This window comes from Anolis sagrei, chromosome 4, assembly GCF_037176765.1.
Source record: "Anolis sagrei isolate rAnoSag1 chromosome 4, rAnoSag1.mat, whole genome shotgun sequence".
In the NCBI taxonomy this organism is placed as follows: Eukaryota; Metazoa; Chordata; class Lepidosauria; order Squamata; family Dactyloidae; genus Anolis; species Anolis sagrei.
The window spans coordinates 45,467,360-45,611,538 of NC_090024.1; the positions used below are offsets into that span (position 1 = coordinate 45,467,360).

The 144,179-nt window shown below is 40.9% G+C and overlaps 4 protein-coding genes across 6 annotated transcripts in view; 1 reads left to right on the plus strand and 3 right to left on the minus strand.

The window, feature by feature from the left end:
• Nucleotides 1-274: 274 nt before the first annotated feature.
• Nucleotides 275-23,431, minus strand: VXN (vexin). 2 transcript variants are annotated; one of them, XM_060775408.2, is made up of 6 exons: nt 23,071-23,431; nt 16,153-16,208; nt 8,789-8,957; nt 6,654-6,715; nt 4,565-4,650; nt 275-2,644 (listed from the first exon to the last, which is right to left on the minus strand). In XM_060775408.2, exons 1-6 carry the CDS (start codon nt 23,132-23,134, stop codon nt 2,458-2,460), a joined length of 624 nt encoding a protein of 207 aa, XP_060631391.2. In that variant the 5' UTR covers nt 23,135-23,431; the 3' UTR covers nt 275-2,457. The 2 variants fall into 2 exon arrangements, with proteins under 2 accessions (XP_060631391.2, XP_060631390.2); XM_060775407.2 differs by having other exon boundaries at nt 4,565-4,653; nt 23,071-23,428.
• Nucleotides 23,432-34,011: 10,580 nt separating this feature from the next.
• Nucleotides 34,012-60,632, minus strand: ADHFE1 (alcohol dehydrogenase iron containing 1). 2 transcript variants are annotated; one of them, XM_060775405.2, is made up of 14 exons: nt 60,519-60,632; nt 57,809-57,846; nt 49,312-49,355; nt 49,044-49,097; nt 47,891-48,045; nt 46,963-47,159; nt 45,312-45,389; nt 43,374-43,479; nt 41,745-41,897; nt 40,616-40,714; nt 40,047-40,125; nt 39,821-39,917; nt 37,631-37,788; nt 34,012-34,667 (listed from the first exon to the last, which is right to left on the minus strand). In XM_060775405.2, the coding sequence occupies exons 1-14, from the start codon at nt 60,572-60,574 to the stop codon at nt 34,584-34,586; spliced, it is 1,398 nt and encodes a 465-aa protein (XP_060631388.2). In that variant the 5' UTR covers nt 60,575-60,632; the 3' UTR covers nt 34,012-34,583. The 2 variants fall into 2 exon arrangements, with proteins under 2 accessions (XP_060631388.2, XP_067323503.1); XM_067467402.1 differs by lacking the exons at nt 57,809-57,846; nt 60,519-60,632 and adding an exon at nt 49,849-50,242.
• Nucleotides 60,633-67,640: 7,008 nt separating this feature from the next.
• On the minus strand, nt 67,641-71,008 carry RRS1 (ribosome biogenesis regulator 1 homolog). Its single transcript, XM_060775404.2, has one exon. It carries the CDS (start codon nt 70,945-70,947, stop codon nt 69,865-69,867), a length of 1,083 nt encoding a protein of 360 aa, XP_060631387.2. The 5' UTR covers nt 70,948-71,008; the 3' UTR covers nt 67,641-69,864.
• A 72,902-nt stretch (nt 71,009-143,910) lies between these two features.
• Nucleotides 143,911-144,179, plus strand: part of CRH (corticotropin releasing hormone) — a 7,702-nt gene continuing 7,433 nt past the window's right edge. The window contains exon 1 of the mRNA XM_060771681.2: nt 143,911-144,179. This exon is cut by the window's right edge and continues 66 nt beyond it. The gene's annotated coding sequence lies outside the window, so the exon portion shown is untranslated.

Genomic DNA, 144,179 nt, shown 5'->3' on the forward strand with positions numbered 1-144,179 from the left:
GCCAACTTATAGCATAAGTGGTCCTTTCACAATCTTGGAGGTTGCAGAAGCAGTGGTTTTCTGTTAAAACCAGTCCAGTCCAGTCTAGGTGTGTTCTTGGAACCCAATGTGGGCCTCCAGACCTTTAGAAGTCGCCTTTACCCATACCAGATCAGTTGTAGAGACTGAAATCTGCATCCATTCCCAATAAAACAACCATTCCCCCTAAATTCATACAGAATAGCTCCTCTTTCTCACCCATTACCTTTACTGACAGTAAGCAGGTCCACAGAACTGTATATAAAGGACACACTTTATTTGGAATAATCCAACAAGTACTTGCTACACACAAAGACTTCCAGCAATGTTAAGGGATATAAATTAAATCAACACCTTTTTTCTAATTCTGTCATAGCTGACATATAAATTAAATAAATTAGAAGTATTTTAAAAGACAAGAATTATCAGATAGAATATGCAATCATATATCCTCGCTCTCCTTTATTCTGCTTAAAGCTATTATATGACTGTATCCAAAATCTAAGGTAGAAATGTCTGAATGCACAAGGCTTGCCTGCTAAGTAGTCATTGACACACTGTTCTTAAACACAAATATTAGTAAAGAATTCTGGCAGCAGAGAGTTTCAGCAGATGTGAGTACATTTTAATTCACCCATGATGAGATTTTACTGTTTTTGTTTGCAAACAAGCTGGATCTACACTGCCATATAATCCAGTTTCTGAATCCTGATTATCTGCTTTACACTGGATTACACAAGTCTACACTGTCATATAATCCAGTTTCATTGACAGGAAGATGGGAGTGGTAAAGAAGAAGGGCTTTGAACAACATTATCACGGCTGAGCTTCTCATTCACAGTTGAATAGTGGCCTCATACTCAGAGTCTTCCCGCACTTAGTGCTCTTCAAATGTGTTGAAATGTATCTCCCCACAGCCCCAGGAAGCATGGCTGAATACCATCGTATTCAGCCACAGTTCAACATATTTGAACTCCCACAGCACATCGTATGGGAGCCACAGTTCAACATATTTGCAAGGAACCAGGTTGTGGGATCCTGTCTCAGTGCAATTATTATGCAAAGGAATCTTATAACACTTTTGAAACTTAACTGAAAGAAAGAAGTTGGTAGGATAAGCTTCTGTAGACTCAGTCAGCTTCATCAGATGCATGTTACAAGATCCCTTTTCATACTGATTCAGATCAACTTGGTTATGTCTTTGATTCCTACCAACATAGACTACAGTAGCAAATCACCAATTGAGGTCTGGTTATTGCCTCAGATGTCCTAAAATTTTGTCCTTTGAAAAAGTGTCTCTCAAACTTTGGTCTTTGAGGTATTTTGGACATCAGCTCCCAGAATCTCTCAACAGAAGCGGAGGTGACCAGGAGCCCCATCTACACTGCCATATAATGCAGTTTCATAATGCAGCTGGTAAAGATCTAACAACCAAAAGGTTGCCAGTTCAAAGCCCCAGATCTCAGCCTGGCTCACTGTTCACCTAAGCAGTTTGAAAACAGCTTGAGCTGTAAGTAGAGAAATTCGGAGCCACTAAAGAAGTGGGGGAGGTATTTCATGACTCCATAAAGAAAAAGATCAGAAAATGCCTGGTGACCAAAAGGAAGGAGGAAATTCTGATGGCTCTTCATCATAGAAGATGGAGCGACAGCACCCCCTGTGGCTGGATTCGAGCACAACCTTCAAGGCACAAAAAAATAAATAAAAAGCTGGATGTCGACACAACATACATCTTTTCTGTTCTGTCTGTCTAAAATGGCATTGAATGTTTGACCTGTATGTGTACTGTGATCCGCCCTGAATTCCCTGGGGTGATAGGGCGGAATATAAACAAAGTGTTATTATTATTTAATTGCATTGAACTGCATTGTATGAGTTTAAACTGCATTATATGGCATCGTAGATGGGACTGAATCTTCTGGGATCTGAAGTCCATAAAGGATGAAAGACTCAAAGTTTGAGAACCAGGTTTAGAGCACGTAAAAGAATCCTGTTATTCTCAAGCGTTCCTCAGCCCAATAAGCTCAAATTGAAAGATTTCCCTGGAAAGTGAGTGTTAGGAAACTGCTGACTTGGTTATATCATTTTCAGGAGTAGCCATATACAATCAATTTGCTTGATTACTTGAAATGGCACACTGGAATTGAGATTTGGTGGTATTATGGTAACTATCTAAGCCTTCTCTTAATTAACCCAAGTGAATCAGGAGAGAAGCAAAAATATTGGGATGATGTCTGATCACACATCCAAATCAGCAATCAGAAATGTGTATGAAAGAAAAACATGAACTGAGTTGTTTGCATAGTTTGCAGTCCTTTTTGTTATCTTCCCTGTAAATTCAGGAATTATTTCCTTCGAAAAGTGTGGTGGGCACTGCATCCATTAGCAGATAAACATAATAGCATTTAGTCCTTTGTCAAAGAGCAATGCTGAGGCTTGTCAGTCGGCTTCAAAGGCACCATTGGTGGCCCCCAGGTACTCCGATTTCTTTTTATGCTTCATCCATATTTTTCGCAGGAGGCTGGGCGTGCCATACAAAGTGCTGCCTGTCAAGGGTAAGGAAGCCTCGCTGCCTTGAACTGCGCTGATGTTGTCTTCAGTGTTTTTTCGAGAGGGCTTTCCATGCCTGAAGGTGAAAGTGGGACAGGTTCAACATTTCAAACTTCCTCTAAAATAATTACAGGACATTTCCAAGTTTAGCAAATGGTCTAGTAGTACAATGACACGTATCCCCAACCAACCCGCGAAATATTACTTATTTTACAAGTCATATTCTGATGAAATATTAGGTAGTAAAGGTAAAGGTTTCCCCTTGACATTACGTCTAGTTGTGTCTGACTCTGGCAGGTGGTGCTCATCTCCATTTCTAATTCGAAGAGTCTGTGTTGTCCGTCAACACCTCCAAGGTCATGTGGCCAGCATGACTGCATGGAGTGCCATTACCTTTCCTTCGAAGCAGTACCTATAGATCTACTCACATTTGCATGCTTTTGGACTGCTAGATTGGCAGAAGTTGGGGCTAACAGCGGGAGCTTACCCCTGCTCCTCTTTATGAATACAAATTCAGTGGGAAGAGCTAAATCCTTTTGCAGAATTGGTGTGGACCAGCCCCATAAGTGATGCACATGCATTTTCAGTGCAAGAATGAACACTACACTGTTTTCTTCATGCAGCATTTAGACTGAGTATAACAGAAGACTTTTCCAGGTCTTAATCGTCATGGGATAGAAGTGGATTTTCAGCAGCACTGATAGAAAGATCCACTGATACTTTGAAAACTGTCAGTTCCCTATCCTGATTCTATCTTGTTGTTGTTGTTGTTAACATAGTGTTTAAGAGGTATCTTTCTGATACCAAATAATTGGTAGCTAGTTATAGTGTTTAGGAGATATATCTTTTAGCTACCATTATTCTAATGAAGGGTCCTAAATTAAAATCAGCCTGAAACACATTGGCTTTATTTTGGAATAAATGAAATATGTTTTCATTTATTCCAGACTTGGCGACGGTACTTCACACTATGGTTATATTCCGAATAGATTATTGCAACATGTTCTACGTGGAGTTGCCTTTGAAGACTGTTCAGAAGCTTCAAGTGGTCCAACGGGTGGCAACCAGACTGCTCACTGGAGCGGGGTACAGGGAGCACGCAACCCCCCTGTTACCTCAGATCCACTGGCTGCCTATCTGCTACCTAGTACTATTCAAAGTGCTGGCTTTAGCCTATAAAGCCTTAAATGGTTCCAGCACAGCTTACATATCTCCCTCTATGAATGACCTTGGAGGTTAAGATCATCCAGCAAGGGCCTGCTCTCAGTCCCAGCTCCTTTGCAGTTGCGACTGGTGGGGACGAGAGACAGGGCCTTCTCAGTGGTGGCCCTTCATTTGTGGAATTCCCTCCCCGGTGAGATCAGATCAGCCCTTTCTCACCTGACCTTCAGGAAAAAACTTAACACATGGCTTTGGAATGAAGTTTTCGACAAGTAATTGAAGCAATGCAATAAGTGACCACAAATCAATGTGATTGACAAATGGAACACCCCTGGATTATATTTTGGATGGCATGATGTTTTAATAATTGACGTTTTAATAGTTTGGTTTTAATTGTAATTGTTTATTTGATATCTGAATGTATGGCATCGAATTGCTACCTGTTGTAAGGCCGTCTTCGGGGTGAGAAAGGCGGGATATAAATATGGTAAATCAATCAATCAATCAATCAATTTTCATTTATTCCAAAAGAGTGTTTCTCCTCATATCCTATGATAGAAAAATATTCTCCATGTTTCAAAGCTGGAGCCCTTCTCAGCCCTAGCTAGAGATTTCTGTGATTTAATCTGAAATTTTTATACGCAGATGAGTGCTCTAACATTGAGCTGTGGCCCGCAAATAAGTAAAATAAGCATTATTTATTTGCAGTTTTAAATCTTTCTTTCTGTATTAATGATTCTCAGTTTGAGTCCCTTGTTGGCAGCCATCATGATCTTTGTAGCCTAAATAGTAACGGCAACGAGAGTGAAGGAATGTATAAGGAAAAGAAACTTACTGTTCTGCAAAAATGCCATTCTTTGTTGCTGGTTCTGTGGCTGTGATCCGTTTTGCAATGTGATTTGATATTGGGGATGCTTGAGGCTGCTAAATCATATGAGAATTCAAAATGTTAGTAATTGACATGCAATGGCCATAATAAAACCCAGTTAAACACACAAAACAAACAGAGCTGTTGGCTTTCCAGAAGAAAAAAAGATATTTACATTATATTTAAAGCTGGCTCTGATCCTTTAGGTCTGAACTATCTACTTCCGATTTATTGTAATTGGTATGTTAATGGCCTTGAATTATTTTATAAAGCAAGTGGGATTTTTAAAAAAGTTAATAGCATAAGCAAAAGCCATTATGTGTAGTGCTGGGAGTCTGTGAAAATATAATTTTTGCTATATATCTGGTGTGAACAAATCTAGTTGTCCATTCTGATTACAGTGCCAACTTATATTGCCAATTTCCCATTAATTCAGTGGGTCAACTCTTGTTGAATTTGCCAATACTGCTATTATTTTATAATGTTATTGAAATTATAGATTTAATAAGTTGGATTCAGAAGGATCAATCTATGGACATAAGGCATTTAGAGATGTAAATCTTCATTTTTTTCATTACAAGAACAAAAATATCCAAAGTTTGCTTTTGCCTATTGAGCAAGATTACAGTGTTTTGTGCATTTTTGGATGATCTTTTCATTAGAACTTTAACAAAATGTTTTTGTGTGCCAAAAAGCATTTTATGTTGATTTGCACCCTGAATCAATGTTTTGTCGGTGGCTTTCATGACTGGAATCACTAGGTTGCTGCGAATTGTCTGGGCTGTATGGCCATGTTCCAGAAGCATTCTCTTCTGACGTTTCACTCACATTTATGGCAGGCATCCTCAGAGGTTGTGAGGTCTGTTGGAAACTGGGCAAGTGAGATTTATATATCTGTGGAATGATGTCCAGGGTGGGAGAAAGAACCCTTGTCTGTTTGAGACAACTGTGAAGGTTGTAATTAGCCACCTTGATTAGCATTTAATGGCCTAGCAGTTTCAATATGTGGCTTCTTACTGCCTGGGGGAATCCTTTGTTGGGAGGTGTTAGCTGGCCCTGATTGATTCTTGTCTGAAATCCCCTTGTTTTTTTTAGTGTTGTTCTTTATTGTCCTGATTTTAATTTTTTTTAAAATACTGGGAGCCAGATCTTGTACATTTTCATGGTTTCCTCCTTTCTGTTGAAATTGTCCACATGCTTGTCGATTTCACCTCCAAACGAACAATTCCCCCAGGCAGGAGGCAGCCAGACTTTGAAGCTGCAAGGCTATTCAATACTAATCAAGGTAGTCAATTGCAACATTCACACTTGCTTCAAACAGACAAGAGTTCTTTCTTTCATCCTGGACATTCCACAGATACATAAACCTCACTTGCCTACTTTCCAACAGACCTCACAACCTCTGGAGATGCGTGCCATAGTTGTGGGCAGAACATCAGGAGAGAATGCTTCTGGAACATGGCCATACAGCCCGGAAAACTCACAGCAACCCAGAATCAATGCTTATTTGTCAGCTCCTCTTCTGTCCTATTCCAAAATAGCTTGTGTTCCAAATCAACTTTTGATAAGAGTGTTGAGATGCTGAAACACATTTTGATTGAAAAGTGGATTAGAAATGTGAGAATGTTCTTTATCTCCACCCTTCATGCCACTCTGAAGAATCTTCCAAAATAACCTTTCAGAAGATACAGAGTCTGCTCAGAGAAGGAAAAATGGTAAATCTGTCTTTTGGTCTCCTTCAAAACAGGCCAGCATCAGTGTGAGAAGAACTCCTTCAATTGCTATTGTAGAAAGGAAGTCAAAGTGAGATAACACTTGTATTGTTGGCCAAGATTTTCATTAGATTTGTTTTTACAGCTTCTGTCTTGCTCTTTTGATCACTATGGTTTTATCTTTTGACGTTCCCTTCTTCTTATCTTGGAAGGAAGATCCAATCAAGCCAAGCACAAAAACGTCATTTAAAAAAGATTAAGGATGTTAAATGAAGTTGAACTTAAACACATGAGCCTGTGTAACAATTGTGACTCATATCTTCTAGATATATAGTTTTACTCACCAAAGTTTTTGTATCCGATTGACTATTGCTACAGCAGAATGACCGTTGTTTAGTTATTCCTGCTGCAATGCACAAAACAAAGGAGAAATGTAATTAATAATACTTTTTTTTGGTATAAATTGCACAGCATTGTATAGCAAAGTGTAATGGAACCACTAACACAGGCATGGGTAAACCCAGACCTGGGGCCTGGATGCAACCCCTTGGGCTCTTTTCTCAGGTCCTACTCTCTCCCACCATCTTATTCTTCCTTCCTTCTCTCTCCTTCCCTCCCTCGTTCTCCTTACCTTCCACCCTTTCGTCCTTCCTTCCTTCTCTCTTTCCCTTCCTACTTTCTACCCTTCCCCCCTTTTGTCTTTCCTTCTTCCTTACCCCCCCTTCCCTCTCTCTTTCTAATTCCATCCTTCTCTCTTTCCTCCCTCTATCCATTTTTCTACTTCTTTTCCTCCTTCCCCTTTGTCTTTCCTCCTTTCTCCCTTTCCTTTATCCTTTCCTTTTTTCTTCCTCCTTCCCCTCCTTCTATTCATCATTCCCTTTCACCCTTTCATCCTTCCCTCCCTTTTTTCTTTCCTCCCTTCTCTCTTCCCTCCCTCCCTCCCTTCTTTTTTGTCTTTTCTTCCTTCCCTCTTTCCTTTCCCTTCCCCCTCTCCCTCTTTCTCCTTCCTTCCTTTCTTCCTTCCCTTTCATCTTTCCTTTCTTCTCTTTTTCCTTTATCCTTCCCTTTTTCTTCCTCTTTCCCTTCCATCCTCTGTTCCCTTCCATCCTTGCACCCTTCCTTTCCTTTTGTCTTTCTTTCCTTTCCTCTTTCCTCCCTCCTTCCCTCTCCGTCTTTCTCCTTCCTTCCTTCCTTCCTTCCTTCCTTCCTTCCTTCCTTCCTTCCTTCCTTCCTTTTTGTCTTTCTTTCTTTCCTTCCTTCTCTCTTTCCTTTATCCTTCCCTTTATTCTTCCTCCTTCCCTTCCATCCTTCCTTTCCTTCCCTCTTTCCTCCCTCTTTCCCTCTCTCCCTCTTTCTCCTTCCATCCTTCCCTTCCTCCCTTCTGTCCTTCCTTCCCTTTTGTCTTTCTTTCCTTCTCTCTTTCCTTCCTCCTTCCCTTCCTTCCTCCTGTCATGCAGCCCCCAAGTTAGACAGTGTGCCCATGCCTGCATTAACACCATCTGGTTCATTCTTGTGTGTTTGTGGAATGAGAGATCAGAGGGATAAATCAAAGAGCCCACTCCAGAATAAATCAGTTGAAATCAATCTGACTTAATAGTTGCATTTATTTTATGGGCTTCTCTAGTTGCAAATTAAATTGGATTTAACCCTAAATTACTTTTGAAGGGAAACATAGGCCAAGTGGGCAGATGTTGCTTTCTTGTGTCTTTCCTTCTTAGAATTTGCGAGTCTCCAATCACTGTTTCAAAGACAAGTAATATCAATGAATGTATTTTGATGGTGTGATCTATTAAAAAATGGTTCCTTTTTGAAGGAGATAATAAGTGATTTCCATATTGTATTTATTCTGCACTGTAGAGATATGTTTAGGCATTATGTATTTTTCCAGCCTTTTCTCACAACTTTCCTATAGAGTCGGCATGGGCAAACATGAGCCCTCCAGGTGTTTTGGACTTCAACTTTCACAATTCCTAACAGCCAGTAGGCTGTTAGGAATTGTTGAAGTTAAAGTCCAAAACACCTGGAGGGCCCAAGTTTGCCCATGCCTGCTATAGAGGAAGAGTCTTCCGTTTTGATTAAAATGGGCAATATGTTGATTAAGCACTCTTTAGGTAGGCCAGAGCATGGGAAAGTTGCTTTATTGGATTACTATTGCTAGAATCCCCGACCAGCATGTATTCCAAGCTCTGTAGTAGATAAATAACCTTCCTATGCCATTATTACTATCAGTTTAATGAGATCTTTTTAAATGGGGAAAACAACCTAAAAACATTTATTTGTTGACATGGGTCTCTTCAGACAGAAATGCTTCCTGCAAATGAAATGTTGTTCGATCACAAAGTTTTTGTTTACTCAGACGATAGCAAATATGTTAGGCTGGTTGTCCAAAAGCCAGTTTTTGTTGTTAGAGTGTAATAAGGCTATCCTTCCAGACAATTAATAAGTCTGTGATTTGAATGAGGAACTGGCTGGAACTTACTCTGTGTTGTAGTGCACTTTGTAGGACTGGAGAAAGATGCTTGCTGTCTCTTCGGCATCTGGCTGAAATCTTGCCCACCTTCATCTTTGCAGAAGACTTGAACGAGATCCCTTTTATGTGGCGACAGCTCCTCTGTCCTTGGAGGATGGTAGTCAGATAGGGCCACCACCTATGGGAAGATGATTAAATTGTTTCATGACATGGTGGACAGAATTGAGGATATCTTGCTTGAATCCTGCTATGTCTGCAGGGTCAAAAAGACATTGTTATGCCATTATGGACATCAACTGCTTATAGTGGTGAAAATGAATTTGTGCCCATAGACTCTTCATCTATGCCTTGTTTTTTCAGGCTGCACTTGTGCATTATGTATTGTAGTTAGGCATCCTACAGTTTGCATTTGGTTGCATATCATGTGTTGTGTTGGATTGCAGATATTGTGTGTTGGATACAGATTTAGGTTTGGGGAATCCTAAGCCCTGGGGCTAAATTTGAACCTTCCAATGTAGCCTTGTGGGATTCCTCAAATAGTAATATTCTTTTCCTCAAGAAAAGCTGTAGTAAGACCACTACTGGATCCCACTCAACTGAACAACTATAGGCCAGTGTCAAATCTTCCCTTACTGGGCAAGGGTCTCGCTTGATGAGGTGTTCCTGCGAAGATCTTAGAAGGCTATTTATTGATTTAAGATGTTGGTGAAAGAAAAATCCCTTGACAAGTTCTGTTCCCTTTCCCCAAACTAGGGATGCTTCAGCCAAAGACACAACTTTGCTAACTGCCCACTCATCTGCAGCTGAGCAAAGTCTTTCTGTATATATTTCAGATTTCAATATTAATGTCAAAAATACAGGGTTAGTCAAAATGAATAGGCCAATAAGAAAATTAATTGTACCCGAATTGGCCTATTCATTTTGACTAACCCTGTATGTAGTACAATTTTACATAGGATCTGTGCTACATTAGAACAGTAAAGACAAATATCACTTAAGTAAAATAAACATTAAATATTAAATAACCAGAAAATAAAAAATAAGGTGTTAACACATGAAAGGGCACCACATCTGGCAAGCTGGAATGTGTCCAGAGGAGGGCAGCTAAAATGATCAAGGGTCTGGAGAACAAGCCATATGAGGAGCGGCTTAAAGAGCTGGGCACGTTTAGAGTGAAGAAGAGAAGGCTGAGAGGAGACATGATGGCCACATATAAATATGTGAGGGGAAGTCATAGGGAGGAGGGAGCAAGCTTGTTTTCTGCTGCCCTAGAGACTAGGATGCAGAGCAATGGCTTCAAACTACAGGAAAGGAGATTTCACCTGAACATGAGGAAGAACTTTCTAACTGTGAGAGCTGTTCAGCAGTGGAACTCTCTACCCCAAAGTGTGATGGAGGCTCCTTCTATGGAGGCTTTTAAACAGAGGCTGGATGGTCATCTGTTGGGTGTGCTTTTCCTGCTTCTTAGCAGGTGGTTGGACTGGATGGCTTACAAGGTCTCTTCCAACTCTATGATTCTATGAAATACTACTACTACAACAACTATTATTATTATTATTATTATTAATAATAATAATAATTTGTCACCTGCCTCTCTTCATGACTTGAGGCAGGAGGCAACACAGTTAAAGCACACCAACATAAAATGCCTGGAGAAGTAAGTGACCCCTTACAGTTTAATCTTTTTTGCTGTTCTTGTTGCTATACTCTAGATCTGATTAATCACTGGCAGATAAATGCCAGCAGCTAAAGTAGCGATTAATCTGCCAGCAATTAATTTAGTATATCCTGGATCAGGCAGCTGACCCCCCTCCCAGGAAATAGAGCTCTCTTTAGATGTAGGATTGTTTCCGTTTCCTTCTTTTTCTGTGGAGGGGCATCTTTGTGCATGTACGCACGTATGTGCCAAACTAGGAAAAGGGATGGTATTCGGCAGGATCTCCCAAATGCTGCGCGTGATATGCTTTTAGCCAAGTGAAGACTGCAAGAAGACCTGCAGGAAAGATTCCAAAGCTGCATTTGGGACGAGAGGAAATGTTTTTGTGTGTGTGTGTGGAAAAGGTTACTATTTTAGTGGGACAGGGGCTTGGTGTGATAGTCTTCAGTCTCTGCTACAAGTAACCTGCAGATATGAAAACAGTGTAAGATTTTTGACTACTGCCATCTTTCAAAATAAAATAAAGGAACTTAAAGTACCATCACATGGTTTTAACAGAGAGTCTTTTTTCTGCAAAGCAATTGTTCTGTTTATCTTAATGATGCAGTTGGTTTGCTGTGAGTTTTCTGGACTGTATGGCCATATTCCAGAAGCATGCTCTCCTGACGTTTCACCCACATCTATGGCAGGCATCCTCAGAGGATGTGAGATCTGTTGGAAACTAGGCAAGTGGGGTTTATATATCTGTAGAATGTCCATGGTGGGAAAAAGAACTCTTCTCCATTTGAGGTAAACGACTTTGATTAGCAGTGAATGGCTTTGCAGCTTCAAAGACTGGCTGCTTCCTGCCTGGGGAATCCTTTGTTGGGAAGATGTTGGCTGGCCCTGATGGTTTCCTGTCTGGAATTCCCTTACTTAATTTACTGTCCTGATTTCAGAGTTTTTTAAATACTGGTAGCCAAATATTATTCATTTTTATTGTGTCCTCTTTTCAGTTGACATTGTCCACATGATCGTGGATGTTAATGGCTTCTCTGTGTAGTCTGACCTGGTCTAAAAAGAGCAACACTAAAAAAACAGGGGAATTACACACAGGAAACAATCAGGGCTAGCTAACACCTCTCAACAAATGATCCCCAGGCAGGAAGCAACCAGGCTTTGAACTTGCAAGGACATTCAATGCTAATCGAAGTGGTCAATTGCAACATTTATACTTGCCTGAAACAGTCAATAGTTCTTTCTCTCTCCATGGATATTCCACAGATATATAAACCTCATTTCCCTAGTTTCCAACGACCTCACAACCTTTGAGGATGTCTGCCATAGATGTGGATAAAACATCAGGAAAGAGTGATTCTGAAGCATAGCTATACAGCCTGGAAAACTCACAGCAAACCAGTGATTCTGGCCATGAAAACCTTCAACAACATAATGATGCAATTGTTCACATATTATGCTCAGAGGTAAACCAGTGAGTTGATGCTTATTCCTAAGTAAATGTGCACCAGATTTTAACCATTGGAATGACTGTTGCTGCACTGTTTTTTCATACACGTTTGCTCAATTTCCTAGCAGTACTCTTTCTTAGAAAGAAGATTGTGGCTAGATTTATTTGCTTATATGAGCGACTAAAACCAGTGCTGTAATAAGTCAGATGACTTATGTAGGTCAGGAAACCAAGCCAAGAGTAGCACCATTTAGACTCAAACAAGATTGGAGGCTTCCCTAGGTCATGATGAGCAGGCAAGGCAAATCGCTAGGATTATCTTGAAATCACTTTTCTTTTCTAATTGTGTCAGAAAAGCTAATGTGAGTTTGATCTATGATTCAGATGAATGGCAGCATCGCCCAAATTAGCAAGCAATTCTTGAGATGTTTGATTCCTTTTTTTTTTTTTTTAGTTTTCCCAGCAGCTTTTTGTTGGGGTGATTTGTTCCTCTTGTGAAGGGAAACTACAAAGAAATTGCATTACTAAACACCTTTATTGGTTGTTTGCGTATTACACTTCAAAAGCAAGCAAACAGTAAGAACATTATTGATAGACTAGTTCAGCATTGGGTTGTTGTAGGTTTTTTCAGGCTGTATGGCCATGTTCTAGAGGCATTCTCTCCTGACGTTTCGCCTGCTTCTATGGCAAGCATCCTCAGAGGTAGTGAGACATCACTGAGGATGCTTGCCATAGATGCAGGCGAAACATCAGGAGAAAATGCCTCTAGAACATGGCCATAGAGCCCGAAAAAAACCTACAACAACCCAGTGATTTATTTATTTATTTATTTATTTATTTATTAATAATTAATTTATTTACTTTGCTTGTATACCGCTCTTCTCAGCCCTTAGGCGACTGATTCCGGCCATGAAAGCCTTCGACAATACATAGTTCAGCATTTCTCAACCTGGGGGTCAGGAACCCTGGGAGGGTCATGAGGGGATGTCAGAGGGGTCACCAAAGATCATCAGAAAACACAGTATTTTCTATTGGTCATGAGGGTTCTGTGTGGGAAGTTTGGCCCAATTCTATCATTGGTGGGGTTCATAGTACTCTCTCGATGTAGTTGAACTACAACTTCCAAACTCAAGCTCAATACCCACCAAACCCTTCCAGGGCCTTTCCACACAACCCTATATCCTAGAATATCAAGGCAGAAAATCCCACATTATCTACTTTCAACTGGAATATATGGCAGTGTAGACTCAGAAAACCCAGTTCAAAGCAGATATTGTGGGATTTTCTGTCTTGATATTCTGGGATATCGGGCTGTGTGGAAGGGCCCTCACTATTTTCCTTTGGTCGTGGGAGTTCTGTGTGCCAAGTTTGGTTCAATTCCATCATTGGTGGAGTTCAGAATGCTCTGTAATTATAAATACCAGCAAGTACAACTCCCAAATGGCAAAATCAATCCCCTCCCCAACCCCACCAGTATTCAAATTTGGGTGTATTGGGTAGGTAAAAGTAAAGCCTAGTTGTGTCTGACTCTGGGGTGGTGGTGCTCATCTCCATTTCTAAGCATTGTCCATAGACCCCTCCAAGGTCATGTGGGCAGCATGCCTCCATGGAGCGCCGTTACATTCCTGCAGAAGCAGTACCTATTGATCTACTCACATTTGTACGGTTTCAAACTGCTAGGTTGGCAGAAGCTGGGCCTAACAACGGGAGCCCACTCTGCTCCCTGGATTCGAACTGCTAAGGTTTCGGTCAGCAAGTTCAGCAGCTCAGTGGTTTACCCCGCTGCGCCACCAGTGGATCCGTGAATCGGGTATTTGTACCAAATTTGGTCCAGTGAATGAAAATACATCCTGCTTATCAGGTATTTACATGATGATTCATAACAGTAGCAAAACAACAGTTATGAAGTAGCAACAAAAATAATTTTATGGATGGGGTCACCACAACATGAGGAACTGTATTAAGAACTCACAACATTAGGCAGGTTGAGAACCACTGGACTAGTTGAAGGAGTAGGAAATTAGCACTGTTGTACTCTAACGAGACATGCACAGCAAAAAATAAAGCAAAGCAACCTATTGAACAAAAACTTAATTTCAGTTCCAGAACCATACATCTCTATCACTCCATGCTTGCTATTTCGGGCATAATAATGATAATAAAAGAACATACACATTATTGGACACTTTCTAATGCTCAATCAAACAGAACTTAATATGTATTAAATAGTATTTGTAAGTGTCATTAAGTCCACATAGTGTTTCTTTAAAAGCACGCATCGCAGGTGAAGTAAATAATACCATGATAACACAAAGAGCCTGGCAGGTTTGTGGCCAAGAGTTAATTAGGATTTCCCCATAAATATTCACACAGAGAAATTGTTTGTGTGCATGATTGCGATCAGGAAGTAGTTAACAGTAAGTCATCTGAGGTTAATTCTCAGGGGCAGTCATATGATCGAGCAGCACTTAACACTATCCTGGCACATTCAATGCACTATTGCTGTTAAAGGCTCTGGCAAGGTTCCAGGAGGCTTGCTATTTTTGCCTTGTCTGGGATTAAACAAACACATTTACTAAGATTATCAGGGTGGGAGACCTTATGTCATCTCAGGCAGACTACCAGTGCTAACATCAGGTAAAGGTGGAAAGTTTGATATTTTTCCTGCTTTATGTTATCTGAAATCATTTATTTTCAGAGCCTCCCTTTCACGTAAGCTTTTACTACATATATGTTAGCTGGAAAAAGCATCTGAACAGCATTATTTGCAAGTAGAGCCTGGATCTCAGAGGGCTGCCTGTAAAATTGAAGGAGATTTAACAAAACTATCAGGGTGCTTTGAATACAAGTTTCCTGCTTCTTGGCAGGGGGTAGGACTGGAGGGCCCATGAGATCTCTTCCAACTCTATGACTCTATCAAATGAGTGCTTATAAAAAGCTTTGAGTTTTGCCTTCTTTGGTGATGTCCATTTAAATATGTACATGTATATGTATATATGCTGCTGTTTAAAATATGTTTTATGTGAGGCAATGGTTTCATAGAATCATAGGGTTGGAAGAGACCTCGTGGGCCATCCAGTCCTACCCCCGGCCAACGCAGGAAAATGACATTCAAAGCACCCCTGACAGATGGCCATCCAGCCTCTGTTTAAAAGCCTCCAAAGAAGGAGCCTCCACCACACTCTGGGGCAGAGAGTTCCACTGCTGAACAGCTCTCACAGTCAGGAAGTCCTTCCTAATGTTCAGATGGAATCTCTTTTCTTGTAGTTTGAAGCCATTGTTCTGCATCCTAGTCTCCAGGGCAGCAGAAAACAAGCTTGCTCCCTCCTCCCTATGACTTCTTTTCACATATTTATACATGGCTATCATGTTTCCTCTCAGCCTTCTCTTCTTCAGGCTAAACATGCCCAGCTCTTTAAGCCACTCCTCATAGGGCTTGTTCTCCAGACCCTTGCTCATTTTAGTAGCTCTCCTCTGGACACATTGCAGCTTGACAGCATCTCCCTTCAATTGTGGTGTCCAGAATTGGATACAGTATTCCAGATGTGGTCTAACCAAGGCAGAATAGAGGGGTAGCAAGACTTCCCTGTATCTAAACACTATACTCCTATTGATGCCTGCCAAAATCCCATTGGCTTTTTTTTGCCACTGCATCACATTGTTGGCTCATGTTTAACTTGTTGTCCATGAGGACTCCAAGATCCTTTTGGACAACAAGTTAAACATGAGCCAACAGGATGGAAGTAGGCAGTGAAACCACTCCTTGGGCTGGTGCAGTGTAGTGCGCTCTGCACCAATCCTGTGGTTTCCTGCCTGGATTGATGCACCTTATACTCTGGGACAATAGGGTTTAAATCCCTGCTAAGTTTATGGCTGACATTGGGTAAGTCTAACTCTCCCAGTCTCATAGGAAGACAGTGACAAGCCCTCTCTGAATAAATCTTCCTAAGAGCCTCATCACACTCGAGCATTTTCCCACTTCAGTCCACTTTAAATGCCTTGACTGCCTCCTGCATAATTCTGAGGTTTGTAGTTTAGGGAGGGGCCTTTGAATGGCTCACCCAGAGAAACCCTGGGCCTCCCTCAACCACAAGCCCCAGAATTCTGCAGGAGGCAATCACAGCATTTCAGGTGGATTGAAGTGGGGAAATCCTCAAGTGCGATGAAGACCTAAGAAAATCCAACGATGAACCCATTTTAGGATTGTCATATGATAATGATCTGAAGGCCCAAATCAGTATTTTCGATTCAGAAAAACTGTTTCCTTACCTTTTTTGATAGGACACACTGTGCACTTTTGGTTTTTCTTCTAACTGGGCTACATGCTACAAAAACAGAGAAGACATGGAAACATCATCAGCAGGAAGTTCAGAGGTTGTTCGAATTCCCTTTAATGTCAAGGCAGGCCCTCTAAGAGTACACAGCATCCCCCAGGCAGCCGGGCCCCATTATTTTAGCAGCACAGTTTGGAGAACTTACTTTTGGGGACTATACATTATGCACAAGCATTCCAGTTAGCAGCAGTTGGCTGAAACTGAAAGCTGCCATTTACATTTCCAACGGTATCTGAGAATGTGAACTCAATTACAGTAAAATGACAACTGGCTGCTCTTATTGCACACAGAAGGGAATGCTGCTTCTGCTACGTTTACTAAAGCTCGCCCACCCAAGAAGGGGGACCTACTGGCATAAGAAACCCACTATAAGGCTCTTTGTGAAGGTACTGCTCAAACCAGGAGCTAGTCCTGGGTGAAGTCAAAAACAGATGGAAGGAACTGAAGACATGGAGTCCAGAATATTCCACATTTCCCCTTATCTGCCCTCATAAGTAGTGATGTTTGGAAGTCATTCTGATACTTAATTGTATGAAGAGCTATTATCTATTTACTTACTTACTTACATTTCAATACCACCCTACATCAAAAGATCTCAGAATAGCATTTTGTACTGAGCTGTAACCATTTCAAATGATACCACAAACAATTCCTAGCTGTTTTGAGGAGTTGCATTAAAAATGAATTTGTGACATACCAATAGGCAGTGGTACTTCAAGGGGTGTAGGGTGTGTGAACCGCACTGGGTGACATGTTTTGTTATAACCACAAAAACATTATTTGTAAGTCTAGATTTAGCTTCCATGTACTGTTTCAGAACACTTACAAGGCTAAAACTCTATCCTGATGTACTTGCTAATCTTCTAATGTGCTGGTCATTATTACCCAATTACAATAAAACTTTTAATCATGTGGTTTTGTTTGTATGTGCTGCAGGCACATGCTGTTGCTTTCATTGCTGCTATATATTTTTCTCATATTTTAGCTATGATATTGTGGTATAGGAGCACCTCATGGCACACTGGGTTAAGCCACTGAGCTGCTGAACATGCTGACCAAAAGGTTGGCAGTTTGAATCTGGGGAGCGGGGTGAGCTTCTGCTGTCAGCCCCAGCTTCTGTCAACCTACTCTACTCATGCAAATGTGAGTAGATCAATAGGTACCACTTCGGAAGGTAACAGAGCTCCATGCAATCATGCCGGCCACGTGTCCTTGGAAGAGTCTATGGACAATGCCGGCTCTTCAGCTTAGAAATGGAAATGAGCACCATCCCCTAGAGTCAGACATGACTAGACAATGTCAGGGGGAAATCTTTACTTTTACTATTATGGTATGGTTTGGTATGGGAGGAGGTCCATGAGGGTGGCACGTGTTATTGCATTGGCCCTCCAGCTATTTTGGGTTACACCTCCCAGCAGCCTCAACAAGTTATGAAGAACAGAAGAGATACAGTCCAATAGCACAGGCTGGGGTGCTGGTGGGATCATTCATCAGCTCTTCTTGTTTTCTTGGTAAGTTATGATGAAAACTACAACTAATGTTAATTTGCATTTTTGGTGGGCATAGTTGTTCCCATCCTGAGGAATTAAGGTTGTTATGTCAAAATGACAATATGCTAAATAGTCCTTTAAGCAACAGTTAATATGTAAGAATTAATAAACAAACAAAACATGCAGAAACAAACAAAACCTTTTCTATTAAAGTAATAGAAGATAAGCACTAAAGCCCAAACACCAGTGGTTTGTCCTGCTTCTGGGATTCTCCTAGCAATAGCCATCTGGTTGGCTACTTTGATGCAGGATGTCTGCCTACGCATAATAAGCCCATGTATGTTACTCTTCTTTTTATGCAGTCTATTTGTTAGTGTCCTCAGTGGAAAGGAGGAGGCTGAAAAATTATTTATATTCCCTACATTTCTAAGGCAATTTTAATTACATTAAGGATGCTCCAGATTAAAAGGCCACGAGTGCCGTATAAATGTGCAGCTGGCATATTTTCATTTCGTCTATTGTAATCCCTTCAGCTGAAATGTATGTCTGCAGGGAGAGAAAGCCACTTACTACACATGAAAGAGGATAATATTTGTTTGGAGCACCTTGGCCTGAATGTCGCCGAGATTGTGAAAAATCCCCTATAGAACAAAGCACTTATGTGTAGCTACAAACCCACCATGTTATCATTATACACAACGACCTACATCATTAAATACCCACGGGGAGTGGGAGTCTCTTAACATTTTTTTCTGTTGTAACTGGCTGGCAACCAGTTATGATAAATTTATGGTGCTGGTTGGCAATTTTGATGATGATTTGTCAAAATTATTCAGAAGTATGCAACCTCGAGTTACTGATCTGTAACTGTTCCATATTCATCTATATTTCACATTCACTATCATGGAACTATAGCCATGATTATAGATGTCAAGAGAAATCCACAGCATCAAGGAGCCACTCCAAGTGTTGGAGGTTGTTGCACTCTAGCACTGAAACTCCTTTTCACCTAGCAACACACACAAGTCCAATAGTTCTATCTAAGGATGTTTATTGAAAAAAAAACAAGTAAAAAGGGGGAAAAGGGCAATTTCAGGGTCAGAGGCATAACAAGTATAAAATAGCAATAATTCAAAAAGTACCAAGTATATAAAGTCAAAAGTGCCAAAAACCACAGCAATACTTCAAACATAAATCCATGAACAAGACAACAGGAACTTTTCCAAGGTAAATTCCCAAGTTCCCAAGAACAGGGAACTTGAGGATACTTGAAACATGAACTTGAGAGCAGAGACAGACAGGAGAGCCATCCCTTAGCAATGTTATCTCCTCTGAGAAGCGTAAAGCCAACACCACTTAATTTAAGCCCAACCAAATAGCCATGAGATCATGCCAAATGCACCTGGGCTTCAAGGTCTTCTCACAGATTCTCTCAGAATGTCTAATTAGTCATTCTTCATTCTCTCCATTCTCAAACCTAATCTGGCTTCTTGGGAAAACTCCCCATTGGCCAAATACTATTACCCAAGAGAACTGGTTTCACTTTCCCCGGTTGCATGGGAACAATCACAGAAATGCAAAACATTGGCCTCAACCTCCTGCAATTCTCTCCTAGCACTGACAGACTCATCACTTTGAAACCCATCAAACCCCTCATCCTCTGACATGTCAGAAAAATCCTCTGCTGCTTGCTGAGTTACAACAGAGGTCTCCAGGATGATGCTTGAACCAACCTCAGAGATACATTGAGTCCCCTTTGGGGGAGATAAAGCAGGGTATAAATAAATATAATAATAATTGACCTCTATCTTTTGGATTGGCTCCTTGGAATTTAAGGTGAGTTCTGAGCATGGGTCCATTGCTGGCTATGATGTGATGGAGGATCTTAGCTGCAATAATCATCATAGTTTTATGTTAATATTAGGTGTGACTCTGAATTACAATTCCTGAGAATCAGAGTGAGATGATACAGCTTTTGCACTCATACCCTTCTTCTGGGCTTTTAGTAGCAGTAGCCATCTGACTTTAGCACAAGTTGAGCATCCCTTATCTGAAGTGCTTGGGACCAGAATCATTTGAATACAGGGTTTTTTTTCTTTAAATTTGGAATTCCTATATTTGCATATGCATACATAATGAGATCTCTTGGAGATGGAATCAAAATTTCAATTTGAAATTCATTTGTGTTTCATATACAACTTATACTCATAGCCTAAAGATAATTTATTTATAGAATATTTTTAATAATTTTGTGCATGAAACAAAGTTTGTGGACATTGAACCATCAGAAAACAAAAACAAAAAAATCACCATCTCAGCCACCTATGTGAACAATGTAGGATTTTGTAGTATTTTATATTTCAGGATTCTGGTAAGGAAAGTTCAATCTGTAATAGAAAGGTGGAATAGATATATTTTGGTCTGATTCTGCCCCATCAGTCCTATCTGAATATCCAAATTGGGGTAATGTTCTCATACAGACCTGTCCAAGTCAGGGATTAGTAAATCTTGAACTGCCACTGCCATCATATCTCAATAATTTGGGAGATACAGTAAAAATTAGCTGGTTAGACATTTGGAACGCAACACCTGTTTATACCATGTTATTTTGATTTATAATATACTGCGTCTCCATGTAGTGATTCTACACACTGAGTAGTATTAGACCAATATAAAAAAATCCAGTAACACCTTTGACACTGAGAAAAAAGGCTTTCTAGCTTTTCCAGACTACAATCCACTTCATCAGCTGCTATTTCCAATGAAGTGGAATGTAGTCTATAGAAATCTATGCTGGAAATTTCCTTTCATGCTAAAACAGACTTATGCAACTATCTCTTTGAATACCGTTATACAAGTAGTTAATCTAGAGTCTCTTCTTCAATCTTGGGCTGCTAGGTTTTTAACAAGTGCACAGGAGAAGGCATTTCAGCAGACGTGGCTTGACATCTATAGTGCTGAGGAAGTGAGACAAACACCCCTCCTGTATAACAACTATAATTACCTTCTACACCAGTGGTTCCCAACTTTTGGTCCTCCAGATATTTGGGATTTCAGCTCTCACAATTCCAAACAGCTGGTAAACTGACTTGGATTTCTGGGACCTGAAGTCCAAAACACCTGGAGGACTGAAGATTGGGAACCACGGTTCTATGCAGTCATTGTGTCCCAAAGGAGTCCCTGGTGGTGCAATGGGTTGAACCCTTGTGCCGGCAGTACTACTGATCAAAATATTGGCAGTTTGAGACCGGGGAGTGGGGTGAACTCCCATCTGTCAGCTCCAGTTTTCCATGTGGGGACATGAAATAAGCCTCCCATAGGATAATAAAACATCCGGGTGTCCCATGAGCAATGTCCTTGCAGATGATCAATTCTCTCACACCAGAAGCAATTTGCAATGTCTCAAGTTGCTCGTGACATGGAGAAAAAAATCTTGTCCCAAGTTGAAAGAGTGATCCGAAGACATTTTGCTGCCTCATACAAAATTTAAGATTAGTGTTCTACCATTTCCCCAATTTCTGTATATAGATGATATTAAGCGACTGGACAATGGATTAGCTCCAGTGGCAAAAGCAGGCTGTGTGCCACACATTGCTCTGTGTTCCAGCATTCTGCCATGATTTCTTTCTTCACAGCATCAGTTGCCTTGACTGGTGGCTTCATTCTGTCTAATGGTAAAGATGGTCATATAGGCTCTCGCCTTGCAGCTGGAGAGAAGAAACTTATTCTGGAATTGAGTCCCCTTGCAAACCAATTTTATGGGATATTGATTGCCAAATAGGTCCTCTGACCTTAGCTTCCCTAAGTCACACCCATTGAAAATTGAGTTTAAAATCTTAAGTTCTGTTTCTAGTTTATATTTGTTGCAGGTTTATATTTGTTTTCGCACACTTCCCAACTCTGGCTGCATGACTAGAGATTCATCTGGGAAGAGCTTCCTCCACTGTGTTATCTTCAAGCCAATGAAAGTTTCGATCTGCCGAATTTTTGACTTTTATACCATCCTTAAAAGCATTGGTGTTCCTTGAAGGGTGGAGAACCGCTGTGTAAAAGAAAGTCCCATTGTTTGAATTGGGTCTTGAGAATGATTTTGGTGGCACTGTTGTATGAATGAGTTTTTGTGTGTATCAGGAGCAACTTGAGAAACTGCAAGTCGCTTATGGTGTGAGAGAACTGACCATCTGCAAGGACGTTGCCTAGGGGACGCCTGGATGTTTTACCATCTTGTGGGAGGCTTTTCTCATGTCCCCACACTAGAAGCTAGAGCTGACAGACGAGAGCTCACCCCAGTCCCCAGATTTAAACCGTCAACCTTTTGGTCAGCAGTCCTGTCAGCACAAGGATTTAACCCATTGAGCTACTGGAGGCTCCATGAAAGAACTAAAAGACAATTCTACAGAACTGTTGTTAAATTGTATTTTTTTTTTTAACAAATCAGTTTTCCCTGCCCAGCTCTAGGTGTAGAAGAGTGATCACCAAAGATATAATGGATGGGAATGTGCTCCTAGCATTTATTTTTTTATTACATTAGTGCTGGACAATATACTTGGGTCATAGTGGTTTGGTGTATCTATGAAACAGAACTTTGATTTGTGGTCGAGCTTTTTGTTTCACTTCATCAGCAAGGAAAGAATACGCAAATTAGTGAGCAATTAAAAAAGAACAATGGAACAATGGAAATACATTTCAGTAAGTGTGTGAGTGAGAAAAACATATTCCTATCAGGAAATCAAGAAAAATGCTATTGGCATTTAAAAAAAATCATAATAATACATTTTGGAAAGCACAACTAAGTTATCAACTAAATAGGGGATGGCGTTTTTCTCCACAAAGAGCTTCTCATGCTTAATCTATTTCCCTTTGAAAAACTATTGTTCTCCTGAACGGGTATTGATTTTTGTCTGACTTGTGCTCTCTGTGACAGACTGCTGCTAAGGTTAAGTATACAATCAGTCTCAGAAAGAACATGCACTCGAAAACAGTCTCTGTTTTGATCTAGTGGGCCATGACTGAATAGACCCGCATTTTTCTTTATACGACAAATAATTGCTTGGGATCCCATCTTCCATATCCTTAACATTACGTCCCGTCGCCTTAATTGTCATATGGGTGGTCCAGCACACTGGAATTAGGCACACTGGCTGCACATAGTTTCTCGCTCAGGAAATACTTCCCCCTGTTTGTGTATCTTGGCGTCTGTCTGTAGTTTCTCTGAGCGAAAATCAGGGATCACAACACAGCAAGTATAGCACAGTGAGCATGCCTCCGAATGCATCATTTAGAAGGCTTGTTCCTAACATGCCATTTTTTTTGGGGGGGGGACCCCAGCCTTTCCTCAATAGCTATGTTTAGTGGATACTCACATTTGGAAGAAATCACAGTGAAGACTTCTAGATTTTCATCACTGCAGCTGTAAATCTGGTGCATTTTTCACTTCTCTCTCCTGGCTGCCTTTCGGCTTCATGCAACTGCTCTGAACTTCTGGTAAATAGGTTTCGCTAATCCCATCTGGCTCTGTGATCATTGTCCAGGTCCACAAAGGACAGACTGATGCTGTGATCTCATCTCATTCCATATTCTTCGTGGCAACATTTTCTACCCTCGTCTGCCTTTGTATGAATTCTGCTCACGTTAGGGCTTGATTTTGTCCTTCCTTCAAACTACTGCCATGCCGGTAGCATTTTATTTGCATAGCAGCTCTTGTTACCATACGGTTTGCAGACAACCTCTGGAATAATAAGGGGCAAACTGAAGGAATCTTGGTCTATAGCATATAGATGGGAAATTATGAAACAAGGGTTTGTTTGTTTTTTTGAAAAAACTGAACTGGGTATTGTTTTATAATGTCTATTCTTCACTTTCAGCACAGTTTTAATTTTAAACATCAAAGCATAAGTATTCCTTCTCTTAAAAGAAAACAGCAAAGAACACAGTGGGAGATTCCTCCTCTAACAAAAGCATATTTTACTTTCAAATCTTTGTTCTTCCAGCCAGTGCAATAATACGTTCCAGTAATGCCCAGCCCTTTAGCACAGAGATCAACATTTTCAAATATAGATGCTTGTCCTTAAGCACTCAAACCTACATTTAGCTCTTTTAATAGGTGGCCTGATTTGCTGAGGTGTTGAGCTCCTGTTAAAAAAGCACAAGGCATCAACTGTAATTCTGCACTCATTTATGGGAGAGAAAGGCCCACTGAAGACACTGCGAATTCCATCCACCCCTCTTCCTCCTCCTCCATCCACTGACATTTCATAGTCACAATCCTAAGATGATGATAATAATAATAATAATAATAATTTATTTATTTTATTTATCATATCAGAAGCAAACCAAGGGTACAGTTGTAATGTATTTAAAAACACAAAGTTTAAAAACTTGGTATTATATGAAATGTCCTTTGACTAGTAGCTGGCCACTTGGAGTGCCTCTGGTATTGCTATAAGGAGGTTTGCTTTTTCTCCACGTTCACATGTCGTGGACTCCACTTTTTGGCCCCATTTCTTAAGGTTGGCTCTGCATCTCATAGTGCCAGAGCGCAGTCTATTTAGCACCTTCCAAGTCGCCCAGTTGTCCATGTGCCCAGGGGGGAGTCTCTCATTTGGTATCAGCCATGAATTGAGGTTCTGGGTTTTTGCCTGCCACTTTTGGACTCCTACTTGCTGAGGTTTTCCTGTGAGTATCTCTGTAGATCTTAGAAAACTATTTCTTGATTGAAGGCTTTGACGTGCTGGCTGATACCCGAACAGAGGATGGGTCAAAGGTGTCACTACCTTGGTCCTTTCATTATTGGCTGCTCCTTCCTGGCAGATGTTCAGTGGTGCAATACTGACTAAACAGTATAACTTCTCCACTGTGACAATGTGGCATGAACTTTATTTTAAACTATGTTGATCGGGCTTGTCCCCATGTAAGCCACCCTGAGTCCCTTTGGAGAGATGGAGGTGGGATACAAAATTAAAGTTATTATTTTACTGATACAAAAACACAGTATATATTTGCTGGATTTCGTATCACAAAATCACAAGTCAAACACTTCCCAAGCGTCTAGACTGTGTGATGTATTTTTGAATGATGCGCGCAGATCTAAGTAAAGTGACCTTTTGAAGTTGACAGATTGTGATTTTGTCAATGTTTATTGTTTCCATTATATTATTGTTATTATTATTATTAATGCTGCAAGCTGCTTCTGGTTGAATAATAATAATAATCATCATCATCATAATAATCATAATCATAATTTTATTTTGTATCCCACCTCCATCTCCCCGAAGGGACTCAAGGAGGTTTACATGGGGACCAGCCCCATCAATATAGTTTAAAATAGTACAATAAAGTTCATAAAACAACTTCATAAAACAATATAAAGCAAACAACATCATAACACAGTATAAAAAACAACCATCAAGCAAACAACCAGTAGCCTGATATAGTAAACATTTACTGGGCTCGGGTGGGCGGACTGGTGCAATCCGTTGCAAGGACAGGGCTGATGGATAAAGTGCAAAAGTCAGATGACAGAATTAGGAGTAGAAGGGCAATATACAGTAGAACATTATAACTATGGGCAGGGGACAGGAGTAAAGTGCAAGGACTAGATCTTGGGTCAAAGCTGGGGCCAAAATTATCTGGGGAACTGTCCAATCAAAGGCACAGTGGAACAGCCACGTTTTTAGATCTTTATGAAAAGTGTACATGGTGGGTGATAGCCTAATAGGGAGAGAGTTCCAGAGCTGGGGGTTACCATTGAGAAGGCCCTAACTCTTGTCCCCACCAGATGTTATTCATTTTGGAGGTTGGGGGTGGATTTTGCATCTTCCTCACTGAAATTTGCATTGAAGAGAATAAATTGTTATTTTGGTGTTGTTGTGGTGACTAAAGCTATACTGCATAAACCTTTTCAATAAATGATTGTTAATGGTTGAGAGGCTGCATTTGAAGCAATATGGAATTAAAAGCAATTTTCACCTGATGCTATGGAGCCCCTGGTGGCACAATGGGTAAAACCCTTGTGCTGGCAGGAGTGAAGACTGACAGGTCGCACGTTCAAATCTGGGGATAGTGCAGATGAGCTCCCTCTGTCAACTCTGGCTCCAAACTAGAGTAGATGCATTCAATGAATTGTTGAATGATAAATCCGCATATATGTAAATCCCATCAATTAAATTGTCTACTGGAGTACCTGGTGCTGCAATGGGTTAAATCCTTGTGCTGGCAGGACTGCTGACCATTTCGAATCTGGGGAGAGTGGTTTGAGCTCCCTCTGTCAGCTCCAGCTCCCCATGCGGGGACATGAGAGAAGCCTCCCACAAGGATAGTAAAACATCAAAACATCCAGGCATCCACTGGACAACATCCTTGCAGATGGCCAATTCTCTCACACCAGAAGTTTTGCAAGTCACTCCTGACACGAAAAAAAACCCCTGATGCTATAGGAAATGGTCATATTCAGAATTTAGAATCAGAACTGATGTCATTGAACCATATTTTTCTATCACTGATCTGATTCGCTAAAATATCTGAAGACATCAGCATTTGATGAATTAGGCTGAACCAAAGACAAAGCTGTTATTATATGCAAGGCTTAAAAAACAAAAGGAAAAGGAAAATTAGCAGAATATTTGCATCACTTAACCTTTTTATAGGGCAGTTTTCAAACTGTCCCCTGGCGCCCAAACTATTACGGGGGCGTGAAGGAAAGCTGTTGTTCTAGAAAACACTGGAGTATTTCAAATGTTCAAGGAGCAATCAATACAATCAGCCCAAAGTTCAATTAGTTTTTGATTTATTGTGCCACATGTTCAGCTTGTATGACTGATGCCATTACCATCAGACTCAGCTGGTTTGTTCATCTGTCTCTGTCCAGTTCCTCCTGAACACAAACACGCTAAACAGATGGGGAATTTCATGGCCACAAATGGAATTGTTTATCCTTCTATTGTTCTTCTGTCAAGCAATCAAACCAAATCCATTACCAACCAATAAAAAGATCAGTGCATCATCTATTCAGCAGTGAGTCGAGTGGAGGAGGCTACAGAAGGGGGATTTCAAGCGTTTAGAAATGATCAGGAAATAACAGAGTGCCACATTTGAATCACAGATAAAAATGGAAAGCTGTAACAGATGGGAATCTGCCAATGCTTGGCTATTCAGTAGTTATAAGCATCAAGACTCACTGAAATAAAAGTTACTTTTGTAAGATTAAGCCACTGCCCTCAGGAAGACTTTTAGATAATGATAGACATTACCAGGACTTGCCATAAGATAATGTTGGCCTCTTTCTTCCTTCCTTCCTTCCCCTCCCCCTCCGTCCCTTATTTCAGTTTCACTAATTTTTGAAATTGAAACAAAGATCAAGACCCTTTAACTAATCAGGCAGGGCATAACACCCCCTCACAATTCTGTGTCTACTTCACACATATAGTATTTCTAAAATGCAAAACAGGGGCTATCCCAGGCAGAAACAAACTTTGACCCTCCAGGTGTTTTGGACTTCAACTTCCACAATTCCTAACAGCCTACTGGCAAAATTTGCCCATGCCTGGGCTGTCCTATATAGCCTTTTGAGCTCCACCCAAAGGCCACTATTTGTCAGGCTCTAAGAATAGCTCCTGCTATTCCTTACTAGTAAGGAAGTGAAAGAGTATGGAGGCAAATCAGATGATGAAGAACTGGCTCAGCTCAGCTTAGAGGAGGAAAGAAAATGAGGTGTACTCACAGACGGAGTGCATGCATCCCCTTGTAACTACATTGGCTGAACTGTCTTATCTCTACGTCTAAGCAGCCCTTGTTGTCAGTTCTGGGGCTTGGCAACTACACTGGCACGTCTGTTCATTACTAACAATGTTATAGTAGTAAAGGTAAAGGTTTCCCCTGTCTAGTCGTGTCCGACTCTGGGGGGTGGTACTCATCTCCATTTCTAAGCCGAAGAGCCAGGGTTCTCCATAGACACTTCCTAGGTCATGTGGCCAGCATGACTGCATGGAGAGCCTTTACCTTCCCTGAGAAGCTGTACCTATTGATCTACTCACATTTGCATATTTTCGAACTGCTAGGTTGGCAGAAGCTAGGCCTAACAGCGAGAGCTCACCCCGCTCCTCAGATTCGAACCGCCAACCTTTCAGTCAGCAAGTTCAACAGCTCAGTGGTTTAACCCGCTGCACCATTAACACTTATATTAAAAACAGCTGATGAACACATCACTCTTGCCATGGGAACACTTCTGCTCCCTAACAAAATCTTTGTCATGAGTGTCCTGCGCCCCCCCCCCACAACCTACTATAAAGTTTACAATTTTTATTGCATTAAAGACCGGTTGTTGACAAGGTAGAGATATTCATAGGATATTCATAGGACTGAGATATTCATAGGACTGCAGTCTTTCCCGTAGTAAGGAGAGTTTCCCACAGGGGAGCTGTAAAGAAGCGTACGATATAAATCTTGCCACTGGCACCAATTATATGTAATATTACACTACTGGACAATAGTATGGTAGCGATATGATGTTAGAGGTGTGTAATGGTAGAGTGAACACTGCTTCAGTCTTCTTTTTGTTTAATTCTGCCACCAACCCAAGCTGCCTTAGGATTTTTAAAATGAGTCTTTGAGGTAAACTTTTCCCTTCTCTGCCAACACAGTTCTCCCCTTAGCTCCCAAAATGACTGTTTGGATAATAGACCTTTCTGTGGTATTAAGATGTTAAAGAGGCTAGAATTATCACAAAGGATTGCTGATCGATTGAGGAACGATAGAGACCTTTATGAAAGTTAAATAGAAAAAAAGATTTATTTATATAAACAACAGACAACTAACTTCTTCTTCTGAGAGGCACAAAACTCTTGACTTGTTACAAATGTACAGTAGCTTGATGCTTGCTTGAAAAGAGTTTCTTCACTTAGTTACATACAGAGCTAATTAAACAGATATAGCTGCTGGTTACAAAAAATCCCTCACTCTACTTCAGAGAAATAGCAATGAGTTTCTGACTAACCTAACCTAGGTAGTCCCCTGAGTTATCAGCTAACTCTCCCAGAGTTCTTACCGCTAACTCAGTCTAGAGAGCTAATCCTTTGTAGTTTGGGCACAGAAAGAAAATAACCAGACAATGTTGACAAGGGAATAAGAACCTAGCAAGTAGAAGAGTTCTTGGAGTGCACGTTTTTCAGAATCTTAGTCTCTAGAATTCTAGAAATATGGAAATTGAAGGAAAATTCCATGGGGGAGGGGAGAGATTTGTTTTTATCAAGCCAATGACCTTATTTTGCTGCCCCCATAGCTACACCTTTGTACACATGTGCTCGGGTTACCCTGTATTTTCTTGCACAGTGCTCCGACTTGTGCAGCAATAGCTGGCATAGGGTGGTGATGGTGGAAGGATCTTGGTTGCAGACCCACCTTCCAGCCACTGTTCAATTCCTGCCCAATTACACTCTGCTTGACTTTGTATATTTGAGGAAGAAGAAACACCTTTACACTGGGAAGGGAGGCATGAGCATTTGAGAGGACAGCTGTTGTGTCACCAAAATGTGGGGAATTGTTTAGTGACATGAACTGTAAATGTTGATGCATTGGTACAATTGCTAGGATCAGGAGATTACTCCCACTGTGGTCTATGAGGTTATCCAGTGATAACCCCTGTAGACCAATGATTGGTTTAGTAACAGTATTGTCAAGGTTTTCAGGAATTTCCATAAAAGTCCACCATTGTCTCCATGTCCTCATTCCCTCAACAAGGATTTTGTAGGTCCCATTGGCACAGCTGTGCCATGTAGGAACAAGTGGGAAAACTACTGGCACATGATTGTCCCAGACCTACAAGTGAGCCTTTATGCTGGTAGAAAGAATCTAAAACTATAGCAATGGTAGCTCAATTGAAATATATATTTGTTACAACTCAGTGTAATGAGTTGGGACACAGCAAGTCAACACACCAGAAATTTCAGTGACAAGTCTCATTGAAGCAAGCCAACTCTTTACAGCATGGTAGCACAACTGTTTGGGAGCAAATGCAGTGGCTGTCTGCAGTACGGAGGCCTCAGCCTCAGTTACCCTTCTCTGGGTCTGTTACCCAAAGCCTCCCATGCTATAGTTCTCATTGGATTCTATATTCTGTTGCATAACAGTAAATCTGATCCTTACTGAGCTACCTGAGCCTCCTTCTTGCTATTAACTTGTCAGTATGGTGAGGATAAACCTCAAGTATTTTTGGACTGAGATGATGAGCAGAAACATTGCCGAATTAACTGCTGAAAAATGACACAAAGGATATCTAACAATTTACTGCGCATTGGACATTTAATTGGAAAAGAGGAAGGTGACTGGCCATTTGCCAACACAGTAATCACTAGATAACCATTGGGAACAAGATTTGCATGAATAGTAAACAAAACTGCAAGCATACTGACAATCATATGATGAATCTTAGGCATGAGTTTGCAAAGAAAAAGAAGATGCAAAAGTTCATTTTTTTGTAACAAGGTAATTACTAATATTGTCGATCAGTTAATAACTTTTAATAACACACCTGCATTGTACACAATTCTTAAACGATCAGTTGCAGCAAAACCAAAGAACCTTTAGCACAAGACTTGGTTGTGTTTTCATAATTCTGTGAATCACAGCAAAGCTCTTCCAGTGATGGAATTTCTGAGTGTGTGTATGTATGGGGAGGGGAAGCTTGTGCAACACAATGTATTTGAGATTCTTTACCCCTTGAGATATGGGTGCAATACATTCATTACCCCTTAAAATATGTATATATGGTACATTGTATTAAAATGTTGCAAGGAAAAATATGAGGAAATGTTGCCTTGACCTCAAATAATGCATGACGTTTTAGGAATCTAATGGAATATAATTGGTTGGGTACCTAACTGCATTCAAGTGCTATTATCCAAATTCAATTCTGACTTCTAAATCCCAACCAATGTTAGCCTATATTTAGAAACTCATACCCTTACAAATCCTAAACATTATGACATGTTTTAGATTGACTATCCTATCAAAAACTCTGCTTTCAAACTTCAGCTATGAGTACCATAGGTAAACTAAATTTTGGGGTGGTTTCAGTGCAAAATTGACTTGGTTTTTTCATCAGTTTAGGCATAGTAATGCCACTATTAGTAATGCCCCGTCAGTAAGGAAATACCTATTAGTGACAGAATAGCACTTTATTATGATCTCTGGTACAGTCTCCAATCACTTTACTTCTACAGCTACTAACGATCCTGAAGCACTAAGTACCTGCCTTCATTCAGTGAATCTGATTAAAGTAAATCAGATCAGATTACAAGATCTATGAATGCTACAAATACATAGTGAGGAGGATTTCTAACCTTGGGAGCTGATATGTAGGACAACCTTCCCTACCCCCGATTCCTGGTGCTAGTTTTTGTTCCCCTCTAGCAAGGAAATGATGCCCTCCATTCATTAGATTCAGCATTTTAGACTTCCAAGTACTCAGATGTCTGTAGTCATAGTCTAAGCAAATAACTGTATACTATTTTATACTGCGACGAATTTGTGCTGGTCTTGAGGGTTTTTTTTAAAGAAGTATCTCCAAGAAAGCACAGCCAATATTGTGATTATGGAAATTGATGCTCCAAACAACAACCTTTCCACTTTATCTACTTAGGCTCCTCTGTCAATGCAATTTGGAAATTAATTCATAGTTTGCCAACTTTATAAGCCTTTCAGCAACATACTTTTATTTAACCTCAAAGCAAATGAAGAATACCCATACCTAATTAGTAACACTGTTTCGCATAATTGTACTATTTGCTACAAACATGGCATTGTGATAAATCTTCCTCTGGACTTTTTGCTGAGAATGGTAGCAGGAGCTACGTGATATAGTTTCAAGTGTTGGGATATGACCCTGGATACCAGGGTCTGAATTCCCTCTCAGCCACGGAAATCCATTAGATCTGTGTTTCTCAGCCTGGGGGTCGGGATCCCTGGGGGGGGGGTCACAAGGGGGTATCAAAGGGGTCGCCAAAGACTATCAGAAAACACATTCTGTTGGTCATGAGGATTCTATGTGCCAAGTTTGGTTGAATTCCATCAGTGTAGTTCAAAATGCTCTTTGATTGTAGGTTAACCATAAATTCCAGCAACTACAACTCCCAAATGACAAAATTAATCTCCCCCTAACCCCACCAGTATTCAAATTTGGGCATATCGGGTATTTGTGCTGAATTTTGTCCAGTGAATGAAAATACATCCTGCATATATTTACAATTCAGAACAGTAGCAAAATTACAGTTATAAAGAAGCAACAAAAATAATTTTATTGTTGGGGTCCCCACAACATGAGGAACTGTATTAAGGGGTCACAGCATTGAGAAGATTGAGAACCACTGCATTAGATAATCTTGTGCAAGCCATATTGTTTCAGCCTTAGGCAAGTCAAAGGCAACCTTCAGCTCTAAACAAAATTTGCCAAGAAAACCCAGTGAAAGGTTCACCTTAGGATAACCCTTTAGGACTTGAAGGCACACATAATAAGTGGCAATAGGATAAGCTGCTATGTTTCACGACTGTAGCTAGTCCATGAAGAATTGGATTGGCTCATCTTTGCTATAGGTTACTGAGAACCTTATTTAGTAAACTAGAGGTGGAGAAATTATTTCCCCTAGCTATCAGCATATTGCCTTAACTAAATCCACAATTATTCTTTCATTAGAACTATGTCAATACTTCCCTGGTATCTCATGTTTGTATCATAATTGTGTGTGTGCAGAAAAGAGGAGGGGTGAAGAAAGAGAGTATACTTTCCAACTCCAGCTTTGCACACTATGAAGACTTTGTGAGAAGTCAGAGGATCTGCACTGTGTAGGAACAAAATGCTACAGCTGTGTCCACAGCAACACCGATAATGTTAGAGACAATGGCTAGTGCCCTTCAAGTGCAGGGAAGCAAGGGACACAACAATGGAAAGGGGGAAGAGGCACATTGGAGTCCCTGACAATCCATCCATCTTTCAGATGTGTCATCCATTTTAGTTGCAGCTGTAAATAAGCATGTGAATGCTAAGCAGTGAACTCAAGCCCTTTGGGACCAACACTCACATTTGCGTATCTCATTAAAAGTGCAAAATTCAGTCCGTGGGTCACTAAGGTGACTAAGAGAGGCATTCACTCGCATATGGGTGAGAGTCTTAGGCAAAAAGGCAGGAAAAGGGAGGTCTAGCCACATCTTTAAGATCACCAGCTTTATTTTTAAACATGTGTTTAAAAACACTTCTAGTAGAGACCATTACTCCGCACTGTTCTACACATATTAAAGTTTAAATATGTACCTGTAAAAACGTACAGTGATATGTGCAGAATTCTGTATCTAGGTTTATATTTTGGTATTCTTGCCAGAGAACTGGGGTTTGAAATTGCATCTTTCTGATGAAAGTATGCTCAGTGGCAAATCCAGCTTTGCCCTTATGAATTTCATTATTTAAAAATTATATACTCACACATCAATTCCCGACTTACAACACTGAAAGAGAAAATTGTTGATTGTTAGTTAGTTGCCATCAAGCAACTTCAACTTATGTTAGCCTTCTGAATGAGAGACGTCTAAGTGGAAGAGATTTTGCAAATCTCTTTCTTGACTGAATCATAGTAATATCTTAAGCTCTAACTCAAATTGCATCAATTACTATATCTATCAGTAGTATATCTTCAAGATTGAGAGTCCTACAAAGGTTTTATAGGAATATGGTGTTCTAAATCCAAAAATGACCTTGAAATTTTCCTCACAACTTGCTTTGACTGTATCCCACTTTCCTTATGTTGGTCTATGACCGTAATAAAGATTTTTGATTTGATTTATGTTGTAATATGTGACTGAGATTAGTATGGGCGAAAGAAATGTGTGTGATATTTTTATTGTGTTTTTCGAATCCAGTACCTCAAGCTACAATATCGAAAAAAGCATTTTCCTTGTGGCCCTGTGAAAATTCCAATGAGAATGTCCAATGCACGTGTTCATTAGCTTTTGGCAGCTGAAACACGGTTATTATAGTATAAGTATACCTTCAAGTTATTTCTGACATATGGCAACCTTAATTTATTCAAAGGGAGGCTGCCTTTCTTTGAGGCTGAGAGTATGAACTTCCTGATGAGAGAGTTTCCATTGTTGTGCGTGGATTTGAATCCTGATCTCTAGAGTCATAGTACAATGCTCAAACATCTACACCATGTTAGCTGAAATTGAAACATGCACTTACTTATTCTGTCTCTTACTTATTTTTCCAAACATTTTTGAAAAAGCCTGAGTCCAAAAAAATACTGAAACCAAAGGAAAGCATATTGCTATATCAGTGCATCTTTGTTTATTCACCAGTCTGAAAACAACTGATGCCACCGTCTCCACCTCTCGCCCGCCCCTTTTACAAGAAGTAAATTGACTTACAGACCTACATCCTATATGCTGCCATAAAAAGGTCCTAACATAGAATGGGTGAGTAACAGCCTATTTGAGGCAAGTCTTCAAGGTAGTCATAAAAACAACAACAAAAAGTGTCCTTTAAAAAAAATGGTGTCCTGAATTAGAAATGCCTCTAGCGGACAGAGTTCTCTCAACTTGGAAAGGTTTACTCTTGATAAAGTGTTTGGCCCACTTGATATAGCAATAATAAATTGGCAACTTGGAAAATTAATTACAGTACTATATACAGATAACAAAACAAAAAAATGAAATTCATTTATGGGAGTTGAAGTTTGATGAGACACCAACCCTCTTTGGCAGAGAAGGCTGTTCCACAGGCAGGGATGAAGAAAGAAGAAACAGCCTCCGTCCTATATGGCTGGCATTCGTATGTTTTGAATAAACTTTCAATAAAAGTTACGATATTACTGAGGAAGTGCCAGTGTTTGTCAAGCTAATATAGTTTCATGGAAGCTTCAAATAGGGCAGATAATTCTTCTTCAGTTTGGGGACGTGGAGATAATTTAGTCACTCGTTCCTTAAAAAGAGAAAAATAACATGTAATTATCTAAAGGTTGTGGAAATACCAGGTTACAAATGCATGCTTAATTAGAACCAAAAGAGAAGCTGCCTTATAAAGCAATCCTACTGAAATCCATTTGGTTTCTGTGTAGTACAATATATTTTTCCAAGTGTTACAGTGCTAAGACTGCAATCTTATGCATGCCTCTTTATTATTTATTTATTTACTTCACTTGTATACTGCTCTTCTCAGCCCTCAGGCGACTCAGAGCGGTTAACAACCAATTCAACAGTACAAAACAGATCATTAGTCAATTAAAACAGCAATATCAATTAATTAACATCAAAACATCAATACAACAATACAACAAAATAACAATCCATCACGCTGAGAGGTCCAGCAGAACCAACAGGGACACACTCCCCCTGTCTAGTTCCTGGCGAAGATCATCTACTAAGGCGACCAAGACTGTTTCAGTTCCATGTCCTGGCCTAAAGACAGACTGCGTCGAATCCAGATAATCCGTGTCTTCCAATACCTGGAGTTGTGAAGCCACCACACGTTCCAGGACTTTGCCCAAGAAGGGGAGATTGGAAACTGGCCGATAGTTGTCGAATTAAGTGGGCTAAGACTTCTGACTTCTGACTACTTTTTCTACCTTTGCTCTCAAATACTTTGTCCAAGTAGGATCTTTTCCTGATGTTTGTTGTTGATGGAGCTTTCTAAAATGTGCATGGACATCCTTAAGTAATTTCAGCCATGTTCTTCCCACTGTGAGAAAAAACTTCAAAAAACAAAGACTTCAACGTCTATTAGCAATTCAGGACTTAGAATCAGAGTCATAGAGTTGGAAGAGACCACCTGGCCATCCAGTCCAATCCCCTGCCAAGGAGCAGTAAAATCGAATCGAAAGCAGCCCCAACGGATGGCTGTTCAGCCTCTGTTTAAAAGCCTCCAAAGGAGGAGCTTCCACCGCACTCAAGGGCAGAGTTCCACGTCTCAACAGCTCTCACGGTTAGGAAGTTCTTTCTAATGTTCAGGTGGAATCTCCTTTCCTGTAGCTTGAAGCCATTGTTCTGGTTCCTAGTTTCCAGGGCAGCAGAAAACAAGCCTGCTCCCTCTTCCCTATGACTTCCTCTCACATATTTATACATGGTTATCATGTCTCCTCTCATCCTTCTCTCTTTTTCAGGCTAAAAATGCCCAGCTCTTTAAGCCGTTCCTCATAGGGCTTGTTCTCCAGACTGTGGCACAGTGGGTTAAACCCCTGAAGACCGACAGGTCACAGGTTCAAATCCGGAGAGAGTGTGGAAGAGCTCCCTCTATCAGCTCCAGCTCCTCATGCGGGGACATCTCCCTTAAATTGCGGTGCCCAGAATTGGACACAATATTCCAGGTGTGGTCTGACTACTTTTTCTGCCCAGAATTCACACAAGGCTGTTCTGCACAGAGAGCAGCTTCTGTAGAACATGCTGTTTTCTGCATGGAATTACCACTTGTGAATTTTGCATGGAATACTCTTGACTGCAGCAGAGAATGTTGTTTTCTTTGCTAAACAAACATATGATTTTTGCACAGAATAAGTTTTGAACTATGAAGATTCAAAATCCAGCATTATTCCTGTGAGACTTTCTCAATATAGTCAGCTTTCCACACTCACTGGGGTTAGAGGTGCAGGGGCCCCGCAGAAGTGGAAAAAATGTAAATAAAGAACGTATTTCGTTTTCATCAGAGACAACACCTCTCTAGGAATTGCTACGTCCTTAAATCCAACAATATTGTCAACCTCTGGCAGACGTTTACCACAGGATTGCACCGGATGACTTGACAGATTCCTACAGAAACCATATCAATTCCACAAAAAGTGAAACTTACTAATTTGGAAAGATGGCTGATTCCATTATTTTAAAAAATATTTTTCAATATTATTTTCATTTCTACATGTAGTATAGTCAAAAGGGCCCAACATGAAAGAATGCAATTTCACATCTTAAAGCTATGTCTGGAGGGCTGACCTAAATAGTATCAATAATTTTTTTCCAAGTCAGATTCATAAGCATTTGCTTTCTTGCTATAATGCTCTTAATAAATATATCAGAGTGAATTATTTTGCTGCTACCACTTATAGTAGACAGATTTTTCTTTTTCGTGTCAGGAGTGATTTGAGAAACTGCAAGTTGCTTCTGGTGTGAGAGAATTGGCTGTCTGCAAGGACATTGCCCAGGGGACACCCGGATGTTTTACCATCCTGTGGGAGACTTCTCTCACGTCCCCGCATGGAAAGCTGGAGCTGATAGATGGGAGCTCACCCCACTCCCCAGATTCAAACCAGTCAGCAGTCCTGCCAGCACAAGTGTTTAACCATTGCACCACGGGGGGGGGGGGGGGGGGGTTGGGTTGAGTTCAATAGACATATTGAATTGATGGGATTTACATATATGCTGACTTACCATTCAACAATGCATTGAATGTATCTACCCTAGCTTGGACTAACCATCTCTATCTATTAGTTTCATTCTTTTTGTGTAAGTGGCAGAAAACTCCATTCAGCTGAACTGCGCATATTCTTCATGGTAGATTGATATTATGACAGATAAAGGGTCTTTGTTTTACCTGGGATGCTTCTAGGCCTCTCAGTTCAGACTTCTACATTCTCCAATTATTGTATTTTTTTAACTAGTACCTCAAACACACCCATATTCTGTGATATTAAAAACAATCAACCAACAGCAGAAAGATGACTCATCTGTGGCCTCATGTCCATTGTGATATCACCACTGAGCAAATAATGCCATCAAAGAGAAGCAGAGAAAGCAGAGGAAAGTGCAATAAAAATAAGGAGAGACCTCTAGAATACTATAATGTGACAAAGCCCTCATTCATTATTGTTTCCTACCGAAAGATGAACAAAGACAAGAAAGGGAAAAATGGAAGGAAATGTTTATTTGAAGGGATATAACCACTGCTGTTTGTCCTACCTGGGGCAATGTGCCTTTAACTAAGGCAGGGATATCAGCTGTAGAATAACCAAGAGCGGATAGGCCATCATCAACATTCAGGTCAAACAAGAATTCCCGGAGGGTGTCTGCCAAAATAAGCCCAGCATCTTTGACTTTGGAACTGCTGATGTTAGCTCCTAAAATGAGAGCAAGTAAAAAAAAGAAGAAAATTTCTCTTATTTATTGTACCACTACCCAAATAATTTGAAATGCATAAATAAGCAAAACTTGTATGGGAAGATGCACACAAGATGCATTCCTCTAAAGGTCACATCAATTAATAGATGATTAACAATTTCTCAGTTATAGTTTAGAAACACAAAACTAACTTGGAAAGCAACTATCATAAGACAGAATTCTTATGCCATTTATGTCTTTGCTAGCCAAATTACTACTAATATGGTGGCATGTGTGCAGAGGCGGCCCTAGGTAATTTTCAACGGTAAGCAAACAGTATTTTGGCACACCCCTCACCCCCAACCAATCACTGATATATATTTTCTGTTCGTCGTGGGAGTTCTGTGTGCCTTATTTGGTTCAATTCCATCATTGCTGGAGTTCAGAATGCTCTTTGATTGTAGGTGAACTATACATCCCAGTAACTACAACTTGCATATATCAAGGTCTATTTTCCCCCAAGAGCACCTCAAGAGCGCCCCTGAGCAAAATCAGCTATACTGCAAATGCTTACTTTGCATAATGGGTTGAGCCGCCCCTGCACGTGTGGGTAATGGAGAAATTAGTAGGATGGACCATAAGAGATGCATAAGAGACACTATCATGATTTTGTTGAGTAGCACTTAGGATGGCTTCTCCTAACCCAAAACATGGGGTAATCAAGGTGTAAAGCTGTCAAAGCGAGCTGCACAAGGCAGAAGAGAAGTCTGCTTTTCCATAACATGGCTTTTTACATGTCCAATTTGGACTGGTTTGTCTGTAGAAAGACAAGTGTAAATGAAAACCAAATTTGGAACGGTGTCCCCCTCCTTTTTATGTACACATAGCCCCTAGAGGACATGAGGACGCAGGACAGTGAAAGGCCATTTCAACAAAACACTATGCTCCCTTTCGTACCCCACAGTTATAGCACTATGATTCCACTTTAATTGTCATGGTTCCATCCTAGAGAATACTGGCACTTTTTCAGTCAGAGGGCTCCACTCCAGCAAACTATAAATCAGAGGATGCAGCTATGGCTTTTAAAGTGGAATCACAGTACTATAGTTGTGTATTGAAACTGATTGGGCTAATATTTATGAGCAATATAGTAAGTCTGAAAGTCTGAATCTATAGGCATCTCTCTCTCTCTCTCACACACACACACACAAACACACACACAGACACACATAGATAAAATTTGAAATGGGACTTCTTGTACCTTTAATAGTTTACAGATTCTGGAAAAGAAGGTTTAAAGTTCTGCCAGGTGGAAGTAAACAATGTCTCCTACTTTACTCCTACCCACCTTAGGTGGTGCAGTCCCATTGCAACAAAGCAATTTATTAGCTTATTGGACAACAAGAGCAGTGGAACAAATGTGCCCAGCTATGTTCCTACAGATGAATGCACAGCATTTAATTTTTCCATTACTATTTCTACTAGCCAGAAAATGGTTGTGTTGGTAACGGAATACAGCAGCTAAAAGGTGGGCTGGAGATGCTACACAGTTCCACCTGGCTGAACTCTGCCCCATGCCTTTGCTTCCATAATATGTAAAATATTTAAGGTAAGAGAACCTGGTTCCATATTCAACTTGACAACCCAGCATGCCCCCCCCTTTGTTGCTTTATCTCAGTAAGTAATTAGGTTATGAAAATAAAATATTCGCTGACACGTTGAGTCCTAGAGCAAATAGCCTTCTCCACTCAGGGACTTTTGCTTTTCTGAGGGATTCTCTCTTATCACACATTTCTTCAGCTTCTACTACAAAATTAGGAACAGTTGGTGCCTAGCCAATTGAGGAAAAATGCCACACATGGAGGTAAATGGAACAAGTTTTCAAAAACATACCAAGCTTCATTATGCCACTTTGAGAGGTCTCCAAACAAACCAAATGTTGATTTAAAATGCATTATTATGTTCTGTGTACACAGAATCTGCAAGAGCCAAATGCATCTTGATCAAGCAAGCATTTTACTTAATGCTTCAGTTTTATCAAGAGAACCATACCCAGTATTTGAGCAGCTTCCAAATGACGTTCAGGACACATTGGTGCTGTGAAAGTAAACACGGCTGGGGACGTGAGGACAACGGAAAGACCATGAGGCTGGAAGAAAGCAAAGCATATCTCACATGAATCTGACAACTGGTACTTCAAGAAGGAATCCAGAAACAACTGTAGCATTATTTTACGTAACTACAGACAAATTATTTAAGAGTCACACTGAGTTGTTACCACTAAAGAATGCTCCACACGATAATCCTTTGCTTTATAATTCTTCACCAAACCGGAAATAGGGTAAGACATGCCATGACTAGAAGGAAAAAAATAGTATTAAAATGGAAGGGAATAAGGCAATCCTCAAACAATTAGGAAAACCCTCACAGATTTTCCTATTTAGCCTAATTGATCTGTGTTGAGGCAGGTAGATGTAAGAGCTTAACAATAATACAAACGAAACAAAAATAAAACTTGTGGCCCTGATCCAGAGTTTCCATGCACCCAAAGGTTTAGTTCTGCATGTTGACAATAACAAAAGCAGAAAAAAATCTGATAGTAAAGATTTATCCTGTTTCTACTTACTGAAGTTCGTCTTCTAAATCAGGAAGCAAGCAACTATGGAATGAGAGCATTTTTGCCTACAAGGATCTTTATGAAACACACTGATTTGTTGTTGGTGCAATGGACGTGACAATACCACTTCTGATTCCTATTTGATCTGATGTCCAGGTGGATGGTAGTGGTTAGCAGAATAGCTGCAATTCATTTTGGATGATTTTCATGTCATAAAATGCTCAACTTACCACAGATGCACGCCAGCATTTCCAAAGCCAATGCCAGCAAAAGCACTTGCTAGATGCATGCTAGCCCTTGCTTCTTCATCTTCAGGGTTCCTGATGGCTCTGTCCAGAAATGCCAACAATTTAATCAAATAAAAAAATATGTGAACATGAAAAAGGCAAACTATACCATGGAGTGTTAGAGATCTGTTGTGGCACCAGCAAATTACATGGTAAAGGCACTCTGTTTTACCTGCTGTAGCTCTGGTTAAGTCCCCAGCATCTCTGGGTAAACAATTAGGGATCTTTGTCTGAGATTCCCGAGAGCTAGTGCAAAGTAGGCAACATTGTTACACATGTTGTTGATACATTCTGATTCACATAAATGAGCTTGTATACTCCTATTTTGTTTTTATACATAAAGGAAAGAAAGTCACAACTTCTAGAATTCATGAGTTATGGACAGTGGTCTTATAATCTTTCCTCAGGTGTTTATATTTCCAGACATTTTCTAGAACTCATAAGAGAATACATATCAGTAGCCATTTAGCAAAGATTATTTGCATCTACAGTTGATTTGACATAATGAAGGACATGAACCTATTGATGTCAGTATCCAAACTCAGTTCTTGCTGGAGAACATAGTTCTGTGAAGATCCCTGAACTGATTGTATATCTGTGACAGTACTGTCACACCAGGTGGACAGGTCATGGTGTGTGATTTCTGGCACATGGTTTCCACTGCATCAGTGGCCTAGCATAATAAAAGGTTTGTGTCTTTTATTTTTATGACTGTGACATCAGTTAAGCACCCTTCCATCACAAATCTCAGAATTGCTTAGCTAATATTTGTATGCTGTTCCTAAAATTTGCTTAAGGAAACCAAACTTTTATTTATGTCATGCTTTCCAGCTTCCAGAGACATTAACAAGCCTTAATACACTCTTTAGTGCCTCCAGATGGTTTTTACTACAACTCCCATAAATTTAAACTTGCATGACCAATGCAATCATGATCAATACACCTGAAGGCCTCCAAGTTGAGCCACATTATGAGAACACTCATTTATTCAAAGTTAGATGTTCATCTGCATAGCATGAGGGAGTATTTCTATTGTTAATGAAATAAATGAAGGTCCTTAGAAAAACATTACCTCTTGAAATATTTAGCAACGATCCGTAATGCTTGGATGGCCCAAACATCACTGATAGGATTACTTCCTTGATAAGCTGGTCGGTTCATTGGATTTGAAGGACAAGGACTACGCTGATGGTAGGGAAGGGCAGTATAGGATTCGAGGGCATGGCTGGCAGGTAGATGGGGAAGGAATGAAGGAAAATGCTTAAGAATTTCTTTGTAAGAATTTGTAAATCAATACTACTGAAAAACAAGAAGGTTCCCAATTTTTCTGGGGTGATTATCACAGCATCACTATGCAACATAGTTACTTTTTGTGGAGTTCCTTATGCTAGATGGAAATTCTGTATTTCAAAAAAAGTAATACTGCAAAATTTTGTCCAGCTCCCAGATAATTAATGTTTAGCATTTTTTTCCAAGCTGTGTGACAACAAGATACTGTAAGATTAAGGACTCCCAGGAGCCCTAGCCAGCTTGTTCCATGGTCAGGAATTCTGGGAGTTGGAGGCCAAAACAGCTGGAGGGACGCAGTTTGAGGATGCCTGGTTTGGTGTGTGCAACTTGCTGTCTCCCTGAGAGGCTGATGTGGTACAGAAAATCTGTGTCTTTCCCCACATTGAACCTAGAGCTTAATTTTTTTTCCTGTTCTGGACTACAACTCCTGGAATCCCTTCATCAACTGGGGAATTCTGGGAGTTGTAGTCCAAAAAGGGTTTTGCCAGCATCTGAAATTTGTAAACCAATTACAACTATCAAGCCTACTTGGTGATCTCCTTTCCAGGAAAACTACACCTGGGTGAAGCAGTGTGCTTCTGCATCTTTGGAGAAGTAGGGATGGCTATAACCATGCTACATTGCATTGACAGAGACACAAATCCTCAAATCTGAAACCACATTGACCACCGCTATAGTCATTACAAAGGGGGAACAATTTATATAACTGCCATTTTGCTGCTGTTTCCTGATAAAACTTATACGGCTTTGGCCCATTTTATCTAATTCTTCTCTCTCCACATTGCTGGGTTGTTGTAGGTTTTTCAGGCCATGTTCTAGAAGCATTTTCTCCTGACATTTCACCTGCATCTATGGCAGGCATCCTCAGAGATTGTGAGATTTGTATTCATGCCAAATTTGGTCCAGATGTAGCCCGAAAAATCTACAACCACCCAATGATTCTGGCCATGAAAGCCTTTGGCAATATATTCTCCACATTGCTCTCTTTCGCATTTAGATGCAGTAAGAAATACATTCACCCGCTACACAGGAATAATTTTTAAAAACTTACATTGGTGTCAATGAAATTTCCCAGCTTTGTTTTTCTCCCTCATCTATGAGAGGATTATCTTTAGAAAATAATCTATATTATTTAAAAATACAGTGTAAAAATAATCTGTTAGGATTCAGTGTTCTATGGGAATTGGAAATGATAATCAGTCCAATTTAGTTTTGTAGCAGGAATATATCCAGAGGAAAAATGGGATAAGAAAAGGAGGGAAGAGAGGGCAGAGAAAAGAGAAGAGAAAAGAAAAGCAAACAAGTAGATCACCCAAAAACTGAAATGTTATGTCACATTCTAAAATATTTAATTAAAAATAACCAACATGCACACATTCAAGAAATATCAGAGTGCCTTTAAAATACTTACCAAAGCACATCAAAGCCAGTATTAGCTGTCACACGCTCAGGCATAGAAAGAGTATGTAGAGGGTCAATTACCCCCAATAAGGGCTTAATAGCTCTAGAAGCAATGCCTAAACATGGAAATTATATACCTGTCAATCTATAATAAATAACTCTTCTAAAAGCATTTTGCAGTAATATAAAAACACTAATCACACACACTAGTAGGGATTTAAGGGATTCCCATGGAAAGAAGGGCAACTTGTAAACATCTTAGTCTTCTAATAAGACAAATCCTTTGTTAAATTAATGTCAGTGGTATTAAGCAGAAAACAAGAATGTTTGTTCTGGGATTCTCTTGAGCCCAACTCCATACTATATTAAACATGCAGCCTTAGATACCATTTTTTTTTATAAATCTACTATGTGTCAGGCTCTAATTTAGATGAGGACCAGCATGCGTATGTGGTGAAGATTTCAACTTTTTATATGATTTGATTTTCCATTGAAAATATCCCTCTGAACATGAGTTAACAAGGTATCAATGGAGCATTTGTCCCCTTTTTCATGCCTCCAGCAGAATGTTGTCCATATTTTTAAATAAAAGCCAGATGATAGAAAGGTTAAAACTCAAGGCAATGCAAACTTTTTTAGAGTGAAAAAAGTTATCTTCTAATTGCATGTTGTGATTAAGTGCTTAATGTAACATATACCCTTATTTATTCAAATCTAATGCTCACCTTTTTTGGCTAAATTATCTTGCCAAAATTAGAGTACGCATTAGATTTGTGTAATAGCATAATCTTAGTGCCAAGTTAAAGCAAAAGGGGAATCTGTTTTAGGAGATCCTCTTTGAGGGATGTCACCTCTAATTTAAGGGCCACAGATCAATACTATGAGATCCTGGGATTTGTAGTTTGGTGAGGCACCAGCATTCTTTGGCAGAGAAGGCTCAAGACCTTGTCAAACTATAGCTCTCTTGGCTCCACAGCATAGCTTCACAGCACTGAACTGAGGCATTTAAAGTGGATTCATTCTACAGCATTGATGTACCCAGGGTTTTCTTTTCCATTACTGGAACCTTTGGTACTCTAACACTTTTGTGTTTTAAATAAGGAATTCTAAGTAACTGTGCTGGCTAAATTACAAAGAGGGCACATTTTGCTGCTGTGTATCACATTCAGTGGAAAATACTTTTTTTGTTTCAGAGTTTTGAAAATTGAGATGTGTATGAGATTCAATTGTGTATTAATTAGACTCAAGTAAATATCGTATTTCGGCCCTGCAGGGAAGCACCCTCCCAGTTCTGGAATGGGCACATATCTGCCCAGAAGGCCAGCTGATTTTGTATTCCTTTGGAGATCCATTGCTATGTCGGTGCAATTGCTGTTTTAATGACCCATCACCAAGGACTTTGGTACATGATGTGCCCACAACTGGTGGTTTGTGGGCACACCATGTACCATTTCCATGAAAGATTTCATCTGTGAAACCCAATCTTATATAATCTTAGCATCATAGCTTTGGAAGAGACCTCGTGGACCATCCAGTCCAACCCCCTTCCAAGAAACAGGAACATAGCATTCAAAGCACCCCTGGCAGATGGCCATCCAGCCTCTGTTTAAAAGCCTCCAAAGAATGAGCCTCCACCACACTCCAGGGCAGAGAGTTCCACAATTAGGAAGTTCTTCCTAATTTTGAGGAGGAATTTCCTTTCATGTTGTTTCAAGTTTACATCTTTCTTTGAACACACACAAAAGACAGTGGAGCACTTAAATCTTCTTCAAATGTGTTTCCCTTTTCTTTGATAGCTTTCTGCACCATGCCATTCTTATCATGCATTCGTGAATATTTCTCAATGGTTTTTCTATACAATGGAGGTCAAAGAAACTTTGGAGGGGTGGGGTTGGGAGAAGCAGTAATAATACAATTGACAAAATAGATCTGTTGATAAATTCCTTACCAGTTTTTACTTTTAGTTCTTTATAATCAAAAATAGCCACTCCAGTGGTTTCACTTCCAGTTCCAGCAGTTGTAGGTACTTTAAGAGGAAAAACAAAAAAATTTTTTGTTAGTATACGAATACTGGTTCTATTGCCAACCAATGAAAAATTAAATTTGCAGTTGCGAAATCTAGGACGTGGAGAGCAATGGCCTGATGCAATAACCCCGAATGGAGAGGACCAAGGGAAGCAACAGCTACATGAGAAAACCACGCCTGTGTAAGCTCTACTGATCTATCCTAGTTGTAACTAGCAACTGGACTTAGGCCCATTTTTAGAAAAGGAGGGAAATTGGATGGTAGTGCTTTTGGTTGCCATTTGCCATTTATCTGTACAAATCTCCTTGGACAACACTACATCATCATTTAGCTTCTCCTTGAAGAGATTTTTTGGGGGGGGGGGATTAGTTGCAGGAAGGAGAGCACTACAACACAACTGCAAATACGGGAGAACCTTTGGGAAAGTTTAGCTCTTCTCTTTAACTCTTCATTACAAAATGGCAAATTAGAGGTTTGATAATGTTTTGCTACTTTTGGCAGAGTACAGGATGGCTCTCACAGCATTTTCATAAATGCCAAAGTCAGCTCTGTACAAACAAATCTACTTAACTGATGCTCCATGTCAATGGAGTGGTGAATTGACTATAGGCAATTTCAGTCTGTTCTGAAAAGGAACTCTACACAGGGCTGAACCTGTTTTTGAGATAGGGGTTAGCATCTCAAATGACACTTTTAAAATAAAGGTGAAAGCCCAGAAGGGATTTGCCATTTCTTTGACATGAAAACCACCAGCTGCTGCTATGTAACCTCCAATACTGCACCCCAGTTCCATGCCCCCAGCATCATTTCCCTTTTTAGTGTATCTATTTCTAGGACTGACTCTATAACAATGGTTCTCAACCTGTGGGCCGCAAAAACGAAAATCTGGTCCGCAAACCTCCTTCCTCTTTATTTATTTTACTTATTTCCACTCCTTTCCACAGAGCTGAGCAGCCCTGCCCCTTTTGATACTAATTCTGGAGAGTTGTCCCTGTTCAAGTGGTCCCTGGTCAAAGTGAGCCCTAGTCAAAAAAAAGGTTGGGAACCACTGCTCTTTATCAAGGACAGCTAGAAATGAAGCTCATACATTCACCCTCCTCATTTGCAGACTTAACTTTGGCAGATCGCACTATCCATAGATTTCATTAATATGGATTTTCAAATTCTCCAGCACAACTCTTTGATCAACTGCCAAAAATTGATCATAGAATTGCATTTGAGGAATTAGATTTCTAAAAAGAGGTTCTCTCTAAATAAAAAATTAGTATTTTTATTCACATTTTTTCCCATTTACACAGGGGTCCTTATCCCCTAACCACAATAAACACGGAGGGACAACTGCACATTGTGACATAGCCAGGTCCCTCAGCCTTGAGGAGATTGTGAGTGTTACTCCCATTGTTCCCCCAAATAGTTCAAAATATTCCCAGGCAGCCTTCTAAACAAGCAAATTACAAGGCAGGCTCACTTATGATATCTGAACTGAGACTATTACATATATTATATACACACACATATTTTAAAACACAAACAAATGTACACCAAAGTTCACCCACACATTTGTTTTTTTTACCTGCAATCAATGGTTTGAGAGAGATGTTCACAGGCTTGCCTTTTCCAATGGGAGCATTAACATAATCCAAAAATTCTGATTCGGGGCTGGATGCATACAGATTGGCAGTTTTACAAGTATCTATGACCGAACCTCCACCAACAGCAACATAGGAGTCAAACTCTTCCTTTTTAGCGAACATGATGGCATCCATGAAGCTTGGTGGAAAAAAAAAGATCCTTTGATTTCCTCTATTCTGTCCCAACTCACAACTCTCAGAGGATAATCAATGCAGTTAAGACTCAAAGGAGAAATATAAAGATCTCAAAAACAAATCCATCCATGGCCAACATCTCAGCTATCAGGCCAATTTGACCACTGTCAATGATCCCAACTCCTTCCCTGCCTCAAACATGTCTTGGAGAGGCTTTAGATTCAAGTCACCCATGGACAAAATTATATCCATAAGGATTTTCCACAAGAAAATTGGGCTAGATAGGGGTACATGTGCGTTGAGGATTGAGGGACCATTTTACATAATTGAGGGAACATTTTGTTTCCGTAAATTTCCTGAAACACACTTCCAGGAGGCCTTTTTTAAGTGGAAGAAAACTCCATGTGAACTCTTCCAAAACACTTTGAGGTCTGGGAACCTCAAGGCAACACCGAACTCCTGTCCAGGGAAACAGAATTCTCACCTTTGAGCCAGATAAGTAAATCTGTTTCAGGGCAGTTTCTTACTTGACTATGAAGTGCAATAAATGTACCCATGAAATAAAAATAGGGAATACCACGAGGCTTAAGAGTAGTGCAACCATATGCCAATTAAATTGACTATTAAACTGTCAAAGCTGAAGAATTGGTATCGCTCATCAAAAGCTTTTCTTTGTAGAAGCTTAGAAATCAAGGAGTAAATGGCAGGTTGAATGACGTGACAAAGAGTAGGCACCTTTGGTCTGTTGGCTCCACTCTGACTTTGTCATACACTTGGAAGTTTATACCATTTGTGGTCAGAGAATCCAGAACTGCTTTCACAGGAGGAAGCTGAGAAAGGTTTTTATCTGTCATCACACAAACCTTTTTGGCACCCAAATTATGCAGATCCTAGAGCAAGATAACAAAAAGAGAAAAAGAACAGAAAGGGAAGCAATCCCAGAACAACAGAAAAACTTCCATAAAATACTAAACAGCCAAATATGAAACCGTCCACTTTCCACACTACATCCATCACTTTCTGATAAATCTGATATATTTGTGGAAATGCAAATCCATGTGTTGATTGCTGCAGGAATTAGGGTTGTGTCATAAAATTGGGCCCCATATGGAAGCAATGTGGAATGCCCCTAAATCCTGTATTTTTATTTTTGTGAGTAGGAATGGCCACACACAGCAGAGATCCATCAGCATTAGGATCACGGTAAAATGGCCTCAGATAACATATGAATTGCTGCAGGAATGCATCTGTTGCAAGTGTGACTGGCATTTCTTCTGGTAATCTGGTAGGAAACATTTCTATCTTTAATAGGAGCCACTGTGGTGCAATGGCTTAAACTCTTATTCTGGCTGAACTGCTGACCAAAAGGTCGGCAGTTCAAATCTGTGAGATGGGGTGAGCTCCCATCTGTCAGCTCCAGCTTCCCATGAGGGGACATGAGAGAAGCATCCCACAGGATGATAACACATTTGGGCATCTCTGGGCAACGTCTCTGCAGATCGCCAATCTCTCACAGCAGAAGCGACTTGCAGTTTCTCAAGTTGCTTTTGACACAATAAAAAAATCATTAAAAATCATCAAGCACAGATGATCCCCAAGAAAAACGAGTATGAAAATCATGATGAACATTAAACACAGTAAACACCACATGCCAGTTGTACAGGAAAATCTGGGAGAAAACATGGGGAAAATGATGCAATTGACTCCTCATTACTTTTCAAAGAGATGCATTACAGGTAACATAATTACCTGTAACATATTTCTTCCAAGATGTGATTAGGAATTAAATTTCTCCTATGTACATAGATGAAAAGTGTACATTATAGAAGAAGTGTCTTTCAAAAATTAAAGTAGTGATTCTGATGGCACCATGTAAATGATAGCTTACCATGCCCACTTCTTTAGTAACTCCTTTTCCATATCGGATATTGGAAACAGCCATCTAGAACAATTAAGAAAAACATATTTTCCCATTAAACAGTAGGACTTGTAGTTGTAACTAATAAATATCATTTCCTTTGGAGTATTAATCTACATAGGATTAATACTGGATATAGTGAATACGTCTAACATATGCATTACTTTTAATACGCGGGATATTTAACATGAACAGTGTTGTTATTTTGTTTGCAAATTGACATATTCATAAAGTTTACCTCAAAAGCATACTCTGTTTTCCCTGATGCAACATGTCCAATACCTGTAACAGTAAATATATATCAAATTTAACAAGCCATGGCTGGTTTAAAGACATTTTATCTGTTTCCAAGAAATTTATTTATTTATTTATTTACTTCATTTGTATACCGCCATTCTCAGCCCTAAGGCGACTCATAGCGGTTTACAACAAGCAAAAACAAGGCGAACAGTCAAGGCAAACACCTGTTATTATAGACAACGTGTGCAATGCACTGGTACCTGTATACAAAAATTGTATTTTCATACAAAAAGTTTCCATGTAAGCTTCAGAACTATGTGCTGAGAAAATTATTTATTAATTTATCATATCAGAAGCAAATTGAGAATACAGTTATAATGTATAGAAAAACCACAAAGTTAAAAACTTATACTAAATGTCCTTTGATCAGTAACTGGCCTCTGGTGTCGCTGTAGGAAGGTTCTCCATTGTGCATATGGCAGGGCTCAGACTGTATTGTAGTAAGTGGTTGTGGCTTGCTATTCTTCATACTCACATGTCGTGGAATACGCTTTGTAGTCCTATTTCTTAAGGCTAGCTCTGCATCTCGTGGTGCCAGAGCATAGTCTGTTCAGCACCTTCAAAGTCGCCCAGTCTTCTGTGTGCCCAGGAGGGAGTTTCTCATCCAGTATCAGCCACTGATTGAGGTTCTGGGTTTAGCCTGCCACTTTTGGACTATCATTTGCTGAAGTGTTCCTGCGAGTATCTCTGTAGATCTTAGGAAACTATTTCTTGATTTAAGGTGTTGGCTTGCTAGCTGATGTCTGAACAGAGGATGGACCGGAGATGTCAATGCCTTGGTCCTTTCATTATAGGCTGCTACTTCCCAACATGCCAAGATTACATGTGGCCAACTTTCATGGATTTAATCTTGCACAAATGTCTTCATTTGAAATCTCTTTGACAATTCTTCATTTGTAAAATAAAAAAGAAGTGGCAAATACCAAGCCACAATGGAAAAGAAATTAATTTGTTTGATATTTACAGTTGAAAGCTTTGTTCCTAAACTCAGAATTTTGGGAAATTGCTTTCCTGAACTGTAATGCTTGGAATCCACCAGATGGCATGGCAACTACCGTAAAAACCGGCATACTAGACGACTTTCTAAGCCAAGAAAGTCATCTTAAAAGTGGGGGGGTCGTCTTGTGTGCCGGCTATAAGTTCCACCACTTGAGGATGCCGAGAGCGAGGGACGGGAGCAGCCATGAGAGGCCAAAGGGAGCCTGCTGGTCTCGCAGCTCAGCTGGCCAGCCCTCCCGGCAGACCTGCCATCCTCCTCCTCCTCCCCCCCCCCCTCCCATCCCCAAGCAGCGCAGCCTGCTGCTCTTGCCCCTGCACAAGCTCAGCTGGCCACCACCCTCGCAGGCCTGCCACTTCTGCTCCTGCTCCTGCTCCTCCTCGTCCTCCTCCTGGAGGAAAAAAGGGCAGAAGAGGCTGCCCTCCACCACCCCCAAGCAGCAAAGCCTCCCATTTCCGACCAGCTCAGGCCTCTTTCTCCTGATCCATCTCCCCTCTTTGGGGTTTCTTTCCTTTCTCTTTGCTCAGCTTCTCCTTTCTTTCAGCAGCTAAGTTTTAAAGGTTTTAAAGAGCCTGCAAAGGGAGGAAGAAAAAGGTCTCTTTCCCCCGTTTTGTTTCATTTCTGCAGCCAAGAGCTAGGTAGCCTCTGCAAGGGCGAGCTTGTCTTAAAGGGGAATCGCCAGTGAGAGGGGCGAGCTAGTCTTAAAGGGGAATGCCCTCCTTAGCCTTCCCTGTTTAAGAGAGCCAGTACCATACCAAACTACAAGTCCCAGTTTTCTATCAGATTGTTTTTAATTTCAACTCTCACAATTCCTAACACCAGGCATAGGCAAAGTTTGCCCATGCCTGGTAGAGAAGCATCCTACATTTCTTCAGGGTACATCAACAGTACTGTAGAAAAACACAGAAGGTTCAGTTCTGTTGAGCACAAACTCAAATCACCAGATATACATCTGGAAAAATAACAGAAATGTTCTAAGAAAGTTTAGCTTTTGAGACATATCCAGAACATGTTTTCTTTAATAGCAGGAGAAATTAACTCATTTCCAGCCATGCCAACAATGTGTGTATTAAGTGGGAAAATCATGAACACATAGAATCATAGAATCAAAGAGTTGGAAGAGACCTCCTGGGCCATCCAGTCCAACCCCATTCTGCCAAGAAGCAGGAATATTGCATTCAAATCACCCCTGACAGATGGCCATCCAGCCTCTGTTTAAAAGCTTCCAAAGAAGGAGCCTCCACCACACTCTGGGGCAGAGAGTTCCACTGCTGAACGGCTCTCACAGTCAGGAAGTTCTTCCTCATGTTCAGATGGAATCTCCTCTCTTGTAGTTTGAAGCCATGGTTCCATTGCGTCCTAGTCTCCAAGGAAGCAGAAAGCAAGCTTGCTCCCTCCTCCTCCGTGTGGCTTCCTCTCACATATTTATACATGGCTATCATATCTCCTCTCAGCCTTCTCTTCTTCAGGCTAAACACGCCCAGCTCCTTAAGCTGCTCCTCATAGGGCTTGTTCTCCAGACCCTTGATCATTTTAGTCGCTCTCCTTTGGACACATTCCAAAAGTTTCAGGTGGCACTATTCCCCAGAGAAAATTGCAAAGTTTAGTAAATCAATATCAAAAGTTGCATTTAGATCAGGCTTTGGCCCTCCAGGTGTTCTGGATTTCAACTCCCACAATTCCTAACAGCCTACTGGCTGGGTTGCTGTGAGTTTTCCAGACTGTATAGCCATGTTCCAGAAGTTTCCTCTCCTGATGTTTTGTCCAGATCTATGGCAGGCATCCTCGGAGGTTGTGAGGTCTGTTGGAAACTTGGCAATATATCTGTGGAAAGTCCAGGGTGGGAGAAAGAACTCTTGTCTGCTTGAGGCAAGTGGGAATGTTGCCACGTGGGAATGTTGTTGATTAGCATTGAATGGCCTTGCAGCTTCAAAGCCTGGCTGCTTCCTGCCTGGGGGGATTCTTTGTTGGGAGGTATTAGCTGGTCCTAATTTTGTATTGTCTGAATTTCCCCTGCTTTTTGAGTTTTGTTTTTTATTTACTGTCCTGATTTTAGAGGGGTTTTTAAAAATACTGGTAGCCAGATTTTGTTCATTTTCATGGTTTCTTCCTTTCTGTTGAAATTGTCCACATGCTTGTGGATTTCAATGGCTTTTCTGTGGAGTCTGACATGGTGGTTGTGAGAGTGGTCCAGCATTTCTGTGTTCTCAAATACTGACTGTTAGGAATTGTGGGAGTTGAAGTCCAAAGCACCTGGAGGGCTACAGTTTGCCCATGCCTGATTTAGATCCATCTCAAAAAGGGTATATTCATCAAGCCCTTTGGGCAAGACCTTGGAAATACCTGGCTGCAGTGCAAAATCTTCTCAAGTGTTGGGTGGCTTTAAGGCAACTTCTGTCCCCTCAGTTTACCAGTATCTGCTGCATTTCCCTCCCCTGAATTATACTCGAGTCAATACGTTTCCCCAGTTTTTGGTGGTAAAATTAGGTGCCTCGGCTTATATTCGGGTCAGCTTATATTCGAGTATATATGATAACTAGAACTGGATGGCCACCTGTTGGGGGGGCTTGCATTGTGTCTTCCTGCCTGGCAGGAATGGGGTTGGACTGAACGGTCATTGAGGTCCCTTCCAACACTAAGGTTCTATTATTATTGTTATTATTATTTCTGTTATTAAGTAGAACAGGATGGCCACCTGTCGGGAGGGCTTGGACATGTGTTTCTGTCTGGCAGAATTAGGGTTAGACTGGATGGCCATTGGAGTCCCTTCCAATTCTAGGTTTCCATTATTGTTGTTGTTGGGGAAAGGACATTGGACCCAGCTCTGGTCTCACCCTAGGCAAGGTAAGATAGAAATTTATAGAAATCAAATCTGATGTTTTTATTTTTTATTTTTATTCGGTGTGCGATGGAAGAGGGGTGGTCTTATACGGCAAGTATATCCCAAACTCTATATTTTAATTGGAAAAGTTGGGGGTCGTCTTATACGCCCAGTCGTCTTATATGCCGAAATATACGGTAGTTTGGGCAGTCTGGAAATGATACTCCAGAAAATAAAATTTCTGACTAAATACTATAGGCAAAAGTTTGCCATTTCTCATTAAGCAATTGGTCTAAATACTGGAGTTGAAAAGTGGGGTAGATGGCAAGAGAAAGTATTTTATCTTTGTAGAATTGTGTAATAATGATTTCAGTAAAATAACCTGGCAGTAGTTCCTTCCCCAAACCTCTTTGTTCATCTTTGTTTTAGGAGCCCCCAGTGGCGCAGTGGATTAAACCCCTGTGCCGGCAGGACTGAAGACCGACAGGTCGCAGGTTTGAATCTGGGGAGAGCGCAGATGAGCTCCCTCTATCAGCTCCAGCTCCTCATGCGGGAACATGAGAGAAGCCTCCCACAAGGATGATAAAAACATCAAAATCATCCGGGCATCCCCTGGGCAACGTCCTTGCAGACGGCCAATTCTCTCACACCAGAAGCGACTTGCAGTTCCTCAAGTCGCTCCTGACACGACAAAAAAAATCTTTGTTTTTTAAAGCACATAATCTGTGTTTGGATCTAAAGATATTGATCCTTGGGTCTGCAGTTTTAAGGGGGGTGGTGGTCCATGGTTCTAAAGTACTTATAAAATTAGAAGGTGCTGTTGCTTTGCTTCTAAAGTGTTGTTAAACTTCTGGTGGTGAAAATTTCAGAACTCTAGCTTTCACAATTTTATTATTATTGCGTTAATGGCAATTTTTATGACAGAACCAATTAGGAGCTGCATTTATAATGAAATTTTGAAAGTTTTGTTAGAGTTCTGAAATTCTCACCACCAGAACTTTAGCAACACTTTAGAAGCAAAGCACCAGCGCCCCCTAGTTGTGTAAGTACTTTAGTACCATTTAGAACCATGGATTGCCCATGACTAGTTATATTTCTCAGCCAGAGAAGTAGCTCCTCACCAGAATGTAAACCTTGGGACACTGTCATGGCAGCTGAAATGGAATCTAGCATTAAATTAGTGAACTGTCAATGTGGCTCAAAATATGAACCAATGGATTCAAATTACATAAGGAAGAATATCTTGATTTGAAGGTGGCAGAGTTTTCTTTTTTATGTCTTGAAACAAGAGGATGGATGGCCTTCTGTTAGGAGCACTTTATTGGTGTTATTAGTTATTATTGGTTGTTAGTTTTACAATTGCTGGCAGGAGCCATGCACTGTGCAAACAGGCGATATCTATGCATGAGTAATACATCTGACTTCTCACTTATCATCTGCATGTTATATATCACTTGCACTGGGTTGTCATTTCTTTTTTGAAGCTGTCCTTCCAGATCTTGGGGAGGGGGCAGATAAAGGTTGGATTCATATTTAATCATATTTAGAGTCGGCCATTGAAAGTCAATGGTTGATTTCAATGCACCTAGTCTTAAGTAGCTCTCAGCCCTTGTTTTCTTTTAAAGTGGTGCACACATACAATAAAAAAGTATTTTCCCCAGAAAGTGAAAGCAGGCCTTTCTTAATTCAATTCAAGAGGAAACCACTTCTTCCATATGGTACCTGAATCAATTATTTCATCTTTGAATTCATGGTCAATGTGTCTACAACTACTGTGGGGCACACAGGAGTGGTGACCCAAATAATTCAACATATAAATATCTTTAAACATCCTTTTTGTGCTCTCTATTCACACATAGGTCTGCTTACCCTTGGCTACTTTTTCCACTGTCTCTTTGCCAGCCCTCTTCACGGTTGACTTCCTCTAATGTCCGAGTCTGTTGTAGTTTCTGTAATTAATTTGACATCCCAAATACACGTCCAAGCCACTTACACAATCTCCTTTTGATGGTCTGATAGATGTCCTGCTGTTGCATTATTTGGTGGAGCTAAGCTTCTGCTAAAGACTTTATTGAGCTTGAAAAATTATATTGTTTTCCCTGCAACACGTAACCTTGTAAAACACAGACTATTTCTTGGAGAGAAATCACAATAACCTCATTCATTCACAATCTCATCACTGTGGTTATTTATTTTTTTTAGAGAAAACTACATAGGATACTTGTCTAATAAAATGTTTATTGTGGCATACACAAAGTATATAACATTACCAAAACAAATAAGAGCTGGAAAAAAATCATATACGCCTGCATTACTCCAGTAATTCATAGAATCATTAAGTTGGAAGAGACCTTGTGGGCCATCCAGTCCAACCCCCTGCCAAGAAGCAGGAAAATCACATTCAAAGCACCCCCAAAGCACTAATTCAACAGTGCAAATGTTGGTAAGTGTTCATATGGCTCCCAGTGAGTCATCCTCCAAAGTAACATTTCCAGACTCTATTGCCAGCAAACCTGGCTGAAAATGCTCTGCCCTCTCAAACTTTGGCCATTTTATTTCTGCCAAGGAGCAATTTCTTCTTAGCTTCTCCACTGCTACAGGACATATGAACTCCATGATAATTCAATACTAATAAAATTATGGAAAACACACCGTCAAGTTTAACTCAGGGATACTTGAGGTAATGTCATGCCCTATTAAGTCTTGTCTTTTTAGGCAGCAGAGTAAGAAAATTATGTGGCTCAAGTTCTTTGGCTTGTGCTCTCTTATGGCTATTTAGATAACAATAGTTATGTAACCCCCGCCCCCAAGCATGCTTTTAAAGATGTTTAATACTGTTTTAATACTTGTATATTTTTATATTTTAAGTTGTATTGCTATGCTTTAGTTGTGAGCTGCTTTGAGAGAGAAAAAGCGGGATATAAATAAACACAATAATAATAATAATAATAATAATAATAATAATAATAGATGGATAGGGGAAAGTGTTTTCTATGTCTAAATTAAGTAGAAGGTAAATATTTTAATTAATTTGAGAAATGGGAACAAGTTTTTAAAATTGTCACTAAAATGGTACTGTTTCAGGTCTTTGAACTATAATTATGAAGCATTATCTTTTTAAAGTAACAATCCAAGCTTATTATGAGATGGGTCAGTCTTATAGATAACTGCACTGGCCCTATTTATTTGTTGTTGACTGTTCTGCCCAACAACTGGAAGAATTAGATCAGCACACTAACTCCTCACTTCTGCTGTCGTCCAGATGTTGAAAAGGGGAAGCAGACTTCTTACAGAAAGACAGGATTAGCCTTGCCATCAGGCAAAGTAAAAGAGCCATCCCAGGAATTTGATAGGTTCACACAGAATGGAGCTAAAAGTACTATGCATGTATAAACTGCTCTATGCCTACTAGTTTTGTAAGTGGATTCACAAGCCAAACTGATTGCCCTTTGTATATGGAGTCACCTAGGGATGGGGTAGGAATGCACCATCTTATCTTTTGTATCAGTCAGGAAAATTATTGGGCCAATCCTTTCTAAATGGAGAGGAAAGAGGTACCCCATTATTCCTCACAAGAGGATTGCAATAGAGCTACTATCTCCAGTGTTTGCACTCAAATGAGCATCAGTATCCCTGAGACACAGTTTAACTTCTTGCTGTGTAACAGAATACAAACATAGTTTGTTTCCTTTAATGATGAAATCATGAAGGAGTTAAGTATGTGGAATAAGATAGAAAGCTTCCCCAAGAATACTACTCCCAAAATCTTAAAATGGTACAGAAACATCATCATCATCATAGGTGATCACTCATGGCCCAGTATGATTGTCTTCCAAGGGTAGAGTCTTGGTGGTGGGTCCATAAGAGACTGAAGAGACTTATTATGGATCTGCATAGTCTTTCACAATGAGAACACCAATTTCCAGATTGAAAGCACTCCTGACATGGATTTGCTTGACACGCTTTTTTCTAGGCCAGTTCCTCCCTTTTCCCCTCCATTTGTGCCACTTCAAAATCCACAGCACTGTTGGAAAAATCTGATCTCCAGTTTGAGTGCTCGAGGGCCAGGGCTTCCCAGTTCTCGGTGTTTATTCCACACTTTTTAGGGTAGCTTAAAGCCCATCTTTTAATCTCTTTTTCTGTCCATCAACATTCCATTTTTGAGATGAGAGTAAAGGAACTGTTTTGGGAGATAGTGATCAGGCATTCAGATAACGTGGCCAATCCAGCAAAGTTAATGGCAGAGCATCATTGCTTCAATGCTGGTGGTCTTTGCTTCTTCTAGAATGCTGATTTTTGTTCACCAGACTTCTCAAGAGATCTGCAGGATTTTTTTGGCAGCAATGCTGATGGAATCTTTCTGGAAGTTGAGTGACGTTTGTAGATGGTCTATGTTTCACAGACGTACAATAGAGTTGGAAGGGCAATAGCTTTATAAACAAGCTTTATAAGCAGAAACCTCAGGATGCTACTAATACATCACTAAATCTCTTGGCTCTAGCTTTTGAGAACCACATTGGATAGTTGGTGTCATGTATACAGAATAGAAACTTGAATTTGGAAGGGCTTTAAACCAAGGACTACAGATGCAAAGATTCGGAAGAATTCTAGACTTACCTTGTGAATAAACATGGGAATGAGCAGGGCATGCACATCTAATGAAAAGGAAAAAGGAAATCAGTTTGTGTAATAAATGACAGAAAACTCAAGGAGTATCAGCACAATATTGTTATAAATTATTATTATTAGTAGTAGTATTATAGGGAGAAGTAATTAATAGCTTATTTCACTACTGCATCTTGCCACCTAGTGTCTCAAAGTGGTAATACTTTTTTTTCACTTACTAAAATGCTTAGCTAATGATCATACAATGTTCCAGTCTGATCTGAATATGCTTTAGTAAGATTTAATAAGACCTAGAAACTGACCAGGCCCATTTAGAAGAATAGTAAAGGAATAACAACAAAATGTCTTTTGTTATTTTAAAGACCAACACATTTGATCTAGCATTCGTTTTATCTTAATAAGACTGTACAATCCAGAAAACGTATAAACAAATGAAGAGACCCCTGTTTGGTAAGAACCAAAACTTATGTAGTTTCAGAATCTTCCTTCCCACAAAGCCACAGTGGTTAACCAGATGCTACTGAGAGGACCACAAACAGAATAGGACAATCTAGATGCTGCTGTTACTTTTTTTTTAAATCAGGAGCGACTTGAGAAACTGCAAGTCGCTTCTGGTGTGAGAGAATTGGCTGTCTGCAAGGACATTACCCAGAAAACATCCTATGGAAGGCTTCTCAAATGTCCCTGCATAGGGAGCTGGAGCTGACAGATGGGAGCTCCCTGGATTCGAATAGCCAACCTTTTGGTTTGGGACAAGGGTTTAACCTGTTGAGCCACTGGGGGCTCCTCCTGTTGTTGCTTAACAGAAAATACTGGAAAGCAAAAAGCATATTGCAACTTTTTGTGATCTGTCCTGAATCTACTAACAGCCAGATTATCCCAATATAAGAGGAGAGGAAGATTATGATATTATAGGAAACTAATTCTTATACTTAAAGTACTATCTTTGGATCTATGATAAAAAAAGTATGGATCAGTCCTACCTCCCCAAAATGTCGCATATGTAATTGATTTTGTGTTTTGATATATGTTAGAAACCAGTAAGGGGAAAAAAAAAACCCCTTCACATTTAATTACTAATGGTCATTTTCCTGTAGCTGGAAAAATGTACATTCTTACTTTTGGCATTTTTCATTATTGTATTTTAATAATGTATCTCCTAAAAGAAATGTGACCTGGAAGATATGGTGGACATGAAGGTTTCCCTTGACGTTAAGTCTAGTTGTGTCCAACTCTGTGGGGTGATGCTCATCTCCATTTCTAAGCCGAAGAGCCTGCGTTGTCCATAGACATCTCCAAAGCCATGTGGCCAGCATGACAGCATGGAGCGCCGTTACCTTGCTGCAGAAATGGTACCTATTGATCTACTCACACTTGCATGTTTTCGAAACATAAAAAAACCCCAAGATTATGGCAACAAGAAGGATTGACAACTGGAAAATAGAGGGAGAAAATGTGGAGGCCATGACAGACTTTGTATTTCTAAGTGCAAAGATTACTGCAGATGCAGACTGTGGCCAGGAAATCAGAAGACGCTTACTTCTTGGGAGGAGAGCAATGTCCAGTCTCAATAAAATAGTAAAGAGTAGAGACATCAAACTGGCAACAAAGATCCGCCTAGTCAAAGCCATGGTATTCCCTGTAGTCACCTACGGATGTGAGAGCTGGACCTTAGGGAAGGCTGAGCGAAGGAAGATCGATGCTTTTGAACTGTGGTGTTGGAGGAAAGTTCTGAGAGTGCCTTGGACTGCGAGAAGATCCAACCAGTCCATCCTCCAGGAAATAAAGCCCGGCTGCTCACTGGAGGGAAGGATACTAGAGACAAAGTTGAAGTACTTTGGCCACATCATGAGGAGACAGGAAAGCCTAGAGAAGACAATTATGCTGGGGAAAGTGGAAGGAAAAAGGAAGAGGGGCCGACCAAGGGCAAGATGGATGGATGGCATCCTTGAAGTGACTGGACTGACCTTGAAGGAGCTGGGGGTGGTGACGGCCGACAGGGAGCTCTGGCGTGGGCTGGTCCATGAGGTCACGAAGAGTCGGAGACGACTGAACGAATGAACAACAAGGTTGGCAGAAGCTGGGCCAAACAGCGGGAGCTCACTCCGCTCCCTGGAGATAATAGAAATACAGTGGATATCTACCTACATATATACAATAGAGCAAGTATAGTGTAGCTGTTAATCTGAGTCAAGGAAAGAAGGGTTGGGGAAGTCACACTCTCAGCCTCAAATGAAGGCAATGGCAAACCTCTTCTGAATAAACCTTGCCAAGAAAATAATCTGCAGGAAACTGCAGGAAATAATCTGAAATCAACATGAAGATACAAAACAAAAATATTTACATGTTGTGTCTGTCTGCCCTTTGCGCCCATAAAAAACCCTGTAACCTGCTACATACTTTGAGCAAGTCTCAAAGATCATTCCTGTGATAAAAACACTTTTTTGAAACATTCTTTCTTCTTGCCTGTTTTCTTACAAGGCTACTTGTAAGAAAAGTTTACAACTTCTGAAAGAGTCACAGTTCTAAAAATAAAGTTTTTTTTCACTCTACGAACTGAAGATTTCTCAAGTATTAAAAAGAAGGAAACTGCAGTGTTTGTGTTTTGAAGGTTATAAAGGTGCTGTGTTTGGGAAGATAGCTTTATGAGAGCCATTCAGACAGGAGCAAGCAGAGAATGGGAGCAGACAGAAACACTCACGAGGCTCGGTGCAGTTGCTTCAACAAAAGAGCCACCCTCTCCCGTCCTCCTGCCATGGCTCCGGCAGACTTTTCTTGGGCCAGCAAGGCATGACGGGAAGGACAGTGTAAACAGCAAGAGAGAGAGGTTGGTTGTTCCTTTGGAACAGCTCACTGAACAGGATCAGATTACTAGCAGAATAGCATGGAAGTCTTTAAACACAATACAGACAGGATGATCCCTGGATCCACAAGGGATATGTTCCAAGACATCCTATTAGTAACTTGAAACTTGTATAACAGTGAACTCTATATTTTCAGAATACAGTAGAATTGTACTTGAGAACTTGCAGAGAGCCATAAACACTTTTTGGATGGAAGGGAAATATTTTTGGAGCATGGGTAAGGGAAACCCATTTTATTTCCTGCTGCAGACATATGATCGAAATGATACCACCCTCCTCACGCAAGCCCCCTCAACACGACAAGGTGACAGTCCATCGAGGGGAGAATTAACAGGGAGAATTTATAATTAACACCTTAGAATATGCAAGGATCAATTATATCATCCTCATAATTCTCTACATTAAACTAATAACTACATTTTCCATGTTCATATGTGAAGATTACGAGGAAAGATTCTTGGAGCACTTTTATTGTGCCGCTGTATATCTAAAGTTGTGAACAATCAAAAATATTAAAGTACAAGAAATGTAATTTATATTAAAATTAATATGGAATAAAAATATGTAATGGACACCGAGAGTTATAAAGATTTAATTAGGAACTACATCTGGGATTTGGTACTTTTTGAAATAAGGGTTTTATTACTTGTATAGTCAATTCACAGGTTCAAGATTTTTTAAAACTGCTTGAATTCTCTAACAATCAATAAAATGTTTACACATTTGCAAGCCTGGTGAGGGGGTGGTGAGGGGGCTTGCGTGTTCCGATGAACCTGTGGGCACAACAACTGGAGTCGTGCACTCCCAGGAGTGGCCGCGGGGGGGGGGGGGGGTCCCAGACCAAGCACAGTCCGAAGACCCAAAGACCTCAACGGCGGAGCAGGCGGAGGATAACATGGCACATGTTACAACGGCTGCGAAGGCGGAAGAAGGCTGCAACAGACTGAGAAGCCATGGTCATTGTGTTAAACTACATCACCAGTGGAACCTCATCTGTGAAGACTGTGTGTTGTTCAGTTGTGCACTGACCTCCACACATTAAAAAAACCCACGCACAGGCGTCTTCCAAAGAAAATAAAAACCAAGCAACCAAAGTCCCATGGCGATCAGCGAGTGGCGACGGGGGCAGGACTGTGAAATCTGGAAGCCCCTAGTCACAGACTGGCACATGGGCGGTGGGTACGGACTCAGTCGCTCTACCTCAAGGTCCGAGGCAGTTGAGTAGTTCGGCAGCTGTATCCGCGACTGAGCAGCCCTTTTTAGGACCCACTCTGCTCACCCCACACGGGGAGGGGGCTAGAAAAGGTGCCCTAAACATAGTCTGCCTCACTTATCCCTGACTGGACTGCCGCGTCCAGTGGGGTCACCACCCTGCGGCCAAAAAAGGAAAATGAACTTCGGTACGTGGAACGTACGGACTCTGATGGACAACAGTGACAGTGAACGCCCCGAACGCAGAACTGCCATCATTGCAAGGGAGCTGGGACGCTTCAACATCGACATAGCAGCCCTTCAGGAGACCCGGAGAGCAGGAGAGGGACAGCTGAAGGAAGAAAAAGGAGGCTACACCTTCTTCTGGAAGGGACTGCCCGAAAAAGACCAAAGAATGCACGGAGTTGGCTTTGCCATCAGGAATGATCTGGTGAAACATCTGTCCGAAGCACCCACTGGCATCAACGAACGACTCTCAACCCTCCGAATCGATCTTGCCAAAAACCAACGGGCAACCATCATAAGTGCCAACACTAGATGCTGACGAAGACATCAAGGAGAAATTCTACTGTCAGCTGGACACCGTCCTATCAGGGATACCTAAGGAGGACAAAATCATTCTCCTGGGGGACTTCAATGCAAGAGTCGGGCGAGACTTCGACCTGTGGCCAGGGACCATCGGAAAAGACGGGGTTGGAAACAGCAACTCGAATGGCATCCTGCTTCTCACCAAATGTGCGGAGCACAACCTTGTCATCACCAACACGCTCTTCCGCCAGAAAAACAAGTTCAAGACATCATGGAAGCACCCCCGGTCAAAGCACTGGCACCTCTTAGACTATGTAATCACACGTGCCAGAGACCGGCGTGACGTACTCCTCACAAGAGCCATGACAGGTGCTGACGACTGCTGGACCGACCACAGGCTAATCCGATCCACGATGGCTATCAAGATCGCCCCCAAGCGCAGACTCCAAGGAAGAAAGACAAGGGGCAAAATGAACACCCAAGCCCTTCAGGAGCCCTCCAGGCGAGCCCATCTCCAAACAGCACTCAAGGACCATCTACCCACAGTACACCCCGAAAATGTTGAGGAACATTGGAACAAACTGAAGACCTCCATCATCCAAGCCTGCGAAGAATCTATTGGATACCAAGCCAAGAAACATCAAGACTGGTTTGACGAAAATGACATCGAGATCCAACAGCTAATCGACAAGAAAAGGAAAACCTTCCAAACATGGCAGAGAGACATCAACTGTGCTGCTAAGAAAAAGATCTACGCCAGTGCAAAAGCTGAGGTCCAAAGAAGGACAAGAGAACTCAAGAACATCTGGTGGACAAAGAAGGCCGAAGAAATCCAACACCTGGCAGATACCCATAATGCTCAAGGATTTTTCAAAGCCACAAAGGTCATCTATGGGCCAAGAAACCATGGCATACAGCCTCTACGCTCATCAGACGGAACCAAACTCCTGAAGGACCAAAAGTCAATTGCACTACGTTGGAAAGAACACTACCAAAGCCTCCTAAACCGCAGCTCCAGTGTGGCCGAAGAGGTCCTCTCACAAATCCCGCAACAACAAACCAGGGATGAGCTTGCAGCACTGCCTAGTTTGGAAGAAGTCAGCAATGCCATCAGCCAACAAAAGAACAACAAAGCCAGCGGACCGGATGGGATCCCTGCTGAAATCTTTAAAGAGGGAGGACCTGCGCTGACACACCAACTCCACCAGCTCATAGAAAAAGTGTGGGTGACCGAGAAAATCCCAGCAGACTTCAAGGATGCCACCATCATCACCCTCTTCAAAAAAGGGGAAAGAACAGACTGCGGAAACTATCGAGGTATCTCCCTTCTAACCTCTGCTGGAAAAATCCTCGCAAGAATCCTTGCAAACCGCCTTCTGCCCCTCTCAGAAGACACCCTCCCAGAATCCCAGAACGGCTTCCGCCCCTCCAGAGGAACTGTGGACATGATCTTCACTGCACGACAGCTCCAAGAAAAATGCAGGGAACAAAACCAACCTCTTTACATGGCATTCATCGACCTTGCAAAGGCATTTGACACAGTGAATCGCAGCGCTCTCTGGACCATCCTCCAAAAAATCGGGTGCCCAAGCAAATTTGTGAACATCCTGCGGCTCCTCCACGATGACATGATGGCAACAGTCTTGGACAGCAATGGCTCCCAAAGTGACCCATTTAAGGTGGAATCGGGTGTCAAACAGGGATGTGTTATTGCCCCAACTTTATTCTCCATCTTCATCGCCATGATACTTCACCTTGTTGATGGGAAGCTTCCCACCGGAGTGGAAATCATCTATCGGACAGACGGCAAGCTATTTAACCTCAGCAGACTGAAAGCCAAAACCAAGGTCACAACAACATCTGTTATAGAACTCCAGTATGCTGATGACAATGTCGTCTGTGCGCATTCAGAAGAAGATCTACAAGCCACTCTCAACACCTTTGCAGAAGCATACACAAAGCTTGGCCTGTCACTGAACATCGAGAAAACCAAAGTGCTGTTCCAGCAGTCACCAGCCATCCCCTCTCCAATGCCAGAGATACAGCTTAATGGTGTAACATTAGAAAATGTCGACCATTTCCGCTACCTTGGCAGCCACCTCTCCACCAAAGTCAACATCGACGCCGAAATACAACACCGCCTGAGCTCTGCAAGTGCAGCATTTTCCCGAATGAAGCAGAGAGTGTTTGAGGACCGGGACATCCGTAGGGATACTAAGGTGCTTGTCTATAAAGCTATTGTCCTCCCAACCCTGCTATATGCCTGTGAGACATGGACTGTCTACAGACGTCACATGCAGCTCCTGGAACGATTCCATCAGCGCTGCCTCCGGAAAATCCTGCAAATCTCCTGGGAAGACAAGCGGACAAACGTCAGCGTGCTGGAGGAAGCAAAGACCACCAGCATTGAAGCGATGGTCCTCCAACATCAACTCCGCTGGGCCGGCCACGTTGTCCGGATGCCTGACCACCGTCTCCCAAAGCAGTTGCTCTACTCCGAACTCAAGAACGGAAAACGGAATGTTGGTGGGCAGGAAAAGAGATTTAAAGATGGGCTCAAAGCCAACCTTAAAAACTCTGGCATAGACACTGAGAACTGGGAGGCCCTGGCCCTTGAGCGCTCCAGCTGGAGGTCAGCTGTGACCAGCAGTGCTGCAGAATTTGAGGAGGCACGAGTGGAGGGTGAAAGAGAGAAACGTGCCAGGAGGAAGGCGCGTCAAGCCAACCCCGACCGGGACCGCCTTCCACCTGGAAACCAATGCCCTCACTGCGGAAGAAGATGCAGAGCAAGAATAGGGCTCCACAGCCACATGCGGACCCACAAGGAAACCCATGATGGAAGACCATCTTACTCGTCCAACGAGGGATCGCCTAAGTAAGTAAGTAAGTAAGTAAGTAAGTAAGTACCACCCTCCTCATATTTTCCCTTAATACAACAAAGGTTATATAGCAACACAAGTTCTCAAAGTGTGATGTGATATACCTGAAATCAATGATTTGACTCCTTTGGCCTTACATGAGATGATTTTATGTATCTCAGTAAGAGGTTTCAAAGGAAGCTGCATTGACTTGATGCTGTGTATAAGATTACTATAGCACATTAAAGATAAAGGACTATGTGCAGGATTTTTTCCAACTTGAGCAGACTCACTGAAATGCATAAGCTTTTTAAATTTACCATTTATAAACCCCACTTGTTTCAATGTGTGTGTTCTAGTTTGGATTAAAACTGGCTTTAAGCTAGTTTGGTGTGTACCTTTTTATGGGCAGATTAGCCATGCTTCATTCAGGGCCCTTCCACGCAGCCTTATTTCCCAGAACAAAATGGGAAATAATGTGGCAAAAAATCCCACATTATAGGGTGTGGACTCAGATAACCCAGTTCAAATCAGATATTATGGGATTTTCTGCCTTGATGTTCTGAGATATAGGGCTGTATGGAAGGGCCCTCGGTAGCTCAGTCTGTTTTTCAAGAATAGCAATCCTATCTATCTTTCATAAGGGAAGTGCATAATATGGCAATACTTTTAAAAAGCCATCCATGCTAGCTTTGGAAGTTTTTTCCATGAGGCTCATATGATCAAAAACATAAGCAGGGGAAAGGATGGTGTTACACTCCAGATATCTACATTTTTACTTGAGAGGTTGTTGAGCAAGGATCTGTAAAAAGAAACTTAAGTCACACAACACACACCTAATTGGTTTTTATGATAGAACCAATTAGGAAATGGCATTTATAACTCAGGAACAAAAATTTGTTACATGGAGTTATATACTATATGCAGACCCAAAATTAATAAGAACATCAGCCCTGGCCTTGCCTTACTCAACTGCCCTGTTTGGCATGTCTGTTCAGGCAAAGCAGGTGAATATGGCACTGAACGAAACGTGCAGAATAATCACAAGGTGTCTCAAACCTACACCTGTTGATAGACTCTACAAGTTAGCTGGCATTAGCTGGCATTGCCCCCCCTCCCCCCATGTGTGATGGGAAGTTGTTGCTGAGAGAATTAAGGTTGAACACTGTGAAAGCCATCCACTGCATGGCTATCAACCTCCTCCCAGTAGACTCAAATCAAGGAAAATCTTCATCAGAACCACCACTCCTCTTAATGTTCCCCCAGCAACAGCAAGAGTATCCCTCTGGGCAGCTAAACCAGGAAATCCCAAATGGACCCCCCCCCCCCCACACACAGGTCTTCCTCCAGGGGCAAACCAAGAATAGGCAACTTGGAAGTCCCTGAATAGACTCAGAAGTGGAGTGGGCAGATCAAGACAACATGACAAAATGGCACTTCCTAGAAGAATCGTCCACCTTGTGTAACTGTGGAGCAGAACAGACAACTTCCGCATCTGTATGCTTGTCTGCAATGTCCTGCTTCATGTACAGAGGAAGAACTGTTTGAGGTTACAGACAATGCAGTCGCTGTTGCCTGTTTTTCATCAAAAGATATGTACCAGCTTATGCTTCTATTTTTATATCAGTTTTATACTAATTTATGCAATGCTTTTGATATCAAATAAATAAACTAAACCTGGTGGGTAACAAAGACAATAAAAAGGCTAATCATCTTTTGAATCTTCATAAGGAGTTACACAGTACACTCAAAACTGTGCCTGCCTTGGACAACTGTGCAGGCATTTAACTCCTCCTGGAGGTTTTATTTGGTGCCATCTTTGCCTCATTAAGATGATTGAAACCTTCAGAAATGACATTTATTTTGCTCTTTTTGCATGACCTAATAAAGGTACCACCACAGCATGGACTTTAGATTTTATTTTATGGCTCTATCTGCTTTGCTTCCCCTTCTCCCCCCCCCCCCCCAAAAGAGCAAGCTTACCTTAATGGCCACAGGAAAAAGCACATAAATCTGAGAACATTATGTCATTGGGTGCTAGTGTACACTTACAGTGTTCTCCAAGAAAGTATCACTTGTCAAAGGTTTTCATGGTTGGAATCACTACGTTGCTGTGAGTTTTCTGGGCTGAATGGCCATGTTCCAAAAGCATTCCGGAATGTTTCTGGAACATGGTCACACAGCCTCGAAAACTCACAGCAACCCAAAAGATGACTTGTTGTACTATGTATGAAGTCTGGGATTACTTGATTTCTCCTGTATTTGCATTATCTGTATTACAATATCCATATTTTATGGGAGACGCACTTTAATTGCCAACGACAGAGGTCACTTCAAATCTTATAAAAGACAAAGCAAAAATAAATAAATAAAAGGATTTTATTTTGAAGAGTTTGGCACTTAATATCCCAATAATAAAAAATAGAGAATTATTGACATCTCCAGAAAAATGAAAAAGACCAGATCTTTACAATTCTTCCTCAAAGATTTACAGACTAATACTGCCTTCAAATAATAGGCACACGGTAATAATGACAAGCACACTGTGGTAATGAGTTTTCATTTTGGTAAACGAAAACACCCTCGGGCCCTTTTATCAAGACTTGAGTCTATTTCAGTCTGAGTCATTGCTATTACCCATCTTGGAGGGACAAGTTGCTTATCTCCCCTTTAATCAGGTTCACGCAAGTGTGGGCAAATTTGGGCCCTCTTGAGTGTTTTGGACTTCGATTTCCACCATTCCTCGCAGCCTCAGGGAGAAAAGGAGTCTGGGGTTGTTAGGAATGGTGGGAATCAAAGTCCAAAACACTCAAGAGGGCCCAAGCTTGCCCATGCCTGTCTTACAGGTTCAAGACCGCAAGAAGGCACATCACAACATCACGGGACACTGTCTTTATTATGTTCCGAAAACCGAAAGCCACTGTTTTCTTATTTTGGGAGCAAAAGTACATGTGCCAGCTTCCACTTCTTCCTCCTGGCCTTCCTTCCTCCTATATAGGAAGCAAACTTCCTCCTGAATTATGATAACTGGACCAAGGATCTGCTACTTTGGAGGCATCATTGTGACTCATTGGGAAATAAAAGTAGGACTTCAGGGGAAAGACAAAAGCTATAGGTGCATCTACACCAGGCCTGGGGAAACTGGGAATCCTGGGAGTTTGGTGACTCTATGGAAGGCATAGGCTAACTTGGGTCCTCTGTTTTGGTTTAAGTGGCTGAGCGGGAAAAGGAAGGAGCCTGAGGCTGTTAGGAATGGTGGGAGTCAAAGTCCAAAACACACGAAGGACCCAAGTTTGCCCAGGAATAGTGGAAGCTGAAGTTCAAAACACCTGGAAGTTTGCCCATGGCTGTGCTATAGGTTCAGGACTGCAAGAAGGCACATCACAACATCCCAGGACACTGGCATGGACAAACTTGAGTCCTCCAAATTTTGGCTGGAGGAAGGGGCCTAAGGTTGTTAGAAATGGTGGGAGTTGAAGTCCAAAACCCCTGGAGGGTCCACGTTTGCCCAGAAATGGTGGGAGCTGAAGTCCAAAACACCCGGAAGTTCGCCCATGCCTATTCTACAGGTTCAAGACTGCAAGAAGGTGCATCACAACATCCCAGGACATTGGCATGGGCAAACTTGGGTCCTCCGGGTGTTTTGGCTTAAGCAACTGAGAGGGGAAAGAAAGGGGCCTAAGGCTGTTAGGGATGGTGGGAGTCGAAGTCCAAAACACATGGAGGACCCAAGTTTGCTCAAGAATGGTGGGAGCTGAAGTCCAAAACACCTGGAAGTTTGCCCATGGCTGTGCTATAGGTTCAGGACTGCAAGAAGGCACATCACAACATCCCAGGACACTGGCATGGACAAACTTGACTCTTCCAAATTTTGGTTGGAGGAAGGGGCCTAAGGCTGTTAGGAATGGTGGGAGTTGAAGTTCAAAACCCCTGGAGGGTCCACGTTTGCCCAGGAATGGTGGGAGCTGAAGTCCAAAACACCTGGGACTTTGCCCATACCCATTCTACAGGTTCAAGACTGCAAGAAGGTGCATCATAACATCCCAAGACAGTGGCATGGGCAAACTTGGGTCCTCCAGGTGTTTGGGCTTAATGACTGAGAGGGAAAAGGAAGGGGCCTAAGGCTGTTAGGAATTGTGGGAGTCGAAGTCCAAAACACATGGAGGACCCAAGTTTGCTCAAAAATGGTGGCCGCTGAAATCTAAAACACCTGGAAGTTTCCCCATTCCTATCCAACAGGTTCAAGACTGCAAGAAGGTAAATCACAACATCCCAGGACACTGGCATGGGCAAACTTGGATCCTCCAGGTGTTTGGGCTTAAGCGACTAAGAGGGAAAAAGGAAGGGGCCTAAGGCTGTTAGGAATGGTGGGAGTCGAAGTCCAAAACACATGGAGGACCCAAGTTTGCTCAAGAATGGTAGGTGCTTAAGTCGAAAACACCTGAAAGTTTGCCCATGCCTATTCAACAGGTTCAAGACTGCAAGGAGGTGAATCACAACATCCCAGGACACTGTCTTTATTGTGGTCAGAAAACCCAAGGCCACTGTTTTCCTATTTTGAGAGCAAAAGTACATGTGCGGGCTTTCACTTCTTCCTCCTGGCCTTCCCACCGCCGCCTCCTCCTCCTCTTCCTGCGGCCTTCTTGCCCTTGGGGCCCCGAGGCCTCTGCTGCTGCTTGCTGGCCCTCTTCCCGCGCTGGCCCTTCTTCTTCCCCTTCCCTCCTCCTCGGGCCTTGGCCTCCTCGTCCTCCTCCCGGAGCTGCTTCCCGACAGCGCGGGCGATGTTAATGAGGGGCTTCTTGCTGCCCAGGCTTTTGGCCAGCTCCAGGTGGCGGGCCTTCTCTGCTTGGAGGTCCCCGAGCAGGGGCTGGAAGTGCCTCTTCCTCCCGGGGCTGCGCTGAGGCGCGTGGGGGTCCTCGCGGGGCAGGCGGGGCTGGAAGCGGCCCTTGGAGGCGGTGGCGGCGCGGGCGAGGGTGGCGGCGCGGGCGAGCTCGGCCTTGTCCTGCCTGCCCGTGGGGTGCATCTCCGCCTTGTGGGCGCGGGCCAGGTTGCGGAGGCGGTTGAGCTCGTTGCGGGCCACGCGCTCGCGCTTCTCGCTCCTGCTGCGCGCGTAGGGGTCCTCGGAAGGGTCAGCCGAGTCGGGCACCTCCATCATCCAGGGCTCCTTGCCCCCCGCGCGCTGGTAGCCCCACCGCCGGCGCCACTCCTTGGCCTGCTCGTCCCAGACCAGAGAGCCGCGCTTCTTCCTGTTGGGCCGGATCCCCTTGAGGCGGGCGAACTGCTCCCACCGCGTGAGGGGCTTGGCCTTGGGCAGGGGCTTCTCGCGGGGCAGGCGCGTGGCGGGCTCCGGCAGGCGCGCCACCACGGGGCCCGCGCCGCCTTCCGACCGCTCCGAGGGCAGCGCCCACAGGTGGGCCGCCAGCAGCTGCGCGTTGTCGCGCGCCAGGCACCGCAGGGCCGCCTCGCGCTCAGACTCCGCGGCTTTCCCCGACGCCACGGCGCGCGGGGCAGGGTTCCTGTCCAGCGCCAGCAGGTTGCCCGCGTCGAACTCCAGCTCCAGCTCCTTCTGCACCGTCACGCCCCGACGCCGATGCTCGTCCGCCTCGCGCTCCTCCGCGCGCGCCAGCAGATCCTCCACGGACACCGTCGCCGCGCCGGCAGCCGCCATCTTGGATCTCCCTCTCCGCACGCTAGGAGCTATCAGGCTCTACTTCCGGTGCGTCACCGGATGTACCTTCTCAAGCGAGATTCCCCCAATGCACAGCCCACTTTGTAAAAACTACAGTTCCCAGCATGCATCTCTCTGCTAGGGTAGGTTCTCACGGGAGGGGGATGTTGTGGAGCACTGAGATTATGTTTGCTGCACCAGCCCGTTATATATTTATTTATTTGCGGCATTTATATTTATTATCTACATACACACATTCAATATATTATATTATTAGCATAGCACAATATCAGTATTATACGTATATTACTATTTTGTACAATACCATTATATTGTAATATTATTAGTAATATTACATGTAATATTAAATATATATTATATTATTGTATTATTATTAGTTTTGTATTGCATCACATAATATTATAAATATTATACACATATACAATTTGTTTATTTATTTATTTGGGGTGCTTCTACCCCGCCCTTCTCAACCCCCTAGGGGGGACTCAGGGCGGCTTACACAAGGCACAATTTGATGCCTAACAATTACAACATACAATACAATATACAACACACAAATTTACCATATAAAATCACAGTTATAACTAATTAAAACAATTGACAGTATACTAGCAGCAATAAAAACATCTTGTGGTCAATGTTCACCAAATCCAAGTCCGTAAACCATTTAGCATCGTCATTGTCCTTTCCTACTCTGGTCATTATTGGTTGTCTTTGTCCATTTGCCAGCTTACCTGAAGGCCTGGTCCCACATCCAGGTTTTTAGCTTCCTTCTGAAGGAGAGGAGGGATGTTGATGTCCTAATTTCCCCGGGGAGTGCATTCCACAGGCGAGGGGCCACCACCGAGAAGGCCCTGTCCCTCGTCCCCACCAGTCTTGCTTGTGATAAAGGTGGGGCCGAGAGCAGGGCCTCCTCAGCAGATCTTAACTCCGAGGTGGGACGTAGAAGGAGATATGTTTGGACAGGTACGCTGGGCCGGAGCCGTAAAGGGTTTTGTAGGTCAAAAGCAGCACTTTGAATTGTGCTCGGAACTGGATCGGCAGCCAGTGGAGCTGACAGAGCAGGGGGGTGGTGTGCTCCCTGTATGACGCTCCGGTGAGTAATCTGGCCACCCCCCGTTGGACTAATTGAAGTTTCTGAACAGTCTTCAAAGGCAACCCCACGTAGAGTGCGTTGCAGTAATCTAATTGGGATGTGGACCACTGTGGCCAGATCCGGCTTCCCAAGGTACGGGCGCAACTGGCGCACAAGTTTTAATTGTGCAAAAGCTCTCCCGACCACCGCTGAGACCTGGGGTTCCAGGCTCAGCGATGAGTCCAGGATCACTCCCAAGCTGCGAACCTGCGTCTTCAGGGGGAATGTAACCCCGTCTAACACAGGCTGTAACCCTATGCCCTGTTCGGCCTTGAATGTCTTCAAAAAGAGGCTGGACAGCTACCTGCAAGAGATCCATGTGGTTGGACCTGATGGCCCATATGGTTCCTCCTAACTATTATTCCTTGATTGAATCAATTCACGGCTGGTGGATTTCTTCATTGTACTATAATATAATAATGATATGCTAATAATATATCCCTCCTCCCTCTGACTTCCTCTCACATATTTATACATGGCTATCATGTCTCCTCTCAGCCTTCTCTTCTTCAGGCTAAACATGCCCAGCTCTTTAAGCCGCCCCTCATAGGGCTTGTTCTCCAGACCCTTGATCATTTTAGTCGCCCTCCTCTGGACACATTCCAGCTTGTCAACATCTCCCTTCAATTGTAGTGCCCAGAACTGGACACAGTATTCCAAGTGTGCTCTGACCAAGGCACAACAGAGGGATAGCATGACTTCCCTGGATCTAGACACTATACTCCTATGGATGCAGGTCAAAATCCCGTTGGCTTTTTGTCCCACCGCAAACGTTTCGTCTTAAAGAGCTGTGCATGTTTAATATATTGTGGAAACGTCAGGAGAGAATGCTTCTGGAATATGGCCATACAGCCCGAAAAACTTACACCAATCCACTGGGCATATTTAATCTACAGAAGGGAAGGCCGAGAGGAAACATGAGGGCCATGTATCAAGATGTGAGAGGAAGTCATAGGGAGGAGGAAGCAGGCGTGTTTTTTGCTGCTCTGGAGACTAGTGCCCCTTCCACACAGCTGAGTAAAAATCCCACACTATCCACTTTGAACTGGGATATATGGTAGTGTGGACTCAGATAACCCAGTTCAAAGCAGATCGGTAAAGGTAAAAGTTTTCCCTGACATTGTCTAGTCGTGCCAGGCTCTGGAGGTTGGTGCTAATTTCCATGTCTAAGCTGAAGAGCCAGTGTTGCCCATAAACACCTCCAAGGTCATGTGGCCAGCATGACTGCATGGAGTTCCATTACCTTCCCACTGGAGCAGTACCTATTTGCATGTTTTCGAACTGCTAGGTTGGCAGAAGCTGGGGCTAACAGCGGGAGCTCATCCCATTCCCTGGATTTGAACCAGCAACCTTTTGGTCAGCAAGTTCAGCAGCTCAGTGGTTTAATCCACTGCTCCACCAGGGGCGCCACAAAGCAGATATTGTAGGTTATTCTGTGTTGATATTCTGTGTTATATTGCTGTGTGGAAGGACCCTAGGACACGGAACAATGGCTCCAAACTACAGGAAAGGAGATTCCACCTGAACATGAGGAAGAACTTCCTAACTGTGAGAGCTGTTCAGAAGTGGAACTTTCTGCTCCAGAGTGTGGTAGAATCTCTTTCTTTGGGAGCTTTTAAGCAGAGGCTGGATGGTTATCTGTCAGGAGTTATTTGAATGCGATTTTCCTGCTTCTTGGCAGGGGTTGGACTGGATGGCCCATGAGGTCTCTTCCAACTATGATTCTATTTTATCTAGTCCATGAGGTGTTTGGGATTTTGACTCCCAGAAGTCACAGCTGCCTTTGGCCAATGTCAGAGTTTCTGGGAGTGGAAGTCCCAATAGTCTGGATAGAGCAGAGTTTGGGAAACCCTGGAACCTCAATCAGAGGCTGATGCCGGATGAGAAACTCCCTCCTGGGCACACAGAAGACTGGGCAGTTTGGCAGGTGCTGAACAGGCTGTGGTCTGGCACCACGAGATGCAGAGCTAACCTTTAGAAATGGGGCTTCAAAGCTGAGTCCACAACATATGACATGCAAACCACAGACCACCTACTACAATGCAGTCTGAGCCCTGCCATATGCACAACATAGGACCTTCTTACAGTGACACCAGAGGCACTCAAAGTGTCCAGCTTCTGGTCAAAGGAAATTTAGCATAATGCCAAGTTTTAAACTTTGTTAGCAGTTTTTTAAAATAAATTATAAGTATAACACTGATTAACATTAATACAGATGGATCACTGTGGCTGAGTGCTTAGGGAAACCTGGGAGTTGTACTTTTACAAGCTCTTCTGCCTTCTTTGATGTATGCTGTGGATTACAGTTTGATAACTGCCGTGACTCAGTTCTGAAGAATCCTGACCAAGAGTGTTATGCCTTACCAAACTACAACTCCCAGTATTCCCATAGCATCGAGCCCTGGCACTTTAAAATTATGTCAACCTTCATTAATTCTGCAGTATAAAAGCAACACTTGTGGTTCAATTTTTTTTAAAAAGTTTCTTTGTGATGACAGTTTACATTTTTGAAAAAGTTTCCTTTGTGTTTATAGTTTGTTTTATTTTTTGGTTTTGAAAGAAAAATAAGTTATGTGACTTTATCATCTGGATTGACATGTGAATGCCTATGGTACTTGGAATTTTGACTATTATAATTCCAGGTTCTAAAAAACCTTTGACCACTCAAATGAAATGTTTTGGGCAACACTCAGAATTGATAAGAAACACTCTTTATTTTTCTAGATGAAGTACTGTAGTGTTCTAGATGAAGTACTGTACCCAGAAACCATCACATTTGCAGTGTATTTGGAGGATGCTATCACAGCATTTATATACATTGAAGCTGTATATACTACATATATAACATTTAGTAAATACAATATTTTAAAGAACCTGGTTTCCCCTAAAAGTCAAAGCTGAAGTGTGACTGCATGGACTGCGTTTTTTCTGTCAATCCAACTCTTTTGTAAATGTGATTTCAAACAGATTTTATTTTGATAATACAAGAAATAATAATGTATTGTAGATCAAATACCATAGTTGCAACTTTGCATTTTAAAATCAGTTCTTAATAAAAGTTTCTCATATTTAAAGTTTGTTTTTGCAACAGTATTCTTTAATGACCACAAGATGGTACTGTGCTTGGAGAATTCATTTTTTCCCTTGCTTGATGTGTCATGTTTTCAACTAGAATTCAACTAAGTATTAAGAAGAATTAAGGTGCATCTACACCAGAATTATTGCAGTTTGACACCACTTTAACTGCCATGGCTCAATATTGGGGATCACGAGAATTATAGTTTTACAAGGCCTTTAGTCTTTTCTGCCACATTGTGCTGGTACTTCACAAAACTACAGCTCTCAGATTTCCATTGCATTGAACAGTTATGTAGTGTCAAACTGCATTCATTCTACAATGTAGATGCAGCCCTAGTTAGCAGATTGCCTTCTGCAGTGCTGGTAGTTATACAGTATATTCCCTGCAATGTGGTTGGACATCAGAGATTGCATCCTCATTCAGCCATGGAAACCCACTGGGTGACCTTGGGCAAGTCACACTCTCTCAGCATCAGAGAAGGGCAAAGGCAGCTTATCTTGTCAAGAAAATCCTCAGGTTAATTTTACAGAGAAACACACATGTAGCTGAGTAAAATGAATGTTTTCATTTTATATTTTATATAGACTGCAAACTTGTTAAAAGGTTCTGTCAAATTACTAACCCTGCCTGTTATGAATTTCAACTGTCCCTTATTGCTGTTTTGAAAACCTGTGGCAAGACTATATGTGGAACACATAACAAAGATGGAATTACAGTGTGTCGCCTCTAAGGGTGTATCTACACTGTAAAATGAATAGTTTGGCCCCACTTTAATTGTCATGGCTCAATACAATGGAATTCTGGGAGTTGTATTTTGGTGAGGCACTGCCACTGTCAGAGAAGGCCAAAAACTGCAACACCAATTTGCAACACCCCAAAATCAAAATGCAAAGGAAAATATCAGCTTAGTGACAGTGGATAGATTTTAAGGTTGTGGGGATTAAACCCGGGGCTTGAGCTCTCCCAAACCATGCTTCACAATGTCCCAGGTTCACATTTTGTAGAGATGGAAACCACTCTCTTTTTGCTCACTCACCTCAAGTGTTCAAGTCATTGACAGCAGGAATGAGCTGATCGGAGCCCTGGAAAAATACTTTGAGAGCTTGAAAGGATAAGGAGAAAAGGTCTGGAATGAATGATTTTGATGATTGGACTTCCTTCACTCCAATTTACTCAAGCTGTGCAAAATAGCGTATTCTTATTATGCTGATGCTGATCAGTGAAATTGGTATGGGAGTCCACTGTGGATATTCAGACATCCTAAGAGTCTATTTTACACCACAGGATACTGCAATGAGAAAAAGGACCCAACCTGAAACCGTATCTTCTAAATGAAGATCCTGTGGAAGCATCCTTCTATATTTTTTTAAAAAACAATAATACATTATATACTACATCTTACTGTCTTCTAATCATAGCCTTGGTAACAGAAATATTACTGATCCATGTTTAAAATTCATGTGAAATTCTGTTCAACTTAATGATGCTTTAAAAAAAGATTTTGCACTGTGTCCACCTGTAAGACAAGGTCTGGATTGGGCACCGCATTTAGCATTGTAATTGTATTTTCAGATCTTAGTCTTCCAAAGATTTTGTAAGTTTTGCTTTATTTGCCAAAGAGTGTTGGTGGCCAACTAGACTACAGCTTCCAGGATTCCATAATATTAAGTCGTGGCAGCTAAAATATAGTCATTTGTTTCACAGTGTAGATACAACCTGAATCCTGTTCTCCACTTTCATTCCCCTTTTCTTGTGTTTCATGTTTTGTTTAGACTGTAAAGCTGAGGGCAAAGAAATTGTTAATCAGTAACTTTGTAAGCCACATTGGGAGTCTTTTTAACTGAATGGTAGCATATAAATTCCAAAGATACTTTATGGGGCACTTTTCTTGTATGCAGCAGAATCCAGATTCAGGCCCCATCTACACTGTTATTATAATGCAGATTGAACCTACATTATAATGGCAGTGTAGATGGGGCCTCAGACCTTGGCATCTTTAGTGAAAAGGATCTTTGCAGAGCTGAGAAAGACCAACCGTGGCTTTCCACAGTATTAACACATTTCTGTCAGATTGAATCCATGAAATTATCCCTTGCTCATGCATTTTGCATTATTTAGATGAGGCGTGGGCAAACTTGGGCCCATCAGATGTTTTGGCTGTTAGGAATTGTAGAGTTGAAGTCCAAAACACTTGGAGTTTGCCCATGCCTGGTTTAGATTCATCAACACTTTGTAGACTTAAGATTTACCAAATGTACATATTTTGATGGAACCCAGAAAAAACATTCTGCTTCCATTCTCAGATGAATGGTCCAGTCTATTACTGGCTACTATTGTCTTACTTATCTTTAACTTCCTCTGTAGCTTCATGTGTGTCATGTAATTTATTAATGTGGACAATATGTTAATTTTACAGAGAAACACATGTGTAGCTGAGTAAAATGAATGTTTTCATTTTATATTTTATATAGACTGCAAACTTGTTAAAAGGTTCTGTCAAATTACTAACCCTGCCTGTTATGTCCAGTCTATTACTGGCTACTATTGTCTTACTTATCTTTAACCTCCTCTGTAGCTTCAGGAAGACTTCACAATCTTGGTGTTGCAGGTTCTTGAGCGAACAAAAGACCATTTACATGCAGAATTGTATTTCTGTGATCTTCAACAGTCACACTTGAGTTTTACAATCCATCATCACAGTAAATCTTGGCTGGGGAACCTACAGCCTTCTAGTCTTTTTAATTTATTTAAGAAATTTATACCCCGCCTTTGCCCACTTAAGGGCTTAAGGCAGTTTACAGCATAGAATCATAGAATTATAGAGTTGGAAGAGACCTCCTGGGTCATCCAGTCCAACCCCCTGTCAAGAAGCAGGAAAATCGCATTCAAAGCACTCCTGACAGATGGCCATCCAGCCTCTGCTTAAAAACAGATAAAAACATGCATAATAAAAGTTGAAACAGCTGCTGGACAATAATTTCCACAATCCCTGATGCCAGCAATGGATGATGGGAATATGATTTCATCAACATTTGGACCACAAGTATCCCATCCCAGTAGTAAAAGGTGAAAGTAGTCAAAGTTAGAATTATACTTTTTACATTACCTTTTTCTATATAGTTAAGGATTTGGCTATTTTCACAATATGATGAACAATCACTCTTTATTGCTCTGCTGAACAGAACAGAGTTCAAGAAAAAAATGAATACCTTCCCAGCATCATGTCTTCAATTTGTTCAAATGAAAGTATCTCATTTTCATACATTGAGTGTTCTGTTCCCAATTTAAATTAAGCGTTTTAAGTATTTCCGGAATGATTTCATAACCTGTTACATATGTATGTGCATGATTCAGCTGGTAGTAGAGCTACATAGCTGAAGTAATGGATGAAAGTGGTAGATTTAAAGGCTTTCAAGTCAATTCTACGTAAGCCTCGCATGTGTTTATCCAAACTAACTTCAAGCGGAAGGTAATGTAGCTTGTTTTACTTTGGTTAAAAATATTTGATGACCTTGCACAAGTCACACACTCTCAGCTTCAAAGAAAGACAAATTCTGAACAAATCTTACCAGGAATACTCCACAATATGTTTGCCTTAGGATTGCTAGAATCCAGACAGTATTTGAAGGCACACAGCAACCAACAACAGTAACAACATTCGATAGAAGCCTTGCAGCATTTGTATCCATACTATTCAGATACAATCTATGTATATTTTAAAATATTTATTTCAGAGTGCATGGGATGAAGAAGAAAAATATCAAAAGAAGTAGCAGTGATGGTGGAAGGAAAATGCTTTGAATAATCTATCCCTATCAAATATTCTGGGGCCAGTCCAGAGCAGAAATGCTTCAGACTGGCCCTAGAGGCTACATACGTGTTTAGAAGTCCATGATTTGCGGCAGCAGTGGCACAGAGCCTTCATAGTCTAGTCTGGCCAAAATTGACTTGGCCTACCTGGACTGTCACTCTTATCCTCCCTCTTGCTGGTGTAGTGGGCGGCAGAGCTCTGGAGAGCCCCTGGCCACCACCAAGTGTTATTGACATCAGCAAAGGCATCTGCACAACCAAGGAGAAGGCTTTACAGACATCCTTCTTCCTGGTCATGTGGGTGCCTTTTGATGATGTCACCCTTTTCCCCCTGCACTGAGACTGGCCAGTGAAGGACAGCAGACCTGTTCTCATTGGCTTTGAAACGTCATCAGCAGCCACTTTGAAGCAGCCCATAATGACAGAAGCAGACAGCATGCTGGATTTTAATTTTTTTTAGAGGAATGTTCTCACCCTGAGATTCATCCCCTCACCCTGAGGCTCAGAGAAGTGGGGCCAGGCCCTGAGATCTGAGATTCCTAATAGAGATAGATATACTCTCTTGAAGATGAATATAAAGCAAAAAAAAAAAAAATCTATCAAAAAAGGGACTTGTCTAAAACTTTTCTGCCATATTGCTAGGGCTGGCTCAAGATATTGTGCTGTCTGAGATTGAGAAGCAAATGGTGTCTTTCCTACCCTCAGACAAAAGTTCTAGTGTACAAACCTGGCCATATTTTTGTGCCTGATACAGAGAATTCCGCAAATACCTATTTTTTCTCCCTGGTTGAAAAATACAACAAGAACAAATTACTCACAATCTGAGTTCCTGTGAAGATATACAAAATCTGCCTAATAGTAGGGCAAGCCTTGCAAAATACTCCCCCCCCAATAATCCGGAGTATATATCATACAATAGATGCATGTTACAATTGTATTGGCAAGCTTTGCTTGCTGCCAAACTAAGGCAGCAGTCCCAGGGTCTTGTATTGTGAACTCTATGATGTTCCCTTGGATGTTGTGGTTGTTGATTCCTGTTCACATCACTGAGCAGATGGCTTTGTGGTGGACGGTGTTTGCATCAGACAGTCCCTTCTTCTGAGGCATGTCAGAAATCAGGCTACTTTCTCTTGTAGTGGCAGGTAGTCATAATGCGCACGTACCCTGTTGAACATAGGAACATAGAAATATATGGATCATTCAAAAATACCAATTTAATGGCTACTTTGGGTAGAATTACACCCCTAAATGCACCAGAATACATTGCATAACAGATCTTAACATGTAATAAATAATGTTATCTGTAGTGATTTACCTGGGGGAGTAACAAGGGTATAACAGTGTTCATTTTTGCAATGCTATGTAATGATTGGTAATTCAATCATTATTTCGTGAAACATGTAGCATTTATTTATTGCTTTTGCTGTTTTAGGGGGAAAATCCAATGTACAATATTTTGAGATGACGTTCCCATCCTTTTAAAGTTATATTCTTAGATAGTTATAGTAGTTTCCTAAAAGTTAAAAAGCAATCAGTAATACAAGAAGTGAGATTAACTGACTAATAAATAACATCAACAGGCAAAATTGAGTTAAGAATAATGGTTATGATTCCTTTCAACAAACACATTTCCAAGCTTTGCTTTTACTACACGAGAAGAATGTCATTTCTAAGTTGTGGCCACACCATAAATTGAATATGTCCTCTCTATACACCCCACTTCCCTGGATTTCTGAATGGTCATGTAAGAATGGTAAAAAAGTGCTTTGTGCAATGAAGGATGCAAGTAAAATGCTATTCATCTGTTTTTAAGGGCGTTCCATAGAGTAAATGATTATGCATAATCCCATAAAAGAATCCATAAGGAAAAATGAGTATAATCCAAAAGTCATAATGTTGTTCCCAAGTTAATCTTTTGTAGATTAAACTTTAAAAGACCATTTAGAGCAAACAATGTTGTATTTTAATGACTAATATGGATGGATTGAGCTCCTGTTGTTAACCCCAGCTTCTACCAACCTATCAGTTCAAAACATGTAAATGTGAGTAGATCAGTAGGTACTGCTTTCGCGGGAAGGTAACAGCACTCCATGCAGTCATGCTGGTCACATGACCTCGAAGGAGTCTATGGACAATGCTGGCTCTTTGGCTTAGAAATGGAGATGAGCACAACCCCCTAGAGTCGGACTCGACTAGGGTTAATGTAAAAGGAAAAGCTTTACCTTTTAAAAAATATTTATATGTGTAAGTTTGTACTTCAAAGGCTCTTATATGGGTTGATGGATCTGGACCAACTTGGTACACATACCTGCCATTATCCAACTTAAAATGTTGGTGTAGTCTATACTAAAAAGAATCCACCCCTTTCGGGACCAGGGCCCCAATTACGAAAATGAGATTACCTAATTACTGGACAGGTGATACTGAAAGTGGTTCCCCAACTCTCGTGGGGGGAGAGTTTTTTGCGAGATCACAAGTGTAAATCTCACAATGGCCGACATCACAAGAGAACTTTAGTCTGTGAGGGTGCTCTTCGGCCTGTCCAGAGATGAAAAGAAAAGGACATGGCTGCTTGGGTAACTGAAGCCCGTTGGTGGAAGAAAAGCCACTTTGAGGTATGAGGAAAATAAAAGCATCTAGAGAAAAAGAAAGGAGATAGATTGACAAGGGGGTGTTCAGTGCTATTATTCCCATACTGGACTCCTTCCTAAGCACTATGCTTATTCCTTTAGCTTATTCTGCTAAAGAATAAGTTGTTTGTGTGGAGACAGAACCAAGCCATCCTCATCCTTTGGCCCTAAAACCACGTGCCCCACTCCCTCTTTCAGCATAACTGGAACAGACTGGTTTGGTACCCTCATGTCTGCCATAATTTATTCCTCCAAAGCAACACTTGTGAGAAATGGAGGGAGAGCTTGGACACTGGGTTGAGATGTACAGTTCTCTCATTTGCTGCAGTGGTGCCCCTTTTCCTTGCTGATTCCTTCTCCTCCTCCTCCTCAACATGGTACAAAAAAAAAAAAAACTGGGCTGTTGTAGGTTTTTCGGGCTGTATGGTCATGTTCTAGAAGCATTCTCTCCTGATGTTTACAAACCAATGGATACTCCACTACAGACATCATAAGAGCTGCAGGACCGAGAACAAGCCACAAGAGTAAAGACAAAGATCCACCCAGAGGAAAAGTGTTCTTGCCATACATCAAGGGAACCACTGACCGCATAGGGAAGCTGATGAGGAAACACAACATGCAAACTATCTACCGATCCACTAAGAAAATCCAACAAATGCTACATTCAGCAAGGGACAAGAGGGATCCTCTCACTTCTGCAGGAGTCTACTGTGTACCACGCAGCTGTGGACAAGTCTACATAGGGACCACCAAATGCAGCATTGCCCAAACGCAAATCAAGGAACATGAAAGTCACTGCAGACTAATTCAACCAGAGAAATCAGCCATAGCAGAGCACCTGATGAACAAATCTGGACATAGCATGTTATTTGAGAACACAGAAATGCTGGACCACTCTAACAACTACCATGTCAGGCTACATAGAGAAGCAATTGAAATCCACATGCATGTGGACAGTTTCAACAGAAAGGAGAAAACCATGAAAATGAACAAAATCTGTCTACCAGTATTAAAAAAACTCTAAAATTATAACTGTAAATAAAGAACAACACTCAAACACAGGGGAACTCCAGACAATCAGGGACAGCTAATCATCTCTCAATAAAGGATTCCCCCAGGCAGTAATAAGCCACACCTAAAAACTGTCAGGCCATCAAATGCTAATCAAGTTGGCCGATTGAAACATTCATACCTAGTTCCAAGAGACAAAAGTTCTTTCTCCCACCCTGGACTTTCCACAGATATATAAACCCAATTTTTCTAGCTTTCAACAGACCTCACAACCTCTGAGGACGCCTGCCATAGATGCAGGTGAAACGCCAGGAGAGAATGCTTATAGAACATGACCATACAGCCCGAAAAACCTGTAACAACCCACTGTCTGTCTTGAATTTCAGTTTGCAAGCTTGCAAGGCAGATCTCATTGATGGATTGCCTACACATTCAGAAACTGCTGGGTTAAAAACATTAACACTGAATAGTAACCACTACCACAACAAAAATGTGGAATTTCCCCTTTGCCTCTCCTATTGGACCATTTCTAAAACTGTAAAGCTAACAATGGGCATTCCTAATAAATAGCATTAGAAAATGCACACTAATAGGTGTTTTTCTACTTGTCATAAAAAGACTGAGCAAGTGATAAAGCTTTGAGAGCATATAGGTGAAGTGAACTCTTGCTTTTTTACATCAGTCTGTAGTAAAGATAGACTCAGGAAGAACAAGAGAGTATGTTCCCAGCTTAATTCCTTACCAAGCTTAACCAATTTACTCTCCTCCTGTTGTGGTTACTCCTGCTTCCTTTGCTGTCTATGTTAGCTGCTTTTCTTCAATATTTCAAAGCTATGCCAAGTATGTTTGACAAAATGTTGCTCTCCATTAGACATGCAATGGACCCATCATTAGTAAGAAGAGAACTTGGATAGGTATCTTTTTTCCACTGTGTTGTTTTCTTGTATTCTCTCCTTGGAAAAGCTATATATATTGAATTTCTGACATGCAGGTGTTAAAGGCATCTACCATTCCTGAAGAGAAGCAAGGCTGACAATGATGACAACTATGGAGGCAGATGGCAGCAGGTTTTCAGAATTTCTATGAGTAATGCTAGGAGCATTTCTTCCTGCGTGACTCACAGAAGACACTTGTTGTCTAAGACAAAGGATATGTGGGTGCCACCTCCCATTTCCACACAGAGGGGGAAATGGGGCTGACGGTTGAGTTTTTATTCAGGATTGGTGATGGGATTGCATTTTTCACCACAACTAACTAAAGCTGCAAGCTAGTTTAGGGTGCCAGTGACAGATGGTGTGATACAGATAGCTATATCCATCAACAAAAGGAATAGTCAAAAGCTGTGTTTGTTGTTTACCCTGCATCTGCTGCCCTAGGGCAGTTATTTAACTTGATGATGTGATAGTAGTAGCCCTGGCTGCCTGCCACTAAGGTAAGTCAGTCTAGGTTGTGTGATAGTGTTGATAACAATTGCTGCTGTGGAGCCACAGTGTTCTGTTGCGGTATTGTATTATACATGGATCATGCACTCTATTCTGTGGTTCTTAAAGAATATTCATAAAGCTGTAGTATTCTGAAACATTTTGGAGATCATTTTTCGAAGGACATGTGACAAAAGATGAGAGCAGTCTGCCTTGACACCAGTGGTAGCTAGTAACTTCCATGCACACACAGAAGTGAATCTGGATGAGACTGTAGTCTGAACTTTAAAAGGGTACTGAACCCTATCTTAAAGACAGTCTGAAAGCTATAGATAATTTCTATTACATTTTGCCAACTGATTGACATGGACCCCATCACTGTTTGGGTATAATAGAAATAGAAAAATGACTGTGTGCTTTACTGTGGATTGTATACAGACAGGTGGGCATGCTATTTTCCTATTCTTAAAATTTATTAGATGAATTCTAGGGATACCATGGGCTGCTAAAAAGGGAAATAAATAAGTCCTAGTTCAAATCAAACTTGAACTCTCTCTAGAAGCCAAGATAACTTTAAAAAGATTGCGAAATTTAGTCATATCCATGAGAAAACATGACTCACTAGAAAAGATCATAGCGCTTGTAAGGTAGCAGCCAGTAGGAAAAGAGGAAGGCCATACGCCAATGCATTGACTCAAACAAAGAGGTCACAGACATAGACTGTGAGTCCTGAGCAGGCATGTTGATCATAGAGTGCTATTCTACACCAACCACTTACCCTGGGGCCAATCTTGAGTGGTGAATGGCAGCTCGGGCCTGGGATGGTTTAGACTGCCACACCCACATGCCCAACTGCTGTGGAGATGGAAAGGAGTCTTGACCATCCAGTTATGCTGAACCTTTCCTGTTCCACTCCATTTGCTTTGTCATGGCAGCCAGTGGCTGTGACATGATCATGCCAGTTACTTGTCACCTGGAGTGATGTTGGCCATTGAGCCAGATAGATAAGGCAGCAGGGAGGGGGAAGAGTAGGAATTGCCCCTCTTCTCCCCTTCACAGATCAGCTCTGTGTATCATAGACTTGCTGGTCATTTACACCAAATGGTCAGTGCAGATGTGCCCTTGGAGGTCTCTCACTCATGGGGTCACCATAAGTCAAAGATGGCTTCATTGCAATAAACAGCAATAAGAACAACAAAATGTATGTATGTTTAAATCCCTCCTTCTGTTCAATATAACCTTATTGTGGCCACCCCACAAGAAAGTTGTGATCATATATTTTTGTATGTTGGAATCTGCTCTGTGTCCCCCTGAGGAGATAGGGTGAAATATAAATAAAGTTTTATTATTTTTATTATATATTATAATATATAATATAATAAATAGTGTTGTTACCATTCTTACTGATTAGATGCTTGACACAATTCTTCTTCTTCTTCTTTTTATTCCTCCTGACACCTCGACGGTGGTGCCCAGGCCCATGGCGTCTGGATCCACAAGCGCAGCGTTTTTTGTGTTTTGCCATCTTCACTCAGTTTGGCTTGCACTTAGTGCCCAGTTATGAGGGCTCCATTTGTCCACTGGGCTGAGACAGCTTGCTTATTCTGATGGTCTGTGAGCTTCTGAAGGTATACAGTGGGCTAATGCACCTTTAAAGGCTGAGGCTTTTGTGATGTAACAAGGCAGCTGGCTGCTATCCTACCTATCAGCACCTGAGGGCACTGCTGTTAAGCAAAAATACTCAGAAGAAGTCCTTGATGGTGAAACACAAAAAGTGATTTCCTCCTCTCTTCCAGAACCTCCAATGTGTCTCAGGTGCTCTTTTACAAGGTTTATACATAACTATATGTATGATGATACCCAGATATTCTCTCTTTGTGTTTTCCAAGTAACAGAGAGTTTAAGGCAGCCCTTAAATAGTTGAGATGCAAACTGGAATATTTGGAAGCTTCATTTTGGGACCAAGGGCTGCAACCAGAGTGTTACATGTGGCTGGTGACAGAGATCATACAAGTCCCCTGCTCCAACATTCCACTGCGTGATGGTCTGTTTCCAGGCATAATATAAAGTGCTAGGCATGACTTACAAAGCTGTATATGACTTAGGCATAGTGTATCTGACACATTTCTCCATTTGAGCCTACCCACTTAGTCTGAGAGCTTGCCCAGACAGTACCTTTGTCCCAGGAGCTTCCGCAGCAAACAGGAGGGCAGCCAGACACTTCCCTGTAAATGTAGAAACAATTGCTGCAAAAGGCAAAAATTGCAAAATTTCCAGGTTTAGTAATATTGCGGTTTTGAGTCGAATAGCCGCAACTTCTCATGTCTGTATGTCCCTGCAATTGGAAATCACAGGATTTTTAAATCTGGGTTTGTTCCTTGGTTTTAGATGTTTGTTCCTGATTGATTGGTTCTTAAAACGAAGGTGACAATTGAGTAGAAGGCAAAAGCTTTGTTTGTGTGCCAGAAACTTCATGAAACATGTGGAGGGCACATTTTCTTTGGCCAGGACAAAGTTGCCCCCCCTAGTCAATGTTGTACATCTTTTCACAAGAAGAGCAATCAAGAACAGCCATGTATAACCCAGGAACAGCACCCTGTTGTTTGATGCCACTAGTAAACAACCAAATCTGTCTGGACACATGGCTAGACAGCCAGGTTCTAAAAAGTGTCAATAATGACAGAGTTCCTGGCTTGAAAGTGTGTGTTCCTGTTTGATTGTGCAGTGCTGACTTGGGCAGAAGTGGTCCTACCCCTTAAAGTTTGTTTGTGTGGCAGATACTTCATGAAACATCTGGAGGGCACAGTTTCTTTGGCAGGACAAAGAACAAAAGGTTTGCAGTGATTCGCTGCGATAATTCTTCGTGTATCTGCATCTTAGGGTTTTTTTTAAAAAAATGCCGAAGTTCCAAATTGTTTTAACATTGTGAAAAAGTTAATTCTATATTGTTGATGACTTTGTAATGCTTTTAACTATATTGTAATCATTTCACTTGTGAATCACCATGATTCCTAATCTTTTGGGGAAATGATCTATATAAACCTGCTCTTTTCCTCCCAAAATCTCTGCAGGGAGAGAATATAATAAATTTGCCTCCTAATTTCTACTCATGTCCATTAAAGACAACAGAATTTCTCTAGAGAATTTAACAGGCATTGATGGTATCAAAGGATCAGAACATTAATACTTCTATAATAGCACTGTTCATTTTGGTGATATTAAGAAAACTTTCCTCCCGTTCCAGTGAAAGTTGTTCACATTGTGCAGAAAAAGGTCACAGCAGTTCTTTTCTCTCAGTTAAGTGGTAATTATCATACTTTTTGTTTTTTTAATGTCCTGTTAAGTAATCTGTGCAGTTAGCAGTTACAGAAGTAATAGCAGTGCTTATGTTCTTAGCACAACAAAATTATGTTAAACAATGTAAAGCAAGTAGTTAGTAAGTAACACCTAAGTGATTTCTGTGTTTCAGATTATTTTCTTATTCCATCTGCTTGGTGCAGAATATATTTTCTGGGATGATCAATGGCTGCTAATGCTCATCAGAGAAACATACAGATTGTGTAAAACAGACTAGATTTTTAAATCATTAGATCAATGCATGGGGTTGTTCTTGGTTGACTTTTAAAAATATAGTATGTTTTTAATTAATTCACAATTTATTCTGCTCTGGTTTGGGGTATATGACGAATGAAGTTTTTGGTTCTGTGTAACAATTCAAGGCTATGGGTAATAAATGCCAAGTTTTAGCACAAAATCATAGCGTTAAAGGGGGCCTCAAGGGCAATTGAGTCCAATCCCCTACACAATTCAGGATCTCCAGCTAAGGCAATGCTTCCTAAACTGATTTCCATGTTATGAATACAGATTACCTGCTTTGAACTGGATTATATGAGTCCTTGTTGTTGTTCATTCATTCAGTCGTCTCCGACTCTTCGTGACCTCATGGACCAGCCCATGCCAGAGCTCCCTGTCGGCCGTCACCACCCCCAGCTCCTTCAAGGTCAGTCCAGTCACTTCAAGGATGCTATCCATCCATCTTGCCCTTGGTCAGCCCCTCTTCCTTTTTCCTTCCACTTTCCCCAGCATAATTGTCTTCTCTAGGCTTTCCTGACTCCTCATGATGTGGCCAAAGTACTTCAACTTTGTCTCTAGTATCCTTCCCTCCAATGAGCAGTCGGGCTTTATTTCCTGGAGGATGCACTGGTTGGATCTTCTCGCAGTACAAGGCACTCTCAGAACTTTCCTCCAGCATCACAGCTCAAAAGCATCTATCTTCCTTCGCTCAGCCTTTCCTAAGGTCCAGCTATCACATCCGTAGGTTACTACAGGGAATACCATGGCTTTGACTATGCGGATCTTTGTTGCCAGTGTGATGTCTCTGCTCTTTACTATTTTATCGAGATTGGACATTGCTCTCCTCCCAAGAAGTAAGTGTCTTCTGATTTCCTGGCCACAGTCTGCATCTGCAGTAATCTTTGCACCTAGAAATACAAAGTCTGTCATGGCCTCCACAATTTCTCCCTCTATTTTCCAGTTGTCAATCATTTTTGTTGCCATAATCTTGGTTTTTTTGACGTTTAGCTGCAACCCGGCTTTTGCGCTTTCTTCTTTCACCTTTATTAGAAGGCTCCTCAGCTCCTCCTCCCTTTCGGCCATCAGAGTGGTGTCATCTGCATATCTGAGGTTGTTAATGTTTCTTCCAGCAATTTTCACCCCAGCTTTGCATTCATCCAGCCCCGCACATCGCATGATGTGTTCTGCATACACGTTAAGGAAACAATAATGCTAAGGTGTTATAGTGATGTGGATGACAAAAAGTCATGAAAAATAACTTTCTGCATAAACTGCAATGAACATTTTTGTAAAATAAATAAGTCGGGAAAAGTCTCCTGCAATTCCTTTTTTTTCTGTGACACTTGCGCAAGATTTTTGTTCTGTTGGCAGCTGGAATGTGAAACCAACTAGCTTATTCCTCCATTCCCCATTGCAATTATTTCCAAAATGACTTCATTCTATCATTGTCTGGGTTTTGCTGCTTTCATTGTGCCCGACAGAATGTTTGAAAAGAGCGGAGGAAGTCAAAGAGTATGGTTTGGCAAGATGACAACTCTAATTATGAATATTTAGGACTTGTTTGAATGTGCTCACTTTTATTATCTAATTCCCTATCAATGACTGCAGTGAAACCACTCGTCTCATTTTTCAGATCAAAGTTTCTTTAAGCAGAAGGCTTAACTTAGAGGAACTGACATTTCACAATCTCTCTCTCGATCTGTCTTTCTGGTCTATGACCAGGGAAAATCTATCAGACAATTCTGAGGATTTAAACAAATTAGTGCTCCAAGTCTTGTTTCCTCCCATGTCTCCAAACCGCAGGCATATAAGCATATCTTTGCATATTATGAAACTAATGGCCATTCATCATTTTTTGTTAAGTCTCATCCAGAAATAGTTTTAACTTGTAGCTGTGTTTAATAAAGGGTATGCATATATTTTCAAAGGACAGTTCTCCCATTGGTAATTCGTTACTACTAAAAATAAAGTGATGTTTCTGTTTCAAAAGGATAGATTCATGATTGAGCATATTTCCTGAAAGTAGAAAATATTCCTACCCTGTTGGAGTACAGAATTCACGTGTTGTTTGCAATTTGGTATATACACACAGCTATATAACTATGTGCTGAATGATGCAAAAACCTTTGTTCTGTGGCAGGAATTCTCTTTTAATACATAGTATTTTCCATATTATGTAATGGGGCAAATCTTAAAAGCATGAGATGACGGTGAACTTGGAATTCCTTTTTGGAAAATGTGAATCTCCATAACCATTTGGCTAATGGGATTCATAACCTTTTGGGAAAACCACTGGTCACAGGAAAAGGCATGATCTTGTTAGAAGTTGCCTTGTGAACCGCCTTGTTGCCTACTGGCTGAGAGGGGCGGTAGACAAATGTAGCAAATAAATGAATAAACAAAGAAGTCACAATCTTTTTGGAAAAATGGTATTCACCAGCATTTATGGAATGCAACTAGGTCTCTCAGTTATGTTAAACTGATGTGCCTAGGTGTGTCTTTGAACTGCTAGGGACAAAGTCATGCTAATGCACAAAAGCATATATTCAGCAGAATTTCAGAAGTGTTCCTTTAGTTGCCCAAAAAATCTACTCTCCCTTAAAATCTGTTTGCCTTTAAATCTTGCTCTCAAGAGACAAACAGAGTTGGTTTGCTCACAAAACTTCATGAATACAGCATACTGGCACTTTGTTTATGAATCCAGTTACAATAGGATTTTAAGTAGTTTCTTTGTGTAGGTAACACAGGACATCTTTCTTAGAATCAATAGTCTATAGTCTGAAGAACCTCTCTATTTTGAGAGTCTAATAAGTCTCTAAGCATACAGTTCCTGCATTGAAGTCTAAAGCATACAAATGCATTGCCCCTAAGAGTATGTAATTGTGGTTAGGATTAGTCCCTAACGTGTGTATTTGCTAGTTTGAGGTTCCTGTTGTGCAATCATTTGTGCAACTGAGAGTATTTGCATGGAGCATATATTTATGCTGCGTAAATGCTGACTAGAATTTCAGACCTATCGTTCTAAAGTGAGACACACCAATTTGTGAATACTAGTTGTCAGAATAGTTAGTTCTTGCAAACTGAAGTGAAAGCAGCCCGAGGCATTCAAACTGTCCCAATTATGTGTCCTTTTCTTAAAAGATTAATCAAGGTCAAAAATAAATTGAGCCCATGACATTTCTTGGGAGTTTCTCTACAGAGATGCTGTATTTGCAAGTGATTTTTTTACACGTTTCTTCTTACTGTAAGGCTTTGCTTTAGTCTGGCCAAAACAATTATTTTGCCAAACTACAGCTGATTATACACATTAGATATAGCGTTGGAGTGTGTCATGAATAGAAGCAAAAGAAAGACTCAAATCTACTTGAATTAGATCTAGTAATTGGTTTTCAACCATGGAAAGTTGCACTGGTGGTAAAAAAAAGTCTATGAACTCTGAGAAAAAATGCAAACAAAAGAATTAATACTGGTTTAATTCAAATATGCACAAAATCTGTGTCTAGGTGCTTTCAAGTTGCCTGTCAACTTATGATGATCCCATGACTTTCAAGTCAAGGAATACTAAGGCCCCTTCCACATTTTCCCTGTGTCCCAGGTTCTGATCCAAAATTATTTGTTTATCCCAAATTATCTGGCAGTGAAGACTTATAGAATCCAATTTAAAACAGATAATCTGGGATCAGATACTGGAATATAGGGCAGCGTAGAAGGGGCCTTAGAAGTAGTTTTGCTAGTTCCTTTCTCTGAAATATAGCCTACAGCATTTGGTGTACCTGATGACCTTCCATCTAAGTCTTAAGCAGGCCTGATCCAGCTCAGTCCTACAGGACCAGGTGGGATCTAGTACCTTTAGAGCAGAAGTTCTCAAACTTATTTGGCCTACTGCCCCCTTTTCAGAAGAAAACCCTCCCGAAATCTACCTTTTTAAAGTGAAAAAACAGAAAGATACATTGACATATTTACTTTCTTTAATGTTTCTGTATTTCTGCCTACCTAGATGGATAGATGTTAACCTTGAAGTGACTGGCTTGACCTTGAAGGAGCTGGGGGTGGCGACGGCTGACATGTAGCTTTGGAGTGGGCTGGTCCATGAGGTCACGAAAAGTCGGAAATGACTGAACGAATAAACAACAACCAATTTCTGCAACCAACTAATTTTACAACATGGTAAAGAAATACGTTGTTATAAATAAGATACTGTGAAGTTTTTTATTATAAAATAATACAATCAATCATAGCAACATTTGTATTACATACACAAAAGATAATGAAGGGATATGTGCATGTTATGACTTGTTTACAATACAATACTATAAATAAATACACAAAATCTAATTTAGAATGTTTCTGAATTGTGTGATGAGCAATTTAAAAAGTGCAAGTGTATTTAAGCATTGTTTGTATTTAACTCCATACAGCTCTGGGATGAGATGAAATGAACATGGATTCTTTAAAAGAGAAGCATTGCACTTTCCTTTCAGTGCCACATCCCATTCTTTGGGAGGCATGTTAGATCTATGTTCAGCAGTAATCCCAGCTGAATTTTTCCATATTGCTGACTGCAATGTAATACTGGAATTTAGCAACTGTTGAATATTGTACATCATTATTAAAACTTACTTCTACCTTGCTGAAGCACAAATCTGTTGCCAACCCTACATAATTTTACAGTCTATTTATATATTTGCTTTCATTCTCAAACCTGTTCTGCAAGATGAGAACAGTGAAGGAAATCAACTTGCAAAATCTGAGTGGCACTTCTGTTTCAAATCATCTTATGCATGCCTCTGTTGTTCGAGGAACCTCTGCATATATTCAGAATAATTTTATGTGCAAAGTGAGATGCAAAAAGGAACAGATTCTGTTTCACAAATACTTTGCTTGGCTGTAATAGGAAAACCACTTTTAGAATCCAAATTAGTTTAAAATTGCCTCCAGTTTTTCTTGTGTTGTAGGACTATATTGTTGCAGAATTTCTGCTGTATTTTTCTTATAAGGAAACTTTTAAAATAAGCTAATAGCAGGTTGTTGTTTATTTGTAAATTCAATATTTGTGTAGGAGGTGTAAATAAAAGCACCAGCCAAATTCTGATCATAAATTCGGATAATGTGAATCATCAACTATTACAACCGCTTGTTGTGTTGTAGCATTCAGGGGAGAGTGAAAGCAAGCCTTCTCTGAACAACTCTTCCCAAGAAAACCCCATGATAGCTTCACCTTAGGGTTACTATAAGACGGAAGCTACATGAAGGCTACAGTTTGAAATAGATTACAAAGAATCTGGAGGTGACAGAAATTCCCATCAGCTGCTTTATATAGAATTACAGTGTGTTATAGCACGGAATCCACAAAATACAACTCGATTACATAATATTGGGTATGGTAGTAAAGAATATAAATCTCGCAGAATCAACACAAAACCACCCCCAAAGTAGTGCTAAATCAGCACAAAATGAGCAGAGAATCAATTAAAACTTGCATCAAGTGAGCATAAAATCAGTATAATGCTAGCTCAGATTTTATAAGAATGTTTCTGTTTGCACTAGCAATTATGTATTTCTAATGGAGAAGATAGGCATCAAATAATGGAAAGGACTTATGGCACATACTGCAGTTGCATTGAAAAATCAATCCATAATGAAAAGGCAAAATGTGGAAATTTATGAATCACAGCCTGAATATCTCTGTTGAGCTTCCCTGTCCTGTTGGCTGCTCTATTGCTAATGCCTTTAACGTTTCTATCAGTAAGAGGAATTCAACTACAGTCAGTCCTCTATATATTTAATGAGGTTCGGGACACAGAACTCCATGAAACTGCAAACACCACTTCATTCATAGGCTCTCATCACATGGAGGTCCAGAAGCTGGGGAACAGTGGAGGAAACCATGAGGCAGCATTTGTTTTGTCTCCATACTATTGTGGGTTGTGGGCTGCCATCCCATGACATTTCCATGCTGTCCCTGACTTCTTCTATGAGGAATCAGGTAGTCACACTGATGCCACCAAGCCATACTGGAAGCAGTCCTATGTCAGAGATGGGGAAAACCACACATCTGATGATGTCCATAGTCTTGAAAACTGCACTTCACATGTATCCCCTGATAGATCTTTGTCAATAGTGATAAAATTGGTCACCTCAATTGTGAGTATGTAGCTGTGTTGTGTTGTGTTTGTATGTGTGAGTATGAGTGGGTGAGATAAATACCTGTTGGCTGAGAGATATCTTGAGCTGTGGTCCAAAACAATATTTTTCTAACCAAGACTTATTTTTAATGTGATACCCAGAGTTTTCCATACCAAAGAATGGTGTCGCTGTCTTGTCTTTCTTTTGGCTTCAGCAAAAGAAGGAAGAAGCAGTTTTGCCCCTAGGTCAAAGGCAAGACTGTTTTACCAGTTTTTTTTATTTGGTGTATGTCTGTCATTGAAAAACTAGAAAGAAGTTAGTATATCCTCCATCTTTCTTTTACTTTGCTTTCTATTTACTGAGGTGCAACTGAATTGAATTCTTCTGTTTGACATTACCTTGTTATTCTTGTTATTTAGTTAGATATCGATTGATCCATGTATGTTAACAAAGGGAAACCAAATTTATGTCTCCTTGGTTCAGTGAAATAAAATCCATCTCAAGTTCTGAAGACTTAATTAGGGTTGCACAGTGTGGGTGGATATAAACATTACTTACAGGTCACATCTTTGTGTGAAAGCTTTTGTAATGTTTTCTGTCTGCATCCCTTTCTGGTTCCCCTTCATACTTCCACATCAAGAATGTTAGAACTTGGTTGTAGTTCCTCAGGTCAGATTCAAGTTTTACCCAGTCCTCCAGCCCAGGAAGTTGGGAATTAATGGAGCAAGGAAATGCTTTCTTATTCCAGCCAGGAAAAGATGGGTGGAATTTCCCCTCTCCCAAATATTCCTTCTGAAAATCACTGTTTTCATTAGTCTTCATTTTGTCACGGGTCATGTCTGAACATTGTGATAAATATGTTCTCTATATAGGCACTAATATCTGGTTTGAAGTCAGTTCGAGGTGTCCAGAAAACATTACCACACCATTGAGACCTCCAACTTACATCCAGCCAGAAACAGCATGATATAAAAACTCTTTGGAAATTCAGATTCTAGTCATGCAATCTGCTGTATCCCACCTGTGTGTAATCCAAGAACAGGAATGAGCCAAACACCAAATAAGGAGTACAAATGTAAGCTGTGTAAGCAGTTAAAGAGAAAAAGGAGTTGCACAGCTCAGATGGAAGGTGGGAATGTTAGAAACAAGTGCTGGGGAAGCTGTGTGTCTCTGCTAGGAGACAAGGGAAAAAGGGGAGGGGCTTGATTTTGATTGAAACAGGCTCAGAATGTAGATTATAGACTTCTAGTGACTCTGTGTGGACTCCTTTGCAGCTTGCAGCTGGTTTGTGTGCTGCTTGTGTAGCCCCTCTAGAGTGAACTGGAACTTTGTAATCCACATTCTGATCCTGATTAATTGCTTGTGTGGAAGTATATTATGTTTACAGTCTGCTTATGAGTTTGGTCAAAGCACATGTGGACAACCAAGGGCAGAAGTTATGAAATGAAATATATTGGGCTATAAAGACATTACAGTCCTAGAGAAGCGCCTTTTGTGTGAAACAAGACTGAACATTTCTGAACATCACTGAATTTATTGGGACATTTCTGGGTAGATATGTGTATGATTGCATGATTAATGTGAATGGAACATTGCTCTGTAGAAAACAAAATCCTGGCTCTCCAAATTAAAAAATGCTCTAGACCTGTAACAAGTGCCATTTACAATATTTAAATCCATAAAATCATTTTAATACCTATAATAATTTTTAAAAGAATGATTAGGAAGATTGATCTTTACAGCCTTTTTGGAAGGCAGAATGGATAGGACTGCTAAAAAATCCACAGGAACCCAACTAAATGCAAATTCATACTTTAAAAAATTATTTCAGATTTATTTTCATTCTGTGATCACCATATGCCTTGAGCTGGTTTCCACTTTTAACATTTGGCTGCTGGAAGTCAAAACTGTAACAATGTTTCTGAGAATAAAAAGGCAAATCAATAAAATATTATTCACAAACTTCACCACTCTTCTCGCACATTGATAAATAGAGCTAATGAATAAATCATGTTCTTTTGATCTTTTTTTTAAGGGCAACTCCACTGTGTCATCATTATTGATAAAGAGGTAATGGGGCCATTCTTCATCATCCCTGTTTCCTGCATTTCAATAACCTAACTGTTCTCTCTCTGCTCTGGGAACTGTTTGCAGCATAGGCTGGGGTAAGGGTGATTTTAGGAAAAGGGCTTGCTGTTACACAGTCGACGTTTTGTTTTGCTCGTTTTGGATGGAACAAGCAGCAGTACAGCTGAAGTGACACATGGGCAAAGACACTGTGGCTGCTTACGCATATCTTTGCCTTAATTCATACAAACAAGTCTACAGTTTAAAATAACCTTGGGGATTTATTTGGTGTTAACTGAAATGCATTCACATACATTATTTCAATAGCAGCTATTAGTATCATCATTATCCATTATCTTTTCTTTGAAATATTTTGCTAATGTTATTTGATTAAAAAACAAGCTGGGGAGGGGGGTGGAGGTATCTCTATAGTGCCAACTAAATCTTGTAACTCTGGAACAGAAGTCTAAGATGCAGAACTGAAGAACTACATGTATGGATGTTCTTCTAGCACATTCCTTCTGAATGAGTAGAGAGAGAGAGTGAGTTTCTGAATGGGTAGAGGGAGATCTCTCCAAACTTTTTACATCATCAGTTTGCAATTTGGTCGTGTCTGTATGGTCAAAATAAAGTGCACTCACTGCTCAGCTGTTGCAGGGAGTCCAGATGATGCTTGTCTAGATTTGCACTAATCACTAATGTAAAACAGGAGGACCTTGGATTTACTCTGAAACTTCCAGGAAACTTTGGAATAATCCTGGAGTTTCAGGCATGTGGACATCTGGATCAAGCTGGATCCAGCTATCCATACTGTCAGCAGACCTACTGCTGCATATCTGACAACAAGCAGCTCCCTGCCAGAGACTTGCTGGCAAAGTCGTTCCTGGTGATGTCATACCAAGGCGACACCAGAAATGCAATGTTACCAGCAAGTCTTTGGTAGGCAGCTGCTTGTTGGTGGTGACATAGCAGTTGTGTTGGTGATCCCAATGTACCCTTGGGCTAGCTGTTCATGTGGACAGTCCAAATTCACTAAGTACCCTAGGCTGCCATTGTGCTCATGCCCTGCTTATGGGTTTTCTGACAATTGCAGCTTCTTTATCATTTTGCCACCAAAGGCAAATCAATAAATTATTTCACAATCATCACCACCCTCTCAGTGGTTCTCAACTTAGGGTCCCCAGATGTTTTTGGCCTCCAACTCCCAGAAATCCTAACAGCTGGTAAACTGGCTAGGATTTCTGGGAGTTGTAGGCCAAAAACATCTGGGGACCCCAGGTTGAGAACCACTAAATATTCCTTGTGTGAACAACAACATACAAATACACTTATTCCTCCTATTATGATAAAATTGCACACCTAGACTACAGTCTATTTCAAACCAAAGTTGGCTACATATTTGGGGAAAGGAGATAGCCATTTTAAAAAAGTTTTTATTTTAGAAAATTATGCACATTTTAAGTTATTAGCTACCAAATTTAAACTTCTTCAGGCAGTGCCTGTTTACACTTTACTACAGTTATAATGCCATGATTCCACTCTAACTGAAATGGCCATATCCTATTGAATCCCAGGATTTGTAGATTATAGTTCTCTAGAAATTCTGTCAGGTCTCAGAAATCTATACATCCCAGGGTTCCATAGAATGAAGGCAAGACAGTTAAAATGGAATCGTAGTGCTATCATTGGTAGCATAAAACATCTTTTAGTCACTAATGTACACCATCACCATCATTTCCAGTAGCTCCCTGTCTTTATATCCTGCATTTCTCCATACATATCCTGCATTTATATCCTAGATTTCTCTATATAATGTGGCTAATAACATTTTAAAATCAATAAGTTAAAATACTAAACAGAAAACTTTGATAAAGGTATACATATAAAATAATTGAAAAGCAATTGCACAATTTATAAATTTAAAATGTTAAATATTAAAATATTAAAATTCATAAAAAGGTAATACAAACCAGAAAACTATATGTCACATCATTAAAAGCCTATTTCATTTGATTTCTAAAAGCTTGGTGGCAGTAAAAATGTTTTCAGTTGGCAACAGAGGGAAATCTAGGATGGAGCCATACTGGCCTCTCTAGGAAGGGGTTTCCAAAGACTGGAGCTACCTAGAAAGCAGGCTTATATATACGGTCCTTCAAAGAGCCTGGAGCCAAGCACTTAAAATTGTGCTCAGAAATAGACTGCAGGTGCACTTTGCTGCTTTGTTTGGTTGCATGCTGCAAGTCGCTTCTGGTGTGAGAGGATCAGCCGCCAACAAAGATGTTGCCCAGGGGACGCCCGGATGTGTTCCTGTCCTGTGGGGAGGCTTCTCTCATGTTCCTCACTTTGCTGCTACTACTGTGTTTCATATGCATCCATATATTTGTGTTGTCCTGAAGCTACATAAATGCCTCCAATTACAATAACGGTAGACGGGGGAGGTAGGGTTCCCTGGTGTATTTCCTCTTTGTTGTGTCCACTGAGACTTGATGTCACTTCCTCTCATGCACCTCTTCTTTCTCTTTCTTGTTATATAGTATCAGACCCCATTCTTTCTGTTTCTCAAACCCGTAGTTCCCACAAAGGCTTTTCTTTACTGAAGATAGCCTTTTGGAATGCTTCTAAATTCCATCTTCCATACAGGAGGAAAATATTTCCCAAGGTATTTGATACCAGGAACAGCTCTGAGCCAAATTGTCATTTTGTCCTAAGAATGTTATTTGACAATGATAAAGATGATGATATTCCACTTTGTGCAGAATTTGATGTACATATCAGAGCTCCATTTTATACTGTGTACACACAAAAGCTACTGGATTGCAAGAGCCTCACAAAGAAACCCAGTGTATGTAATGAGGTTTTAGGTCTGGATGTCTACAAATATTGGTTCTGGCACCCAGATGGGATGGTTTGATTTGTTACAGCACAAATGTTTGGGCAACAATTGTAATCCAATTCTTTTCTTCTGGCATATTAAGCCATAATCAATAGCTCCACCTCCGTTTGCAGTCTCCAGTGTCCCTGGAGACCTGCAGGAAGCTCATTTGCTTTCCTTCTTTGTTGTTAAATCATAATTCCAAATGCTTTCAAAGATGCGAATGACAGTTCTGAAATGTTCCGGCAGGTTTGTCAGAAACCCACCCACCTGCTCAATGTGACAAGCTGCCTTCAGAGGTGACCAAAGGTAGACCTTGTTCCATCTCATATTTTTATGTTTCTAAATTATCAGCCTAATTTGCTGCACATTTCAGAGTTGTTTCAAAAGAAATGCCAGCTAATTAGGGAGTAAATATCACCAAGCATTGATTATTATAATTTATGCAAATGGCATACTGTGATGAGTCTCTTTGCGAAAAGAGATAGGGAGCCACTTGAGATTGTGTAGGCTTAGTTTATTGTTTTGACTATAGGTCATAACAGTTGAAACACATAGCGCATAAACACGGCCAACTCAAAAGTCACAGATCTTTATATTAAACAAAGTATTAAATCTTCATATATATATATAATTAAGAAAATTAGCATGTTCATATTGGCAATATAAATTGTGCAGAGGAATGTGAGAGATCATGTATTTCACAAACACAATAACTTGCATTCACAAGCAGAAGATAAGCAACAACTAATTCCTCATCAGGATCTAGTAAGGAAATAAAAGAGATGAAGTATCTTTAATTACAATTATAAGAAATAAGATCTACAATATGTGCTCTTCAAACAGGTGGCAGAGTAGTTTGCAGACTATAAAACTGATTACAATTTCAGACGAGCTGCAGACTAGGGGTGCATCTACACTTTAAAGTTAATGCAGTTTGATGCCATGGCACAATGCTATGGAATCCAGAGATTTGTAGTTTTACAATCCTCCTCTGCCACAGAGTGTTGCTGCCTCACCAAACTACTACTCCTATAATTCCATAGCATCAAGCCATGACAGTTCAGGTGGTGTCAAACTGCTTTAATTCTATAGTGTAGATGCAGTCTAACAGATGTGTGAAGACAGAGAGTGTGCCTAAGACCACAAACAAGAAGTGGTCTCAATGTACTCTTTGTCTAGATGGGTTGAGGTGCTATATTGCAGAAACTCACATCTGTTTAGACCAATCTGGAGACTCCAGAAACTAAACCCTTCATCACATGCCTTTAATTCTACTGAGCCACCCACTTAAGAAATGGCAACTTATTGTGTTCATCACATGACGTAGGCTTCAAATGTAGGGTAGAGATATCTTGGCCACATTTACAGCAGCTTACTGCCATTGGTTGATGAGCGCAATTTTATTGCTTTTTGGTTGGTGTTTTATATGTATATGGGTTTTACTTATTGTATTTTATACTGTGTTTATTTTATGTTCTGATTTTAGGCACCTGCCCTGAGTCCCTTTGGGGAGATATTGGCAGGATATAAGAATAAATTTGTATTATTATTATTATTATTATTATTATTATTATTATTATTATTATTATTATGCAAGCTATGAAGAAAGCAAATCTACCCAAACAACATTAGGTGTCTGTAATGGCATTATAGGAAAAGAAAACAGTGTAACAAATAGTCCACCTTCTTCTTTTGGTTCTGATGAAGTGCAAACAGAACAAAACAAAGGTGATGCAAACAGAGCAAAAGAGAATTCAGTTGGCATTGATGGTTATCTTGAGCATTATATAAATGAAGATAACAACGTTTGGATTCCAAGGCCTATAGAAGCAAGGAAAATTGAGATTACAAAGGCTTTCATGCTTAAAGAACAACAATAATCACACGTAGAAGCAATACTAGCAGCAATGAGTCAAGCATCCATCTCAAATCAACATAGAGTAAGGTCATCCAGTAAACACATACAATGCAGCACAGGTGAGCTACACCACACCAGCAGCTCTTAGTTGGGAACCAAAGGCACTTCAAATCCAAGCTGTACCTATACCAACTCCACTGTTCTCTCTGGTCCAGTTTGATGTTCTGAACAACGCCTTCTACAGAAATCCAAGGAGAGAACTGATGATAGAGGAATATAGAAATTCTCCAACAAGCCAGAGGATTATCTATCATGGAAGACCACATTTCAGAGAGCCCTTTGACAGCTAAAGCCAGCTGCAGAAGATAAGCTGACCCTGCTAATAGCCTGGCTAGGACCAGCCTCCTCCATTCACATACTGTAAAAAGAATGTACACAACAAATGTAAGAAACCTGCATGTAGTGTTAGATCTAGTATGGTCTGGGTTAGACGAGCGATATGGAACATTCTCACAGATAGAGACTTTGCCCTTACAAAGGCTTGAAACATTACCTGCATTTACAAAAGAAAAAAAACCACCCAGAGATGCCAGGACTTGTGTGTCTAGATAAACATTTGACACAACAAGAGGTTGTTGACAAGTTACCTTATCCAAGAAGAGAAAAGTGGGGTAAGGAAATATTTATCCATAAATAAAATCATCAACAGGAGGACCTTCTTGTACTGTCCCCTCACAGACAGTGTTAACACTTCAGAGTCAGAAGGTAAGTTATATATTGCCGAATTCAAAGAAATTGCCACAGAAAGAAAAGCAAACAAAAGGAAGTCTGATGAAGCAGAAGTGAAGAGGGACAACTCAAAAGATTGCTGTTCCTCAACAGAATCCCAAGAAGAAGAAAAGCCAGCATAACAGAGATGCAAGAAGATTAATTCTCAAGAAGATTTACCAAATTCGCCTCTTGGGACTGGTTATGGGCATAGCCAAAATGTTACATTTCATCAGATCTAGAAATAGTAAATTTACTTCAACGGAGGACAGAAAAGAGGCAAAAACAAAGATAATTCTGATTATACAATAAGAAATGCATAAAAGAGAAATACAGTGCCTTGGGCAACACCAGCCTCTACCTAAGACAAGTTCCTTAAGATGCCTCAACGCTTTTTTGGACAATTCCAGTCTGCTGAGTGCCTGGAGCCTCTTGTCTCAAGCCAAACTTGACTAGTATTGTGGCGCAGCTGGTTGGGAGTCAGCTGCATTAAGATCACTACTGACCGAAAGGTCATGAGTTTGAAGCCAGCCTGGGTCGGAGTGAGCTTCCGACCAAATTTGTGTAGCTTGTTGTTGACCTTTGCAGCCCGAAAGACAGTTTCATCTGTCAAGTAGGAAATTTAGGTACCACTTTGTGGGGAGGCTAATTTAACTAATTTACGAGGCCATAAAAATCTCCAGCAAGCATACAGGGAATGAAGAAGTACTCCATGGGTGTCGTGGATGGACGGTGAAGCAACAGCTCCCTGGGTGGCCAGAAAACGTTGGAATGTTATATAGCCTCTGACTGTCTGTCTATATTTGTTGTGTGTCTATGGCATTGAATGTTTGTCATGTATTTGTACATTGTAATCCGCCCTGAGTCCCCTGTCGGGTGAGAAGGGCGAAATATAAATACTGTAAATAAATAATAAATAAGTATCCTCGTATACTATCAGCTAATCATCATTGCATTGCTCCTCATGCACAAAGGTAGACACTCCACAGAAGAAGTTGTGAGAAGTACTGTTTTTCATCTCTTCTGTTGTTACATTTGACGCCAAGTCAGAGACATTTCAAGATAAATTAAAAGTTAGTTCAAGTCAAGTGTTATTCCAAAGGCAAAAAATACAAGAGAATTATACATTGGGTAAAGAAACAAATAGGAAACATGACTTCTGTTGTTCCTTTAACACTTCTAATTTAACTAATTAAAACATCAATATGGGAATTCATATTAAAATGTTACTTTAAGTCAATTGATTTTTAAAAAAATATTTTTCTTTGGAAAATTTTGAACTTAAATTGATAACTTGATTCCAACCAGTTAGATCCTACTTCTGTTCACATATAGAGGCAGTTCAATGGGATGCACACATCAAACATCACTGTGTCTGTATCTGTCCACCTGGTTCTGTGTTTTACAACTTGCTTGTCTTCTAAGCCCAACTAATTTGCACCAGCTGAGAGTATCTTCTACATGTGAGTGCTGACTCTGCTAAGCCTTTGTGCTAGTATTACAAAAAAGTATCAAACTCTAGCACGTAATGGCAAATAGCTGTATAAAGCTATCATGGTCAAGGAAAATTGTAATGTATTCTGTCTGCAGGCTTCATTACCAAGTGTGGATGGGGAAATGTCAAATCTACACATGCGGACACTTATCCAAGTGCAGGGCAATTTGCAGAAGCTTCACAGTCATGAGATGGGCCTACAGCACAACAAACAAAACCAGATGTATATTGATATTTAGATCTTCAGTCAACAGCAGAGATATTTTTAACAGTTTGTTCCCCACCATGGAAATTATCATCAATTTGTGCAATTGTTTATGGCAAAACAAGAAAACAGCAGGAAAAACTCTCTCCTTTGGAACAATCTGATGTGGATTTAACAGAAATCTTGTCTATATTTTTTTGTATCACCGTATGGGGAGATTTGAAGCTCAAAGGTTTAATTCCATCTTACTGAATGAATTGACTTCCGTTACTAGTAAATAAATCCCATGATGGAGGATGACAGCACTTCATTCTTTCAATGTCTAAACAGAAATCCTGGGTGACATTTCTCAGACTGTATATATCATAAGTGTCAATGGGCCTGCCTGCGCATTTGAGATTGCTATTTCAAACAATTCTATATTTTGCTTTTCAAAACTTTACCTTCTTGAAGGTAGCTAAGTTGGACTGTGACAGAAATTCAGATCCATGTATGTTTAAAGAATTCCTGGATGCCAAAATAATAGTGAGTTGTTGTTGTCAATGTTTTGGTACTTCTCTGACTTTGTCTAAGTGAATTCTACACATAGAGAAATTCTGGTATCCATGTGTAAGCTCTGGTATACAATTGGGGTGCTATATGACCAAGATGGTTTTAAATGGTGTATTTTAATATTGGGATAATTATTTTAATGTTTATGTATGCGTATATGAATTTTTGTCCCGGCATTGAATGTTTGCCGTATATATGATGTACTCCGCCCTGGGTCCCCTTCGGGTAAGAAGGGTGGAATATAAATGTTTTAAATAAATAAATAAATAAATAAATAAATAAATAAATATGATAATGGGCTGCTCCAATCTATCCATTATAAGAGTTCTTTGTTTATTGCTTGTGTAAATGCTCTACTGAACTTTAGAGCTTGTACACAACTAGCATTGAAAGACGTCACATCCAGCTTCTACTTAAAAGCCTCCAAAGAAGGAGCCTCCACCACATTTTCTACCTTGGAGTGTGGTGGAAGCTCCTTCTTTGGAGGCCTTTAAATAGAGGTCGGATGGCCAACTATTTGGGGTGTGTGTGTGCTTTGAATGCAATTTTCCTGCTTCTTGGCAGGTGATTGGACTGGATGGCCCACAAGGTCTCTTCCAACTCTATGGTTCTATAATTCTAAGGTAAACAAACAAAAAGCATTGGTAGGTTGTTGTAGGTTTTTTTTTTTTGGCTATATGGCCATGTTCTAGAGGCATTCTCTCCTGACATTTCACCTGCATCTATGGCAAGCATCCTGAGAGGTTGTGACCTCACAACCTCTGAGAATGCTTGCTATAGATGCTGGTGAAATGTCAGGAGAGAATGCCTCTAGAACATGGCCATATAGCTTGAAAAAACCTACAACGACCCAGTGGTTCCAGCCATGAAAGCCTTTGACAATACAAAAAGCACTGGTCATAGGAGGACCAACAATGGTGTTATGGTTCTATTTAAGTGAAAAATATTGCCCTGCATTGCAGTGGGCTTCAACTTGTCCTGTGTGGGAACAGTTTTAACAGCTCTATAATATAATCTTTCACAAGCCAAGTCACAGAAGGGACAGAACCAGGGATGTAGCTACTGGGGCTGCAGGGGAGGCAAAATTCACCTAGAATGTGAATTCTGCTCAATTCATTATTTTTTCCCCCTTCAGTCCCCAAATTTCTAGCATTCTAAAGAATAAAACATTGAAAATAATTCACATCTTAAAGTCTTACATTTGCTGCATTTTCATTCCCTTGGCAGCCTTCCTTGTCCCCTTTCTTTGGATGCCTTTAAAGTTTTAAATTACTGAAATGCTCGAAATTTGGGTAATAAATTACAATCTCACTGGCGAGAATGAATTTATATTGTGGGGCCAATGCCTTCATTCTCCCCATAGTCTAACAAACTGAGTTGCTTGGGAAAACTGGGATGGGCTGTAATCTCACCTCATCACAAGATCTCTTTATGACATCAGGTTGACTTCAACCTATGGCAACTGAATGCATGAAAAATCCTGTGTGATGTAATGGTTTAGGCACCTGGAGGCTAGGATCCAAATCCCTGCTTGGCCATAAAAACCCACTTTGGGCAAGTCACACCCAGACTCAGAGGAGCGCAAAGGTAACCTTCCTCCCCATCCCATTTGAACAAATCTTGCCAAGAAAACTCTATGATAGGTCCACCTTAGGATTGCCATAAGCTGGAAACAATTTGAAGGCACAGAACAAAAATGAACAAGAGACCACATCGAATGCATCAATCCTCCTGTAATGTAACCTTCCTTTTATGAGAACAAAACTATAAAAATATAAGAGTACTAATAATTCAAGTATGTATGCTCTTTTTCAGTTATCATTGGACTGGGACCACAGTCCTCGTACACCTGAGCATTGGCATTTCTTAGGCCTGTGCCCTTTATTAATGGAAGAGAGAGAGAAAGAGCTTAGTGAAATGTTGGAAACCCTCACTTGCAGCATAAGGAGTGGATTGCTGCCTGGAGTAGTAGAGCTGATTTTTCTTCCTGAATGTTGGCTTTGTCTGTAAGATGATGGATGTTAGCTTAATAAAGCTGATCGATCAGCATGCTAGTGTCATCTTTAGAAAGAACGAGGTTTAGGTAGTGACATCCATTGACTAATAGATCCTGTTTCAAATGTCAAGGGGGTGGAGTTGATGTCTACAGCAAGTGCTTCAACTTGGAACTTCCTGAAAAGCTCACCACTAGAGTTATGGCTTCATCAGATGGGCAATATTGCCCCTCATACGATACTTTCACTTCACTTTTAGCACAGAACTTGCTAGTTCCCATTCCACAATGTCACTCTACTTCCGGTGGGGCTCAGTGGAGTGAAGTGAAAGCATGGTAAGCCGCAGCAACTCGGGAAGCTTCCCATGCTGCATAAGCAACAGTGGGAGGAAGCTGGGGAGCAGACACTTCCCCCTGTTGGATGGAGTGAGGGGCAAGGCAGGTGCTTCCAGGTGTGGGCGATGGGTTTCCCCTGCTGGATCCCACCGTATTTGCCATGATGCATGGCAAATCCCATCTTTATAAGGTCCTTAGTGCGTGTATATCTCTGTGTGTATGTACCCGTTTTTTGGTTTTCTGCCTTTCTGTCTATTCCTGTAGTCATATCTCTTGTAATGGTATTGAATTGTGCCATATGTTAGCTGCTCTGAGTCCGTCAATGAGGGGAAGATGGTGAGATAAAAACAAAGTAAATAAATAAATAAATAATCTTTATTTGTTGCACAGATTATATGTTTAAGTATTAAATTTAAAATGGTAATGGGGCGTGTTTTTTCAACTTGTAGGCTGCATTATCATATGGAAATCTTGAGAAGTGGGCTATACATTATGCCAGCCATTTCATAGCCTGGAAGCATTCCCTTTTTAAAGACTACAACCCTGCACCCTTTCTAGCACGGCTATTGCATGGCTTGGAAAGGAAGAGACTCTGGTTACTAGAGGGATAATAATAATAATAATAATAATAATAATAATAATAATAATTATTATCACTGTGCGGTTTTCTGGCATTGTATATTTCTGCCACTTCTGTGACTGTTCATTTGTATTTTGATTCTGTAGCCCACCTGTCGATGGATGTCCAGAATCAGCAGCATCCACCGTGCTCCTTTTTATCCTGGGTGTCGACCGAGCCAGTATAGACTTCGGTTTGGTTTGTTTCTCCACAATGCTAATGGGTTAGGTTTTCTTAGTTCCACTCCTCAGCCGAGACCTCTCTGGCTTGGTTGGACCTGCTGGTAGTTACACTACTGCCAGCACAGCTCTCAGCATCCTTGGAGCAGTTAAGCCCCCCACCATGACAAGATGGCAGCCATCGGGGGGAAAACTGTCAACTGCGTGCATTATTCGAAAAGACATCACACAGTCATAGACACTTGGGAAGTGTTCGACTTGTGATGTTTTAATATGAAATCCAGCATATAGATCTCGTTTGCTGTGACATACTGTGCTTTTGTGTCAGTAAAATAATATTTATATTAATAATTAATAATAATAATAATAATATTTATATTCCACACTATCTCCCCAAGGGGACTCAGGGCAGATCACAGTACACATACACGGCAAACATTCAATGCCGTTTTGGATAGACAATACAGAGACAGACAGAACAGAAAGGAGGTATGTTGTGACGATGTCCAGCTTTTTGGTGCCTTGGAAGGTTGTGTTCAAATACAGCCACAGGGGGGTGCTGTTGATCAATCCTCTATGATGAACAGCCATCAGGACTTCCTCCTTCCTTTTGGTCACCTTTTCTCATCTTTTTTCCTTTATGGTCTTGTAAAATACCTCCCCCACTTGTTTTAGCAGTACCAAATTTCTTTAATTACAGCTCAAACTGGAAATAGCATATAGAGGAGAGAATACCCTTCAACATTTCACAGAGGTAAACTTCCACATCAGAGGTATTCTGATGTGGCAGTTTACCTGATCACACAATCGTGTAGTCGGAAAACAAGACACAACATTTATTAATTAGGCATAACACACAACATGACTATTTTAATCGGAGAAATTCTGGAATTTATGCACTAAGCTTAGGAAGAGAAACATTTTGCCTTCTCCTGGCTCTCCTGTTCAGTTAACTGAGTTCAAACTGCTTTTGTACTTTGGTCTCAAGTTCTAGCAACTAAAGTCAGCCAAGGGCCTGAAAATTTAAGACGGCCCATTCAATTTAGAGAATGGGAGCAGATATGGAACAAAAAGTTGAAATACACCTATGCCATAGACCTGAAGGAAAATTGGTATAAAATGTTCTATAGATGGTATTTGACACCGAATAAACTTAGTCACATGTATCAAAATATTTCAGATAAGTGTTGGAAATGTGGAGAACAAATTGGCACATTCTACCACATGTGGTGGACTTGTAAAGATACAACCAAGTTTTGGGCATTTATTCATGAGGAGGTACAAAAGATATTGAAGAAGAGGTTTAAATAGAAACCTGAATATTACTTATTGGGATTTACGGATTCAGAGTTTAAATTGGAGGAGAATGAAGATAAATTATTTACATATTTTACTACAGCGGCAAGGATTGTTTTTGCCAAATATTGGAAGAATGAACAGATACCGACCATTGAAGAATGGTTGGAGAAAGTTAAAGAAATAAGAGACATGGATGAATTGACATTTTTGATAAGAAAAAATACCGGAAGATCGCTAAAGAGGACAGATTGGTCTTTTTTCTATGACTATGAAAAGAAATTTAGAGAAGCTTTAAAGGACAAGAATAGATAAGTAAGTTGAAAAAATAGTATGAGAAGATCCTGAGGTTGGAGTGGAAGTCATTTTAGATTAGTTTAGGGATTTTTTTTCTCTCCTCCTTTTCTTTTTCCTACTTTTCTATCCTCTATGTATTGTTCTCCCTCTTTCCCTGTGTTGATTATTAAAATGTTTAATAAAAATTTAAGAAAAAATAAATAAAGTCAGCCAAGGGCAAAAGTGAGAAGTGTGAGAGAAGAAATCTGGGACATTTAAATGTGAAAGTGGGACACTAGAGCATTAATCTGAGTTGTTACTACCAAATTAAGGCTGGTTCTACACTGCCATATATTTATTTATTCATTTACCATATTTATACCCCACCCTTCTCACCATATAGCGGACTCAAGGCAGTTTACATGTATAAGCAGTGATTCGATGCCATACGAACATATATAGTAAAATAAAAATATACATTAAAACAATCATTAAAAACATATCAAACCTTAAGTAAAGGTAAAGGTTTCCCCTTTACATTAAGTCTAACCGTGACTGACTCTGGGGAGTGGTGCTCATCTCCATCTCTAAGCCCAAGAGCCAGCGTTGTCTGTAGACACCTCCTAGGTCATGTGGCGAGCATGACTGCATGGAGTGCCATTACCTTCCCGCAGAAGTGGTACCTATTCATCTCCTCACATTTGCATGTTTTTAAACTGCTAAAACCACTTATTTAAAATCATGCAATCCAATATCACAGTCCATAGCCATTCCAAATTGTAATTAGACTACTCCATATTCCCTTATTGCACTGGTAGATCACTAACTGAACACTTGGTCTCACATCCACATCTTTAGCCTTTTCCTGAAGGTCAGGAGGGAGGGGGCTGATCTAATTTCACTATGGAGGGAGTTCTGTAGCTGAGGGTCCACCAATGAGAAGGCCCTATCTCTTGTCCCCACCAACCACACCTGTGAAGGAGGTGGAACTGAGAGCAGAACCTCCTCAGAAAATCTTAATCTCCTAGCTGGCTCATAGAGGAAGATACGTTTGGACAGGTAAACTGGGCTAGAACCATTTAGGGCTTTATAGGGGCTAAAGCCAGCACTTTGATTTGTGCTCGGTAATGGATTGGCAGCCAGTGAAGCTGATGTAACAGGGAAGTTGTATGCTTCCTGTAACCCACTCTGGTGAGAAATCTGGCGGCTGCCCATTGAACTACTTGAAGCTTCCAAACAGTCTTCAAAGGCAACCCCATGTAGAGTACGTTACAGTAATCTATGTGTAATGTAACAAGAGCATCGATTAATGTGGCCAAGTCAGACTTCCCAAGGTACAGGCGCAACTAGCATACAAGTTCAAATAATACAGTTCAAAGCAGATAATCTAGATTTTATATGGAAGGGTAGATGGAGAGTAAAAGAGGATACCCATGGCAATTTTGCAGGAATTGGACCCAGACTCTAGGGCTCTCCTGGCTTTTCTTCTGAATTCTTTGGAGTAAGAGATCTTCAGAGACTTGTAAATGACCATAAAATCCCACAAGGTCACTTTCCCTAATGATACTATCTCAAGCAAACATTTTTAATCTAAAGTAAATAATATATACTACATAAACTTTTGAAAAACCTAGCTCTCAAGGTCTGTAACATTGAGTACCTACAATGCAGCTTGTAGCTAATGAAAGCCAGGTTATGAATCATGTTGAGTCTTTTGGTTCCAAGGACTAGATTAATTTCTGGTTCCAAGGACTAGATTCATTGTTTATTTTAAGATCTTTTTAAAAAGAAAAATATAGAATGAGGTTTTGCCAGCAAAAACATCTTGAAAAAGGTACATCTTGGCTCTATTTTTCCATTCATTTAAACCCTGAAGAGGTTTAGGAGATAGAAATGCTAATAATACACAGGAAACCCAAAAGAAAGGGGTGGGGGAATCAATAAGGAACTAGCCCTTTCACATTTTCACTTCCCCCAGGCTGAAAACCTCCCGTTCTTTAATCATAGATCCTGGTCGAAATGACTCCTTAAATATTCTGGCCAATGCATCATGGTGGTGACTCACAGAGCTCAATTGATGAAGCCACATTGGATGCATTCTTATAAGGCAATGTGATGTCAGAGTGCAACCCACCCAAGTACGATATGCCACAGACGTTGTTTATAGTATCCACTCTTGACATTTGGTGGGCTGATTCGAAGACAGATTTAGAAATCCTGAAAGAATGAAAGCAAACTTTTGTTTGCCACATACTCAGTTTTAAGAATGTAGGGTTTGCGTTTTCCTTCTCTTCCCGTCAGTAAAATTGGAATAGAGAATAGAGTTTTGCAGAGTACTATATATAAAAGGAAACCTACAATGCACTGTGTGTGCAGAATTAATCAGGGAATTAAATCCTGTTGTACAAAGTGGAATTACTTAGTGAACATGCCTAGGGGAAAGCGCTCTATGAATCATTAATAAAAGTAGAAAAAAGAAGATCTGTCTATTATTCATAGATTAGATTTTCACACTTCTTCAGCACCTTTCCTTCTGAATGATCTTTTCCTAATGATCTCTGCTCTCCATAAATTACACACACAACAACATTATTGCTCATTCTTCACCGAAACGTAGCAACTTCGGGGATCGAACATGACACTCATTCTATTCCATTGAAGTCCTTCCTCTCCATCCATTTTTCTGTCAATCTTTTTGTTCTTACTTTTAATAAGAAAGGAAGTGAAATATAATTTCACTAATTAAAACAGCAGGAGGAATTTGAAAGAGCCAAGCTTTGGTTTTAATCATCTAATCTGGAATCTGACCAGTACTTTGGACTTGTGCAGAGAGCGCTGAGACATTGTAATAATCACACAATGGTTATACGTGTCATCTTTAAAATGGCACCATTGAAGCTTCAATGGAGTTCTGGAAACAACTGTGATAAGAGCTCACTTTACAGACTTCAAATATATATGCTAGTACTTTGCAGGCTGTGAAAATCCAGACTTTTATCACATGTAGTTCATAGCATGGGCTTGAAGCTTCCCAGCCATGATCAGAAGGGCTTACCATCACACAACGTTATTGTGGAGTCACTCCAAACCAGTCTTTAAGTCGTGTCAAATGAGTACTTTTCAAAATATGGGGAATTCCCATTTTTAGGCCACCGAAAGCACTTTGAATAACAGTTTAAAGTATTTTCAGGTGATGCAGTAATCCAAAAGCACTTCTGCAGTGAGGTTGGTAACAATATGTGTCATTCTGAGTCTGTTAGTGGTGTCACTTTGAACTGCTTCACTTTCCCATGGCCACAGTGCTAGTCATTTAACTTCAGAAGAACAAACCAAGATGATCTCTGGTTGCAGAGCCACAACTCCTTTTTTACCTATTTACTTCCTTAATGCATGGAATTGTACAGTTTTGCTGCTAATCAAAATAGTTTATTGGATGGGCCCAAGGCTATGACAAAAAGCACCACATGTGAACAATTTTATTTATTGTGTCAGAAGAAGTGAATTGAGGGTCATGCTGCAAGTTGCTTCTGGTGTGAGTTTTGCTGCTAATTCCAGGCACTGATGGCGATTTTCCTAATTGGTTAGGCATTTGAAATTGTCAAGCTTGCTTCCTACTTTTGCAAATGATCAGCATTTGCAATCTAGTTGGTGTAAACTTCACTGTGAGTTGGTTTGCCAGTGAGAAGTAGACCATCACCTTGCAGAATACACAAAACAGGGAAAGGTTAGTTCTTGTAAGATGCATCTTTCCTTTTTTATTAATATTTAAATCATTGAAAGGAATGGTGCTTGTGAACTCACAGATATAATTAATTGCGATGCCCCAGTCTCACGAGATTTTGAACTCACAGACTTACACAATTTTGCCAGAAAACAGGGGCATGGACAAAAAGGGGCAATGCACAGACTCAGGAAAGACAAATCCCAGCAGTTATCCGTGATGTAACTTTGGAAGCTCCCAGTAAACGAAAAGAGTGTTAGAACAATGCTTTATTAGTCCATTAGATATAGAATAAATTGTAAACCTCTGTAGACTTGTTGAACACATTCTCCTGTAAGTGAGATGAATCATGCTCTTGCAGAGAACATATCGAGCCAGTGAACTGGAATTTTGTTAGTTCATTTATGTCAGACACTTAAGTCATTATTTTTATTGGATCCTCTTGGGTCTATCTGGCATTAGTAATGTAAAATGAAGAACTTATTTATAGTATATATTTGCTTCTCTCAACATGCCCCATTTCAGCCATCACCAGTGATCATCCTTCTATATATGCCTTCAAGTCACCTGCTGACTTATGGTGACCCCATGAATCCCATATGGGTTTTCATAGACAAGGAATACTTGCCTGTTCCTTCCTCTGAAATATAACCTAGAGCACCTGGCACTCACTGTTGCTCTCTTATCCAAGTACTAACCAGGAATGACCCTGCTTAGCTTTCTTTAGTTGGGAATTTTGCTAGTGTTAAGCCCTATTGCACTTTGGCACAACACCTGCATGACTCAGAGCAGCTGCAGAAAGAAGGGGGTTAAGTGGCAGATCCACCAGCCACCCAAGCAGGAATATAGGTACCGGGGATGCTGAAATGAAGAACGTAAGGACATAGAATTAGAAATGGAACACAAGAGTTCTCTCCTCACTGGAAACAACTGGAAAAGCTGACACGATACGAGGATTTAAAGATCGAACTGCAAAGACTCTGGAACAAGCCAGTAAAGGTGGTCCCAGTGGTGACTGGTACACTGGGTACAGCCTTAAGACCCTGGACTGCACTTAAACGCAATCGGCACTGACAAAATTACCATTTGTCAGCTGCAAAAGGTCACCCTACTGGGATCTGCACACATTATTCACCAATACATCACACAGTCCTAGATACTTGGGAAGTGTCTGATGTCTGAGTCAATACAACAGCCAGTATTGTGATCTTGTTTGCTGTGTACTAATCTTGTTGTGTTTCTAATAATCATCATCATCATCACTATCATAATAATCTTTATTTATATTCCTCTACCATCTCCCCAAGGGAAGTCAGGGCAGCTTATAAATCATCCACACGTTGAACTTTTATATGTGCTATGTTTACACTCCCTGGATAAAATGCTTGCCCCTCCTCCTTGGATACTGGCATTTCTAAATCCTGAACTGAAGGTTTTTTTTGTTATTGCAGTGATAGAAATTGGGGTGGGGAGTGGGAGAGAAAACTTATGAGGGGTAATGTTCTCATTTTCCCCTCCCCGTAGTTACTCCTCTGCTGGTCCTGCCTCCCTGGGAGCCAGACTACCCTTATTACCACGTATTTATCTCCTGAAGTAGCCCTGTGAGAGTAGAGTTATACATGCACTGGACTTTTCCATGTAGTTAGGATCTCTTGACAAACCCATACACAGAACGCTTGTGAGTTTCCTTCTGAACAACTCTTGTGATATAGTAGCGCTTGCTTGAGTCTACAGATTAAGCTGTCTTTATCCCCTCTTGACGCAAAACCCTCTGTAGCGTTAACAAGTCTTTCTCAGATCATTGAGCACTGGGACAGCCGTTTGACAGAGAATGATGTAGTATTAGAAAAAGAACATGAAACTCTCCTTGTAGCTATTTATATATCCCAAACAACTATTTGAATAATTCAAAATAGAGAAATTCTTTTCGTGAGCCTTGAAGTTTTCTAAATTTGACTTTTTATCCACATCTCTCATGCCCCCCTCAAAGCCATAAACAATCTTATTAGATGTTTCCTCTGGGGCAGGAAGAGAAAGTATTTGTTGTTATAGTTCATATGAAAAATTAATTCACAGCTGAATGACAAGTAAATTAACAATTCATTCTGAACCAGCAGGCCTCCTGTTAACAAGGGTGGTTTGAGGTTCCCATATTATTATACAGTCAATGAAGTAATTCAATTTCTCTTTAATTTCCATGAATTACATATGTGTAAATGGTCTAAAAGCTACATGTTGGAAATGATAGGTGAATTTGTACACATGATTAACATTATTTATTGAAGGCAGGGGGTCTGATGTTTCCATCTAATGTATATCCGGTTAAATGACAATTTAAAGTGGCATCTTCCGTGAATATTAACTAGAAAAATGAATTGATTTTCAGTAAATGTTGTCTAGAAGGACCTGGAAAACTGGTTAGGTAGCATTAGGTTGTACTGAAAATGGCATGGAAGGCTATGTCTATCTGGCCAATTAATTGCTCACTACATGCTGCAAGTACCTTCTGGTTGTGAGAGAATCAGCCATCTACAAAGAACCACCTATTACAATGCAGTCTGAGCCCTGCCACATGCACAATGGAGTACCTTCTCACAGCAACACCAGAGGCTCTCCAAGTGACCAGCTACTGGTCAAAGGACATTTAGCATAATGCCAAGTTTTTTAAACTTTGTGTTTTTAAATACATTACAACTGTACCCTTGGTTCGCTTCTGACATGATAAATAAATAAACTACCCACTGCAGGGAATCTAGTTAATCATGTCTGAATTTGCAGCAGAAATCCTGCATCCAGGTCTTAATGCAGATCAAGAGAACATTCCAGATATTCCAGGAAGCTCCGAAGTGATCCTAGAGTTTCAGAGGATGGACCTGGATCTGGTTACATCCCGGCCCAATCCATTGTCCACCAACTACCTGAATCTTGCTGATGATGTTATATTTTGAGTGATGTAACATCAGGGCTCCTAGGCATGTGATCAGAAATGTGACATTGCCAGTGGCTTGCTGGTAGACATGAGGTGGTAGTGGCAGCAGACTCAACGCAAACTCAGACTTGGCATGTGGATTGCCAAAAAAATTCCAGGAACACTCCTGGGCTATTTCAAAGCAGCTCTGAAGTGCTTTAACTCAAATTAATTGGGTACATGTGGACACAGCAAGACAGAATAAAAGAAGAAGAAAATTAAAGGAAGAAGTATATTGTGAATCTAAAAACAGTAAGACAAGTGTGATGGGGATGGGATGGACCCTAATGATATTGCTAGAAAGGTTGTCCCTCTTCCTCCAATAAGAGTTTTATGAATGCATCATTAGAGATTATCAGTAGCTTCAATATCTGGATTTCACAGGAACTTCATTATGCACGGTGGATCTTGGAAAGTAATAGCATTTCAGTGATCGTGGTGGTGTTCATGAAAATGTACATGTACAAAGAGCACAAACTGATCACCTAAAAGCTTGAAGTGCAGAAGCAACCTAGAAAACTTTTGACTTGGTGACTATGATCAGATGAGGTTAAGTTATTTTTCTTTTTGAATAATCTTTATAGAGAGTTTAAATTAAAAATACATTATACAGGGTGAGGCAGCATAACTTCCTTTTTTCAAAACTTAATAAAACCCATTGTATGAATCAGATTTTTTTTTTAAAAAAATTATAATGTAGGCACATACTTAAAGTTTTGTTTTACGTAGTTTTGAAGATCAAATTAGGTAAGTGACATCCCCCATTCTTCATTCTCCATACACCGAGTAAACTGATTTCTGGCATTTGTCATGACTCTTGCAGCATAGCAGGCGTTATGTTGGCAATTTCTTCTTGGATGTTGGTCTTCAAATCTTGTAGGGTCCTTGGACGGTTCACATAAATACGGGATTTCAAAAAACCCCATAGAAAAAGAATCACAGGGGGCCAAATCTGGAGAGCAGGCCGGCCACTCCAAATCCGCTTGAAAAGTAGGCCTCGAAGGCAAAAGCACGCTCCTCACTGTTCCAACGCATGATGGCGACCGAACTGTGTCAGGACAAAACTTTATACTCCCGCCTCTCGAACGAGACCACTAGCGCTCCGCTACGTCTTCAACCGACTGAATGGCGCGCATTTTAAAAAAGGAAGTTATGCTGCCTCACCCTGTAGATAAAATCAATATTCAAAAAACAAAACTAAGCGCATAGAAAGCTACCACCAAAATCCCAATGACCGAAAGAAAGAAAGAAGAAGAAAAGAAAGAGAAGAGAAAGCAAAAGAGAAAAGACATTAAAAGGCGGGGGAAAAAGATATAAAAATAACACAGAATGACAATAAAACCACCACCCAAGATATTTTTTTGACTTCCCGAATATCTTCCATGAGGTTTCATCCTTTTCTTTCTTACTTTTTCCATCTTCTGTTTATTCTTCTCCCTTCCTTTCTTATAGGAGCGGTGTGCTCTTTTTATATTAGTATCTTCTTATTTCTTTGTTTTAAGTACTCAGTGACTTTCCTCCAATCAGTTTCCTTTATTGGCTTTCCCTTATTTTTAGATATCAAGTAGGCAAGCCTGTCCATATTTCCTACATCGAGTATCTTTTCCAGCCAATTGTCTTCTTCTGGTATCTCTTTCTTTTTCCATAATTTTGCATAGCAGATTCTGGCAACCATGGTTAGCAATAACAGGAGTTTATCAGTATTTTTTATCCAATTTCTGCCCCAGCAAAAATGTCTCTGGTTTCAGTGGTATTATATTTAAGATTTTTTTTGTATTTATCCTGTATTTTCTTCTAAAATCTCTTTTTTTCACACAACTACCACATGTGGAAATATGATCCTTCTTTCTTTCCACACTTCCAACATTTTGTTTTCATATTTTTATAACATCTTCCTCATTTCTGTGGGGTCATATACCATCTATATGACATTTTTATCCAGTTTTCCTTTAGATCTCCTGCATATGTGTATTTGATTTTCTAGTTCCAATTTTTCCCATTCTTCTTTTTTTATAGTTCTTCCAATATTTTCTTACCATCTTTTCATATATTCTTTATCTTCATTTGCCCGAGTAGTCCATTCCAATACTTTTCTGTAAATCTTGGTTATTATTTTTCTATCTGATTGTATTATCGTATCCCAAAATGTTTTTCATGTTTATTTTTTTTGAAACATTCTTTTATTTGCCAATGCTGGGACCATGAGATTCTCTCACTGATTATATTCATCTCTTGTTGTGTTTTCAAAGTATATCTTTATATTTTGGCCATTTGTTCCACCTCAATACTTTCCTTTGGGTGGCTTCTAATGGTGATGATACCCATAAGGGCATTCTTTCATATAATTTCTTCTTATTTTTTCCCAACTTTTAAATATGGCTGACCTCACAAAATGATTTTTGATTTTTTTCCTTCTTGGACCTCTCATACCAGAGGTATGTGTGCCAGCCAGCTCTCAGTTCTATTCCCTCCAAATTTAATGTTTTTTTCTTTTTCTAGTTTTGCCCAATCTTTTTTCCACACTAGTGTGCATACTTCAAAATATAGTCTCAAATCCGGTGTTGCTAATCCTCCCCTCCTTCTGTCTTCAATCATGCTTTTGAAGTTTATTCTCAGGGCTTTTTTTCCTTTTTTGGCCATATGAGATTAGGTTTGATGGTACAGAGTTGTCTTCAAGTTTTCTATCAACATATATCAGCTCCATGAATCTCATAGGGTTTTCTTAAGCACAAAATACTCATAGGTAGTTTTGCCAGTTCCAAAACTGGTTAATATTGTCCAAATGTTATGTTGCTTGTGCCACTGATTGGGGAAAGTAGAGTTGGATATTAAAAACTCAGATGGGTCTGTGTATCTTTGAGAATCGATCCTTACAGTATGCTGCACTTCTAGTTGTGATTTATTGTTACAATACATGCATGAGCAGACAAAGATTATGCAAGTGCATTTCCCAGTAGCTAGTTTCAGGGCTAAAGGGAGATGTTGCATTTGCATTCCTTAAAGAACTGATTGAGATTCCAAAAACAGATTGAAAAGTTGATCACAAGAAATGCACAGCTTGAAAGTCTTTACTTCTTGGCAAGAAAGAGTAGGGCAGATTGACATAATCTGTGACGTAGTTTCTAATGAAGTATTTCTAATAAGACATTTAAGCACAAGAGTGTCTTTATCCCACCGGGAGTGATATATAAGAGGCACATGGGACAGCCTTGAATTGAAGTTAGACCTAGACTCAAATTTAAGGGTGAGTTGGGGGGAGAAAGTACTTGAAACAACAAGAGAAAGTCCATGAATTAGGAGCTGCAACTGTTGCAAAGAAAATTCTTGCAACAAAAGAGAAATGGCTGGTTGCTGACAGATATACCATTCAGACTGGTGGTTATACTTAAAATGTACCTGTGGTATTTGCTGTAGATGACTGTGGTCAGAAACCCACACAAGAACAACTGGAAGAACCTGGGCCGGGCTGTAGCAGGTGGCAAGTTAGAAGCCCGAATTGGGTTTGAACTCCTGACTGTTAATAGCCCAGCTTACTGTTCACTTAAACAGTTCGAAGACAGCTGAGCTGTGAGTAGAGAAATTAGGGACCGCTTAAAGTGGGGAGGCTAATTTATGACATTATAAGAAAAATGCCGGAGATCAAAGAGCAAGAAGGAAATACTGTGATCAAAGGCTTGACGTCATAGTGGATAAAGTGGCTGGAATTCAGCAACCTCCAGGAGCTGAAGTTGGGAAAAAATGCTGAATTACCTCTGCCTGTATGTCTTGGATGTCTAAAAACGGTATTGAATGTTTGCTGTATATGTGTGCATTGTGAGTCCCCTTTGGGGTGAGAACAGCAGAATATACAATAAATAAATAAATAAATAAATAAGAAACACTAATCTGAGTAATCTGTCAGATAGAAGAAACATGAGGCAGAGTTCTGAAAAATTACCTGCCACTTAGCCTAAAGTTTACCTGAATTGGGAAAAAAATGATTAGAGAAAGTAAAAAAATAATGACAATATTAAGAACAAATTTAACTAAAGAAGAAGAATCAGGATAGCTGCTACAAAGAAAGGTCTCTCTCAATAATTTCTGAAGTTCTTTACAACTGGCGACATATGCATAAAGTGCTGAAACAACTATCGTATAAAGGTATTGATAAAGTACTTCAACAAAGCCCCCTAAACGAAGATTGGAATCATTATGAAAAAGAATTAATGCCATACCTTGTTACTATAACTTTTTCATATTAACATTTATAATGTATTTGGAATATGAATGCATTAATAATATTTTAAAACATATTTCTTTTTTTTTAATCCTTAAATACAGGGGAGAAATGGCCAAACATGGCCTTCAGTACCGCTTTAGTATAAATGGGGGAACAATATCATGAGCGTATTTTGCTTATCCCTAAAAGTTACTTATTATAGGTGTCATTACTTATAATATGTTATTTCTAAGTTCAATACTGAAACAAACTCAGGCTTGTCTGTGGATCAATAAGTGCTTGAAGAATCAGAAGCACAGAATGAGAGGAAATGGTCTTCTTTTACAGAAACCAATCAGCTCCTGCACGGATCAACACTGAGATTAGTGCTATTTCAGTCATTCAAAAAGTATTTGAATGCAGGGAGTGAAATGGTCAAGAGTATGAATGATAGCAAGTGATTCAATGTGATGCTCAGTCAAGACAACTGTGAGGCACTCAACAAAGATTTATTCACACTGGGAGATTGCGTTCTTCAATAGGGTGTAGCTGTATGATGCCTAGGAGCTGCCTCATGCTGAGCCAATGGTTGCCCCTATGGGTATGCCTAGTGCACTGAGTTGCATGCACACATGTGTATAGGAGGGTCTTGAGCAATACCTCTTTCTTCAACAACCTAAAAACATAGGTGCCAGTGTGCACCTGTATATGCCACCAAGAGTGCATCTATATTGTAGAACACATGCAGTTTGACACTACTTGAACTGCTATGGCTCAGTGCTATGAGATTCTGTGATTTGTAGTTTGATAAGGCACCAGCATCTGTGTAGTCTGACATAATGGTTGTCAGGGTGGTCCATAATTTTTGCGTTCTCAGATAATATTCTGTGACTAGGTTGGTGTAAGGAGGAATGACCGTTCTAATACCACCGAATATCACCAATTTGTGATAGATTGCCACACCACTGACACCAATTTGTAAAAGTATCCCACTTCGCCAACTTGCACTGGATTTGTTTTACTGTGGTTAGCAACACTGGTCAATCTGCGAAGGTATTCCACCTAATACTGTTTAAATCTCCAAAGGTTAGCTAATTTATAAAAGGTGTAGATAATTATAGATGTAATTCAGGTAACTGCCACCAACGGGAGGTAATGCCGATGAGAACTGGTTCCCAGACGCAGATAAATAGAGATGACACTGTCTTCAAACAAAAGTTAATAAGTTTATTTTGAACAAAGCGTATGGTTGCAGGCTGTTGATAAACTTGGAAATACTTTGAGAACTTTACATGTAACTTGGTTGCAATACAGTTCACACTTCTGGATGATACAACTTGTAATTGACTTTTACTGTGGTGAAGCACTTTCTTAAACAATGTTTCCTGAGGTGAATAGCCTTCTTGTTTGATCCTTTCGTGATCAAACCCCAGATCTCTAGTTCATTTCTAACTAGTGATCTAAACAAGCTTCTCTTAGTCCTCTCTGACTAATGAAACTAATTAGGTTTCCCCTTCAGCCTTCCTAAACTGAAGAAACCTCTGACTATTCACAAACACTGCTTCTCTACTTCCCACTCTCTCTCTCTCAACTGCTAACTCCGACTCCAAACCCCCAACTGACTGCTTCTTTTCAAACGCAGATAGATTTCTCTCGCTAGGCTCCGCCCACTTTCCACTCTCTCCTGCCTGGTCTCCTTGGCAACGCCACAGTAGATACAACCAGTCAGTTCTAGTCTTCAGCTACTGTTACCAAACAAATAGTTAAACAGTTCAAATACATATACCTAGTTTCAATAACTTCCTTACAGTTGGTTTATCACATGCTCTGCTGTAGCCGACTTCTCTAGTTAAATTAGTCCTCAGTGCTTTTCATATTCTTGTCCACAGCTACTGCAGTGGTTTTGTTGTTGTTTATTTGTTAGTCACTTCCAACTCTTCATGACCTCATGGACCAGCCCACGCCAGAGCTCTCTATCGGCTGTAGCCACCCCCAGTTCCTTCCAAGTCAAGCCAGTCACTTCAAGGATACCATACATCCATCTTACCCTTGGTTGGCCCCTCTTCCTTTTTCCTTCCATTTTCTCCAGCATCATTGTTTTCTCCAGCTTTCCTATCTTCTCATTATGTGGCCAAGTGTCATGTATCATGTCCTGCAGTTGATGGTGGTTGGTGGTAGCAGACCTAGTAGTTGGTGATGAAAGGGTTAATGTAAGTCTTAGTTCTAAAGGGCTGAGTAATTTGTAAGTAACAGTTTACAGGTAAAAGCAATTAAGGATGGAGGCATGCAAGGGACAGCTTGTAGCTGGATGTTACTGGATTTAAGGAGCTAACATTGGGACTGATCTTTGCGAGAAAAGTATTTGTCTTATTTTGGTGGCAGATACTGCTGGTTTCCTCCCAGGTTTCTGGATTTTCTGTGTCCTGACCTGTCTCCTGAACTCTTGGATCCCTGGACTTTACTCATTCAACTCTTGACATTTGACCACTGGACTGGACCCTTTGACTATGGTGTAGCATTTGCTATTAGTTTTTGTTTTACATTCTGTGGCTGAGTGCTATCTTTATCTATATATATAAATTTGTTAGGGCATCCAACGAGGAAACAAAACTCAAAAACCACCCAACGAAACTTAACCAAAATTCCCATGCCCATAACACAACCCACAAGGTACAAACATATCTACTCAAAATGAAAAACAACACAACAACACACTCACAAAACGGCAAAACAACACAACTCATAAATCCCACAACGAAACTTAACCAAAATTCCCATGCCCATAACACAATCCACAAGGTACAAACATATCTACTCAAAATGAAAAACAACACAACAACACACTCACAAAACGGCAAAAGGATAAAACTCTAAAAAAACCAACGAAACACACACACGCAACCCCACGCTCCATCACTCCCTCTGCCGCTGCACACACACACGCAACCCCACGCTCCATCACTTCCCTCGCTGCCGCACGCACACACGCAACCCCACTCCCCCCGCCGCCGCACACACACACGCAACCCCACGCTCCATCACTCCCCCCGCCGCCGCACGCACACACGCAACCCCACGCTCCATCACTCCCTCCGCCGCCACACACACGCAACCTCACTCCCCCCGCCGCCGCACACACACGCGCAACCCCACGCTCCATCACTCCCCTCGCCGCCGCAAGCACACATGCAACCCCACTCCCCCGCCTCCGCACACACACACACAACCCCACGCTCAATCACTCCCCCCCGCCACCGCACACACACACGCAACCCCACGCTCCATCACTCCCCCCGCCGCTGCACACACACACGCAATCCCATGCTCCATCACTCCCCCCGCCGCTGCACACACACACACAACCCCACGCTCCATCACTCCCCCACCCCAATCTTACCTCCTTTTACTTCACGCCACCTCCAAACCCCACCCCGCCCCTTCCCGCTCTGTCAAAATCTAGGAAAGACAGGAAGGAAGGAAAGAAGGAAGAAAGAGAAAGGGAGGTAAAGAAAAAGGGGGAAGGAAGGAAAGTTAGAGAAAGAAGGAAGAAGAAAAGGAAAGAAAAGGAAAGATGGAAGGAAAGAAAAGAGAGACAGCAGAAAAGAAAGAAAAAGGGGGAAGGAAGGAAAGAGATAGAGAAAGAAGAGGAGAAGGAAAGATGGGAGGGAAGGAAGGAAGGAAGGAGGGAAAGAAGGAGAGAAAGAGGGAAGATTGGCCACAGCAACACGTGGCGGGTAAAGGTTGTTATTTCTATTATTATTATTATTATTATTATTATTATTATTATGCTATTGTTCCTATGAGACCCTGGAGGAATGGGAGAGGTGTCAGGTCCCAGAGGCAATGCATTGCATTATTGTTATTGTTATGATGGTGGTAAAATAAAAGGAAATAAAAAGTGAAAAAAGGAAGCAAACAGGGAGGGAAGAAAGGCAAAGGAAGAAAGGGGGAGGGAATGAAGGAAAGAGAGAAGGATGAAACCAAGTAGTGAAAGAAAGAAAGAGGTAGAGAAGGAAGAAAGGAGAGAAAGGGGGAGGAAAAGGGGGAAGGAATAGGTAGGGACCTCTCTTTCATAATAGTCCAGATATCTACCTCAACTTTGATAAGTTTTACTATAGGCCACAGCAACGCATGGCAGGGCACAGCTAGTGTCTTATATTTTGGACTATTAAAACAGCCAGAAAGTAAGTGCTACTTTAATTAAACTGTTCGCTACAAACTGGGTGTTTGTTTGATTCTCCTCTGCCTGAATACTGGCAGAGCCCTGGTATCGTGACACCAAAGTACTTCATCTTTGCCTCTAATATCCTTCCCTCCAGTGAGCAGTCAAGCATTATTTCCTGAAGTACTGACTAGTTTGATCTTCTTGCGGTCCAAGGCACTCTCGAAATTTTCCTCCAGCACCACAGTTCAAAAGCGTCTATCTTCTTTCGCTCAGCCTTCCTTATGGTCCAGTTCTACATAGGTAACTATAGGGAATACCACTGCAGTGGTTAGAGGATCCCTTTTGTCCTTTGCTGAATGTAGCTCTTCTGATGTCTGCCATTAGAATATCCATTAGCTTTTAGAGCCCAGTTTAGGTGGTTCAGTTCATCTTGGAGGAGGTGAGGTTCACAGATTCTCTTTGCATGGTCTAACAGGCCTTTAATTGTGCTTCTTTTTTGACCTGGAGGATGGCTGGAGTTTTTGTGTAGGTGTCTATCAGTGTGAATAGGTTTTCTGTAAACTGTGTGGACACTTATGGACAGTTTGCATCTAGACTCAGTGCAGTTGATGACACCCTGGATATGCCACTGTCTTTTCCAACACCAAGTGATCGGTTGTCAGATGTGTGGCGGACAGTGATTTTGAGTAGGACTGCTTGTCAGGAGATGGAGGGTGCTATGCATTATTTGGCAGAAAATTGTAATGATTTAAGTGCTTACAAACTAAAGGAAAAGGAAAATATAATGTAGTACTTGGTCCATTGGTACAAGGTCTAAGTAGAGATACTTTCTTTTAACTATTTAATATTTAAATATGTTTGACTTGAGAAATAAATAACTTTAAAAACCTTCTAATAGACAGAGATGGTCCATGAGCCAATGTCTGCCTCAACACCATTGAAGCTGAATTAATGAAAGTCAAGGAAGAACATGAACAACTAATCAAATTTAGTGTTAATATTAATGTTTTGCTAACAATTCAAGGCAATCAGAATCTTCAATAGGGAATCAGATGGCAGCCTCTACTGTACTTGAAATATTGGGGATGTGCCAATTACAGTAAATAGGATCATGATGTAAAACATCAATTACCAGAATATAAACTGTTGAAGATAAAGAGTCCCAGATGCTCAATTAGATCCATGAAAGTCACGTGGCCATTCTAAACCAGAGGCACTCTACTTTATAGAAAGAGCCATCTGTGAGTACGGCAATGGTACAATCTACTGGGAATTTCTCCCAGGTGAGACTGATTGAACTAAAGAGCATTATTTTGCCCAAATCCATAGCTCACAACTTGAAGAAACTGACAGCCTACCCAGATGTGCTATTACATGTATCATTGCAGTTAAAAAAACCGGAGCCCCAGTGGCGCAGCGGGTTAAACCGCTGATCCGCTGAATTTGCTGACTGAAAGGTTGGTGGTTCAAATTGGGGGAGTGGGGTGAGCTCCCACTATTAGCCCCAGCTTCTGCCATCTAGCAGTTCAAAAACATGCAAATGTGAGTAGATCAATAGGTACCACTCCAGCAGGAAGGTAACTGCACTCCATGCAGTCATGCTGACCACATGATCTTGGAGGAATCTACAGACAACACCGGTTCTTTGGCTTAGAAATGGAGATGAGCACCACTCCCTACAGTCGGACATGACTAGACTTAATGTCAAGGGGAAACCTTTACCTTTAAAAAAACACATGCAAACATGTAAATTGAGTTATCTATCAAAGAGACCAGAGCATGATTGTGTTCCTTAAAAATAATAATTCCATCTAGTGTCCTTCAGCCAGCATGCCTACTAGCTATGCAGGCTGGGGGAATTCTGGGCATTGTAATCCTAAAAGTAATTTTCCTGAGCTATGGGGGTTGGCTGATAATTATTGAGATCATAGCAGGAATTAATTCATCATCATGAAAGTAAGCACATAATTAAGCTATGTAGTTCCTTCACACAAGATGTAATGATGGTATCGACATGAATGGCTTTAAAATAGGAAGTAGACAAACCCATGGAGGATAAGGCTACCAGTCACGATGGGTTTATGTTACTTCTGGTATTAGAGGCAGTATGTCTCTGAATGCTGGTTTTTGGGGAACACAAACTGGAATTTGTGTCCTGCTGGAGGTCTGCTATAGGCATCTAATCCATAATGGTTGAATATATAGACTTTTAGTCTTCTATCATGACTTTTTAATGTTCTCATGTGCCTAAGAGTAGAGAAGTTAGGCCATAGTCTCCTCCTATGCTGTGGTCTTAAGGAAAATCCTCTTTCTAAAGCAGCTATTTGCTTAGGGGCTAAAGAGAATTTCCCTCAATGTCATACTATGTACCTCCCAAGGAGGGATTTTCTACAAGGTCAACCACTTTGTGACAAAAAAGGTTGAAATGACACTTTCTTGATATCAGAAATCAGCAGATACTATTTCTATTTCTATCTTTTTTTACAAATTGAAGGTCTGTTAAATACAGACTAATTTAAAAGTACACAGAGTTTGGCCTTGAGAGAAGAAGAAGGAGCAGTACATTTTATTTTCTAATTTATAATAATATAATGTAGCTCTTGGCATGAGTGTCCAGAAGTAATTCTCACTGAGTTCAATAAAATCTACTCCCGGGTATGTAATAATAAAATAATAATAATTTTTGTTGTTTGTGTTATTTATTCTTTCAGTCATTTCCGTCTCTTTGTGACTTCATGGACCAGTCCGCGCCGGAACTCCCTGTCAGCCGTGGCCACCCCCAGCTCCTTCAAGGTCAAGCCAGCCACTTCAAGGTTACCATCCATCCATCTTACCCTTGGTCTGCCCCTCTTTCTTTTTCCTTCCATTTTCTCCAACATCATTGTCTTCTCCAGGCTATCTTGTCTTCTCATTATGTGGCCAAAGTACTTCATCTTTGCCTCTAATATCCTTCCCTCCAGTGAGCAGCCGGGCATTATTTCCTGGAGTGTGAACTGGCTGGATTTTCATGCAGTCCAAGGCACTCTCAGAATTTTCCTCCAACACCACAGTTCAAAAGGATCTATCTTCCTTCACTCAGTCTTCCTTATGGTCCAGCTCTCACATCCATAGGTTACTATGGGAAATACCATTGCTTTAACTCTGCTGATCTTCGTTGTCAGTGTGATGTCTCTATTCTTCACTATTTTTTTGAGATTGGACATTACCCTCTCCCCAAGAAGTAAACATCTTCAGATTTCCTGGCTGCTGTCTGCATCTGCAGTCATCTTCGCTCCTAGAAATGCAAAGTCTGTCACTGCATCTACGTTTTAATAATAATAATAATAATAATAATAATAATAATAATAATAATAATACATTTTATTTATTTTATTTTCTCCTGATAGCTCGAGGTGGGGTCCAACAAAGTCAAAATAAATTCAATAAATTACATAGACAAAAAACACAAAAAATTAAAAACACTGTAAGCATTGACTTTCCTCCTCCCTAGTTGTATTTTTATTTGTTGACATGTTGTGGTAGACTATGATTCTGGAGACCAACCATAGAAATCCACTGGGCAATGTTGTACAAATTATGCTTTCTAAACCTAAGCAGAAGCCAAAGGAAAACTTCCTCTGAACAAATCTTGCCAAGAAATCCCTATGGTAGGTTTGCCTTAGGGTCACCATGGATTGCAAACAACATGAAGGCACTCAACAACAATATTCAACAAGCCGTATAACTTCAGTGTAATTAACATGGGTAGTGACACATAAACCATGTTAAGAAATGTAATATATCATTGGCGTAATGTATTATACCTGAAAATGTGTAGCATAATTGGTTGCTATTGGAACTGTCATTACATAAATGCATTGGTAAATAGGGTACATATATCAGACATCACAAACATAAGGGAAATTAGAAACAAGCTTGTTGTTTGCAATGGCAATATCACATTTCTTTGTGGAGTTCTTTCTGGCCTTAAAAACATGCAAGATTATTGCCTTGGCTTGTATTGTCTTGTTAGGAGCTTCTGGTGGTGCAATGGGATAAACCCTTGTGCCAGCAGGACTTGCTGACTGAAAGGTTGGTGGTTCAAATCTGGGGAGCGGGGTGAGCTCCCATCAACTCCAGCTTCTCATGTGGGATATGAAATAAGCCTCTCACAGGATGGTAAAACATCTGGGTGTTCCTTGGGTAACATCCTTGCAGACGGCCAATTCTCTCACACCAGAAGTGACTTGCAGTTTCTCAAGTTGCTCCTGGCACGAAAAAAAAAAGTCTTGTCATAATCACTGCAGAGAAAGATGTAAGTCCTATTATTGAACTGACTTTGGGTACTAATATGATGGAGGTGTCCTGAGGGAGTTTCTGTTTTTTAAATAAAATGAAACTATAAATGGAATGACATGGTGAGCAATAGGAGGTGACTGTGAGTATTAGGATGAAAATGGAGGAAGTGAGAGAAACACCTTTGAAGGGGTGGGAGAAGGTGAAGGGAAAGGACACATCTCAACAAGAAGATGCACCAGTGTAGGATAATTGTTCTTCTTAAGAAATATGCATCACCTAGACAAGTTTAATGGCTGTACACACTTTTGGGATAATGATTTGATCTGAATCAGAACACAATCTATTAGGAATGGAGCTAAAACTGAAAGCTCAAGCTTTGGGTACATTCTGGGTCCCTACATATGCACTGCCATGTTTAGCATTGTCCCTCAAGAGTTAAATCCATTTGTTAGTCCCAATTAATCCTGTTCATTTCTGTGGGTTTAATCTAGTCAGGGACAAGAACAGAATGTAGCCTAAAATGTTTTAAATTACCCAAAGCAGAAGTATTTAATCTTTGTTGCCTTAAATTAGGATTATTGTACACATACAAAATAATCAAAGTACTGTCTTTCCGAACTGCCTCAGATGCATCCCTAGTGCCCTTTGGTGCCCAGACAGGGGGCATTGCCACCAATATTTCATTAGCCTTTTCAGAGCCTTGCTCATGAAGTTGCTTTTCAGAGCCTTGCTCATGAAGTCCTCCGCCCATGTGACCTGCAGAAGGACATTGCCTGCAAGGTTCTGCCAAGGATCTGCCTCCAGCAGGCAACACAGCCATGGGTGTGTTTGTGTGAAGACTAGATTGGCTGGATGCAGCCTGACCCAGGAGCCTATGCATAAAAAAAACCCCTGTGAACCCCTTGTGTAAATTCTAGTTCTCCTTGCATTAGATTAACAACAGGAAGCAGTCTTCTGCTGCAAACCAGCTGTAAGCCATGTGGATTCTTTGCAGCAGTTCCAAGATGAATCTGTTTTATTTGGCTCATGTTGACATAACCTGTGACACCAAAAAGTAAAAACATTCTAAAGGTTTACTAGAACAAATCAATTATTAATTGCAGTGTAGAAAAAGGTATGATCTTGCTTAACCACCAACAGAATGGAAACTTACATCCAGCATACATACACCCCTTGACTTCTGCTGTTGATGGTGCAACCTCATTGAGAAGGTGCTGCCCCCCCCCCCCATGATGAATAATGGCTGGGAGTGGGAGGTAGGTAGGGAGCTCTTAGGAACCATCTGGTTACAGTTACAAGAATCTGGTAAAAGGAAAAGCTATTATCCTCCCAGACCTCCAGTGACATTCTCTGATATAGATTTCCAAGAAAGCTGTATATCTAGGAATATAACAGCTGTCATTTGTTTTTAGGATGCTGGATGGTGTCCAGGAGTTTCTTGATCTTGTAGTCACTGATAGCCCATTAGGTTCTGTCCTTGACGCATCAGCTGAGGTTGTGTGCCAGGAGGAGGGAGCTTTTGTGCAAGGACGTACTGAGTACCTCCTTTTACAGTGACTGATAAATGACATAATGGGAGGTTACACCAGCATATGTTACCAACAGGGTTCCAGTCCCAATTTAGGAAATACAGACATTGCCAACCCAGTATTTCTAATTGAACTGTAACCTATGAATTTCAATCCATCAACCATAAGTGTGGGTTGCCAGGAAGCTGATAAAGGGTATTTGGGTTTCGGAGTGAGGAACGAAATAGCTTGCAACATGTATGTTGAGTTTCATTTTCCTTGGTAAGTCATACATCCTGTGGCTCTGTACTACAAACATTTATTTTCCTTTAAAATCTCACTCCACGGATTAGCATTAGCCAAACAGGACAAAAATCTTGAAATCAAAGCTCAATGAAGGAAATACAATAAAGGCAATCAATACGTGGGCTGTGCCTGTAGTATGCCACATTGCAGGAATAATTAACTGGGCATAAGCCAAATTGGACACCCTGGATATCAAAACATGAAAGGTTATAACCATAAATCGAGCACTGCACCCAATAAGTGACATAGACAAACTCTGGTGAGCAAGGTCTGAATGAGGAAGAGGGCTGCTCCAAGTCAAGCAACCAGTAGAGCAGTGGTTCTCAACCTGTTCAGATGTTTTGGCCTTCAACTCCCAGAAATCCTAACAGTTGGTAAACTGGCTGGGATTTCTGGGAGTTGTAGGCCATAACACCTGGGAACCCATAGGTTGAGAACCACTGCAGTAGAGAAAGGGACCTGAAAGAATACATCCAAGAAGCCAAGAGCCAGAAAGAAGTCCATAAGGCTGAGATGCTAAAAGCCAAAGAATCAAAAGAAGAGCACAGAGTCCAACAGTTTGCAATATGAAAAGAGCAGTGGCTCAGCAAGCCACTCCATGGAAAGGTCGGTAGCAAGAAAACATGGGAGTGGCTTAGATGGGGAACCCTAAAAAAGGACATGAAAGGCCTGATTTTTGCTGCACAAGAACAAGCCTTATGAACAAATTCAATAAAAACAAGAATCAAAAAGTCCTATAATGACCCCAAGTGCCATCTATGCAAAGAGAGTAATGAGACAGTGGAGAACCTTATTTGCGGTTGCAAGAAAATAGCCCAGACTGACTATATTGAATGTCACAACAGGCTAGCAGCAATGGTGCACTGGAACCTTTGCCAGAAGAGTGACCTGCCCTGCAGTAAAACCTGGTATGAGCACAAGCTGGAAAAGACCATGGAAAATGAAAAAGCAAAAATATTCTAGGATTTTAGAATCTAAACAGATAGACACCTGCTTCATAACACGCCAGATATAATGGTTGTGGAAAATAAAGATATTTTATTATAGACATTGCAGTGCCAGCAGACAGTAGAATAAAGGACAGAGCTGGAAAAGATCATGAAATATAAGGACTTACAAATTGAAAGTGGATGACTATAAGGAGAACAACAGTGGTACCAATAGTGGTTGGTGCTCTTGGAGGCATTCCAAGAAACCTTGAAAAGCACTTGAAAAGCTTTAGTTTGAACAGAACACCAATCCACATGCTGCAGAAGGCAGCACTTCTTAGAACTGCGCACATTCTACCTCTAATACCCTAGGCGCTTGGGAAGAGCCCGAAATTCAGAGATGAATTTCAGGCACTTGGAGCTCATGTGCATGAGTGCTGTGATGCTAAAACACATAATCAAACACAGAGTCATTTTAAAAATACTCTGTAGAATACACATATTAATATTTAATACACATTTCCACAGAATACACATTAAAATATACAAACAAAATTAGAAAGTGGAAGTTTAATGTGTATTCTGTGGAATTCATCAAAACTGTATGGGTTTACTAGGTTCTTGTATGGGTTTAGATTTATTAAGCAAGCAAACACCCCCCCCCCCCCCCACACACACACACACTCAGTCATATAAATGGGTCCTGTGATGAAAGATAAATAGCTGAATGGTTCATTCTCTCTCTGTGTGTTACTGGATAGTTTAAAATACCCATGACACACTTCAGTTCTTATGACCCTATATACAGGATGCTCTGTGCACCACATTATATTTACATAAAGATAGATATCAATGCCTATGAAATATTTTCAAATGGTTTTCAGTTGTTTAATATATGTTGAGTTTCATCTCTGGACTGCACAAGCCTCTAGCCCTTAATGAGTAACTAGACTTAGATATAGGATTAGAGTGAGAGATTCCTTTCCCCACATTCCTATGCATGCTTTCCCCAGAAGGGGCTTTGTCTTACTCTTCACGGTTGCCATTATCTCCTTTGGGAGGGATGAGGTAACTTCTTCTTTAAAGGTATTTTTATTGTCCTGGGTTTTGGCCATGTGGTCATTCTCCATTGCTCTCTCTCTCTCTCTGCCTTTATCTCCTTTAAGTAAGGACACATTTTGCCTTTCTCTTGGCAAGATGTAGCTTCATGGATACTTTTGATATTTTATCTTTTGACCTTCCTTAGAAGATGAGCTTAGCATGCTAGTTAACTCCAAGACCCCCTTCTATCTAGAATGGATTTCTTTTTTACTTCAATAAATATTTTGAACCTAAGTTGTGACTCTGCAATTCTGTGCCATCCTGTTGAATGGAAGCTAATCCTGACTCACCACACTGAAGTTTCTGCTGGTTGTGAAGTTTGCTTCTAGCACTCTGCTGTATTTATGGTAGAATCACCCCAAGTGAGAGTTATTTTTTGAGCCCAACAGCTCTGATTCCCAAATATATATATAACTGTCTTTTGCTTTATGCAGGACTAGAATATAAGTTCTTTAAATGTAGCAGCATGATTGAAAAAATTAAATGGTGACAGCAACCTAAAGTAACTGAGTTTTAAATAATGGGAATTCCATTCTAAATAATAGTGTAGATATTTTCTGGCCTGGTTGCAGGCATTCTTGCTGTTTCTTCTCCAAAGGCTCACATAATTAAGGAGAACCTGACCTTGCCATGTTATAGATTTAGTATGGTAATAGCTCAGAGAGGAGACACTTTCTGATTTACCCAGCTGTTTACTTCTGACCCAGAGTTTCCCAATTATCCCACCTGTCCTCCCCCTTAGATGTTGAACATGCTCTGAATAAATGCTGCCTCACCTAGCTACCTTTTCGGTGCTGAAACATCGATCTGATAGAGCAACATTCAGGTAAAGCTGAAAGGAGACGAAGGGCTAATTCACATGGCTACATTTGTGTGACTAATTGCTTTGTGACTTAGTACAAAATTTGGAAGTTCACAGTGAGCTTGTTCTTCTTGTAAAATACACCCAGCCATAAACTTAGCAATGAATATAAATTGTTCAGAGTCAATCATGGGAGAATTGATGGATTCTACAGCAATCACCAATACTGTAGGGCTTCTGGTTCAAATGAAATGGCCATTAATTTATTTAATTTATTTCCAGGCCATACAGCCCAGAAAACTCTCGCCATGAAAGCCGTTGACAACACCATTTATTTATAGTTTCTAAATATTTTAATTCATTATCTAAACTACAGTCAGCCCTTTGTATTCACAAATCCTATATCCCTGAATTCAACCACCCATAGCTTGAAATTATTTCAAAATATTTTTTTAATTCAGAAAACCAAACAATTTTGTATAAGAGGTATCAGTTTACTGCACCATATATCATGGGACTTGAACATCTACAAATTTTGGCATCCAAGGAGAGTCCTGGAACCAAATGTCTGTGGATATAAACAGCTCAATCTATATTCAAAATTACTGTAATAGTATTTGATGTTCCTTCTAAAGTGAGTAGGGGTTATGAGTATAAGTTCTGTGCTACTGATTCTACTCTAAAGTCTGTGGCAAGTCTGGTTCAAATAATTGAAGCCATCATTGGTTGCATTCATAGTGCTCTTTGATTGTGGATGAACTATAATTTCCAAAACCGAGGGCCAATCACCTCCAATCACTTTCAGAATTCAAAATTGACCATGGTGGGCATCTGTACCAAGTTTGGTTCAGATCCATCATCGTTTGGATTCACAGTGTTCTTTGATTGTGGATAAACTACAATTTCCAAAATCGATCTCCTCCAAACCTCACCCATTTTCAAAGTTGGTCATGTTGCGTATATGAGCCATGTTTGGTCCAGATCCATAATTGGTTGGATTCACAGTGTTCATGGATTATGGGTGAACTACACCTTCTGAAATTTTGGGTCAGTCTCCCCCCGAACCCCACCAGTATTCAAAGTTGGCTATGTTGAGTCTGTGTGCCAGGTTTGGTACAGATAGATCATTGGTTGTGTTCATAGTGCCCTTTGAGTGTAGATAAACTACAACTCCCAGAACTGAAGATCAAATTCCCCCAAACACCACCAGTATTCATGTTGAGTGTGTGCGCCAACATAGCCTAGATCCATTGCTGGCTGAGTTCAGAGTGGTCTCTGATGTTGATGAACTATCCCTCCAAAATCCAGGGCTCTGTGTGCCAAATTTGGTGCAGATTCATTATTGGTGGGAGTTGCAGTGCTCTCTGAAAGTGTCTATATTGGAAAGTACATAGATACAAACAAACTTTGACTTATTATAAATATAGATAAGAAGGCTTATGTATACAAACTTATCTGTGTATTAATGCTAGCAGAACAGAAAATATATTTATTTTCATGCATGATGGGGGGGGGGGGGGGGGAAAGCCAGAGTATCCAGTCAGGTGACTGAAAATAATGTGAAGTATTGGAAGTGCACTGTTGTGAGGAAATATGTGGCTGTTTATGGCAATTTCACCACAATGTGTTTGATGTTTATTGTGTTATTGGGGTCACTACAGGGTCAATGCAGGCAATGAAAATGTGATGCCGCACCAAATTTGTTTCATTAGTGTAGACAAGCCATTGATTATCCCCAGTAGTTACTAATGGCTTCCATATCAAAGACTGTATCTGCTTTGAGTCTAGTCTGAACTTTAAAGATGTTATCCAATGAACTGAACCTATTCTGGGGATAGGATTCACTGTCTTGAATAGTTCTGTTACAGTTCATCCTAAAACCTGGAACAGATGGATGACTAACCCATCTACTGCTAGTTGTATGCTTTCCAAACCCACAAGTTTTTAGAATATTAAAAACCAAAATGATTAAAAAAAAGCATTTTCAAACAAAATGGGAATGGAATCCCAGCCCAGTCCAGTACCTTCTGTCTGCCCTTTGATTTTCTATGGAAGAATTAAACATGTATATAATGAACCCTATTTGATTTGTAAGTGTGTAAAATAAATTCATTAAAATTACGAAACACTGGTGAAACAGTGGGAAGTGTTTTTGTGTGAGAGTGGATGGTCTTGAGCTATTTTCCTTTCTCTCATTAAAGAGCTACATGATTATAGTGGTGGGTATGCATACATCCAGAAATTGGAAATGACATTCCTTTGCTCTATGTTTAGACAAACAAAGCCTCATAACGTGAAGAGATAGGTGAGAAATGTGCTACTCAAAGGTGGCGGACAGCCACCTCCACATCTATTGCTGTAAAACCAGTCCTGTTGCTGTTGCTGGGAGCTTGTTTTGGCTTTTCTCACATAAGCCTTGACATCTGCAGAAATCTGCAAAACCAGTTGAATCAGAGGCCATGGCAAGGCAGAAGAAAAAAAATGAACATATGTAGTGTGGGCAATGGTAGCTCCCAGATCCTGCCCCCAGCCTCTGAAAAGATATAATCTGTGCCCAGAGCCAAGATGATGCTATTGCCACCCATTAATTACATTCTGGACTTAATGTGATGGTTCTGTAACATGGCGTCAAAATCTCTGAACAAGAGAGTACCGATAAACAACGGAAATGTATTTATTTATTTTTAATTGGCCGGTCTCATTTTGAGTCACCGCTCTTCATAAAAAGGAATTTTCCACTCCGAAGAAGCAGGTTATCTTTTGACTAAAGATTACCCATCTCTTACAAAAGGAGTGGAAAAATACCCTGAATGAAGCGGTGTGGCTCAAACCTGTTGAGTAAATTGTAGAGGATTGATCTGTTTTCCACATCATCCATGGAAGTTTTTTTAAACCCCTCTGCATCTTGGCTAACCAATGCCCCCTTTTTTTCAATAGATCTACTCTAGATTAAATGATTAAATCTGGATCCCACTCTGATGTGGCTAGTTTATTTTGTTTTTGTTTCAATTACTGCTTTAAAAGACTATCAAAGCACTAACTCAATGTTACATGTATCAACTAGTTCAGTGAGGCTTTCTTCTTCAGAAAACATTTGCTCCAAGCTTATTTCTCCTTCTCTTAAGAAGACAGTTTACAACTTCAGCTAAAGTGAATGGTTACACATTCAAATAACCCCGGATATGTTTTGTGGTTTTTGCATTAACAAAGATTAATACATTGGCAACTTAACCTTTTAAACAGGGACTTTTAAGCTACTAATGTTTGCAACACATGGCCTTACTAAATGGTGAAGGAAGGACATATGCTGACTTGTGTTGAAAAATTCAGACTTTTTTAAAAAAGCAATTGAAGCTGGTTGTTTTACCTCCATTTGAGAAATAGGAATTTTGAAAGTTACTTTAAAATTGTCATGGTGATGGTCTTGGAAAGTAATGGTAAAGTAAAGTAATTACTTTAAAGATAACATCTCATATTCTGCCTAAATCAAACAAAGATGCTATCTAAACAAGCTTAATCATGAATCAAATAATTTATGATTAAGGGCCAAGCTGTAGCACAGCTGGTTAATCACGAGCAGCAATAGATCACTGCCGACTGGAAGGTTTCTAGTTCAAAGCCCGAGTCAGATTGAGCACCCAACTGTTAAGCCTAGCTTTCTGTCAACTTAAGCAGTTAGAAAACAGCTGAGCTGTGAGTAGAGAAATTAGGGACCACTTAAAGCAGGGAGGTATTTTACGACACTATAAAAATGCCAGCAATCAAAGAACAAGGAGGAAATTCAATCAAAACGACTCGCCGTCATAGAGGATGAAGCAACAGCACCCCCCTGTGGCCGGAATTGAGCATAACCTCCGTGTGCCGGTGTTGGAAATGCCAAAATACCCCTATCTGTCGGTCTTGTATGTCTAAAAATGGTATTGAATGTTTGCCATGTATGTGTGCATTCTGATCCACCCTGAGTCCCCTTTGGGGTGGGAAGAGCAGAATATAATTACTGTAAATAAATAAATATAATATAATTTTATCTCACCCTCTTCCACCTGCTCTCTTGCTGTCTCTTATGCATGATCACAGTTATCCCTCGTTCATTTCCACATGGTTAATTGGACGTGCTTGTTTATTTCTCCATATAAGCCAGAAAGAGCCTTGAAAAGCCAGATAATCTGCTGCAGAACCCTTGATCTTCCTTTCTGTTCTCTAGAAGATGAATGCTTGGACTTCATCCACTGTAATGGTTTATTATGTAACTTTTGGAACTTTCATGTGAAAAGGACCTTGGGATTATTATTGATTTTAAATTAAACACAAGCTTTGTGGATGCTGCCGCAAAGAAGGTGAGTGTTATTTTAGCCCTCCATGAATAGAAAAGTCATTTTCAAGTGAAAGCAAAGTAATTGTGGTACAATATTCTGCTCTTGCCAGGCTTTACTAGGAGTACTGCATTCTGTTCTGGACACCTCATTTTCAGAATGTTCAGCAAAGGGCAAAAGGATGATAAGAGCGATGGAGAACAAAATGCAAGGAAAGGTTGAAGGAGTTGGCCTGTTCGGTTTGGCAAAAAGAAGATTAAGGGTAATGTGATTGAATGCTTTGAATACCTCCAGGGTGGCTACAGAGAAAATGATGGGAGGTCTGTTGTTCTCTGCTACTGCAGAAGATAGGACCAGGTCTAATGGTCTGAAGTTACAGGAATATAGATTTTGATTGAACATCAGAAGGAACTTCTTGAGAATAAGAATGGTTCTGCCATAGAATCCTTGGATTGCTACTTGCCAGGGATGCTTAACTAAAGCTCATGCATTGGGTAGGTAGTTGGACTCAATAGCCCATGAGGATCATTTGAACTCTATGCTTTTATAATATTTCCTATTGGGGTAGCATAGTGGTTTGAGTATGAAGTTCCACTGTGATAGCAGCCAGACTACTATCTTTAACCAGGGAAGGCTAAATTTATTATATGGACCATTGATCAACGACCATTTCCATATTTTATTGATTCTATTGTTCTTGTTAATTGTAGATGTCTGGTTTTAAAAGTGTTATTGGTTTTAATGTTGATATATATTGTATTTTACATGCAGTTAGAATCTGGGGAGTGGGGTGAGCTCCCGTTATTAGCTCCAGTTTAAGCCAACCTAGCAGTTCAAAACATGCAAATGTGAGTAGATCAATCAGTACAACTTCTGGGGGAAGGTAACGGCTCCTTGACATTAAGTCTAGTCATGTCTGACTCTGGGGGGGTAGTGCTCATCTCCATTTCTAAGCTGAAAAGCCGGTGTTGTCTGTAGACACCTCCAAGGTCATACGACCAGCATGACTGCATGGAGCGCTGTTACCTTCCTGCAGAAGCAGTACCTATTGATCGACTCACATTTTTATGTTTTCGAACTGCTAGGTTGGCAGAAATTGGACCTAACAATGGAAGCTCACCCTGTCTGTGGATTTGAATTGCCGATCAGCAAGTTCTGCAGCTTAGCGGTTTAACCGCTGCACTACTATGGCCACGGGAAGCATAAGTAATGGTAAAAAGGGATAAGACTTGCACAAGTTGCTCTCTATCTCTGTGTTCCCAGCCCAAAGGCATTTTGAAGTTCTCCTATCTTTTCATGGAAATTAAAAGACATGTGGTCCTCCTTTAGAATTTTATGCTTGAAGCTTGATGAGTAAACAATGACGTTCCTCTCTGGAAGCATCAGCTTCACCCACATTGCTCTTGTTGATGCACAGCAGAAATGGTTGACTATGATTCCAAACATCTTGAATCAGCAGGCTATTTAAAGGCAAAAGTATGGTGGTGATTTTCACTCAACAGGTCGTTTATGGAAGGAAGCATTTATGAGAGACTCCAGCATGGAGGAGGCAACCCAGTAACAAAAACAATTGGTACTTTAGTAGGGAGTGTGTGTGTATTGGGGGGGGGGGGGTTGTTTAATGGTCATGCCCCAATGCTGAGAGTTGTCCTTTTCCAAGTTCTTTAGCCTTTTTTTCCAAGCACTGTGGTGCTTTACCAGACTGCAGCTCCCAATATTCCATAGTATTGCATTATGGCAGTTAAAGTCGTGTCACACTGCATTCATTTTCCAGTGTAGATGCACGCTGAGAGTGACGAAGGTGCACCAAAGGCAGACTGGAGTGGATGGAGAAGGGCGACGAGTCAAGAGTGCAGCTGGTTACAGCATCCTTCTTTTACAGAAGAAACAGCTGGCTTATCAAGTGACAACTATCTTTGTTGCTCTCTGCAGGACAAGGCACCCAAATTAGCACTGAATAGGGTTTAACAAGAGCCATTCATCTGTACGCTTTGCATTGTTGGGGGGCAAGGGCCTAGAGCAGGCATGGACAAACTTTGGTCATCCAGGTGTTCTGGACTTCAGCTCCCATCATTCCTCACAGACTAGGGCCCCTTCCCTTTCCCCCTCAGCTGCTTAAGTGGCTGAGAGAAGAAAGGAAAGGGCCTGAGGCTGTGAGGAATGGTGGGAGCTGAAGTCCAAAACATCCGGAGGGTTGAAGTTTGCCCATCCCTCAGGCCCGTAGCCAGGATTTCGTTTCGGGGGGGGGGGGGAGGCTAAAAGATTTTCAGGGGGGGGTTGGGGGGGCTGAGTCTGAGTGAAAGAGGGTCTAGCCTAGCAAACCTTTTGTATTGTTACCCCAATACCCCCATGCATATGGGATATATTGAATATGGTGATCAGATCATGATATGAATAAACATAACAGTTTAAATAATGCACCAGTAAGGCCTTTTCGCAAACCACCATGAGAATTTCGGGGGGGGGGGGGGGGCTGAAGCCCCTCAAGCCCCCCCCCCCCCCCCCCCCCCCGGCTACATGCCTGCCATCCCTGGCCTAGAGCCTTCCTCCTGGAATCAAAAAATGTAGTTTCACATGAAAGGGAGAAGTTCGGTTAGGAAGAACGGGCATATTGTGGTGGGTGATCCCTCTCTAACATGACTCTGGTGCCCCTCCAAAGACAAGAAGGCCAACAATGACCCCCTCCTTGTCACACAAAAGAGGCTAGAGAAGGTGGTGCGCCTCGGCTGGCATCCCCCTTGTTGTTGTGCACCTCCAAGGCTTTCCAACTTGTGACAACCCTTAAGGGGACCTATCACGGGTTTTTTTCTGGGGTGGGAAGTGCGTGACTCCCCCAAAGTTACCCAGTAGGTTTCCATGGCCGAGCAGAGAATCTAACCCTACTCTCTCGCCCCATCATCACAACCTGTGCTTGACAGGGTTACACTCCCCCTGAGGAGACAGGTCTGCAGTCTGGGTGTCCTACTGGACTCATCGTCGACATTTAAAGCTCCAGTGTCAGTGGTCGTCTGACTTGGCCACACCGGTCCATACGTTAGTTACATCTGAGAATTGACTACTGTAATGCACTTTACGCGGAGCTGCCTTTGAAGACAGTTCGGAAACTGCAGTTAGTACAAAGGTTGGCTGCCAAATTACTAACTGGAGCTAGCTATAGGGAGCATACTATGTCCCTACTCAAGCAGCTCCACTGGCTTCCAACAATTTTCTGGACTCAATTCGAAATGCAGATTATTACCTACAAAGCCCTATATGCTTTAGGCCTAATCTATCTTTGAGACTGCATCTCTTTCTATGAACTGGTGCAGGCTTTGAGATCAGGAGGAGAGGCCCTTCTCTTGGTTCCACCATCATCTCGAGTGCGATTGGCGAGGATGAAAGAGAGGGCCTTCTCTGTAGTGGCTACCTGGCTCTGGAATACCCTCTCAAAAGAGATTAGGTTAGTCCCCACCCATGACTCCTCCTGATCCAGCCTAAAAACATTGATTTTTAAGCAGGGTTTTGGCCTCGAATAGGCTGAAATGGGCCCATATGAGGTTGACACTTAGACACTTTAGTTGTGATTTGAGGGCAGCTAGTTTTAACTACATGTGGTTTACATTTTAAACTGTATTTTCATTTTATTTGCTGTGTTAATAGTGGCTGTCTTTATAACTTTTATTTGATATTGTTTTTATACTCATGTAGTGCCTTCTAAGCTTCCTTGATACCCTTTTGGAAGATGGTGGCAGGATATAAATAAAGTTTATTATTATATATTATCTACAGAGCAGTTTGACACCAATGTAATTGCCACGACTTCATGTTGTAGAATTCTGGGAGTTGTACTTTGGTGAGATACCAGCACTCTTTAATGGAGGAGGTTAAAAGAACTTATAAAACTACAGCTCCCAGGATTCCATAGCATTGAGCCATTTGATTTAAAGTGGTGTCAAGACTTTCTGTATATATTTCAGATTTCAATACTAGATGTACCCATAGTTTTTGTCTTTCCCTACTTTTTGAGGCCTACTACGTTGCCTATTATTACTCTTAACTAGAGTAAACCTATTCAGTTGTTAAATGGTGAATCAACCCATAGAGAAACCCCACTGAAAAAATAGATCTTCCTGCAATCGGTATTTAGGGTTCAGGCCATAGTTTCACTTCTGTCAGTCAAAGGATGTGTCCGCACTACACAGCTGCAGTGCTTTAATATAATCTTAACTGTCACGGCTATCCATGGGTTTGCAATTAGGTACATAGAGCTCCAAATTCTCTGTCCAGGTGCTGAAGAGCTTCATCAAATCATAGAATAATAGAGTTGGAAGAGACCATGTGGGCCATCTAGTCTAACCCCCTGCCATGGAGGAAACCAAATTCCAAATCCTAGGATTTCCCAGGAAGGCACCATGTCAATTAAAAAGGATGCAACAGCTATAACACGTGTCAAACTCAAGGCCCGTGGGCCCAATCCAGCCCACCATGTAATTTTATGTTGCCCTTCAGATGCTGGACTGATGTGTATTGATCAAGAATTCCTGTATTCTTGTTCAATAGACATCATACCTAGAGCTGATGGGAGTTGCCATACAGGAACATCTGGAAGGCTGCAGTTTTGAGTAAGAACAGTGGAGTTCAAATTTAGATAGAAGGCCTGTGGACAGAGGCGGCCCTAGGTAATTTTCAATAGTAAGCAAACAGTATCCCCCCCCCCCAACCAATCACTGATATATATTTTCTGTTTGTCATGGGAATTCTGTGTGCCATATTTGGTTCAATTCCATCATTGGTGGAGTTCAGAATGCTCTTTGATTGTAGGTGAACTATACATCCCAGTAACTACAACTCGCATATGTCAAGGTCTATTTTCCCCCAAGAGCACCTCAAGAGCACCCCTGGGCAAAATCAACTATACTGCAAATGCTTACTTTGCGTAATGGGTTGAGCCGCCCGTGCCTGTGGATAAAATGTCTGACGTTAAAATTTCCTTTAAACTTTCTCCAACCTCACAGCTGCAAATGGTGTTGAGCTGTAATTCCCATCATCCCCAGTACACATGGCAGATAATAAAAAGTGATGGGTGTTGTCATTCAGTGTGCGTGTCAGGGGCAACTTGAGAAACTGCAAGTCACTTCTGGTGTGAGAGAATTGGCCGTCTGCAAGGATGTTGCTCAGGGGACGCCCGGATGTTTTCATGTTTTATCATCCTTGTGGGAGGCTTCTCTTGTGTCCCCATGTGGGGGTGCTGGAGCTGACAGAGGGAGCTCATCCATGCTCCCTAGATTTGTATCTCCAACATGTTGGTCCTCAGTCCTGCTGGCATAAGGATTTAACCTACTGTGCCAGTGAGGGCTCAATAACATCTGGGGAACCAAACTGGGTTAAAAAATGACAGCAAAATGTAAAGATCTTGAAAAACAATAACTCCCATGATTCCATATCACTGAGCAATGGCAGTTCAAATGGTGCCTCAATTCTACAGTGTGGACTTACTCTTCAATGGCCTTATAGACCAAACTGGGACTGGGAATAAACAACACAACTGAGACCTAAGAATAAGGAACCAACTTCACAAATTGGATGGGTTGCTCCTACTAGGGATCCAAGTATGTCAACTCATTTTTTCAGTGCTTCAGAAAGTTACTCTTTGGATTACCAGAATCCACCAATCAGTCTGCCGCCAGTGGCCATGCACACTACAAGTGCACTTTTCCTCTTGTAGTTTGTTTTTAACAGTAACTTTCCAAATTCTGCTCTTTCCCCATTCTGGCATCCCACAGGAAATGCTGGGTGGGGTATTGGATGCTGAGGAAGCCATTCATCTGCATTAAGTAGTCTGGAGCCATAAAAAGAAAGGCCATCGATCAGTCTGCGCTGGTCGACTTTTCACCTGCCAGAGATATCGATGGTCCTGGGTTTCCATCCAGAGGCCCCTGAATGGAAAGAGTCGGGTGGCAAGGATGGCAGAGAGAGAAGAGGGAGGGGGGTTAGATTTTGGAAGGGACCCACAAACATGACCCATGAACTCCAATCCCTGAGATTGTTCACATGTTTAGGTCTCCCTATAGATTGAACCTACATAATTGAGAGCACAAGATACCTTGGGAAGGAAATAAAAAACCCAAACAATACAAGGCAAGGGTTGCTGTGAGTTTTCTGGGCTGTATGGCCATGTTCCAGAAGCCTTCTCTCCTGACGTTTCACCCACATCTGTGGCAGGCAACCTCAGAGATTGTGAGGTCTGTTGGAAACTAGGCAAGTGGGATTTATATATTTGTTGAATGTCCAGGATGGGAGAAAGAACTCTTGTCTGCTTGAGGCAGGTGTGAATGTTGCAATTGGCCACCTTGATTAGCATTGAATGACCTTGCAGCTTCAAAGCCTGGCTGGTTGCTGCCCGGAGGAATCCTCTGTTGGGAAGTTTATTTATCGTGTCAGGAGCGAACCAAAACAGTTGTATTGCATTAAAAACAAACAAACAAAACACAAAGTTTGCAGACTAGGTATTCTATTAAATGTCCTTTGACCAGTAGCTGCCCACTTGGAGTGCCTCTGATGTTGCTGCAAGAAGGTCCTCCATTGTGCACGTGGCAGGGCTCAGGTTGCATTGCAGTGTTGGGAAGTGTTACAAGGCAAATCAAACCCACAAGGGGGAAAGAGAAATTGGGAACCAGGGGGCCCTCCATATCCATGGATTCTGTACCCACGAATTCAACTATCCATAGCTTGGAATTCCCCCCCCCCCCCCAAATTCAGAGCTTGATTCTGCCATTTTTATATAAGGTGCACCATTTTACTCCCTCGTTATATATAATGGCACTGGAGCACCCATGGATTTTAGTTCCTGGAACCAAACCTCAGCACACCCAAGGAAAGGGCCTGAGGCTGTTAGGAATGGTGGGAGTTGAAGTCCAAAACACCTGGAGGACCCAAGTTTGAGTAGGCCTAGTGTAGACGCATCTGTTGCTTCTACTAGTCCTACTTTCTTTCTCAATGAGTCACAATGATCCTCGGTCCAGTTACCAGAATTCAGGAGGAAGTTTACTTCCTATGTAGGGACTTTGGAAAAGTTGGGGAAAGGTGTTTTTTCTCTCCTATGGAAAGACAGGACCTTCTCCTTGGAGGAAACTCTACTTTCCTCCCTATGGAAAGTTTTGGGTCGCCTTGACTTTGCCGAGCAAGAGGGGTCCCTTGAGGCCACCCGCGCGCCCCCTCTTCCCCGCTCTCCTTCATTCAAGGGTTTTTATCAATGGGAAGAAGAGTGTCCTGTCACTCTTCCCCGTCCGCCTCCCCCCTCCCCTCTTTCGGGGCTGGGCTGACGTCACCGACGAGGCGATAAATATCTGTTGATATAATTGGACGTGAGATTCCGGGGTTGCGATCGCAGGACGTTGCCCGCCGCCGCCGCCGCCTGCTCCGGAGCGGCCCCCATGATTTATTCAGCAAGCGAGCTGTCAAGCCAGCGTCAGCTTTTTAGGCGAAGGCTGCGTGATCCCCCGACGGGGTCCCACCTATAAAGACCCGGCAGACCCGGCTCCCGTTAGGAAGCCCTCGCTCGGGTCCCCGGGACGCCAGCAGAAGCGCTCCCAGACGGAGAAGGGGGCAAGCAGGCAGCCCGCCCCAAGGCAAGGCAAGG

What these genes read in the sequence shown, in the direction of transcription:
- RRS1 (XM_060775404.2), bottom strand. Translation starts at nt 70,947, where the DNA reads ATGGCGGCTGCCGGCGCGGCGACGGTGTCCGTGGAGGATCTGCTGGCG.
- VXN (XM_060775407.2), bottom strand. Translation starts at nt 23,134, where the DNA reads ATGCACCAGATTTACAGCTGCAGTGATGAAAATCTAGAAGTCTTCACT. An exon ending in AGTGTGTCCTATCAAAAAAG is followed by an intron (nt 8,958 to 16,152) that starts GTAAGGAAACAG and finishes ATCTTCCCATAG; the next exon opens with GTGGTGGCCCTATCTGACTA. An exon ending in AATGGCATTTTTGCAGAACA is followed by an intron (nt 2,645 to 4,564) that starts GTAAGTTTCTTT and finishes TTTCACCTTCAG; the next exon opens with GCATGGAAAGCCCTCTCGAA.
- ADHFE1 (XM_060775405.2), bottom strand. Translation starts at nt 60,574, where the DNA reads ATGGCAGGAGGACGGGAGAGGGTGGCTCTTTTGTTGAAGCAACTGCAC. An exon ending in AAGCAACTGCACCGAGCCTC is followed by an intron (nt 57,847 to 60,518) that starts GTGAGTGTTTCT and finishes CCTTTTCATTAG; the next exon opens with ATGTGCATGCCCTGCTCATT. An exon ending in GGAAGCTGCTCAAATACTGG is followed by an intron (nt 37,789 to 39,820) that starts GTATGGTTCTCT and finishes CTCTCATTTTAG; the next exon opens with GAGCTAACATCAGCAGTTCC.